Below are 144179 nucleotides of genomic sequence, written 5' to 3'. Positions count from 1 at the left end.
AGAGTTAATTTATTTTTGTGTGCCTAAAGAGTATGGGCAACAAAGAGAACAGAATCTCTTATGTCTTCGAAATGCTTCTAAATAACGAGAAGCCTGATTTTGTACAGCTGTTCTTCTTTACATCCACTTCGCTCCAGTTTGTTTTAAGATTACAGGGCATCACTCCAAATCCAGGAGGCAGGATTCCATTGAATGGTCCAGGTGGCTGGCTGGTTAAAAGAGTCCCCAACAGCTAGAATTATAAGCTGTTAGAGCTAAACAGGAAAGGTCAACCTAATTCAATCATAATACCATTAATCAAAACAACTTTTCCGTAAATCACTGGGGATTATAAAGGATAAAGGGAAATTTTCTTCCTTTTACTTTTTACTCTGTCTTGATGTTTTTTGTATGCTCCAAATCAAGAACTTATTTTTTTTTTCACATTGATGGCTGGTGTAATCTTTTCCCAGATTCTATCAGTTAGTTGGAAGTATTAAAAATATCTCATTTTAAGATGTCAAAGAAAAGGAATAAAGACAGGCTCATGTTGAGAGCATTAGGTGCCATTTAGCGACATTTTCACTTTTGAAATGGGCTGTGCTGCTTATTGTTGTTTTTCCCCCACTAAACTTGCAGCTGTTATATAAACGTTTGTTGGGATTCAAATTATTTTGGCTTTAAAGTATGAATTTTTTAAAATTATTGAGTCATCTTCCAGCAATAAGCAAGAATTATTATATTTGTACATCTTTAAACAAGTACTTCACAATAGACATAAGACATTCAAAGGCATTTGCCAGACATTACAGTGATTTTAGAAATCAACACATTTTGAAAGGCTGTATATATTAACTTTTCCAGTATGATAAGGAGAGAGTGCTTCTTCCTCTCTTATTATATCTTGTTTATATCACATTTTTCAGTATATGGTTTTCTATTTTCAAAAACACAAAGCTCATTTTCAGTTGTTTTCTTTTTCATTGCAAGACCTTAATACAAATCTGAGAACTATGTTACCATGCTGATAATGCCTATGTTTCTACATCAATTGGATTTTGTTTCATTATATAATCAATTTTAAAGGGAAATTGTATTCATTCATCTCTAAATTTATTACCAAAGATTTTGGTAACCATATAGTTTTTAATAATTTGAGGGTGGGTATTATTTTTTAATATTAAGAATAAAAGTGATTTTTATAATGTTATACACATGATAGCACTGTTTGTGGTGATATGTATTAAAACAAATGCATATAAAAAAGAATAAAGTGATTTTAATTGCTTAAGTTATCCTGTAGCAATATGACATATAAAGTTATAGTTATAATTAATTTGGAATATAAAATTAAGAATTTTAGGATTATGCTAAATAAGATATAAAACTGGGTCATAGTCCATCTTGCTATATTTGGACATGCAATTGTCTTTAAACCAAAGGACTTATATGCAAGCATATAGGCCTAACCAATGGACATGGACAACAGGGAGGTGAGGGCATGAGTGGGGGGATAGGAGGTAATGTGGGGATAAGGACACATATCTAATAACTTAATAAAAAATTAAAAAAATAAAATAAAATCCTGAATTATAAAAATGAATAAGCCTTATTCTGATAAAATAAAGAGGGGGATTAAAGTTTGAAGGAAAAATGTTCAGGCAGAAAGACAAAGAAAAGGAGAGGGAGAAAAACCCAACCACTGGCATATGCAAAGAGAGCTTGGTGAAATAAAACATGACTCCAAGTAGAAGAACTGAAAATATTTTTATATTGCTGAAGCAAAGAATTCAAGTTGGAGAGAGATGAAAGAAAGGTTAGGGTAGTGGTAAATCAGAGTGGGCTTTTAAGGACTATAACCAAATAAGACCCAAAACAGAGGCATGGAACAGTCTGACATACCTTGATGTGGGGAGGAGAAGAGATAAACCAAAGAACTTATACACTTACTAGAGGCCCGATGCACAAAATTCATGTAAGGGCCTTGGCCCTGGCCCCCGTCCACTTCCGCAGCAGCCGGGAGCCTTTGCTGCCTCTGCCCCAGTTCCTGCCCACTGCAGCTTTGTCCAGAAGGAAGGATGTCCGGGAGGACATCCTGTCTAATTAGCATATTATGCTTTTATTATTATAGACTAGAGGCCAGTTGCACGAAGAGATTCAGGCAATAGGCCTTCCTTCCCCTGGCTGCCTGCACCAGTTGTTTTCCTCTGGCACCTGGGACACAGGCCTTCACTCCGGCTGCAGCGGAGAAGCCAAGCCTCTTCAGTCTTCAGTCTTCAGTCGTCTTCAGTCTTCAGTCTTCGCTCCATGCCTGCATATGCAAATTAACCACCATCTTTTTTGGGTTAATTTGCGTACTCATCCTGATTGGCTGGTGGGCATAGCAGAGTGACACCAATTTGCATGTTTCTCTTTTATTAGTGTAGACTAGAGACCCAGTGCACAAAAATGTGTGCACTCGGGAGGGGGGGTCCCTCAGCCTGGCCTGTGCCCTCTCGCAGTCTGGGACCCCTCAGGGATGACCACCTGCTGGCTTAGGCCCACTCCCCAGGGGATTGGGCCTAAGATGGCAATCAGACATCCCTCTGGCAGTCCGGCAGCCCTTGGGGGATGTCCACTTGCCAGCAGGGAGCAGACCTAAACTGCAGTCGGGCATCTTTAGCGCTGCTGAGGAGGCAAGAGAGACTCCCACCACCACCGCTGTACTGGCAGCCATCAGCCTGCCTTGTGGCTGAGCAGAGCTTCTCCCATGTGAGAGCACCCTGACCACCAGAGGGCAGCTCCTGCATTGAGCGTCTGCCCCTTGGTAGTCAGTGTGTGTCATAGTGACCAGTCATTCCCAGTCTTTCTGCTGTTAGGGTCAGTTTGCATATTACCCTTTTACTATATAGGATAGAGGCCTGGCGCATGGGTGGGGGCCGGCTGGTTTTCCCTGAAGGGTGTCCTGGATCAGGGTGAGGGTCCCGCTTGGGTGTCTGGCCAGCCTGGATGAGGGGATGATGGCTGTTTGCATCTGGTCACACCCCCTTCAGGGTGGGGGTCCCCACTGGGGTGCCTGGCCAGTCTGGGTGAGGGACTGAGGGCCATTTTCAGGCTGGCGGGTGACTGAAGCTCCCAACCTCTCCTTTTTTTCTTTCTTTTTTTTTATTCTGGGATTTATTTACCTTCTATGGCTGTCACTGGAACTGAGAGCTGGCTTTAGCTCTGAGGCTTGGCTCCAGCTCTGAGACCTTGGCTGCTGAAAGCAGGTATCTGGGTTTGTTAGGCTCTATAACTGAAACACTGTTGCAGCTCCAGCTCTGAGGCACGGCTGGCTGAAAGCAGGTTTCTGGGGTTTGTTTAGCTTCTATAATTGCAACATTGTTTCTTAGAGTGCAGCTCAGAGGCTGGCAGCAGCAGGTGGGGAGCCTTGGCTTCCTCCATTACTAGAGCAAGCAAGCCTCCTGTTGGCTTCAGCTGCCTGGCTGCTGGCCGCCATCTTGGTTGGCAGTTAATTTGCATATCACCCTGATTAGCCAATGGGAAGCGTGTCAGAGATACTGTTAATTACCATGTTTGTCTATTATTAGATAGGATATGTATAGCCCATGGCAATAGGGTGGCGAAACCTGGGGGTGGGGGTGGCTAGCAGAAGGCGAAGGAAGGGGAAGGATGGGAAATATCTGTAATACTATCAACAATAAAAAATATATTTTAAAAAGGAAAAAAAGACTATAACTATGAAAGGAGTTTGAAGGGCATCCTAAGTCAGTGGTTCTCAAACTTGGGTGTGAATTGTAATCACCTGGAGGGCTTCTCCGACTGGAGCACTGGACTTCACCTCCAGAGTTTCTGCTACAATAGATCTGGGGTCAATTTGCAATGCCAGCAAATGCCCTGGAATCATTGATGCCTGTGATCCACACTTACTCTTTGAGAATCTCTGTTTTGAGGAAAATCTCTGAAGGCCTTTCAATAGGGGAGAGACCTGCTTCTAAAAAATTCATTTTACTATAGAGTGGGAAACAACTTCAAGAGGAAGAAGTGGGAGGATATGTAGAAGTGGTTGCTACAGTACATGCAAGGCAGCAGAGAAGGTACACGGTGTCAGTTAAGAGCTTTTCAAAGGTAGACGTCAGAGATTACTCTCAAGATTCTGGCTTGAAACCCTGGGTGAATGGGATATTTTCTGAAATAACACTGGCAAAGTATCACTTTTAGGGAAAGGGCAATGTTGGCCATGTGAAGGTTGAGGGATAGTGATTTTTCTCATAATTGTTTAACACCTGCTGTTCTGCAGTATGTGTGTGGGGGCACTGGTTTTTAGAGCTCCCCAATTCACATGGGTAAGTAAGCCCACCATGGCTGATTTCAAGCTACCAATATGATGACACAGAATAGATAAGAGATGTGCAGTAGCACCCATTATGTGGTATTTCCACTTATAGCCACTAAGCCAAATTCTGGAGCTAAGAGTGCTTCATAGAAGTTGTGAGCACAACTTAGAAGTATATTAAATTGCAAGTATAACTATAAGATTCCATCAGAAAATAATACACAGGCAAGAATCTATTTGTGTTGCTAGATCACAGTCTAGGTGATCCCAGGGGTGACCAAGGCAGTAGGGTATGGGTCTTAAGAGATGTGGGAGGAGAGGTGTGGAAGGGGAGGGTAGTCCTGGAATAACATGCAGAGTCACAGAGGGTGTAGCTGGGAACAGCCATCAGATAATAGGCAGTGAGCAACATCCCCCCTATAATTCAAGATCAGGGTTCTTGTCTCCCCAGAATAAAGTGACTTAGTATCTATAAACATAATAGAGAAATAAGCTAATTAACCAGGACGCCGTAAAGGGTCGACCAGACAGGAGGAGGTTGCGTGTGCAGCATCTGGGGTGGGCTGGCAGGGGCCTCTGCGCACCTGTGCTGGGGGAGGGCCTGATCAGCAGCGGTCGAGGCTGCTTCAAGGGCCGGAGAGCGAGGCAGGGCCAGACCGGCAATTTGAGGTTGGGCAGCACTGTGTGATTTCGAATCGCTCGCCGGGCTCCTAGTTAATAAATAAAAAGGTTAGATTACCTAAACAAGGGTTATGATATGAGTCAGGAAGGAGCCCAAGTAATAAATGAGGGGCACTCTGTGAGGTATATTTTAAAGATAGTAAAAAGCAACAACAACAACAACAGCACAGTACCCCCAGTTAGGGGCAAAAATGCTGAACTATATAACACTGGGATCAATCCAGTCCTTGGGACATGATAGACTAGGGTTCTAAGACATTTAGGGGAGGGTTATACCTCCCAGGTGAGGTTAAGGGAGGGTTTTAAAGGCTGGGAGTCTTTCAGAGTACAATCGGTATACACCTTGTTTGCTCCAGCTGCTCTTGATTATCCTGTAGTATAGAGCATATCTTCCTCATGAATCATCACTGTCCCTGGGTGACATGTGAGGATTGTAAGGATTTTCATGATTGATATGGTACAATCATGTCATTGTTTACTCCAAAGATATAGAAGAAAGGCACTTCCTTAAAGTGCAGTTTTTATATGTATTACTTATGTTCACTTGTTAGTAGATTCCATGTGAAATTTAAAGGTAATAGACATAAGCCCAGCAGATCCTAAATACAAGGAGAGATCTCGAGTGTCCTGTTAAAGGTGCTAATTGGAGTAGTCAAAAATGATCAATTGCACCTTGCAGATCACATAGTAAATTCAATGAAAGCAATTATCTGAATTACTAATTTCTTGAGGAGGAAGAAACAAAACAATTTTGTTTTCTAAATTTAGCACTGTTCTGGATTATTTCTTTATTGAAAGCCATTATACCCAACTAAAAAGCATGAAAAGTATCTTAGCCTGTATCTTGTAGTGAAACAAATCCTTTCAGGTTCCTACTCATATATTTACAGCACTTACAACAATACAGATTAAATTAATTTGTTTTAAAGGAATAGACAATTTCAAAAGCCACTTTGAACATATTTCTGTTAAAAAAAAAAAAAAAAAAACCACAGGAAAAAAAAACTCTCCAAAAGAACTTTTAAGGGCCCAAGGGTTTCATAATGCTACTATAGGTGATAAAAAAATAAAGTGTTTTGTTTTCACTGTCTCTTTTTTTTCCCCTCTAATATTGTACTCTGTTATTTTTACTTGATTTTTTGAGACTGTTTCTTTTTTAAAGATCATTCACTTTGGTTTCTATAGTAACAAAAACTAATTTCTGGGTTTCTTCATGAGCTATGATCATGTTGAAACCAGAGAGGACCCATGGGTCTTGCAAAATTCATAAAGTCCTGAACAAATAGGACTGCCATCTTCTGGCATTTTCTGAAATGACAGATAATTGTGTATCAGTTCTGCATCTTAACCATAAGATTCCTTCCCTCCGAATATTTTCTCCTGCTATTTCTAACAACATAATGAGGTGAACACACTCAGACAGTCCATGAGTGACCTCATCAAGTTGCAAATAAGCCCTTTGTCCCAAAGTGAGCATGAAGAAGTGAGGAAGTCTTGATGCAAATATTTGTTCCAGAAAGTTGAAAGATGGATACACTGGGGATTGAAAGGATCAGAATCTTCCCACTTCTTTCAAGAGGTTATTTAATTATTTTAGTTCAAAAAACTTAAAGCATATAAGCCTTGAGGTTCAAAGGGAAATAAAGGGAAATTCTGCCAGTGATTACTATGACAGAGTGTTTCTGTCCAAGGAAAGAATGCAAGGAGGACTAATGGGAGAGGGCATTTGGATCTGGGGACTTCCTCCCACCCTTTGCAGCTGACAGCAGTGAGTTATGAGGTGTTACAGAGTAAAACAGAGTTACCGTAAGAGCTGTCCAAGTAACTTATGGCATCGAATCACAACACCATCTTCGGGAGATAATTCATGTCACCAGTGAACGTTTAGTAATATGGATTTTCTCCAAGACACCATATTTAATAAACACCACCACTGAGAGGTGAATTTAATGGCAAATTAAATTATTTAATAGAATTGAACTATACTCTAACATGGTACAAGAGCTGATTAAAATGTATGCAAAGTTGACACAGTCATTGAAACTAAATACTAGTTGTGGGTAGCAAGTAATCATCAGTCCAAAACGTTAAGACACCAGCCAAATCAAAGATTAAAGAGAGTAAAGAGTAGTTTAATTAGTGTATATATATATTTCAACACTGAATTTTCATTATTTCAGACATAACAGTAAATTAAAATTTAAATGCATAAGGCAGATATATGTTCTACCAGAATAGTTTATTGTTGCAATATCTGTCCTTTACAATATTAGGCACAACACATAATTACTTGGATGAGTGATTTACTTATTCCAATACTGACGTTACCATTCCTAAAAGAAAAACATTTCCCTATGATTAAATCCAGCGCAATTGTGGAATTTCAGACTCACAAAGTAAAAACGGTTCCATGAAACCTTTCATTTATGAATTGGAAGATTATATGTAGGCTGTCCCAAATGTAAGCTAGAGTGTGCTCATCAATCATAGATTAATTGAGGTAACTATGGAACATTATAATGTGCAGTGATAGTAGTAAACTGTTATTTTATTTGAACAATATCACTACCACTTGCCTCAAGTAAAACTGACTCAAAAAGACCAAAAGGGGACTTTAAAGCACTTACTCCAGATCATACCCCTATGAGGAGAGTTGAAATACTATAGTGAGCCCTTGGTTTTGGCTCCTTGCTCAGTGCTGTCCCAGCATGAATCCCCAGCTCTGATCCATTTCTAATTGTATCTGGTTAGTTTACCCTGCAAGGCTACAAACATTTACCTGCAATTGGTGATGCTAGGTAGATTTCTCTGCACTGTGTGAAAGTTGAGTCTTGGTCTGGGTGCCCTTGCTTTCTTTCCAGGTCCAGAAAATTTCACCTTCACAAGTTCCCTCCATAAGAAAGCTAATTGCACCAATCAGACGTCTTCTATACATGCAATTATTACAGTAAAGAATAAGTACCTAGTACAACTCCATATACTGCATTGAATCCCAGGTGGGCTCAGTTTATCCTGAAATTATTTTTGGCATTCACCATCTTCTTTCGAGTCCCACTTTCAAGATCCTACTCCAGGTCTTCCCAGTTTTTACCGGCACTGCTCTGAGCAATAATCTCTACCTTGTCTTTAACTGTCTTCCCCTTCAGCAAACTATCCAGGCTACTTTCATACTAATCACCTGAAGGAACAACTCCAATTAAAACATCCCTTTTGCTCAATGTCAGCAATTGCCCTTGATTTGCAACACAGAATCCAGTGGTGGTGTGCCTCTCAAACTGTGTACAGTCTGACACCAATCCCCTTTCTAACTCTTGCTTCTACAGTGGCATCCGGGAAGTTTATCCTCACCAGTACTTAGCAGGATTTTAGTTTTAAGTTACAAATTATATCATTATCTTAACCTAAAGTTACACATATAGTAATATTTAGATTTTGAATGATATTAGGAAATGATAGTGAAGAAAAGCATATAATTACAAGATAATTTAAATGAAAGTTCTCTGCTGGACACCAAAATAGTATTCTAAGCAGACTGTAGAACTGGACTCCAGAACTTTGTGATTTTTGTCTTCAAATATGTACTTTTTCCACTCTGATTTTATTCATTAAAAAGAAGCCAATATGGTATTCTAAAACTAAGGTCAATATAAAAAACTAGAAGCGTTAAAAATGTCTGAACATGTATCTTTATTTTCTATTTTTTTATTTCACTTACTAATAATAAATTCTCCAAAAAAATATATCTTCCTGTCCTATGCAGTCATATAGGCCAGATCATTTTTTTCCAACAGTAATACACTTCATTAATATGCTTCTTGGAAAACTGCCTGGAGAGGAGAAACCAGTTCTAATTTTTAAATACTCTAGACAGCTTGTTATAGCTTAGGCTGAAATTAATGCAGGCGGATCATGCACACCTGAAATCTACCGTACACTCTTATATGGTCCTTGTTGATTCCAGGAGATTTACTGGATTGAACTTATAAGCAGAAATAACACTACTCTTGGCAATTTGATATACGGATAAATTTTCATTTTTAAAATGAATTAGGAGTGTCACTAAGTTCAATTTCCTATTAGATTGTATTAAGTATCTGCAAGACACCATATAGTTATTTAACCAAACTCTTCCTCCATTGCCATAAAGAAGCCTTACCAATTGAAAACTAGAACTTAGAAGGATAAACAAGTCCAATGGAGACAACAGGTTCATATTAAAATGAGTTTTTCTTTTCTTGTACTTTGCCCTTTAATAGGACCATCTTTACATACTCTTTTTCTTTATTTCCTTTATTATACATGCACATTAACAAACATGTGCAAATGGTAGAGGATGGGTCATACTGCTGCGCACTTACACTTTTTGATTTAAAGAATGTGACTGAATACCACACACTCAAAGCAAATGGGTACATTTCTAACATTCATCAGAAAATTAGAAGTTTTAAGCATAGGCTCATATTCCTCAATTAAATTTTTGCAGTATATGCAAATAATATGAATGTTCAAGTATTTCACTTTCAGATTTGGTTAACTACAAAGCTAAGATGACCAAAAGATTACAGGTTTCCCATTTCAAATAGTTCTATTAAGTACCATTAAAATACTTTTTAAGTCTGTAAGTGGTTTAAAGCTATATTCTTTTCCTACTATGCAGAGTAATTATTATGTTTATTGCCCAAGAGGAGAGTTAATCCCTAGAAATGAAATCTTGGTTAAATTTTTCTGTATGCTACTTCAAATACAATATATGGGAAATCGAGCTCCTGGAATAACTTTGTAAAATAATTTAGAAAATAAAATGGTGTAAAATGCTGTAACCACTGTCTATAGTTAACACTTCCTCCCATAATCATTAAAGATACAGTGAAGCCAGACTTTCTTTAGCATTCTTCTTTTTATCCTGCAATGACCAAAACATTGCTTTCTGCAACAAAACTGACTGTATTTACGCACAGTTTGCCCCCTGTTTTGAAAAAATATGAGTAAAATATGCACACAGGTTAATTTATTTGGAGTTAAAATAGAACACATGCTTGTTCTATTTTAAGAGAAGCCTGGTGCTTGAAACATTTCATTTGTCAGAAGCTTAATAGAAATATTTCCTAAGTGTGCAATGAAACTAGTAATAAAACATTAGTAAATGGAAAAATTATACTTGTTCAAAATCCATTAACTATTTTACAACTCTATGGAATCATATAAAAATTTAAAACACGTCCTAACACGCAATAATCAAATTAAATATTTGCCTGGGTATCAAAAAATGTTTCATTAATTTTTATTATTCTCTTCCCCTCTTTTTACATAGCAAGCACAAAATGGGGAAACAAATTTGGGGCAGAAATTGTGGTTGTAAAGTTATTCACATGGGTGGCCTGGAATTTAGTTTATTATTATTATTACCTAAAGTAAACTCAGAGAACCATTCTTTTTTGTCCTTTATCTTCAGGTAATCTTTGCATCTCAGGGAGGAAAATGTTGACATGCTTATTTCTATCTTCCAGTGAATTACTGCAAGTATTGACTCTTAAAACGGTATATAAATGTAAATGCAGATAGACAAGAGTTCAGCAACAGGCTCTTCCACCCTCATGTTATCTGCTTATTACCCCCAGTTTCCTCATTCATGGAATGGAAATCAGGATAATGCCTGCCTTGTGAGCTGACAAGAGCATTCCAGTGAAGGACATAACACAGGATCTGGCACATAGTAAATGCTTAATAAACTTTATTACTATTTTGCTACATGAGGAAAAATAACTTTAAAACATGATGATAAAAGCTGCCTTTACTGGCAACTTACTAATGTGTCAGGCACCAAATGAATACTTAACATGCACTATCTAATTTAACACATAACGTTAACCCATTTTATTCTCCAGTTCAAGCATTCCAAGGATCCTAGCATGTTGTAGTTCTTTTCAACAACTCTTGGTTTAAAGAGAAAATTGACATAAAAGGATAAATCCTATTCTTACATTAAAAACAATAATTTGGTGATATCTCCCTCCATTATGGCAGATATTACCATATTAGCCAAGGTTTTTTTCCTAACTTTTTCTTGACTCAAGATACCATTAGAGTGAATTTATCAGGAAATTGATTACTTTTTTAAAGGTCTATTTCATTTCACTCTATGTTTGGACCAGATTTGGAATTTGACATTTTTTTATACTCTCACCAATATACATGATTAGTTTGATTTGCTCCTGTATTTTGATTTCACCAATAAATTTAGGGGGTTATTTCTTTTATGTTATTCTTTAATAAGAAGAACAATAAAATCTTTAAATGTCCAGAATAAACAGTTAAAAAATAAACATGTAAAACATGTATATATAAACTAAATATGTAAAATTCAATCAATGCAAAAGTTTAATTTCAATTTTAAAATGAACCCATTCTCATGAGTTTGAGAGTATGTTTGTGTGTGTAAGGCATAGAGTTTTGTGTGACTTGAAATATGTATGATAAAAGAAAATCTATAATAATAAAAGTATAATATGCAAATTGACCAAATGGCCGAACAGCGGAATAACTGACCGTCTGGACAACCACGCTATGACATGCACTGGCGCCAGTCCAGTCAAGGTGGGTGCGATGCGATTGGTTGGGGAGAAGGGCACCATCGCCCCACAATTGCCCCACAGAAGGAGGCCCAGGCCATCCTCTGTGGGGCGATTGATAGGGGGGCTCTGCGGAACTGGAGAACCTGGGGTGTGTGGCGGTAGATGGGGGCAGCACCAGGCCAAGGTGGGTGCAGGCAGGGGGGGGAGGGGTGCAGGCAGGGGGGCGGGGGAGGGCTGGCCCCGGCAGCTGTGGCTGCAAAGGCCTACCCTTGCATGGATTTTGTGCATCAGGCCTCTAGTATTAAATATTTGCCTTTGTCATACTAAGTATATAATATGTACTAATATATTACCTCTCGGGTATCCATTTCTAAGAAAGGACATATTTAAGAAAATGGTATAATTCACAGGACTTCTTGAAAATAAAAAATCATAACAGTGAGTTAACTGGAATTCTAACTCAGCAGTAGAGTACAGCAGCCAGATTCAAAAAAAGTTGCACAGTCCTATAACTATTAATTTATGAACAGAGTTGTAAGTATTTACTGATTCTAACAAAACAGGGACCAACCTCAAGAGAAAGTCTGACTTTCACTATTAATATAAATAGTGACCAGAAGGAAAAATTTTAAATGCAGCCAAGAGTTTATTTGGCTACTGTTAAAATTCTTTTTTTTAAAAGAGAAAACTGAAATTTGTATTGCCATTTTTACTTCACTAGTGTCATTATAGAAAAATATTCTTAACAAAATATGTATAAATAAAATCTTCTAAAGTATGTAATGAATAAATATATTTCATTCCTGAAAATCAAATCAGATAAAAGATTATCTGAAAATCTTACTCTCTTAAACTTTAAATTATCAGTACTTTATACTTAAGATGTATGTCCCTTAGCTTCATATATCTACCTAAAGTAATTTGTATATATATTCAAAAAAGGCCATGCCAGTTTTTGTGTCATATATATATATACATATATATATATATATATATGTATATATATATATGAAACTAAAAGGGTCTTGCAAAATGTATATATCTTGCAGTCTTTCATATGTATATTTCTATCATCAATGTAATATCAGCAAGAAAAAAGATTCTGCATTGGCCAAGGATTAGCCTTCGTTCTTTAAATTTTAATGGACGAATCTTAAAAATTTATAATACCCAGAGTCAATACAAAATTTGCGTGCAATATCTTACACCTCTCTGATGAGTGGATCTACAACTTTCTCAATGATTGAGAACAACTGTTCAAGACAAAAGAAAGCCATGACTGAGTGGAGGTGGAATAGTGGGTGCAGGCACCACAGTGTGGTAACCAGTCTTAAATCCTACCTTTCAATGGCTGTGTAATCCTCTTTAAGTTTTGTAATATCTGAGCTTCAGTTTCCTAATTTCAAAAATAAAGATAATAACAAGACATATTTCAGAAGTGGATTTACTATGAAGTCTATTAAGCTTAAATTCAGAGCCCTGGAAATGTGTTCATATCATCAAGTATTTTTGTAAAATTTGCAACATTGTGTGTGTGTGTGTTTTGTAATGGAGACATTCCAAATTGTGTAACTTCATACACTATCAATATTGGATCCTTCTCTTTTTCGCCTCAGGAGTTTTTTAAGGATTATATGATAGTACATGTAAAGCTTTAGGATTAAGCTAAGAACACAGAAAACATTTCATTAATATTCATTCTCATGATCATCAACTATCATAGGCAATTTGTATGTGTTTATTCTTCCCATTGCTGCATACAATTGAGAGTTTTATATCATAAATAGTATAAACACTATAGGTTAGGGTTGTTTAATAAATGGCTTAGTATACTAGCCAAGTTTTCTTTCTACTCAACAAATTCGGAAAGAGAAATAGTATGAAATACATTAATTCAAATATTAGAGTTATTGATAATACTAAGAAGGGTTAGCTTTAGAATTTTATTTTGGCAAAAGAAATCCAAGACATTTATTCAGATAAAGCTATGATGCCATACAGAGTAAAGTTGCCTTGTCAGGTGGCTGTTACAAGAAAAGATGAGTAGATGGATGAACTCACCAGAATTACACAAATCTTATCATAGCTATACAGAATCATCCAAATATTCAGGGATTTAGCAATATATTCAAAAAAGGCCATGCCAATTTTTGTGTCACAGTTTTACATTTGGAACATATGATACCTATTTTACATTCATAATGTAAATCTTATTCAGATGACCTCTATTTTACTATTTTTAATATAAATACCTGCAAACCTAGAAGTTACAGAAAGGTTATTTCTAGAAAACATGGTTTACCACACACAAAAAAAATCACAATAAATATTGGCTTCTGATTAAGCTCCACCTTTGGATTTCCTATTATCTTATTCAAACAAAGGAAATACATACATGCATTAAGTATAAATAAAATTCACCCAAGAACATGACTTGTATTTCAAATATTAGACGTTTGAATATTAGACTCATTAAATCATTGAGTCAATATAGAAATTTATTTCCTGCTTCAAGATAAAACAAATTTAAGATAACACTAGCATTGGCTCTAGCAACAGCTTAAATCCTGAAGCAATGATTATTTATATTCATGTAGAATTGGTGTTTGAATCCCTTTTAATGTTAACAATATATATATATATATATATATATATATATACACTGAGTGGCCAAATTATTATGACCACCTCATCAATACTTCATTGGGCCACCTTTTGCCTTCAATACTGTGGCGATTCTTCTTGGCATTGACTCCACGAGATGTTGAAAGGTGATGCAAGGAATCTGACACCATGCCTGATGAATAGCACTGTCCAGTTCTGTGACATTTGATGGTTGTGGAACCAGCTGCCTGATGGTTCTTATAACTTTGTCCCACAAATGCTCAATTGGATTGAGATCTGGTGATTGTGGGGGCCATCTAAGCAAGGTAAAGCCTCCCTCATGTTCTTGAAAGCACTCCTGCACAATACGAGCACCGTGGCATGGTGCATTGTCATGTTGGAAGAAGCCATCTCCATTGGGATACACCATCAACATGATAGGATGAACTTGATCAGCAATGATACTTAGGTATGTTGTGCTATTCAGCTGTTTGTAATGATCTGGCCCTCTAGCAACTTCAGCACGAAATTATAGCTAATTTGCCTACAAACGTCAGGTGGACACAATAATCTAGCCACTCAGTGTATATTTATGTAATTTCCAGTTCTTTTCAGAGAAAAATGTTAGCTATGTTTGTCTTGCCTTTTCTAAGTCAACCATAAATTGTCTAATGAATTCACTCAGAAATATTAAGAAAGAAAATTGTTTAGTTTTGCTCTGCTCAGTAGAAATAAAACAAGTAAGTTATTTCCAGGTAGCAAGCTGTGTGGCCAAAATTACAGTGCCATTTTCTGCTTCATGCTGTGCCCATTTAGCAAAACAGAACTGGTCACCGGGTTCTTAGCATTGCTTTTCAGAGATGTCATACGCACTGCAGAAGAGCTGACTAAGTAGCTGGTTGATCTCTCTGGATAGGACTTCCTCCCACAACAGAGCTGGCTATTGAAATGCCTCCTGAAGCTTTCACTGAGTAGATACAGGGCAAATGGATTGACACAAGAATTGCAAAAGCTCAGAATCCGGGCTACTAAAGTGACAATCATGTGGCCCAGAGATGGATCAATCTTGTTATAGTTGAAAGATCTATACATATAGAGGATGTGATTTGGAAACCAACAGAAGGCAAAGCAGCCCACGAAGACCAGCACAATTTTAGCCAGGCGTTTCCGAGTTTCCATCTGCAAGTACAGGGAAGAGGCCCATTGGTTAAAATGAAAGGGGAGCCAGCCACATCCCAAACTCATGATATAATAGGGGTAAGCTTATTAGCACGTTAACACACCCAAAATACCAAAACTATTTATTTTCCTCAATAATGGGATGATTTCAACAGCCTATCGTGGTCACTACACTGTTCCCACTCATAAAATTTCACAGTTTATACAAGACTAGATAATAAAATATTAAGAAATGGCCATGTCTTTATGTGAAAACTGTGATCTTTAAAAAAAAAAAAAAAAGTCTCTTATTTTAAAATACTTTCCTCTAACTTAAAGTTATTTTGTTCATTTTAATTATAAACCTATTTGTATTAAATCCACTGGATTAATGAGTCATAGAATATAGTCAACCTTAGAATTTCTTTTTTAAATCAGGGTATTTTAGTAGGAAAAATACACCTATTAAAATAAGGTATAACTTTTTTTAACCCTGACTACACACACTAAAACCTTGGGATTTAATTCCAGATTCATAAATCCAAAACATCTGACATAACTGTCAATAAGTATTACTGGGTTAGTTACCTTTAAAAATAAAATATATAGTTTTATTTATTTTCATAAAATTTACATACTGGGTTTATTATTTTATAGGCAGGTTTTCAGGAATGTGATAAATAGACACAATTCAAATATTGGACATTGATCTTTTTAAATCTAAATATCATTTTCTGATATTCTAGAGTCCAAGGTTAGCTGATATTTGCCTGATTTGTTCAAATATTTACATAAGCCAACATGAATGTGAAAACAATTTATCAAAAGATATTAGTAGTAAGCAACATGAGCTAAAACTAAGCAACATAAGCAACATAGTCAACGAGAATATGCCAGAGGAGACTGGAAATGTTTAGGAATCAAACAGGTCTGGCATAGGGGATAAGCGGCGACAGCAAAGGAAGGGGCAAGTGCAGAGGGGTGTAGTTTAGAAAGCAGAACGTGCCCCGGTGTTTCCCTGGGGCATGTTAGGCAACCCGGCAATATTAAGAGGGTCAATGTGAAATTTATGTTACTGGGCCGTGTCCTTCCTAGCAGGTGGAGCTTGGGTGCAAGAATTTCATGGCAATCTATACTTGGGCGGTCAAAAGCAAAGGGAGGCTGTTGGCATTGAGATTACTTCTCAACAGATGTCGAGCACAATTACCCACCCTGAGCTTAAAAACCTCACTAGGGAAATTTACAAAAACAAGGCAGAACTAAGGCCAATAAGAAAAAAATGATCGTGGGGTGGGTAAGAGGAACCCAACTCTAGAAACCAGCTCCCCAGGCTCTGAATTAAAGAATTATATAAAAAGGAAAAGCACATGACCTGGACATTGTTGCTTCAATTATGCCAGATATTTAGACAATAAATCTATTAATTTATCTAACAATTGCTTTAGTGCTTGGTGATTTCTTTTAAGACTGTGAAGCAGACATGGATCTCTGATGTTGATGGTCATCAATAAATAGAGGCGCCCTTCCAAGCCAGAAACCTTTAGGAGACGCTGCTGTTGCTGAAGTGCCTGACGCCCCAGCCTGCGTCTCCATCTACAGTCCTGCAAGTTCTAATGACCTGCCATTCAACTTGTCTTCATTCAAATTAGGGAGCAGTCACCTATAACCTCCCTGGGCCTTTGGAAGAAGGCCCTCGCTAGGAGTGCACAAATGCACAATTTGAAACTTTGTCCCACAAGTACAGTATTTCCATCTCTTTGTGGATTAACATAAGTTTTCCTTATATCAGGGCTGCATCTGCATATTCTTTAAGGAAGAAAGAGTATGTAAGGTACATGTTGCAATTTTTAAATTAATGTACAATCTACATAGGAAAATATATAAAGCTGAGTTAGACCAAGTATGACTTCAACGCCAGCCTCCCTTTGATCATACTCTTGTTCTGCTGCCCTGTATCCAGAGCCTCCCACTGTGGCATCCTACCAACCCTCATCCCCAGCCCCAGGCAGTGTCCTACGGCCCTTTCCTGATTCATCCCTCTCCCAGACTTCCTGTCATTCTTATCTTAGTGGGCTAATGGAAGAAGACAATAATTAAATAAATGTACACTTAAACTGTGAAAATTTTCTGTATTATTGTGTGATTCTTTGCATAAACACTTGCATGTAAAAAAATTCTTCTGAGACATTACATTTTAATGGTTGTAGGCCCAGAAGGCACAGTAGCAGGACCTTAGTGGGCCTTTTCAGTGCTGGGACATGGCCACATATTAGAGACCCCCCCCCCCCCGACCCAATGCCCTTCCAGTTCAGGCCCGTGCATGTCCCAGGGCCCTCTGTCTCAGTTATCACCCATCCTGGTATTGAGAACCCATGAAATTAAACACAAAATAGCAGTACTGCAGCTGACCAGGGCACCCCAACACACACACACACACACACACACACACACACACACACCAAGCTTACCTGTTTTTTGGTATGTTCATTGTATTCTCCAGGAAGATTATGTGCACTTTTAATTAAGGTCTTTGCAATATGATAATAATAAATGCTAATAATAGCAAGGGGTATGAGGAAATACACCAAGAAGATGAGCACTGAATGAATCTTTGGATGTAATTCATCAGTCTGAGGGTAGGGTACGCACGCTGCGAAGCTGCCATTATCCAAGCTATCAATGCGCACCACTTCCGAAAACACCGCTTCGGGAACAGCCAGCAGCACCGAGACCACCCAGATACCCACGGCCTTCACACAGGTCCACAGCACCGCCCCTGACGTCTGGATGTCCATGGGGTTTACAATGGCTTTGTACCTGGGAAGACAACATGCCACAAATACTCTTAAGAAAGGAAGTGAAAAAGGAGGGAGTGGGGAGGGAGGAAAGAGAAATCTTACCTGCGAAGAGAGAGATGCCAAACTCCATTATGCCCTAGCTGTTTTGTACTGAGATCCCTGGCATCTCTGTCTGCTTATTTATTGCTTATTAGCACCAAAGACAAGAAGACAGAAAAAAATATCTGAAATTGTTATTTCCCAAAATGCAGTAATTTGCTTACTGCTTTCACAAGTTTTTTTCTAAATCTATACAATAAGTGTCATTATTTATTGAATACTTTTAATTAAATACTGTTATTGTTGAAAAATCTATTGCTACTATAATTGCTATAATATGCAGTAACCATAAAATGCCCACAAAATATTTATTAAATTCTACCTTGATACACTTCTTTAGCTTATAAACCTGAGTCACCCACTTATTTTCTAAGGATACTAGAGGCCCGGTGCACAACATTGTGCACTGGGGGGGGGCCCTCAGCCCAGCCTGAACCCTTTCACAGTTCGGGACCCCTCGGGGGATGTCTGGCTGCCTCAGGGGATGTCCGCCTAAGCTGGCAGTCGGACATCCCCCGAGGCATCCTTAGCGCTGCCACGGAGTTAGGAGAGGCTCCCACCACCGCTGCTAAGCTTGCCAGCCAAAAGCCTGGCTTCTGGCTAAGCGGTGCTCCCCCTGTGGGAGTGGATTGACCACCAGGGGGCAGTTCTTGCGTTGAGCATCTGCCCTCTGGTGGTCAATGCACATCATAGCGATCAGTCGTACCACCGTTCAGTCAATTTGCATATTAGCCTTTTATTATATAGGATCAGTAAATCTTAGAGACTAATTTAAATGGGGATTTTTTTTCCATCATCCAGTTATAAGGACTGAGAGAAATAGAATAATATTCTACCTTTCAAGTTTATTTAATATGGAGACCTCATGAAGTCCTCTCTCATCCCACCTGCCACCATCATAGTGGTAAAGGGTCCACTCCAGGACATAAAGGCTTCAGCAATCCAAACCCTCTGCAGCTAACTTAGCACATTAGGGGAATAATAATGCAAACAAACCAAAATTGTATGTAAACCTCAAATTATTTATATTTGTCTTTGAAGATATGTTAGGTTAGAGTATAGCTACATGGTTAACAAGATACAGATAAAAGTGATTTTGGTCAAACAAATCTGCAGTGTTATTGTGTCTCTGATAACCACTGGAAAATCACTTAAGGTCTTTCCCTTTCCTCTATGGAGTGGGGATATAAACATCTCCCTCAAAATTTTATGATTAGAAAAAAATGAATAGAGTTACAGTGCCTGTTATTAGCAGATATTAACCATGTGATGACCCTGTGCCTTCTCCTTATTTACATTTGATTTAGTCTGATGTTCTAAAAATTCAAAATATTTCAAGCTGGATAACAATCATTTAAGGCCTCCTTCAGGTTCTGTGAGGATGCTTTCTATTTCCCCCAGGAGAGGAAGAGCGCCCTCAGCCGCAATCCCACTCTGAGGAAGCCTCTTTCTCCTTTGGGGCTTGAATCCAAGTGTCATCCCCAGACCCTCAATAGAAAAAAGCTCATTTGCATTTTGATCTGGAGGATCTTCTCATGTGAAATAGGAAGCATAGAAATTAAAGTAGAACAACAGCAAAGGGCCTCAACACCAAATTAAGTAAAATAGCACGAGTCATGCATTTTGCCCAGACTTCACACATAGCATCTTGATTACTATTCTGTTTACTTGTCCATTCTTCTTAAAAAACTTAATTACAATCAGTAACTAGAATGAGCTATTTTTTCTGCTGTTTAAATTTTTTATCAGATTGATAACATTCAAAGAGGTTTATTTGCTTGTTTTTAAACTCAGAGAGCGCTAAGAAATATAATTCTGCCACTGTCTCCTGGATCAAATATTATAAATATTAGCTCTTAATATCCCATTGTGGTAATTGAAGATTTTCTCCCTGCAACTTCTATATCCCCCATTCCCAGCTTCCTGATTTAGTAAGTTATATGGTTTATACTAGTAAATGGTCAATAGATTATTATGACTAAACAAATATCACTCACTGCCTAGTTAAGTAGTATATTATGACATTCTCTTTCTTATATGCATGTCTGATTTTCCTAGAGTTGTTACTTAATAATTTTTTTCATTTGTATGATTTTCCATTAACCTGAATTTAATTCTTTTCTAAATGCCATTTCATCAACTTCCTGGAGTCCCAGTGATTGACTCTCAATGATTCTTCTTTCTTAATTTTTTACTTTATCAAACTCATCTCTATCTTCTTTGGGGTTTTATTTTCTAAGCTGTATTATTAGCTTTAGCTTACTTCCTTTCTTCTAGATTGTTTATTATATTTTTAATTTTTTTTAATTTTTATTGTTGAAAGTGTTACATATGTCTCCTTTTTCTTCTCCCATTGACCCCTTATAGCCCAAATTCTAGAAGTTCTTTCTAGTTTTCCAGTTATTATATGGCTATGGAAATAATATAGAAAATGTTTCATTTTCTTTTCCTTCTAGAATAGTTTCAAGTTTGTTTTGTTGTTATTTGGTTTCTTTATTCTAGAACCATTCCTCAAAAGTTAAATATTTATTGCCTGACAATTCATACTTAAGATCAAAGTAATAAAAGGCTGATTAAAATTCTTTTGAACGTGGAACAATAGGGAAAGACAGAAATATGGGGCGGGAGGCGGGTGCTGTTGATCACTACAAATAGACTAGTTAACTAGACTTTCTTTTTAGATTGTTAGAAAGAACAAAGAATATTCTGAATTTTCCTTTATGTTTTTTTTGTTGTTGTTAATCCTCACCCCTCACCCTAGGATAATTTTCCCATTGATTTTTAGGGAGAGTGGAAGAGAGAGGAAACATGGAGGTGATAAAAACACATGATTTTAAAAGAGAGGAGTTGGCAACTGAGGTATGTGTCCTTGATCAGAATTGAACCCAGGGCCCTTCTGTCCGCAGGCCAACACTCTATCCACTGAGCCAAAACAGGTAGGGCTTTCATGATTTTAAAAGGGAGGAAAAGGTCACTTCCCTACTCTCACCTCTACCCCATAGCAAAGCACATTTGCAGAAGCACTACAATCATTAAGGATGATGGGAAAAGTTCAAATAGGAATAAAAGTATTGACTCCCCCTTCCTGATAAGATTGTCATGGTAAAGCTAGCAACACATCCAGAGGTTTTGGTGGAGAAGGAGTACCTAGTGGGAGTCAGGACACACGTTTGCAATAGGATGATTCTTAGCCACCTCCTGCAGGAAAAGGAAAATAGATCCCATGGATATTCTACTAAATGATACACATTTGATCAAAAAGGATATTGCCCTCGCTGGTTTTCTCAGTGGTTAGAGCTTCAACCTGTGGACTGAAGTTTCCCAGGTATAATTCTGGTCAAGGGCCCATCAGGTTGTGTTTGAGAGGCAACCAGTCATGGTGTCTCTCTCACATTTATGTTTTTGATGTTTTTCTCTCTGTGTCTCCCCCCCCCCCCATTCTCTCTCTAATAAAAAAAAATCAATGGAAAAAATACCTCAGGTGAAGATTAACAACAACGAAAAAGAATATTCCAAATTTTATAAAGCCAGAAATTATAGTTGAAAACACAGATTACTGAAGGGTCATTATTACTACTAAACCAGAGCTTATAACTGTCAGATAATGTTATACACTAACCAATACTTTATGTGCATTTTTTAAAGTAAAAACACATAGTGCAAATTAATATGAACATATTTAATCACACTTCCTTTAAATATTTATGAAAATGTAGGAATGAAATAGTCCCTCAGTATTCTCTCTCATTGAATTTAGTAGCATAATAGTATGTATAAAAAGTACATGTGTTTTTTCATGCAGATAATCTTAGAAAGATATCTTTAACTGAAAACTGGAAACTAATCAATCAAAATTCATATAAAGATGACATAATCATCATTCACATATTAAATATCAGTAAATATATATGCTTCTTTATTGATGCCTGTTTTGAAAATTGCTTATTATATTTGCATACATTCTTAATTGAATCTAAAGAGGTAATTAAATTAAATCATATTACACAATATATAATGAAAATTAGATCATTTTAGCTCATATACTAGTAAAGTTATCAAGACATCTAAAAATCTCCATCTATAAATGTCTGCAAAGCTTTCTAGTTATACCACCCATAGTTGCTTTTTTTATACCAAACTTATTTATCAGAGACTAACAAAGTCCAAGGTGAACTATCTGACAAGTAGAGGATTTCATGGAAGCAAAAGAAAGAATTTCAGAAAGGACCAGCCAGCGTGGCTTAGTGGTTGAGTGCTGACATATGAACCAAGAGATCACCGTTAGATTTCCAGTCAGGGCATGCCCAGGTTGTGGGCTCGATCCCCCATGGCAGGGCATGCAGGAGGCAGCTGATCAATGATTCTTTCTTCTTATTGATGTTTTTATCTCTCTCCCTCTCCTTTTCTCTCTGAAATAAATAAAAATATATTTTTTTTAAAAAAAAGACTTTCAAAAAGCAGTGTAGGCCTCTGTGTCAAATACTCTAAAAGTAGACAATAATCTTCTTGAAACCAGAGCTTGTGTCCTGCTCTCTGCTGTTATCTGTAATGTGTAACACAGTGCCTGACCCACAGTAGATTCTCAATGAATCTTTACTGAACTTATGTAGAAACAAGGCAACAAGGAGATGATTTTATTAAGAGCAGTTTTGGTAGAGTGGGGTGGTAGTTGCTGGCTATTAGGTTGCTGTGAGTATGGAAGTGAGAAATGGGAACAGTCTGGTCTACTGATGCCCAAGCAGGATCAATCTCCAGAACCACCGAGAGCACTGAAAATAGAGTATTATTACATTTCCTCCCAGACTTACTAGTGAAGCAATGCAGCATCGTAACATTCATCCCAGGTAAAAACTTGTTGTTTAAATTTTAGCCCTGCTATGCTGGCTTCTATACACACTTGCTTGCTTTAACAATAGGGTAGTTACCTCAGTTTCCAGATTGAGACCTGGAAACTCACATAAATCCCCCCATTTTGTTGCCAGCCCACATCACAGAGGTTATTCTTCTGTGCCTGAGAACCAGAACCACAAAAGATTGCTTCCCGTTGACTCAGTGGCTCCAGGAACTGAGACTGTAGAGATGACCTTTAGAGATTATTAACTTTGCTCAATTCTGCTTCTGTCCAATCTGCTTTCACAAGATAGCCTCACATTCCAATGTCTAGCAGGATGTGGTGTTTACATTTATAAGCTCGCTACTGTAGTCACTCGGGGCTACAAGATTTGGAGAGTTAATGCCCCCTTGTAGCCGCCGGCTTTTGAATAAATGATTCCTTAATTTGACTTCTTGGGGCTTCCTTTGTGCAATTCACGGGGTACATTACAACATTAGCACAGAGTCTCTAGCCTGCAAATGGAGAAATTCTGCATTTTATAAGATTTTCAAGTGATTCTCACTATAAACCAAGTTTAGAAACCACCTCTCCGGAAGACTGACTGTGGCAGTGAGCATTTCTCCACAGGCTCCCTGGGATGCATACACATTCAGCGTCTGTGAGGAGCAGAAACCCAGCAGAAGTTCAGTGTTTGAGAATCAGATGCCTTCATAGTGCGTCATATCATGTTTTAAGAGTATTGATAACTTTTAGCAGTAATACTTATTCTGAACAAAATTACTAAATTTATCATTTAAAAATATCTAAGCATATTTGTACAATAGAATGGCTAAAATTATAAATAACATATTAAAAATAATGTAATATATGGATGTCACTTAGGAAAAGATGAGAAATACCTTTCTCATTACAGAGAAGTCAGCGATTCTAATTGTTCTTTACCAGGGGGAAAAATCACTTTGTTCTTAATTCGTTAAAATGTGTGACGTAAATGACACAAATGTTTGATAAGAAAGAGAATAATGACAACTTATGTTGATGGAGGCAATGATTGGAAATAGCCAGTCTATGATTATAAAGGAATTGAGGAAAGGCTATAGATGCTAAAGAGATTATCATCATTAATTGTACAAGAGAACCATTTTGCTCTCCACTTCAATGCCTATTTTCTGATAATTAACTGCATGTGTGAATAAATACTGATTTGAATTAGTGAGTCATTTGTCATCTTGACTCATAAGTGACATGGAAGTAGTTACACAGCAACCCACAGCTTAAAAATGCTTTCACATTATTTCCCTTGCTAAAATAGTCCTGTGTTGCTAAACTGATTAGTGTGCTCATTTTACAGAAAAGCTTATCAAGACTAAGGGATTACATGATGCTTAAATGATTACAAAGCCAGTAGCATAAAACTCGGAATTCACTCACATGTTGCGATTATAGATTTGATATCTTTTCAACTATAGCATATTACAGAGAATACAACTGAAGCATTAAATGCTTTATCTACCAATTTTTAGACATTTCATCTGCTATCTTCATAAAGTCAATGGTATTTTTAACTGCAAAGACTTAACTTCTATCTGTAATTATGCTTTCTTAAAGGATCATGTTTATAGTAGAGAAACTAAGCTTCAACAGTATCAGCAAGTACTGTTTCATATTCTTTTATTCATCTCTTAAAACTGCATTTTCATAGATTCTATATAAATGTCTATAATCATTTGTAGGTTGTACTTTCATAATCTAAATCTGGTTCCAAATGAGATGGTGAATGTTTCATTCTCTCTTAAAATGTGGTTCTTTTTCAAAAATCAATTTGAATTCAACCACATTTAATAAAATTTTAATTTTTTAAATATTCCCTCCAAAATTTCACAAATAATAACTGTGAAGAAGGAGGTCTACATTGAAAGTTTTAAAAGATTCTTAATGAAAATCTGTATAAGAAAAAAAATTAAAACTCAAGGGAGTCAAGGGAAGTGCTAGGGAGAAGTGAAGGTTTAGTGTTTATTTCTCCTCCCCATGAGACCTAGGAGTAACTGGAAATAGAAGATACTGCCAAGAGCCTTAATAAATCAGTAGTGTTCATAAGGAGTAGGGTATGGACTAATAACATTTAATATTTTATATCAATAATTAAAACAATAAGTTAAGATAGCTCATTAAGTTTGAAGCAAGCAAAATTAAGTTGGATCATCACTTTGGAGCATAAAAATGAAAATAACCTTGATCATATCAAAACGAATGATAATAAACAAAAAAAGAACAACAAACAATAAAAAATAAATGGATGTTGCCCTAGCCAGTTTGGCTCAGTGGATAGAGCATTGGCCCATGGACTAAAGGGTCCTGGTTTTGATTCCAGGCAAGGGTAAGTACCTTGTTTGCAGGTTCCCTGGCCCTAGTTGGGGTGTGTGCAGGAGGCAACCAATCCATGTGTCTCTCTCACATCAATGCTTCTCACTGTCTCTCCCTCTCCCTTCCACTCTCTCTAAAAATCAGAGGAAAATTATTCTCAGGGTGAGGATTAACAACAATTAAAAATAAATTAAAAATAAAAAGATGTCTAATGAAGACACGGGTCCTTTGGTACAGAAAATTAATAAACTTTGGAAATACCAGATTGTCCGTGAATTGGGGATATGGGTCAGGTTCTCCAAAGAGCTGAAAATAATCTGGTTACATATACTATGATCTACAACCTACACAAGACCTTGGAAATTGGTGAGTCCTCCTAAAAAATCTGCATTTGAAAGGGCCAAGGTAAGTTATTTTGGGTTTTGAAAAACACCAATAGGAGCTGTACTGCTGGTGACAACTAACAAGAAGGAAAACGTTGAACTTGACTGTCTGACTTTATGGCTCAGCCAGAACGGATGTCAAATGCATTACTACCAGCAAAAGACTGAGAGGGACATCTTAGAGGGTCCCTTTTCCCACTGAGAAGCGCACAAATAGAGCCGGCATAAGTTATTCAGTGAGAGACTTGTCTGAGATGAGGTGGCAAGCACTGGAGCGCTGGGCTGAGCATATGGTTGCCTCACCAGTTATCAGTGTCCCTCGTTCTCTTTGCGTCACTGTTTGCTCAATGCTCAGAGAGGAGGTAACAGGGTCCCATCTTAGGGCCCTTAGCTCGACAGTTGAAGACATTGTTTTTATTTTGCAAATAAATAAAATACTTATTTGTGGGCATGTCTTTAGTGCCATTTTATCATTTTCTCCAACTTGAACATTTGGACATAATCGAGTCAGAACTAGCACCCTGATGCCATAAGCCCCAGGCTGGTGCATTCTCTCTCTTTTTATATAGTGTGCCCCAAAGGTTTTCGATCAAGGTGGATGAATAATCTTTAAAACCTAGATAGCAATATATAAATAATAGCAATAGTGTGAATGTTATAAGGACTATACAGCACCTAATTTAATGTGTGAATTAGAAGGGAAAAGAAAATAAGCTAGAAGTATTTGAGACTAATGAATAAAATATATCTGATTATTGGAGGCAAAAATAACAGCTTTTATCTAATGAGAAACCATATAAATTCAAATTAACTGATAAATTAAGTGCAGATTACAATTCATCCTGTTTCTATGGTCATGTAAAAACAACAACTGGGCACTTGTTATGCAAAACAAATTTTCCTTTTGAATTGGCAGCTGGAAAGCTCTCAGACGAATGTACCGTAGGACTCACATTGTGTGAAAGTATGGGTCACTTTCTGTTTTTCAACTTTTATTTCCCTATACCTGGTTTTCCTCCCTTTTTTATAATCATTGTACTGTAGTTGTACCTTTATCTTTTAGATGCCTTAACTTCTTTTGAAACAAGTTGAAAATAAGTAAGTTATCATGATACCCATGTAATTACCTAGTTATTAATAACAGGAAAAGAGCAAAGGGAAATAACCCTCTCCCACTATTGAGACAGGGAAGGCATGTTCCCGGCAAAACACTGGGAGAAAGGAGGGGACTGGATAAAGGAAAGATAGCTGCCTGACCAGTAAAGTTTGGATGACTAGCGAAGCTGAGGTCTGTCAGTCACACCTGCAAGCAGAGGTCATTGGCCAGATGGGCATGGCCACTGCAAGTCCATGAAGATCTGGGATACACTCCTACACAAAGGAGGCCGCTTTCTTAGTGCCCCTTGTGTGTTGCGCTTGACTCCTGGCTTATGGGGCACTTTTGCTCCTGCTCCCTGGCATTGTGTGTGGACCCAGCTCCGATATGGAAAGGAAACAACAGTTTTGCTGTTAGCTTTACTGAAACTCGAGCTACATTTCTATGACTGGACTAAGGGAAATGAGGTATAATTCCCTGAAAATAAAGCTTTCTACCATATCTCATTCTCCCATGGGGCCTCTGGAAATGCTTCTTACAGTGGTACTCCAAGAACCCACCTCCCACTAGCAACGGGAGAAGAGGAGGCACTTTTTTCTCTGACAACAATCACTTTGGAAACTTGGGTTATTGGTAGGGTGAGTGTGGATTACTGCCTTAGGTATGTATGGCCAGCCCAAACTTCTCAAAAGAGCTTTAGAAGCACACTCTGATCTAACCTCAGCATACTGCCCAGGCTATGCACCAAAAAACAAAACAAAAGCCAGCTGTTCAGTCAACACCTGAGCTACTGTGAGGAGCTTTGGTGAGAAACCAGCAAACAGATAATGGCACTCCCTTTTACCACTGGACAAAGACTGATAAGCTTCCCAAGGTCTCCGGAGTGTTAGACAGAGGGCCCGCATTTGATCTGTTTCAACATTTTAACAAATAATTATAGTAAAGGAAATATATGTTTGCACTGATATAAATGCAAATAATGTTAATGACTCAAGGGTTCATACCTAAGAGCACGAGTTCAGTTATGGAATTAAATATGTTTATCCTAACTATCAAACAAAAGCTTGAAATAATACATTAGCACTTTAGTCTGATTAGATGCAACATTATTTTTGTATTCAATCCAACATTGGTTATAGAGTATCAGAAAAACAACATAACCTGATAGATTAAATTAATATTAATTTCATTTTTATTGTCTTATAGAATTTTAGAATTAAATTTATAAATGAATTTTAGTTAACATTTATATTAAAAAAAAGGATAAGAAATTTATTTCTAGTTTTACATTTGTAAGTACACAAAATAATGAAGTTTATACTTTAGAACTAGAAGTCTGTAGGAATGTTTTTGCTATAAAGGAAAAAGGAGAACTCATTCTTAAAAATTACTTCCATTTTAAATATGGGATTTTGGAGGCCAAAATGTCTTTAAGAGTTCAAGAAAGATATCCCGAGTTTAGAATACAGCTACTGTAATAGGTCGTGAAGAAGATTTCTGTCATGTCAATCACAAGCAAAGTGTGGCTTATGGGGTTCCCCCTACCTAGTAACATAGCACACAAGTCTCAACAGTGGGAGAGGGGAGAAAGTGTGTGTGTGTGTGTGTGTGTGTGTGTGTAAAAACGACACAATGCAGAATATGCAAATACTTTTAATTAGCTATTTAATGCAAGCAAGCAAAAGAAGTATATTTTTTATATACTAACAAAAAATTCTTCAACATAAAAGTTAAAAGTAAACTGGTAACACCACTATCACCATTTCAGATTATGCACAGCCTTTCCTCCCCTTCTGGTTATGTAGTGTCTCTGAGGAACATTCCAGTGAGCACAACAATCTTTCCTAAGGATGAATCAGCTGAAACTCCTCAAAAGAATTTGGGAAGTCAAAGATTAATAACCAGAACTACCACACAGTGTTATCCATACCACCCACATCAAACAAGGTGATTTAGGCCTCAAAGTAGATTCATAAATATTTATTTTTTATTTCAGTCTCTGCTATTTGGTGATACTGTCATCAATGACATATAATTAACTTTCCACTTCATATTGGGACATGCTTGCTAAAATCTAATTATCTGTCTGTTTCTTTTTCTCCTTTTATTTAAGCCATCTCATGAGGATAAAATATTTAGTTTGGTTTAGCAAACAACTGCATTTGTTGTTTAAAAACTCTAATAATGGCTTTTTTAAAGTGTTCCTATTGCTGCAATTACTTCTTAATTTTGAATTCAGGGTGTGTTTTTGTATTTGGCAGTTACATTTATTACATTTTTTCCATTCTATTGAATCTAATGAATAAGCTTTGGCATTTTTTTTAATCTTGGTGCTATGTTTTAAATGTAATTTTTTAGTCTGTCATTAAATAGAAAAAAAATTAGTAATTTCTTATTCCTGGAGGAAATGTAGTAATGTGCTTAATAGTGAAGACTGCAGGCTTTGAACTGGTTTCAAATACTAGCTTCACTGTGAGATCAGGAAAATGTTGCTTACTTTCAAGCCTTAATTTTCCTTACTTTAAAATGGTAATGATGATAGTGCCCACTTCATGGTATTGTGAGGATAATACACTCATACAAAACACTTAGCACAGTGCTATGTGCAATTTATCTTATTCTTATTTCCAAATCCACAAGAAATTAAAAATGTTTGGAGAGATAAAGTGTGAGGAGATCAGGTACAAATCAACACCTAGATTACTATGTTCTCAAGGAACAACAGACGTGCACACAACATAAAACAAAACATTTCCAAGCCATTTGCGTGACTTTTTGGAATGTAGCGTGTGATTTCACCACCAGTGATTTCAGTTCCTCAATTTATATTTCCAAAACACACTGAGAGGCAAGAGTAGCTTCTGGACCCAGGAGAAGAGACAACCCACTTCTCTTTAACATTATTATTAAAGGATCCATGCTTTTCTCACAGAGTACGCGATTCACATAACAAACTGAAAGTCAGTAAATGTGTGAGGAATAGCATTTTCTCTGACCTTTGTCAGGGCCAATTTATCTGCATGTCTTCATGACAAGAGAGAAAAATGGTGTGAAATAAATTTAAGCCCTGGATCTTGTTCCAAATATTACCTTTAAAAATGAAGGCATAATGATAGTAATTTTAACTATTGCAATAATAATTGTTAAGTTTTATCTCAATCCTTACCTAGTATTTCTTGAAATTTTCTATTTAAAATGGGTTCCCTAAAGAATGGTAGTTAAAATAAAAAGTCACATTTTAATTATGGAATCCAAAGAAAACTCAAAAAAAAAAAAAGATAATAGAAATCATGTCAATCAAAATGAGATGGATAATTTATCCGAAGGCACAGATCTTCATAGAAATATGGTTTTAGAGAAAATATTACACAAACCAAAAAGCCAACCAGAAGTATTCAGTTTAAAAAGACAATAGCTCTCAAATCGCCACTGAATATTTTCTTCCTTTAATTAAAATGAACTCCTAAAACCAAAGTAATGTAAGGTTATTATTGCAAATACCAGAAAATTTAGATGCATTTACTTTTCATTAGTAGCCTAATATGTAAATTAAAGAGGAGGATGAACAGCACCTTAATCATCAGAGTTAAATAGTTTATCTAAATAGCTTAAGTCAACACTCCATCCCCAAGGGAATTAGACTATAGCTTCATGCAAAGATGCCCACTTGAACATCACTCCACATTTGGACATGCCCAGTTTTGCCCCACTCCCATCCAGCCCATCCCTTCTGTATAAACGCCCAAAAGCATGGTTATAGAGAACCTCCAGTAGCAGCACTGGACCCAGGTCCAGCAGGCCTGGGTTCTCCTCCCAGCTCTGCCCAGGAAATTACTATACATTCCTTGTGCCTCAACATCCTTACCTGGAAAATGGTCCAGTTGGACTAGTTGATCTGCAAGGTAGAGTAATGGACACTTCCCACCCTTAAAATATGTGAAAAGCAGATTTGATGCCAAAGATATATTTTTACAATACTGTTTTAAAATACAAGTATTTGGTACCTGCCTGTTCGTGAAAAAACAAACAACATATCATTTGACTTGAGGTATTAAAACAAACAAAATGTTAAAGTCATCTGTCAGAAGAACAGTTACTATTCTAGTTGTTTGTGCTTCAAGTAAATAGTATAATTTAGTTGTTAAGTGTAAATGATGTTTCTCCTTATTTGGAAAAAAGTCAAAATCAAGCATTTCCCTAATATTAAGGAAGACATTCTTACTAATCAGGTTGTTAAGCTACCAAATAAGAAAACTGCACGTCTAAGTTTTTAAGCACACAGAGAAAACCTATACAAGATAACTCCATTGGCCCAGCCAGTGTGGCTCAGTAGTTTAGCATGGACCCATGAACCAAGAGGTCACTGGTTTGATTCCTGATCAGGGCACATGCCCAGGTTTGGGTTTCAGCTAGGTCCCCAGTGGGGGCATGCATGAGGCAGCCGATTGATGCTTCTCTCTCTCTATCCCTCTCCATTCCCCTCTCTCTAAAAACCAATAAAACCATATTAAAGCCATAGTTGCTGAAAAACTTGTAAGGTTAAAAAAAACAATAGGGAGCTACACTATTGCCCATGTATTCTATAGCTGTTCTGTGAAATAGAATAAAAACTCCCAAAGTGTGTGGAAGGGAAGAGGAAGACTAGGATATGCAATTTTAAAGCTACTTTCAAACTAATGCAATTTTAGTTCTTTTAAAAGTAATACTTTTCCTATTTTTTCAAGCTTCACATCTCAGTCGTCTTTACCTTCTTTTACTCTAATTCCCAGATACACACTCTCCCTCTCCTCCTCCCAGCCTTTCCTTTCTGCCCCACTCTCCTTCCCGGGTGCACTCCCCGCCCCCCTCCAGCACTTTTTAGGCCGCCCCACGGATACCTGTTCGCTTACCTGTCGGCGCTGAGGGCGGTGAGCGTGAACACGGACACCCCCACGGAGGTGAGCTGGATGACCGGGATCAGTTTGCAGCCCACCTTCCCGAACATCCACTCGTCAAAGAAGTAGCGCGAGGCATCCACCGGGACGCAGGTGAGCAGCAGCAGCACGTCCCCGGCGACCAGGTTGGAGATGAAGATGTTGGGGGCGCTCCTCATGGCGCTGTTGGTGATGAAGATCTTCACCAGCACGATGTTGCCCAGCAAGCCCACCGTGATGATGCACAGGTAGAGGGACGGGATCACGCAGCGGATCACCAGCTCCGCGGTGGTCCCCGGGGAGGCGAGCGGGAAATCCCCGTCCAACAACCCGGGAAAGAACCCGCTCTGATTCTGGCCGGCGGGCTGGGAGAGGTTGCAAAGAGACTTGGGGGGCATGGTCTTCTTTGCAGGTGCGCGCGCTGGAGTCTTCGTGCGCGCAGGTCCCTGAAAAGTGGATTTCCGTGACAAGTTTACTGCCTGTGGGGAACGCGTCACACTGCGCGTCCCGGAGGGGACGGGCGTGTGAGGAATCTGTCCACACGCTCCTGCGCTTCTAGAAGAGGCACATTGGCTCCGAATTTTTAAAAAAAGCAAAGCAATTTGCGTCTTTGTTTCAGTCTCCACGGGAGAAAGGCTCTTTGGTGAACAGAGATGCGTCCCTCTGGGATTACTAAAAGTACCTGCCTGCGGGGTCTGTGGGAGGGCCGGAAGTCATCCTGTCGCTGTCCAGCGAACCGCGGCTGAATCACTGGGAACTAGCTTGGGCGGCTGGTACTCTGCTCATCCCACGGCTTCGCTCCTGTTTTCGCAGCTCCTGTTGCATTGTGTGGGATTGGAGGGGATCTGGGAGCTCTCTGTCTCACAGAGTGTCCCTACACCCATCCGTCAATACCAGCCTCGGAGCAGGAGGAGCCCCAGCCAGAAGTTTGTGAACCTCTAAGGATTTGGGAGGCTGGCAACTGTCTGATGCTGTAACAATGAATTCAGAGAAGAGAGTGAGTGACAAAGGATGAAGTAAATGAATGGAATTCTCTCCCCACTTTTTTTTTTTCAATCTTTAATTTCTTTATTAAGGTATTACATATGTGACCTCATTCTCCCCATAACCCCCCCGCACACACACACACACACACACACACACACACTCATGACCTCACCCTCCCCTGTTGTCTGCGTCTATTGGTTGGGCTTATATGCATGCATACAAGTCCTTTGGTTGATCTCTCCCCCTTACCCCCACGCTCCTCTACTTTCCCTCTGAGGTTTGACAGTCTTATCGCTGCTTCTCTGTCTCTGGATCTATCCCTGTTCATCAGCCTATGTTGTTCACTATATTCCACAAATGAGTGAGATCATGTGGTATTTATCTTTCTCTGACTGGCTTATTTCACTTAGCATAATGCTCTCCAGTTCCATCCATGCTGTTGCAAATGGTAAGAACTCTTTTTCACCGCAGCGTAGTATTCCATTGTGTATATGTACCACAGTTTTCTAATCCACTTATCTGCTGATGGGCAGTTAGGCTGTTTCCAAATCTTAGCTATGGTGAATTGTGCTGCTATGAACATAGGGATGCATATATCCTTTCTGATTGGTGTTTCTAGCTTCTTGGGATATATTTCTAGAAGTGGGATCACTGGGTCAAATGGGAGTTCCATTTTTAGTTTTTTGAGGAAACTCCATACTGTTCTCCACAGGGGCTGTACCAGTCTGCATTCCCACCAGCAGTGCAAAAGGGTTCTTTTTTCTCCACATCCTCTCCAACATTTGTTGTTTGTTGATTTGCCAATGATAGCCATTCTGACAGGTGTGAGATGATACCTCATTGTCGTTTTGATTTGCATCTCCCATATAATTAATGACTTTGAGCATGTTTTCATATGTCGTTCGGCCTTCTGTATGTCCTCTTTTGAAAAGTGTCTATTTAGGTCCTTTGCCCATTTTTTGGTTGGATTGTTTATCTTCCTTTAATTACGTTGTATGAGTTCCCTGTAAATGCTGGAGATTAAACACTTATCGGTGATAACATTAGCAAATATGTTCTCCCATGCAGTAGCTTTCTTGTTGTTTTGTTGATGGTTTCCTTTGCTGTGCAAAAGCTTTTTATTTTGATGTAGTCCCATTTGTTTATTTTCTCTTTAGTTTCCATTGCCCTAGGAGCAGTATCAGTGAAGAAATTGCTTTGGCATATGCGATTTCACTGCCTGTGGATACCTCTGGTATTTTTATGGTTTCCCGTCTTATGTTTAAGTCTTTTATCCATTTTGAGTTTATTTTTGTGTGTGGTGTAAGTTGGTGGTCTAGTTTCATTTATTTGCATGTATCTGTCCAATTTTCCCAACACCATTTACTGAAGAGACTGTCTTGACTCCATTGTATGCTCTTGCCTCCTTTGTTGAATATTAATTGGGCATAGTGGTTTGGGTCGATTTCTGGGTTCTCCATTCTATTCCATTGATCTAAATGTCTGTTCTTGTGCCAGTACCAAGCTGTTTTAAGAACAGTGGCTTTGAAATACAGCTTGATATCTGGTATTGAGATCCCACCCACTTTGTTCTTCTTTCTCAGGATTGCTGCAGCTATTCGAGGTCTTTTTTTTATTCCAGATGAATTTTTGGAATGTTTGTTCTAGATCTGTGAAATATGCCATTGGTATTTTAATAGGGATTGCATTGAATCTATAGATTGCTTTGGGTAGTATGGACATTTTGATGATGTTGATTCTACCAATCCATGAACACGGTATGTTCATCCATCTATTTATGTCTTCCTCTATCTCTTTTTTCAGTGTCCTGTAGTTTTTCAAGTATAGGTCTTTTACCTCGTTAGTTAAGTTTATTCCTAGGTATCTTAATTTTTTTTGGTGTGATCGTAAATGGGATTGGTTTTTTAGTTTCTCTTACTGTAAGTTCACTATTGATGTAATGAAATGCCATAGATTTCTTGGCATTAATTTTGCATCCTGCTACATTGCCGAATTCCTTTATTAAGTCTAATAACTTTTTGATGGAGTCTTTAGGGTTTTCTATGTACAGTATCATGTCATCTGCAGATAAGGACAGTTTTACTTCTTTTCCAATTTGGATGCCTTTTATTTCTTCTTCTTGTCTGATTGCAATGGCTAGTACTTCCAGTACTATGTCGAACAGGAGTGGTGAGAGGAGGCATCCCTGTCTTGTGCCTGTTCTTAGGGGAAATGATTTTAGTTTTTGACCATTGAGTATGATGTTGGCTGTGGGTTTGTCATACATGGCTTTTATTATGTTGATGCATGATGCTTCTATTCCTACATTGCTGAGAGTTTTTACCAAGAAAGGGTGTTGGATTTTGTCAAATGCTTTTTCTGCATTAATTGATATGACTATGTGATTTTTATCTCTCAATTTGTTTATGTGATGTATCACGTTTATTGATTTGCGGATATTGTACCATCCTTGCATCCCTGGGTTAAATCCAACTTGGTCATGGTGTATGATCTTTCTGATGTATTGCTGGATCTGATTTGCTAGAATTCCATTGAGTATTTTTGCATCTGTGTTCATGAGGGATATTGGCCTATAATTCTCTTTCATTGTGTTGTCTTTATCTGGTTTTGGTATTAAGGTGATGCTGGCTTCATAGAATGAGCTTGGAAGTGTTCCTTCCTCTTGAATTTTTTTGAATAGTCTGAGGAAGATAGGTTTTAGTTCTTCCTTGAATGTTTGGTAAAACTCCCCTGTGAAGCCGTCTGGCCCTGGGCTTTTGTTTGCTGGGAGCTTTTTGATGACTGCTTCAATCTCTTCCATAGTTATTGGCCTATTGAGATTTTTAAAATCTTCCTGATTGAGTTTTGGAAGGTTGTATTTTTCTAGGAATATGTCCATTTCCTCCAGGTTGTCTAGTTTGTTGGAGTAGAGTTGTTCATAGTATTTTTTAACAATCCTTTGAATTTCTGTGGGGTCTGTTGTTATTTCGCCTCTTTCATTTCTGATTTTGTTTTTTGGGTCCTCTCTCTTTGCTTCTTGGTGAGTCTGGCTAGAGGTTCATCAATCTTGTTTATCCTTTCAAAGAACCAGCTCTTGGTTTCATTGATCTTTTGTATTGTTTTTTTTGGTCTCTATGTCATTTACTTCTGCTCTGATCTTTATTATCTCCTTCCTTCTGCTCACTCTGGGCTTTTCTTGTTGCTCTCTTTCTAATTCTTTGAGTTGAAGAGTTAGATGATTTACTATCATTTTTTCTTATTTTTTGAGGTAGACCTGTAGAGCTATAAACTTCCCTCTTAGGACTGCTTTCATTGTGTCCCATAAATTTTGGATTGTTGTGTTTTTATTGTCATTAGTTTCCAGGATGCTTTTAATTTCTTCTTTGATCTCATTGGTAACTCAATCATTATTTTGCAGCATGCTATTCAGCTTACAAGTGTTTGAGTTTTTTGGATTGTTTTTATTGTAGTTTATTTCTAATATTATGCCATTGTGGTCTGAGAAGATGCTTGGTATGATTTCAATCTTCTTAAATTTGGGGAGACTTTGCTTGTGACCTAATATGTGGTCTGTTTTTGAAAATGTCCCATGTGCACTTGAGAAGAATATATATTCTGTGGCTTTGGGTGAAATGTTCTGAAGATGTCAATTAAGTCCATCTGATCTAGTGAGTCATTTAGGATTGCTGTTTCTTTGCTGATTTTTTGTCTAGAGAATTTATCCAATGATGTCAGTGGTGTGTTTAACTCCCCTACTATGATTGTATTGTTGTCAATCTCTCCCTTGATATCTTCCAGGAATTTTTTTTATGTATTTGGGTGCTCCTGCATTGGGTGCATATATGTTTATCAGGGTTATAGCCTCTTGTTGTATCAATCCCTTTAGTATTTGAAGTGGCCTTCCTGATCTCTTGTTATGGCCTTCACTTTGAGGTCTATTTTGTCAGATATAAGTATTGCTACCCCAGCTTTTTTTTCATTTCCATTTGCCTGAAAGATATTTTTCCATCCCTTCACTTTCAGTCTGTGTAAGTCCCTTGTTCTGAGGTGGGTCTCTTGTAGACAGCATATATATGGGTCATGTCTTTTTATCCATTCAGCCACTCGATGTCTTTTGATTGAAACATTTAGTCCATTTACGTTTAAAGTTATTATTGAAAGGTACTTTTTTGTAGTCATTTCTATTTTTGTGCCTGTGTTCTTTCTTACCTTTTTATTTCTTCTTTTTACAGCATTCCCTTTAGCATTTCTTGCATTGCTGGCTTGGTAGTGATAAACTCCCTTAGCCTTTTTTTGTCTGTGAAGCTCCTGATTTTTCCTTCAATTTTGATTGATATTCTTGCTGGATAGAGTATTCTTGGATTCAGACCTTTGCTTTGCAACACTTTGCATACCTCCTTCCATTCCCTTCTAGCTTGATGTGTTTCTGTTGAGAAATCATTTCATAATCTGATGGGGGATCCTTTGTAGGTAACTCTCTGTCTCTCTCTTGCAGCCTTTAAGATTCTCTCTGTCGTGAAGATTTGCCATTGTAATTATGACATGTCTTGGCGTGGGTCTTTTGGGATTCATCTTGCTTAGGACTCTCTGTACTTGTGTAACTATTTTCTTTGTTATATCTGGGAAGTTTTCTATCATTGTTTCTTCAAATAGATTTTCTAATCCTTGCAGCTCTTCTTGTCCTTCTGGCAGTCCTATTATGCATATGTTACTTCATTTCATGTTGTCCCAAAGCTCCCTTAGGCTCTCCTCCTGCTTTTTAATTTTTTTCTCCAGTTGCTGTTCAGATTGAGCTTGTTTCTCTACTTTATCTTCTAACTCACTAATCTGGGTCTCTGCTTCTTCTAGTCTACTGTTGAAACCTTCCATGGTGTTTTTGATTGTAGTTATATCACTTTCATTTCTTCCTGATTCTTGCATAGGTTGTTGATTTTCTCATACATCCAGTGAATGAATTGTACAACCATTACTCTGAATTCTTTTTCTGTCATGTTGCATGCTTCAATTTCACTAATTTCTTTTCTTGGTGACTCCTCATTTTATTTCCTCTGGGGATTGGGTCATCTCCCCATTTTGACTATCACCAGAAGGTTCAAACGTCGAGTTGTGTGGGCCTGGGCCATGTGCAGTGGGAGCTTCGCACCACCCTAGTGTCACTGAAGAGCTCCAACACTAAGATGTGTGACTGTCATGGGTTGGTTGAAACCAGGCTCGCCCAGAGGCAGCGTTACCAGCACTCAGTGTGGCCTGGTGCACGCACGTAGAATCAGGGACCCCTCCTGCACCACACTGAAATAGGGACCCCCCTGGCGTGTGTTGAAAATCAGAGCCCCCTAACGTGTGCCAGGGGTCAGAGTTCCCCAAGAATCCAGTATCTCAGCCTCGTGCTGAGATTCAGGGTCCCTGTGTGCACATGAACCAAGAATTGGAGTCACTGGTTCTTAGTGTGAATGCACTGGGAATCAGGGATCCCAGGCGCGGGTGATAAGAAACAGAGTCAAGTCACTGGTGCTTAGTGCTACGTCCCGCCTGGAGAATCTGGGTCCCGGTCAGCTTGGGGGACTTCAGTGAGCACTTGTCCAGAATCAAAGTCAGGTGGCATTACAGCCCTGCATGAGCTTCGGGTTTGGTCGCCGGATTGCCTTGTGGGGAACAAATTCCCCGTGTCTGAGCACTCCTAGGCTCAAATTCCTGCAGAGGTGCTGCGGGGAACAGATTCCCAGTATCTGCAAGCTCTCAGGCTCAAATTCCTGCAATGACAGACGCGTGTGAGGGGCAGGTCTATCAGTCACTATGGTGCTGCCTCGAGCCTGCAGGGAGGAGGATGGGCTCTGTTACTCATAGAATTCTGCTGCCGGAATGTCTCGATTCTTGGTGTCTATAAGTCTGTAGCTGTGGTCGCAGGTCTCTGTCCCCAGAGGCTGCAGGGTCCTAGTTTGCGTCTGAGACCAGACTGGGTGGTGCTGAGGCCAGGATCCTAGTCTCAAGCAGCTCTGTTTCTCACGATGGCATGGTCTCTGTGCCCGTGCTGGCCGCCCAGGAGTGTCCGCGCTGGGAGCGGGGCTCCGCCGTCTAAGACTGCCCGGTTTGGCAGCCCCTTGGAAAACCTGCAGAATCTAACTGTCCCCAGTTCATACACACACACACCACACACATCTACACACTCTATCGCTCCCTCGCTCTCTCACACTCTCTCCCTCCCTACCTTCCTGCTGGTCGCCATCTTCCTGCCAAAGTCACTTTTTCTTCCTTGATCCAATTTTCTCATTTCCTACAACTGGAATATTATTATTAAACTCATATTTTATTGAAATATAACATGCATAAAATACACACTTCTTAAATGTACAGCTCAAACTAACCACCATTCAGAACCTACAAGCTAAACACTGTCCCTAAGGTAACCAGTACTGGTTCTGCCTTGTCTCATCTAAGATTAGTTTCCTGTTCTTGAGCATAACGTAAATGGACTTATACAGTATGTAATCTTGTGACTAGATTCTTTCACTCAACATTATATTTGTGAGATCCACCCATGCTTTTGTACGTAAAATTTTTCACTTCTATATAATATTCCATTATAAATATACCACTGTTTATCCCATTTAAAGCTATTGAAATTTGGACTCTTTATAGTTTTAGCTAATTTGAAGTGTTTCTTTAAATATTCTTGTGCCTCTCTTCTGCCCAGATGTAAATTTGCTAGGTTACAGTGATTATGTTCAACTTTAATAGAAATTGACAATTTTTCAAAGAAATTTTCAACTTTTTTGCTTGAGAATATCATTTAAGGCTAAACATATGTATGCCCATGACTTTGCAATACCAGCTCTCTCTCTCTCTCTCTCTCTCTCTCTCTCTCTCTCTCTATATATATATATATATATATATATATATATATATATATGTGTGTGTGTGTGTGTGTGTGTGTGTGTGTTGGAGAAGGCAAACATTTTTGTTGTAATCAATGTTATGTTTTCTAACTCAATCTCCTCTTCTTGGATACTCTTCTCAATATAATCTTCTGGATTTCATTACTTAAAATAATGTTACTAAGTGAAAGTTGGCTAAATAGAATGTTCATATACATAAAACTGACTATATATAAACACTAGAGGCCCAATGCACAAAATTACAAAATTCATGCCAGGGGCCTGGTCCCCACCACTGCCATGACTGCCTCAGCCCCCACTGCTGCCGCCTCATCCGGAAGGTCATTCAGAAGGACCTCCGGAAGGACATCCAGAAGGATGTCTGGTCTAATTAGCATATCACTCTTTTATTATTATAGATTATATTCATATTTATCATAAATATAAATTTTAGTCTATAACTATTTCATGTTTATTTAAATTTATTATTTTAACATCCAATCACATTATGCAAATTGTATTACTAAAGCAATCTTCTAAATGATGAAATCTCTCAAACTTTCAAACTATAACCATCTTATTTTAATCTATTTTATATGAAAACATGTTGCAGTCTAAATTGCTGAATACACATATATATTTTCTTCTAATGTTTTCCATATTATGCTAATTGTTTATGTTAGATGAAAAAAATTATTGAGCCTAAAAACTGGATTAACAAATATCCAACTGTCTGGCATTATAGAAATAAGCATCTGGGTTATTGAATTGTTTCCATTTCTAGTGAATTCACATGTTTTTACTCAAAGCGTTGGATGAATGGGAGTAAAGAATATAATGAATGTTTTAATAGCAATAGCCTTATTAATTTTTATTAAAATGTTATAAAGTTATTATAATTATGTTAATATTACTTAGAGGCATCATCAAATTATCTATAAGTACATGGGCACTGTCTCAATTGTATAGAATCAATGCATATCAGAAATAAACATCCATTAAAGAAATAAGATTTTTTTATTAGAATCAATGTTCTAGGTAATACATTATGTTAATATAATAGTATACAATTATATACCGTACATAACACTTGATAACAATGATAATGAACTGCCATGGTGCTGGTTTATGTATTTACTATTCTATACTTTTTATCATTATTTTTAAAGTATATTTTTTCTACCTATAAAAAGAGTTTTCTGTAAAACACTAATTTATGTGATGCTGGACCAGCAGCAACTTCATACATCTCTTGTTTACCATGGCTCTTGATTGCATTATTTTTCTTGTGCTTGAGTCAGTCGTGTGTTGTTTAGTTTATCATGGCCCCTAAGCACACAAAATCCAGTGCTAATGTTTTCAGTAAGAGGCCACATCGAGTGATTGACCTGAAAGTGAAATTAAAAGTGATAAAGGACTAGGAAGTTGGAAAATTTGTGATGGCTATGGCTCACCAGTCAGGTATGTCCCATTCCACCATAGCTATGATCTTAAAAACAAGAAGAAAATGATGGAAGCTGGTAAAGGGTCTGCTTCATTAAAGGCAATGAGACTAAGAAAGTTCAGAAAGATCCTCTATCAAATTTGGACAAAATGCTAATGACCTGGATTGCAGACCAGACACAGAAACATATCCCTCACAGCACCATGACAATCACTATCAAAAAGTTTGTTTTTGTAATGTTGAAAGAAAAGTCTGGATCTGACTACAATGCTAGACTTACTGCTAGTTCTGGGTGCTTTAAACAATTCAAGAATTATTACTTATTACATAATGTGCATGTGACTGGTGAGTTTGTGAGTGCTGATGTAGAAGCAACTGAAGAATTTTTGGAAAATTTTAGATAAGCTGATTTTGGAGAAAAGTACTTGCTAGAGGAAATATTCAGTAGGGATAAAACCCTATTCTGAAAATGGAGGCTATACCATCTAGGTTTGTGTAAATGCAGTCTGTAATGTTCACACAACAAAATCAACTAACAATGCATTTCCATTTGTTAAGTACTGCATGACTGCACAAACCAAGGGCACAATCCGTGAAAGAAAGAATTGATAAGCATGGCTTAATGAGCTAATCAAAATTAAATACTCTGCTTTGCAGAAAGTATTGTCAACAGAATGAGAAGACAAGTCACACACTGGAAGAAAAAATTATTAAGAACAGTTGAAACTCAACAGTATGAAAACAAATACATCAATTTAAAAATAGGCAAAAGATCTATCTGAACAGACACCTTACCAAAGAACATGTAAAGATGACAAGCATATGAAAAGATGCTAAACATCATATGTCATTGGGGAATTGCAAATTAAACAACAATGATGTAATCCCATTTGCTTATTTTTTTGTTTGTTTCCCTGCCTAAGGAGACATACCAGAAAAAACATTGCTATGAGATTATGTCCAAGATTTTACTGCCTATATTTTCTTCTAGTGTGAATGTTATATTGTACAACCACTTGGGAAGACAGTTTGGCAATTTCTAGCAAGTCTGAATATACTCTTACAATACATTCCAGTAGTTGTGCTCTGTGATATGTACTCAAATGAGTTGAAAACTTACTTTACACATAATCCTTCACTTCACATGGGTATTTATAAAATTCATAATTATCAAAATGTGAAAGTAACCAAGATGCCCTTTAGTGGGTGAATTTATAAACTGTGGTATATTCAGACAATGGAATATTATTCAGCTCTACCATAAAATATGAGCTAACAAACCATGAAAAGACATGAAGAAATGTAAATGCATATTACTATATTCCTAAGTGAAAAAAAGCCAATCTTAAAAGGTTATACACTGCATGATTCCAACTGCATGACATCTGGAAAAGGCACAACTACAGCGAGAACAAAAGGAGCAATAGTTGCCAGGGGTTACCCTAAGGAGGATGGAAGGAAGAGGCAGTTCACAGAAGACATTTAGGACAGTGAAACTACTCTGTAGGGTATCATAATAGTGGGTGCATGTGTCATTTGTCAAAATCCATAGAATGTACAACTTCAAGAGTGAACTCTAATGCAAATGGTGATGACACTGTGTCAATATAGGTACATTAATTATAGCAAAGGTACTACTCTGGGCAGAATACTGATACTGGGGGAGTCTATGCATGTGTGAAGAAAGAGGGCATATAGGAAATCTCTGTATCTTGTGCTCACTTGTTCTGTGAACCTAAAACTGCTTTTAAATTGCTCTAAAAATTAAAATCTAATTTTAAAAAGATAAATATAAAGAAGTTATATTTATTAATAAGGTGCTGCATTTTACCTAGATATTTATCTTTATGAAAATTACTTGTTAGGATTATCTGCTTTAAATTTTACTGTCAAGAGAAACCTTACTTGATGTTATGTTGTTGTTGTTGTTGTTGTTTTCTGCCCTGACTGGGAATTGGAATTAAACAGTGACCTCCTGGTTCATAGGTCAATGCTCAACCACTGAGCCCCGCTGACCGGGACTTGAGTTTGTCTTTAATTTTAAATAGACTACACCTATGGCTTAAAAAAATTGTACCAAGAAGCATCATATCAAATCACAATGACAAATAAAAAATATTACTATCATCCATTAATATAAATAAAATAATAAGCAAACAACCGTGTACAGAGACACAAATAAAACAATGACAGGAGACACTTTACTGGGAACAATGCAAGCCCAAGACAGTGGAGCAGTCTGTTTAAAATACTAAAAGAAAAAAAAAATGTCACTTGAAATTTTATACTAAAAAAAAAATAATTTTGAAAAACAAGATTTGACACATAACTGCACACATACAAAAGGTCAAAAATGTATCACCAGCAGACCCACACTAAAAGGCTAAAAGAAGTTCTGCAGCTATAAGTAAAATGATTCTATCTTTATCTTCAAATATGAATAAAATAATGCAAATGGTAAGTATGTAAATTAACTTGTTATTATTTAAATCTCTTTAAAAGATAATTGAATAAGCAAAAGTAAAATATATACATATTATGTAAATTATAACATACACAGAAGTAAAACATGATAATAATAGATATAATAAAACATGATAATAAAAAGGGGAGAGGGGAAATGCAAGTATACTCTTGCAAGGTTTTTATCTATATATGAAATGGTACAATATTACTTGAACATTGACTGGGACAAACTGACTGGGATAATTAGGCTATGTAGGTTGATAGCAATACTATCAACCCACTTGAACGAATTAGCATTTATAAACTACTTATCTAAACAATGGCAGTAAGTACATTTTTTTCTACTGCCTACAGAGAACTTACAATGATAAAAGATATTCTAGGCCATATAAAAGAATTCAAAACTTAAAATTCTGTTCAATAACACCAAAGGAATTATATTAGAACTCAATAATAAAAGGTTACTTGGAAAATCCTCAAATCTATCTAAAATAAAACATTTCTAAATGCCTTATTCAAAGAATAAATCAAAAGGCAAAGTAGAATGTAATTCCAGTTAATAAAATTCACAAAATCACATTCTATCTGTAGGATAGAGGAGTGATTAGAGGGAAATTTATGGCACTAAATGCCTATAATAGAGCAGAATCAATGTTTTTGCTTATATCTTAAAAATCTAGAACAAAAATAACAAATTAAACTCAAAGTAAGTAGAAGAAAGAATACAAGGTAAAAAAAAATTCAATGAACTAGAAAATATAAGAACAGTAGAAAAATCAATCAAAGCAAATGCTTGAGATCAATTACATTGATTTGCCTCTAGCCAGACTTATCAGAATAGAGAAGACATAAATTAGAAATACCAGTAATGAAGTCAATACATTCTATAGATACTTTAAAGTATATACAATGAGTAATTCTATGACTATAAATTAAACAATTGAGAAGAGATAGACAAATTCCTTTGGAAAGAAACAAATTACCAAAGATAACATTTAAAAAATTAATAATCTAAATAGTCTTATATTAAATAGGCTATTACATTTGAAAACTTTGCCATCAAGAAAATTCCAGGTTCAGATAACATTACTGCTAAATTTTACCAAATATTTATGAAAGAAATAATGCCAATTTTAAACAAAGATTATTCAAGTAAGTAAAACAAAACAAAACAAAACAAAAAAACAAAGTAAATGCTATAAAGAAATAAATCAGGTCAAGAAAATATGATGGAATGATTTGATTTTAAACAAAATATTTTATAAAATGGAAGAGGAGGGAATATTTCCCAACTCATTCTGAGAAGCAGGCACTTCTTTGATACTGAAATCAGATATTGAAAGTACAAGGAAATAAAATAAACTGTAGACCAAAATTTCTCATGAACACAAATATGAAAATTCTTAACAAAATGTTAGCAAATCAGATCCAAAATTATGCATTTAAGCCAGCGGTTCTCAACCTGTGGGTCGAGACCCCTTTGGTGGTCGAACAACCCTTTCACAGGGGTAGCCTAAGACCATCCTGCATATCAGATATTTACATTATGATTCATAACAGTAGCAACATTACAGTTATGAAGTAGCAACGAAAATAATTTTATGGTTGGGTCACAACATGAGGAACTGTATTTAAAGGGCCAGAAGGTTGAGAACCACTGAAAGCAAAAGACAATACATGATGACCAAGTAGAATTTATCCCTGGATTGCAACATTGGCTTATCACTTCAAAAATCAGTGCAATTCACTATTAACAGACAAAAAAAAAACAAAACCATATTAACATCTCAATAGATGCAGAAAGGGCATTGGAAATGATCCAACATCTATTCACAATAAAATTTCTCAGCAAACAAGAAATAGAAAGGGTCTATGTCAATATGATTTTTAAAATCTACAAAAAATACCTGTAGTGAGCCCTATATACTTATGGATGAAAGACTAAATGCCTTTCTCCTGAGATGTGTGTGTGTGTGTGTGTGTGTGTGTGTGAGAGAGAGAGAGAGAGAGAGAGAGAGAGAGAGAGAGAGAGAGAGAGAGAGAATCTGCTCTTACCACATCTAATTTAATGTTGTTATAGAGATATTGCACTAAGGCAAGAAAATCAGTGAAAAGACATACAGATTTGTTAATGCATATGATAGGAAATGTATAGGAGTTGGGGTACGATGGTAGTTCAGCTGCCAAACTAAATCACCTGACAAACTGGACTTATATTGGGAGGATATGTTTAGGTAAATAAATTATGCAAATTAATGAAAGAAGGTGAATTATAATTGAAGAAGGGAGCTAACAAATCAATTATTTAAGAGGAAAAAGTAAACATAACTTCAGTGTCTTGTGAGATACATTTAGGAAGATACTAATAATTTTGTCTCTTAATCTTGAATTGTATTCCTATCAGGGCAAATTACTTTCTTGGCTGAAGCCTCTGCCATTACTGAAACAAAATGCAATGGCCTGAGGGGCAGCAGACCTGTGAAACATTGCTATTAGAGTGACTTAGTTCATATTTATTTTATAAAACCACAGAAACTCTTACACTGGCTAAATGTAGAGACACTAATGTGATTACCTGTTGTCTCTCAATTTACCAATGACATGCACTACCACAAACCCTTCTGAACATCTATAAGAATGACTTCCCTCCTGATCAACCCTTAAGAGGCCTATTCAATAGTTGAGCTAAAGATCATTGTGTAACTATAAATTTTGATGACCATCTCTTACAAAAATACCAAGTTGTGGTTGAAAGTTGTCTGCCACTTACGTAGCAGGTCATAAATGTCAAAAAACTTTTTATCTTATCTTTTTTTAAAGAATATATAACATGAATATTACTCAAGAAGACAGATTAATGAGAAACACAACTGGACTCACACTGGAGACTAACCACAGCTCCTGTAATTCAGGTGGTCTATGAGAGACCCTCAGGCATACATAGATAAAGGGATATTTAGGGGTAACCACCACTGCATGAGTTTGTCTTAGAAAACACAACAATTTTGTGTGTCAATAACATTTCATAATTTTATTAGGGGAAGTTAGCATACAATGGGTACAACATATGTGATAGGTAAAGCAAAATTGACTACCAGATCAAAAAGACTTTTAGGGAAGGTAGGACTAGACATAAGAAAATCAGCACTAACAGGATTCACCATTAATGCAGAGACATTAAGAGGATAGAAATTTCTTGCCCAGATAAGATGCCCCATGGTTATCCTATTCCAGGGAGCAGGTAAATGATAGCAAGCTTTTTAGTCTGGTAAAGCAGCTTTAATTAAATTCTTCTAAATGGAATAAATGTTAAGAAAACATGACTGAACAAAACGGTGGAGGCACTTATAGTCTGAATCCAGCAGGGCTGTTAGATATACCCTTACAAATGGAAGCAGAGGCAGCCCAGGGTGGGAGGACAACTTTTGAAATGGCAGCATAAAGGGCTTCAGTGAAGCATCTAGAACTGGTTAAAATTATAAATAAGCATAAGAAGCTGTCTAATGTCTCTAGAAATTGTCCAAACTGCATATAGCAAATGAAGAAACTTTATTCATTAACTAGAGGCCCGTTGCACGAAGAGATTTGTGCAATAGGCCTTCCCTTCCCCTGACTGCCGGCACCGGTTTTCCTCCAGCACCCTGGACCCAGGCCTTCGCTCTGGCCAGAGCCTTCAGTCTTCGCTCCGTCGCTTCGTGCCTATGTATGCAAATTAACTGCCATCTTTGTTGGGTTAATTTGCATAGTCTCCTGATTGGCTGGTGAGTGTAGCAGGAGGACGGTCAATTTACATTTACATTAGGTATGATACCTACTTAATCTCAATAAAAAACTTTCAACATCTGGCATTTAGGACTCAGTTTGAGACTTCATCCCCTATACTGCCAGCTCAGTACAACAGAAGCTACTTTCCATGTGAGAGCAGCCAAGAACACAGGGCTTCCTCTCCCCAAAACTCCCCATCAAGTGCAGTGGTATCCCTCCCAAAGGGGCAGGCAGGACAGAGCAATCCTCATCCTTCTCCTTTCCAGGCTCTCTTCCCGAAAAAAGCAGGGGACCTATCTTTATCACACTCAATCCTTACTACTAGGGCAGAAATTCTACCCCATGTGCAGCAGGTATGAATATTGCACCCCAATTCACCTCACCCTAGGTGGCTGTAGTGGGGAGATTCTGTGCTGTAAGAGGCAAGCCAAGGAGACCAGAAGCTACCACCCTGCCCAATGCCCTGCTAATACATCAGGGGTGTCACTCAAAGAAAAAGAGCCATAGTCTCTGACCCAAAATGAACTCCAAAGCTTTTCCTAAGGGAACTGACTTTACTGGGAGTAGAGTATGGGTAAATTCAAGCTAAAGGATGCTCCTAAAAACAATGGAGATTATAGTGACAAGAAATTAATAAGAGGTTGGTTGTAAGAGCAGCAAAATAAAATGTAAGCCAGGTACAAGTTTACAACTGGAGAAAGCGAAGAAGAATCCTTGTGGAGTTGAAACAAACATAAAAAGCAAGTCTTAAAGAATGCTCTTGCAAAGAGGCCAGATTTAATTGGAACATACTGTGGGCGGATTTATGCCATTAAGGAATTATTGAAAACAAGGCAGCAGCCAGCCAGCAACTAGTGGAAGCTAATAGCTCCATGTTGTACCTACAGGGGCAGATAGCTTAACATAAGGATCAGGAAAAGAGAGCACTGCTAAAACCACTTCATCCCAGTGTGACTGTACATACACCAAAGGCTATGCCTGGTAAGGAGTGATATCAGAGGCTGCACAATGCAGGGAAAACAAACTACATTGAAACGACCCCACAGAATGACTAAACAAATAAATAAGCAAACAATAACAAGTGGCAGGGGAAAGGATTAGTATACAAAGTGGCTACAATATATTATCTAAAATGTCCAAGTCTCAACAAAATTATGAGAAATGCAAAAATTAGAAAAGTGTGACTCATACAACAAAATAAACTTTTGAGAGGACCAACATTTTGTATGATTCTATATCCTATATAATAAAAGACTAATATGCAAATCAACTGAACAGCAGAACAACCGGTTGCTATGATGCGCACTGACCACCAGGGGGCAGATGTTCACTGCAGGAGCTGCCCCCTGGTGGTCAGTACACTCCTACAGGGGGAGCACCACTTAGTCAGAAGCCGGGCTCACGGCTGGCAAGTACCGTGGTGGTGGCGAGATCCTCTCCCACTTCCACGGCAGCACTAAGGATGTCTGACTGACAGCTTAGGCCTGCTCCCATGGGCTCCCAGACTGTGAGAGGGCGCAAGCTGGGCTGAGGGATCTACCTTCCCACTAAGTGCATGAATTTCATGCACCAGGCCTCTAGTATGTATATGAAACATAATTCATGAAATTTATATAAAACATCTAGAATGAGCAAACCTATAGAGACAGAAAATAATTTAGTGTTTTCCTGACTGAGAAGCTAGGGAAAAATGAAAAGAAATTTGGAAAATTGCTAATGGGTATAGGTTTTGTTTTGGGAGCAGTAACAATTTTTAAATTTATTGTAGTGATGGTTACACAACTATGAATATATTATAAAGCATTTAATTGTATGTGTTAATTAAATGCTTTATAATATATTCATTGTTAAATGTGTTCATGTTATGGTATATTAATTATATATTAATAAAGGTGTTAAGAGAAAAGAAGAAAGAAGAGAAGGAGGAGGAAGAAGAGGATCATCAACTTATCATATTTACTGCTTGTTCCACTTATAGAAAATTTATGAAGCCATTAAATTATGGAAGTTTCTAAATAAGGGATGTAATTCACATCATTCTCCTTACCAACTTAGTTTCAAGAAAGGTATGAAACCCATTGGGAGACTATTGCTGTTATTAAATATCTTTCATAATGTCACTGTGACTAGTATGAATAATAATGAAGCATATTGCCAAGCCAGCATGCAAATATAAGTCACTTATCATGGATATGCAAATAAATAATCAAAGATACCTATCCAGTTTCCCATCCCCATGTACCTCCCCCCATATAAATATCATGTTTTCAAAAAAAAAAAGAATAAATACAAATAAGTCACATGCAATTGTTGACCATGTGGGGAAAGGAATTATAGTAAATTTATCTCAGACTAGAGGACCAGTGCATGAAATTCTTGCACGGGTAGGGTCCCTAAACCTGGCCGGTGATCAGGGCTGATCTGTGGGGCAATGGCACCTGCCTTGGCCAGCCTGGTGCCACCCACTTACCAGCCCCACCACACCCCCACTGCCACCGCTGGTTGCCTGCCTCTGAGGGGCGACCAGCAGGGTGATCGGTGGGGGGCCCCACTCGCACCCACCTTGGCTGGCCTGGTGCCTGGGGGCTGGGGCAGCTCCTGCATTGAGCATCTGCCCCCTGGTGGTCGGTGCATATCATAGTGACTGGTCATTCTGTAGACCATTCTGCTGTTCGGTCAATTTGCATATTAGGCTTTTATTGTATAAGATAATCCCACTGAGAACTTGGTTGACTCTTTTAGAAGACCCCTCTCAAAGGGAAACTATTTCAAATGAATCCTATAAAACAATAAAACAATATGTAGCTATGCCCACAAATACTTGTACCCTGACTTCACTGATGCACAGCGTTTGGTTTACTCACTGTACACAACAAAACCTAGTATTGGGAAGAGGTCATTTCTGTTGGGAACGGGCAGTAAATGCAACAGTCATAATTTCTGAAATGTTAATAAAAACCAAAACATTAAATACTTTTCTTAGTAAGAAAAAATTTGCTTTGGTTATATAATAATGCAATTTCTATGATTTTTCCAATTGTTAATGTTACTTATAAAAAAAATTAACTAGACCTTCACTTATGCAGCAATCTCTTAACCATTGTCCTTTAAAAGAAAACTTATTTAAAATAGTATTATCTATCCATTAGTTTCAATTAAGATTCACACAATGTGAAATGAATTACCTTATGCAAATTAGAACATAGAATTGGAATGACATTGGGTTTTATTAGCAAAAAATTAAACCTTAGGATACCAGAAATGTCAATGATAATTTAATCCGTGTAGAAACATGCATTAGTCTGTTCCTAGAAAATTCCACTGAATTCCCATTTAAAATTCAGCTCATTCTCTCTTAGTGGGATATCTCTTAAAGAACTTGCTCAGAAGCCCCCAAGACAATACCTGATACAAAAGCATGTTATTTGTGTTTCTAGATTGACAAAGTAAGCAAATACTTCAATCCTTTCTAGTTAAATAGTATTTTCTTATTCAGAAAGGTTCATTTAATTGCCACAATACATCTGATTTTCATTCTGAATGTTGTGGAGCCAAAAATCCAAAGAAATTTTCCAACTTGAAACCCTTGGCCTAATAATCTGCTAGGTATTCTCAAAGGTAAACAGGATTACAATTTTTTTGTGTTAGTAGCTCCTAAGAACCTCATTTGAAGTTTGTATTTGAGTTTAACGGAATCACCACAATGTGATCAATTATTTTCCCCTCTGGCAACATGTGATCAGAAGGCAGTTCGTGTAGGCAAACAACGAGGCTTCGTTTTCAGTGGAAGAAGGTGCTTTATTATATATATTTTTCAAATATTATGAAGTAAACAAGAAAGACAACACTATCTTCAAATCCAGCATAAAGTAGGAATTGAATAAATCTCTAAAATAATCTGATGTGGCATCAGCATGCCTCAAATGGGAGACAGCAAGATCAGCCTGTCTTTACCCCTAACATCCTTATTACTAAACTACAATAACAAATAAATCTTTGACAGTAGCTGACAGTTCAGTATTTTATGTCTCATTAGTGCCACCTACCGAGTGCTGGTCACATTTCAGAAGTCAACTTGCTATGTACACCCAAAAAGAACTAAGTGGAAGTAACAAAAGGACGACAAGAGAATGATTATACCTCCAGCATTTTCTTTTCATCCAAGCTATTTGAGAATAGGTTCAGTAGCCAGAGCCATGGATGTCAGGAAAGAATTAGCTTTAAATTTCATTTATGTAAGTATGATACTTAATTTGATTAAGAGAGGCTTTGGCTTGAATAAAGCAAATATTAAGCCATACCTGCCTTACCTATGTTACAGATTTATAATAGCAACTATATAAAATAATGCATGTAAAAAATATTTGGTAACCACAAAGGATTTAAAAATGTAAAACATTCTATATGATGTAACCCATAATGAAGTGACATTTTAAGTTTATTTAATTTTTTCCAAATGCTACAACTGAATTTTTTATCCAAGCTAGGTTGCTACTTTAGGTTCAATTGATCTAAACATTTGGAAAAGCTGTAATATTTCATTCCATTGGAAAGAGACTTCTTACATTTGATGGTTTAGAACCGCTTTGTTGGTAAATTTTCATTTCTAACAAAAATAAAGGAGTTATTTTTATAGCTTAAAGTCACTTATTTTTCAGTTCTAAAGATGCATTGACTCATACACACCAAACATGACCTATGAAAAGCTAGTAATTCAAACTTCTGAGTTTTGTGAAATTATTGAAGTACATGAAGAACTTAATGTGGTTAAGTATCAAGGTCACTGATATTCAACTGTTGGTGAGTTTTATAAAACAGAATGATTCTATATAAGAAAAGTTCTTCTCACAAACTTTAGCTCTTTCATTACTTTTATGTAGACCTTGTCTGAAGTAATATAATAATAATAATAATAATAATAATAATAAAACAGCATAACATTATAATTAACAATAAAGTAAAAATAAAATAATTCATATATCTGATTAAGGATATTCATCACAGTCATTTTTTCCTACCATATTCCTAATGCAGGTAGAACACTGAGAAATCAAACAATGCTCACATTACATATTCTCTTATCTGTAGTCTCCACCTGTATAACAAGCAGCTTACCAATTTGGAAACATCTAAGTATCTGTAAACATTTAAATATTTATCATTTTTGCCTGGATTGTCAATTTTGCCCAAATGTGTCCTTTCCACATAAAGATTTTGATATATTGTAAATAAACACCTAGCCAAAATACTAAAGTCAATTATACTGTGCACATGCAAGTATATTAATGTTTAACAGACATTTCCCTTTTCCCAAGTCCCTTCTACATTCAAATTTTCCTGGCTGCCCCTCTGAATCCCCCAAAGGTTTCTCACCATATAGAGTCCAATTATAAAACAGGAAAAGCTCCACTCAAAGCTGATATATGCTGTTACAAAGTGCTCTGGAGAGGTTAAAAGACTGATAGGAATTTGGTCCACTGAATATAACCTGCAGCTATATTGCCAGAGAAAACAAGAATTTGAATGAGTCTAGGCTAAAAAATAAATTACCTTATTGCCTTGAAGGCAGTCTCTATGGGTCATGGATAAAACCTTTTACTTTGGTGTTGTATGGAGAATCATCTCTATTGCCTCCCCCCCCCCCACCCCGCCACACACACACACACACACACACATCCCAGATAACTAGGTGGTTTTGATGTTTTTGTGGTCAGTGATCTGATATTTTTTCACAAATTGTCTTTCAGAAAATGGAAAGTGTTCTCATTAGCTGAATGGGAATAACTGATCATGCTAACAAATGTCTTTCTCAAAATCCATCATAATTTTAAGTCAAGGTCAGGGTATTAATAAGACTATTACCTTCCTCATATCTATTGTCTCTCCCTGGGTTCATATGTACATATGTGTCTAGCTAATGTCAACAGCAGATAAAAATGCATCACAGTTCAAGAAATGTAGTTGTGCTAATATTTATTTAAGAGGTACTAGCCTGATAATGATCATCAGTAAAAATTTTAGCCAAAAAATGCATTGTGTCTACAAATATATTACATTTCCTTATCAGAAACTTCAATTCAATGAAAAACAACAGACTAGCCCTGAAACTAAGGGTGGCAGCATAAAACATAATAATTGTAAAGGTCAGTACTACTTACTGATTAGAGTGTATAGGTCAAATATCCAACTAAACGGTTTACATTCATTATCTCATGTCGTATTTTTACCAACACTATGAACCCCATATTATTATCCCTATTTTATGAGGGATAAAACTAAATCTAGAGAAATAAAGCAATATATCGAAGGTCACCCAGCTACACCGTGACAAAAAAGGAACTGAAGTCTAGTGAATCTCTACTTGCTAATCCTTGCATGTGCAAGAATTAAGATTTCTTGTTATTGTTGTTTTAATATATAAGTGAAATCATGTGGTATTTGTCTTTCTCTGACTGATTTATTTCACTTAGCATAATACTATCTAGGTAAATCCATGCTATCATGAAAGGTGAGATTTCCTTCTTTTTATGGCCAAGTAGTATTCCATTGTATAAATGTACCACAGCTTTTTTATCCATTCCTCTAAAAAAAAAAAGAGTTCCTTTTTTCTAATTCACTTCTAGTCAGTCTGTTCACTAAGTTGTGTCCCTGTGGGACTGCTGTCTCAAATGGAGCGAGTTTTTCCAATCTGCACAAAGACCTCAAGTGGCCTAGTATTAAGCCCTGCGTGTTGCCAAATGTTCTAAAAATCCAGACAGAAAAGTTTGCTATTGGCTCAGTTTATTAGGAGTAGGATCATAGACATAAAAAAATTAAATTTAGTCTGAACAACAAATAGGATTTTAATGGGGAAGATTAAGAGTACAGTGTGTGGGTGGGTTGGGGAGTGGGTAAAGTAGAGTCTTTTGGAAAATTCAAAGGATCCATTTGTTGAAAAAATGAGGCACATTTAAGGTATACAAGATAGTCTGAAGTGGCTGAAGCATAGATTTTTCTAGAAAGATCTAAGATCCCATGGAAAAAAGACAACTTGTGGAATACTCAAAATGCTATATGAAGGTGTGTAGTCTATGGTTATTAAGATTTAATAAGCAATAGAGAATTTTGGAGGGAAACAATAAAACCAGATATAAGATGATTATATATTGGGCGCGTAACTTTTTGTGCAGGTAATATGGCAGTAAGAAGACAATTGAGAAATTATTATACCAGACCTGAACCACACTAGCATAGAAGCAGTGGAAGTGAAGAGGAGGGATAATCTATACTAAAAATGCAGTTTTGTTCTGTCTTCCTGTGAGCATTAGTTTTTGTGTTTTTTAAAACTTATTAGCTCTAATATATGTCCATGCAGATTTCAAGTTAAAACACTAAGATGTTTTGGAATTTGACATAGGGATAATGATCATGAAAATTTATTTAAAGATCTTGAATTGCAATTTAGTAGAATTATTAAATCAAAGAAGGAACTTTAATATCCAATATCCTCTTTTTTATTTTTTAATCCTCACCTGAAGATATTTTTTACTGATTTTAGAGAGAGGATGGGAGAGTGAGAGAGAGAAACATTGATCTGTTGCCTCCTGTACGTACCTCAACCAGGGATCAAACCCACAATCTGGGTATGTGCCCTGACTGGGAATTGAACCCACCACCCTTTGGTATACAGGACAACACTCCAGTTAACTGAGCCATATGGTCCAAGGCTGTATCCTCTTAACCCCACAGAAAGATATACCTACTCAAACACATATACCCACACCTACACAAAAACATATCTTCAACCTGGACATAGAATATTTGGCTTAAAGGGGATATTTGAGTTATTAAAATCTTCTGTGGACACAGATAAATGTCTTCAAACAGTTCAATTTTTAGAGCCATTTATGGACTCACCCTTAAACCATACTTCCACTAACAGTCTTGAAACCCTGGTAGGTTTTGAGTAGATACTGAAAGCCGAATGCTTTTGTGTTCTGACCTATCAGGAATCAGTGGAAGGTCTCTATATCATATCAGTGATATCAGTTGATTCCAAATTACTCCATCTACCAACTCAAGGGAATCCATTCCAGCAGGGTTTCACTATTTCTCAAGATCGGTGTCATCTGACAATTGATTAGCAATTTTCAGCCATGTATTATTTAGACATTTTTTTAATTTTCTTATCCATTCAAGTTTCCATTCATAAGTCAGTGTTACATAATTTTAACAGGTCTATTGGCATAAAATCACCCTTCAGATTATTATTACTGTAAATTTTATCCACTGTTATCCAAATAACCTCATAGTCACTACCTTAGTTGTTAGCACAATTGCTTTTAACAAATTATTAACTTCTAACATCATGATTAGAAACCTGCCACCTCACCCAAAATAAGTTAGGAAGTTCTACCCATATATACATTTTTATAAACCTTCAGCATATAAATTCATCTTAAATATTTGTATCTCAATAACATAAATGCTGGGATTGTTTTTCATTCATTGTAGTGTACAAGAATGCTTGTGATGATAAGGTCACTAGACATTCACAAGACCTTTCATTGCACCTTGAAAACTATATACCTTTAACATATAAAGCTGAAAAAGTAATTTCATCCGAAACTATTAGAGAATATGTGACAGTTTTAGTTCATATGACTCATAAAACTCAAATAATTATAGTCAGTAGAATATTAATATAATCATCTCACATATGGTTTCATATTTCACCAGCTCTAGTACATTTGCATCCCAACATCTATATTAACATTTTAAAGATAAATTAGCACATCTTAATACTTAATAAGTAGAAATTCATAGAAAAATGGACATTAAATTTTCCTTGTAAAAGGGAGCAAAGGTGGTTTTATATTGAGTGTTCATAACAGGGGAATACATTAATCAGCTTTCAAAAGCTAAATTTGTCTCAAGCTCATTACTATTCAAAGCAATGAATTTTCCCTGGTAACATGTCACAAAGGGAATAAGGAACGGAAGTTCTTATGATAGCCCAGCAATTTAGCACAGAGTTTTAATTCAGTAATCTGGAGTTCATCACATACCTTGTACATACACTTACGTTTGATTCTACAAGTATTTCATAAATCAAAGGAATGCTCTGTATATTATAATACAAAATATGATTTCAACATGTACTGAAATTAAGAAACAGAGTATATTGCTTTGCCAAACATAAATAATCATTAATTTTCTCCACATTAAGGCATGCAACAAAAGCATTAATACTTTCTCATTACATCCAACACTGAAAAATTATAGCAAATTGTTGACTTACAGAACTTAATGCTTGAACAGAACTCTGTTAACATCTTAATTTTAAGTACAAAGTCAAATCTACTTCATAATATTACAAATATTACAAAACTGATATTACATTTATTCAGGGGTCACATGATCTTAACTCTTCAGAATTGTTGAAAAACATGAAACCAGTTTGAAAGGATTTTTGTTCTAGTAGATATGAAGTAAAGAGGATTGGATGTTCTTTTCTGCTTTCTGCTTTAAAAAACTATAAAACTGAATCCAAAACGTAACAATCATTCTAAAATAGAAGACAGCTATTAGAAGACAAGCAGGACTGTAATCATTGGCAAGAGGAAAGCAGACCAGGCCAGTCCTGATTGCATTGAGTTTTTGACCTTCAGGCAGCTTTCAGGAAGGCCAGCTTTAAGAGGCCACACACTGCTCAGGTAATGGAAACCCTAATTGAGCCCAGTGTCGGCACTGAACTGAAGAACCAGAGATCAGTGTTTAAGGATAGAATTGGAAGGGTGGAGTACTACAGAAGTGGGAGCCAAACAGAGAGAACTCCAGAAGTCTGCAGGTATCCACTTGAGGCTCTGGCTATGTACTGACCAACACATACCTGAGAAAATGATACCATTGCCTGAGAAAGAAACACTCATAAATATATACTGGGCTGAGAATAGTTCTGTCTACAGAGCCAGAGTGGGAAGACCTTGTCATGCAATGCTCATCCTTTAGAATGCTCAGAAGCACGTTACTTTAGTTGTGAGCCTAAACTTGCCCTGTACCACAAGCTAATCTAAACCTATCTGAGCCAAGCTTAAATCAAACCTCAGAGGTATCCTACTGATTCCAGTAACCTATCTGCATGCCAGAGAAAATTTTAACACTATTAAAAGGAAGACAATAAAATAAAGTAGCCAACAAAATGTCAGGCATTCCATTAAAAATTACCAGGTTAAAAAAACACACAGACAGGAATATAAAACCCATGAGGAAGATAAAATGGTCATTATAAATGGACACACGCACAAAAGATAGAAATGATGGAACTAGGGTAGAGAAAAATATTATTATTCTAATTTGAAAAATGGAAAATTTTAAAAAAGATAATCAAATTCAACTTCTAGAAATGGGTTGACTCTTGAAAGTATGGAAAAATTTTTCTTACAAGGGCAGATAGTAAATATCTCAAGGTTATGGGCCATATGATCTCCATTGCCCATATTTAACTCTCCTTGTAGCACAAAAGCGACCATAGACAATATCTAGATGAATGCTGCAATAAATGGTGTCTTACAAAGGGTGTGTCTGATCAATGAGCAGTAGTTCACCGACTCTTGATCTAGAGGTTAATATGTCAGAAATAAAAAGTGCCCTTTTTATTTAGAATTAACTTCCAATGAAATCCTGTATAAGAAAAGATCAGTGGAAGTAGCATAACAACTATTCACAATGAAATACAATGATAAAAAACATTTATAGATAGGATCAGGTACATTTGAGACCACATCAAGCAGTCTAACATATATGTAATTAGAGTCCCAGAATAAAAAAAAAGGGGGGCCAGAAGTAATATTTGAAGAAATAATGGCTGATATCCCCCCTAAAATTTGTTGAAAACAAGTTCACAGATTCAGAAAGCTCAACAAATTCCAAGCAGATGAGAAGACCGAGGCTTGGAGTTGTGAGGTTATTTTCCGGAGGCATTTTCATAACAAGCTAGGATTCAAATCTGTTTGATGATTTGAAACCCAAGTTTTTACTTATTTGTTATACTTCCTCTCAAGCTTGATGGTATGAGTCTAGTCTTCACAACAAGAGGGAAAATCATATTTATTGAGAAACCAGCTATATATCAGGTGCTGTGCTAGATGTTATCGCATATACTATTTTATTCAATTATAATATCTCTATTAGATAAGAATAATCTCCCCATTTGACAGATGGGAAAGTTTAAAGTCACAGAGTTAACACAGAATGCTTAAAAAACAACCAGTCTGAAACATCACGGTATTGCTCCATTTAAGGCTGGACTCTGCCAGGGGGAGGTCCTGGTAGAAAAAGACAGGTAGAATAAACCTCAGGTCTTCGGGATTTACAGACTGTCTTCTCCTGTAAAATTTGGCTATATGGATAAAGTACTTGGAAAGGAAATAAGGTATATGCATTCTATAAGTAGAAATCATGTAGTTTAGAAACATTTGAAATAGAAACCTAATGATAAAGGAGGAAATGAGGCCTTTGATTTTAGCATTAGTTCAAGCAATCACTGGCACAATACAAATTACAGACAATAAATTTCAGAGCTAGTACACTAGCTCCCGGTATGGCTATAATACTTAGAACCATAAAACCATAGAATTGTGAAATTATTTACAGATTGTAGAATTCAGTCTATTCCTTTTGGAGCAATGGAAATGCAACCCAGTAGATTGTATCATTTACCTAAAATAGCATCATTGGTTATTGACCCTCTCTTCTAAGCAATCTCCAATTTCATTGCAGAAAATATAAATTATTCATGCAGAAAGACAAACCCAATTTTGGCAGGTCAGAGATTTCAATGAGATGTGAATTGGTTCAGGATTGTGATGTATGAATTGAGGCAGCTTTCCAGATTGCCTTAACTCAGCTGTCTTTCTGTGAAACAGACTATTTTGACTATCTAAATTGACCTCTATTCCATCCTATTCAACAGTCATTGGGTAGTTCATTAAGAAGAAGGTAAAGTAACAAAATGCAAAATTCTGAAAATCAAAGGATGTTAAAAAGGATACTTATAGAGAGGTCATTTTCCCTTTTTTGCCACATGTAAAATAATCAAAATAGTTTGTGACTGTACTCTAAAGAATTAAATATAAAAATGCTTTACTTTAAGCAAATGATCAAAAATATATGTCAACCATATGCATGCATACATACATACATAGATTCAGGCACACATGTTGCTCTGTAAGCCCCATGAAGACAGGGGCTGCATTATTCTCACACATTCCCAATACCTTGCATAGCAGCTGGGCAGCTGGTGGCTGTAGGTGCTCAATATTTATTGGGTGAATGAAAAAAAAAATGAGTGAAAAAGCACAAACATTTGGAAAAGCATAGATCTAAAGCAATACATGTAACTAGATTTTAAAGTATTAATTAGAAAAGATTGCAAATGACAATAATAAATAACATTTATAGATTGATTTTCGTGTGTTAGCCATCATGGGTAGTGCTTTTCTATACTTTTAGTTCAGTCAACCCTGTCTTGGGTTCTGCATGAAATTAGAAGTCTATCCCCTTTCAGGATTAGACCTAACAAGCCTTAAATGTTTTTAATCTCAGAAATTTTAGGACCCCAAGAATATATATTCAAAGACTATATGTGACTTTCAGGGTTTAGAGTAGTACTGGAAGGTAGTGGTGATCAAGAAATGTCAGCAATTTGTGTGTGTGTGTGTGTGTGTGTGTGTGTGTGTGTGTTCATCATAGAAGTGGCAGATCTGAGCTCGCCTTCATTCCTCTATCTGAAATTAAAAGCTTTGAGCAAATTTGAGCAAGCAAGCCAATGTGGTTTTCTCAAATGTTAGTCTTTTATTCAGAAAATTGCTGGAGATATTATGGTCATTTTTTAAATCTTTAGGGCTGGGAAAACAGAATTGTAATGATTAAATTTACTCAAAGCACTCCCAGGTTTCGATCCACTAGTCCATTCTGAACAGAAGTCCATGTCTTGGCATCTTAATAGTCTCTAAAGAAAGGTACACCCCCTCCCAAAAAGAGATAGATAGACATTGTAAAAAGACATCAAATCTTTGTACTCTGATAAACATGAAGGTTCTTTGGAGAAGTAGTACTCTTCCTTGCTTAAGAAAGGTGATTACTTTTTTTAATTTTCTGTAATCTACACCAAAAGGGAAATTAATAGAAAATAATAGATAGTTCATGCCTGGCTAGTGTTGCTCAGTGGTTGAACATTGACTTATGAACCAGGAGGTAATGGTTTCATTCCCAGTTGGGACACATGCCCGGGTTGTGGGCTCAATCTGGGTAGGATGCGTGCATGAGGCAGCTGATCAATGATTCTCTCTCATCATGGATGTTTCTATCTCTCTCTCCCAATCCTCGCCTCTCTGAAGTCAATAAAAATATATTTTAACAAAATAATAGATGGCTCAGGCTCTCATTAAAGACAGGAGGAATGTTCCCCCAAATGCTTCAGTCATTGACATACAACAACCCTATGATGCAAATACTATTGTCATCCCCCATTGGAGAAACAGACTCAGAGATGGTCAATATTTTTTTGAGACTTGAAATCAAGCCAAATTGTAAAACCAGGATTCAAACATAGTTTCTATGACTCCTGAGCCCATGATCTAGGTACCATATGTTCCTTTTCCCTCACATTGACTCCAAATGAGAAAGAAGCATGTGCTGAATTCATTTCTGTGAAGTCCTTCATGCTTCTCAAGAGATCCCCTGGCACATAGGATATTTAGTTAGTTCTCTGTTTAGCCTTTCCTTTTCACATGAGATCTGGCCAGGAGCATGGGCAAAGGGCCAAGCTCTGCAGCCCTTTCCAGATGCTATACACCCCAATAATCCCCTAAGCTCTTCACAGAAGAAAGTCTGAGCTTATTTCTCCCTAACTCCCCATGTTTTAAGGCTCCAGAAATCAAACTAACAATATTCTCGTGTGCCCTGTAGCCTACCAGTTAACAACACGCAACTCAGTCACTATTTGTCACTACCTGGTCTTGCCGCTTACTAATTGTAACTTTGAATATATTACTTAAACCCTCTAAACTTTGTCTGAAAAATAGACCTGTAAGAGTGTATACTTCATGGAGTTGTAAGAATTCAGGGAGATAATTTGTTTAAAACACTAGTTAGCAATACAGGCCATTTAATAAACATAATGCATTTACAGATTAGCTTGTTTTTATTCTTACCCCACCTGCTCTACTGGAGTACCGTAGACTAGAGAGCAGCTCTCAGGGAATAGTACTGTGCCTCATTCATGGAACACTCCCCTCCCTCCAGAGAGGGAAGAACTAGCAATATCGTCCCCAAAAGATTTCAGAATTATTATAAACTTGTGATAGCAGCGTGCCTCCCGCTCTTCCATTTTTGGAGAGAAAGTGTCTATTGAAGTCATCCTACCCCTCTTTCACCATCATACATTGATCTTGTGTGGAAGATAACTTTTCCTTTTGTTTTACTAGATTCTGGATAAAGAGCCACACCTGAGTCATATCCAGATTTGAACGTGATACAAATCACAAAATCCTGGACTTCAATCCTAATGCTGTAATTAGATGAGAGTTTTGACATCCAGGGATGAGGGTGAAGACATGTGGGAGTGATATGAATATATGTGATCAGAGGGCACACTGTGGTAAAATATAAAATTAGCTACAATCCCTGAAGCAATGTGACTGTATAAAAGGCAGAAGCTATTTCTTAAATCTGAGTTGGCACTACCTTGCTTTGCCTAATGTAATAGCAGACATGAAGCAAGCAAAGGATTAAGTAATGCTTGCACATTAGAGTTGCCCTATTTTTCTACTTTTAGACCCTGCAGCTGTTCACATGTAAAGAAGCTAAGGTTATTATCCTAATTAACAGCCCTACCAATTGCCATACATGTGAAGCCAGCTTCACTATTAATTGCTATCTTCTATGGTGAGTTAACTTTACATCTGGAAGGTAAAACGGGGAATGCATCATTTATTTTGCAGCACTTTCCCCTTAGGAACAAGTTGTCCACAAGTGTCTTCAGTTCTGTTCTGCTCTTTTCATGCATAAATCTTACAGTCAGGGAGGCATTCCATGAAGCAAAGGAGGCCATGATATGGCACTGACCAGGTGTGCATGGCATCTAAGAATGACACTTTCCCAAAGAGACAAGCCATGTCTCTCCTCCAACCTAATCTTCATGGTAATAAGAGTATAATCAGGTGATATCTGCCATATCCCTCTGTTTTACAACTCAGTTGGATAATGCTCTATAATAGTAAGACTGGTATTATTTACTTGGTCCTTCACAGTTACCAACAATGAAAATGATGCTGCATTTTTCTCTTCTACACATGCAATTATGGTTCAGGTTTATATGGTTTATCTCTGAAAGAACACAGAAAGACTGATGGTTTTTACATGACTGACACTGGTATATAGTTGTCTAAACAACAAAATTCATTACTGTACAATGGTAGAAGTCCAACAGAATTCCTTCCATGCAAATGTTTGTTGTGACTTTTGGGAACCCCTTGAAGACATCAACACATAACAAACCTATAATTCTGTTTCTGAGAAGAGGACAAATACTCAAACTGCTTATCCAACAGCTCTGAAAGATCGTTATGTTGTTCTTTTTTATTTTTTTTTCTATCCAAGACAACACTGATTCAACAAGGCCTCTGTCCCTTGCCCGTTGGTGACAGTTACATGTGTTATGTAGTCATTTTTCCACTTGGTGAAGAGAGCAACGAAGTTTTCTGTAGTCACAACTTTTGCAGATCACAAACAAAACAAAGATGAGAAAGGCAGGTGAAGAAAGCAGATTTGACCCACCATTGGCTGCATGACAGTCTGGGTAGATGGAAGATATTAATCAGATATATCGATCCGAAGGCAACTGCTTGTCTATCTTGGTCCCTGTTGACCATCAGCACCCATAACAACGTCTAGCAGATGATGTATATCTACTGAAAGGCAAAAGAAGGGGAATTATTCACATGATTTCTGCTAGATCCTGGTCTCATCCTAGTTAGCAGTACCCTATCTTTTTCCTTAGAACAGAGCTCTAACTTCAGATTTTCCCATATCTGTGGTAAGCATTTAGCCAAAAGAAAAATATAGCAATACATCAGTAATAGTTAGTGAAGTAATAACTATCATAACTTATATTATAATTTCTTAAACTTCCCAGAAATTAGGTCTATTCCATGGAAGAAAACAAGAATGGAATCAAGAATATTTCCTTGTACTTATTTGTTCAGACACATATAAATGAAAGCCAAAATAATAATGATAGGTCATGATATATTTTTTAGAAAATTATAAGCCACAGTTCGCTGATTTACATTTGAGCAATTCTCAGGTAATTGAGAAGCATTGAATGCTTGGGGCCCTTGTCAGTCTGGCTTACTGCTTTGCTGGCACTTCTGTCTGGCTGGCTGTGCTGACAGTGTAAATCAAGGCATTATTATTAGATTGACCACATGCCCTAGGCTGTTGTTTCTTTGTTTTGGGACAGAGATAGGAAATTTGACTGGGGCCCCAGAGATCTATGGGGGTAAAAAAAAAAAAAACACAGAAAAGAAGGAGGAGGGGAAAGAAATGTGCAGTGATAAGAGATTTCTGCTGTAAAAGTCGTGACACAACATGAGTTTGACTCTGGCAGAAGCAAACTTGGCAATGTGGGTCAAGAATTAACCTACAGGGATGCGAGGCTAACATCTCCTGAGACATGTCTCTAAATTACATCAAAAACTTCTATGAAGGATGTGTAAGTATTATACAAATTTTAAAAAATGTATTAGTCCAGTCTGTGTATTTTAACACGATTCTTTTGTCAATGAATAATAAGTTCCTCTACATATATGGAGAGTAATATAAAGGTTAACCATATACTTCAAAATATTCTGAATTTAAAACTATAATTAGGATATTTGAGGAAGTACTTTTAGCTGTTGGTGTTTAAAGTAGCTCACTGTCTTGCAATTCAATAAAGTAGTAGGAAATAGACTATAATGAAAACTACATAAACATTATTTGGTTGTTAAGTTAGTGTATGAGTTTATTATTAGATTTGTTATTTACTTTTCCAAAAGAGGTCCTAGATATTCTAACATTTTCTTGATTTTATTACAAAAGGATTAGGGATATTAATTGAATTTTAAGCTTCTTAAGTATTTCCAAAATTATACATTTGATTAGTAACATGTCACTGTTGCCCTTCATATTTTCAGAGTGAAAAGGGGTGAAATCTCATAATACAGGATTTGCATTGGGCTTGATGATCTTTAAGGTTCTTTCTTGCCTCAAAACTTTATGAATCTTAAATTTTAAAAAATGTGACAATGAATAAAAACCTTTAAAATGTCCTCCTTTAATGTTTGTTTTCAAAAGATTCTTTTTCTCCTAAAACTATAATAGGTGAAGCCTCCAACTGTGATTGGTCAATTCCACACCCTTTTCTTTGGATCCATCCGAATGTTCTTTCTTGGGGTGTTAGGCTTTGCAGTCTATGGGAATGAGGCTTTGCACTTCAGCTGTGATCCAGACAGGAGAGAAATAAACCTGTTCTGTTACAATCAGTTCAAGCCAGTCACTCCACAAGTAAGTTTTTCTGTGTGCCCATAAGCCTTACTCTACACCAGATAAAATTGTTTCCTTTTAAATATAAATTAATGCCATAATGAAATTAAAAATACCTTAATAGGTATAATTTCTAGAATTATTACTGTTTTTAACCAGTTGTTTATTTCAGGTAAATTAATTTGAGTTGATTGAGAGTTTCTTCCAACATTTTATTATCTACTGATGTTAAAATTATACTCCAGGCCTGTAATTAGAAAATGGAAATTACATAGCTACTAAAATAAAGTATTTCAACAATATTAGATAACTAGAGACCCGGTGCACAAAAATTTGTGCACTCGGGGGGGGGGGGGGGAAGGGCGGGTACCTCAGCCTGGCCTGTGCCCTCTTGAGTCTGGGACCCCTCAGGAGATAACACCCTGATGCCACCCAGGTGGCAGAGGGCAGGCCCAATCCCTAGGTATAGCCCCTGGTCAGGCTCAGAGCAGGGCCTATTGGGGAGGTGGGGTGCCGCCCCCTATCATGCACAGAGCAGGGCGGATCGGGAGGTTGCAATGCCACCCTCAGTCATGCTCAGGGTAGGGCCCATTGGGGGGTTGGGGCACCGCCGCCTGTCACACTCAAGGCAGGGTCGATGGGGAGGTTGCGGCGCCAACCCCTGTCACGCACAGAGCAGGGCCAATGAGGGGGTTGGGGCGCTGCCCCCTGTCACTCATAGAGCAGTACCCATCGGGGGGTTGGGGCTCCTTACCCTGTCATGCACAGAGCAGGGTCGATCAGGGGGTTGGGGAGCTCCCCACTGTCACGCACAGAGCAGGGCCCATCAGGGGGGTTGGGGAGCTCCCCTCTGTCACCCACAGAGCAGGGCCCATCAGGGGGTTGAGGAGCTCCGCCCTGTCACAAACAGAGTAGGGCCGATAGGGGAGTTGGAGCACCGCCCCCTGTCACACACAGAGCAGGCTGGATCAGGGTGTTGGGGCGCCACCCTCTATCACCCACAGAGCAGGTCCGATCGGGGGTTGGGGCGCCGCCACTCTCACACTCAGGGCAGGGCCGATGGGGAGGTTATGGCTCTACCCTGTCACACACAGAGCAGGGCCCGTGGGGGGTGGGGGGGCGGTTGGGGCGCCGCACCGTCATACACAGAGCTGCGGGGCGATCAGGGGGTTGGGGAGCTCCCCCATATCAGGCACAGAGCAGGGCTGATCAGGAGGTTGGGGCACCTTCCCCTGTCACGAACAGAGCAGGGCAGATAGGGAGGTTGTGGCCCCGCCCCCTGTCACACACAGAGCCACAGGGCTATCAAGGGGTTTGGGCGCTGCTCCCTGTCACCCTGTTCCCGGTGCTGGGAGGCCTCGAGGTTCCGCTGATCCCGGTGCTGGGAGGCATTTTACCCTTTTACTATATAGGATAGAGGCCTGGTGCACGGGTGGGGGCTGGCTGGTTTGCCCTGAAGGGTGTCCTGGATCAGGGTGGGGGTCCCCACTTGGGTGCTTGGCCAGCCTGGATGAGGGGATGATGGCTGTTTGCAGCTGGTCACACACCCTTCAGGGTGGAGGTCCCCACTGGGGTGCCTGGCCAGTCTGGGTGAGGGGCTGAGGGCTGTTTTCAGATTGGGACTGAAGCTCCCAACTGCTCTTTTTTTTTTTTTTTTTTTTTTTTTTTTTTTTTTTTTTTTTTTTTTTTTTTTTTATTCTGGGCCAGCTTTAGCTCTGAGGCCCCAGCTCTTAGGCCTCCGCTAATGAAAGCAGCTATCTGGTTTGTTTCAGTTCTCGAAACTCTGTATCAACTCCAGCTCTGAGATCCCAGCTGGCTGAAAGCTGGTTTCTGGAGTTTTGTTTAGTGTCTGTATTTGTTACAATGTTTGAAACTGCAGACTCAGAGGCCTGCAGCTGCAGGCGGGGAACGTTGGAGTCCTCCGTCACTATAGCAAGCAAGCCTCATGTTAGTTTCAAGCTGCCTGGGTGCCGGCTGCCATCTTGGCTGACAGTTAATTTGCATATTGCCCTGATTAGCCAATGGGAAGGGTAGCGGTCGTACGCCAATTACCATGTTTCTCTTTTATTAGTGTAGATTGGTAGGTGATGATAGTATAATATGACTACATTTTCACAATTTAATTTATTAATTAAAAGAGATATGTTCTTCGTTATTACCTTCATTATATTATTTTTATTGCTTATAAGACTTATGAAACTTGGAATTCTTAAGTTAACCACTCTTGATAATCAATGGATTTTTAAAGTGTATTTTGGTTATATGTTGATTGATTTGACTAAGATATTTCTGACATATTTTAGGTATTTTGGGCACTACAACTAGTGATTGTCTTGGTTCCTGGTGCTACTTTCCATCTTTATGCTGCATTTAAAAGCATCAGTCAAGAATGCATTCTTCAAAAGCCCATCTACGCTGTGGTTTATATCGTCTCTGTTTTAGTAAGAATCAGTCTAGAGGTGATATCATTTTGGCTTCAGATTCACCTCTTTGGTTTCCAAGTCACGCCTCTCTACCTGTGTGATGCTGGATCTCTGGGGGGGGGAAGTTTACTATTATAAAATTCATGGTGCCAGATCACTTTGAGAAGACCATCTTTCTCATTGCAATGTACACATTTACTGTAATTACCATGGTATTATGTGTTGCTGAGGTTTTTGAGATCATTTTTAGAAGACTATGCTTTCTAATTAAGCAGTGACCCAGAGGTTGATTAATTGCTATCATACCACAGTTATTGATCAATCATTGTAATTTATTTTTACCTTATTCAGTGAGTGCCTCTATATCAAACATAAATATTTATTCTTTCAATATACCTCAGTGTGTCCAAGATGTATGTTTAGTATAAAATATAATGCTAACTTCTAAGGCAGGAATTCTTGAACAAATATTTCAGTCTATTTTAATTTTGTCATGCATTAGATAATATACATAGAACTAATGTTAACTTGTCTAACCACTACTTTTACACTATGGAATACTATGCAGCTTTAAAGAAGATGGATCTCTTACTCTTTAGGACAGCATGGAGGGATCTGGAGAGTATTATGCTAAGCAAAATAAGCCAGTCAGAGAAAGATAAATATCACATGATCTCACTCATATGTGGAATCTAATGAACAAAATAAACTGATGAACAAAATAGATCCAGAGACATAGAAGTATGGAACAGTCTGTCAAATCTCAGAGGGAAGGTGGGGCTGGGCATGGGGGGTAGAGAGAGGTCAACCAGGGAACTTATAAGCATATTAGAGGCCTGGTGCACAAATTCGTGCACCAGTGGGGTCTCTCAGCCTGGCCTGCGGGATCGGGCCCAAACCTGCTCTCCAAAATCCCCCAAGGGGTCCCAGATTGCAAGAGGATGTAGGCCATGCCAAGGGACTCCAGTGGTGCACAATTGGGGCCAAGGAGGGACATGGAGGTTGGCCAGCCATGGAGGGGCTGCGGGAGGGTTTCAGGGTATGTCCAGCCTATCTCACTCAGTCCCAATTGGCTGGAACCCAGCAGCAAGCTCACCTACCAGTCAGAGCATATCCCCCTGGTGATCAGTGCACATCATAGTGACTGGTTGACCGGTCAACTTTCTGCCCCCTGGTGGTCAGTGCATGTCATAACAAGCAGTTGAGCAGCCTTAGCATATCATTAGCATATTATGCTTTGATTGGTTGAATGGCTGACCGGAAGATCAGACACTTAGCATATTAGGCTTTTATTATATAAGATATGCATAGTCCATGGACACAGACAATAGTGGGGTGAAGACCTGGTTAGGGGGTGTAGATTGGAGGGGGTCAATGGGGAAAGAAAGGGGGACATTTGTAATACTTTCAACAATAAAGATATATTTAACAAATAGTACTTTATAGAGTTCTCTGACATACAATATCTTAATAGACACAGTATTTTGTGGATAGAGAAACTTTTATTATCCCTTTTATACAAAGTGAAAAATTTTGGCTCAAGGAGGTTAATACATGGGCCCAAATTCACACAATCATACTGGAATTCAGATCTCCTAACTCTGAAGTTATCTCTCTTTCCACTGAGCCATGAGTTTAAACTTAAGGATATGATTATATTTGCAGTCATGTAAAGTATAACTTATTTAAGCACAAAAGTTGTGAGTTAATTATTAAAAGAGTCATTCTATATTTGATCACTGACTTGAAGAAATGTGGCAATTACATTTTTGATATTATACGCTACTGTTTTCTTGAAATTTTTAACATTAAATGATATGGTAATATAGCCTCCAAATAAATAAAAATGGTATGTAAAATATTGTGCAAGGCTTTCTTGTTTCTTGTTGAAATAAATTAAAATCTCTGTGCTCATAGTTATAACTATCACTTCTATATTCAAGATTATTGAAATGGAAAATTATATTTATATTACATTAGACTTTCAAAATAGCCATGAAATTATTTCAAAGACAATTTTATATCAATTCAGTGCATTTCTTTTTATCTGTCTGCCTTACCAATAATCATCTTCATTTGGTGTAATTTAAAATCTTTATGTATGACTGCCTTCTACTGGTGCCTTATTAGAGAAATAAGTAGAGTCAGTCAATTACTGAGGTTTTCAATCTTTCCCTCAGTATTATTCAGCCTATGTTTGATGTCACGAATTTCTAGATTTAGGATTTTTAAATTCTTGAGGCTTTCTTTACATGAGTACACAGGAGAAAAATCCAGCTTACCAACATTCAACAAATAGCTGCTGAGTATCATTTACCATTTGCTACATTGAGAGTTCATATACAAAGATAAGAAAGATTTAGTACCTTTATGAGGTCATATTCTAGTGGGAGGGTCAGTGGCATAACAAGAGGGTTGGCTGATAGAAATAGCCCACTCAGAGAGAAGGAATATTTATTCACTGTCTTTGTCTAGAATCCCTAGCCCCTCGTGCTAATAAATAGCAACAATGTTCAGTCCATTTCATTCTTATTTTTAAATTCATTAAAGATAATGCACACTTTATTGCCTGCCCCAAGGTAGTCTGCTACCACCAATCCTCGCACACACAAAAATGTCTTCATATTGAGTAATATTTCCCTGCACTGTTGGAAGGCTGGTAATTTTTTATTGGATCCCAGAATGGGCGTTTGACTTTGTTGAATGCTGGAGATATTTTTGTGTTCCATAAGTATACTTAAACTTTATTCTGAGGCACAGTTAAGTTACTTGGAAACAGTTTTTCTTTTGTGATTTTTTTAAGCTTTATTAGGTGGGAACCGGTGTAGCCCTCACTGAAGGGCTAATATTGCCCCATTTCTAAAAATAAAGCCTTTCTGAGAGCTCTATCAAATTCTCCTTTGGTGTTTCAGAAATATTATTCTTCCACCATTCTCACAATCTTTAATCTCATCCTCAAACAGAAAAGAGTTTTATTACACTTGGGTTGCTATAGCAAGGTAGCCAGACTGGATGGCTTATAAACAAAATAAATTTATTGCTCATCGTTCTGAAGGCTGAATCTCTGAAGTCAGGGTGGCAGCATGGCCAGGTTCTGGTGAGAGCTCTCTTCTGGTTACATATTTGCCATTGTACTTTCACAAGGTGGAAAGAAGGTAAAAGAGCTCTCCGGGGTCCCCTTTATAAGGACACAGATCCCACTCATAGAGACTCACCTTCATGCCTAACCTCCTCCTAACGGTCTCACTTCCCCACATCATCACATTGCACATTAGGATTTCAAATTAGAAATTAAACAGGAGGAAAGTAAAAATAACAGCACAAAATAGAACACTGCAAGCAATAGAGAAAAATCAAACAAAAAGCTGGTTCTTTGAAAAGATCAGTAAAACAGAAGACCTTCTCAGTAGAGTGATTGAGCTATTAAAGGAGAACATGAAAATTAGACATTTCATAAATGAAAAAAGGCCCATCACAACAGAACATTAAGATGATTGCAAGAGAACACCATATGAACAATGTCATACCAATAAGTTTGATATTTAGATAAAAAGGAGCAATTCCTTGAACGGCACTGATTGCTAAAAACTTATTCTACAATAACTAGGAAATATGAATATTCTTGAAAATATTAAAGAAATTAAATATGAAAACAATTAAAAGTGTTTCCACAAAGAAAATGCCAGGCCCACATAGCTTCAGTGGAGAATTCCATCAAATGTGTAAAGAAGAAATAATACTCCACAATCTCTTAGGAATTAGAAGGGAATATTTGCCATTTCATTTAATGAATAATCATTTAACACTGATTTTAAAAATTCTTAGCAAAAATATATTAGCAATTGTAATACAGCTAATATATTATATGTATAGCTATACTAATAATACGGTAATGTGCAAATTGGTCGGGATGTTGACACAGTAATGACTGATCAGCAGGCTGAGTGTGCAGCAGGCGCAGGTGGGCAGGGACTTGCAGCGCGGGGGATAGGGGCGGGGCGCGGCAGAGAGGCCTCTCTGCGTGCCTGCACTGGGGGTTCACAGGTGCTCAGAGAGGCTCCTCCGCCATGGGCCCGGCCTGGGGATCTGCAGGCACGGGGAGGTCCGCAGGCCTCCCCGGCTCTGGCCTACCTCTTTGGAGCAATCCATCGAGGAGCCCCGGAGTTCACAGTTTGATTCCTGGTCAGGGCACATGCCTGGGTTGCAGGCTCAATCACCAGTGTGGGGTGTGCAGGAGGCAGCCAGCCAATCAATGATTCTCTCTCATCATTGATGTTTCTATCTCTCTCTCCCTCTCCCTTCCTCTATGAAATCAATAAAGATATATTTTTTAAAGAGGTAACCATGTAAATTAAATAAAAAGTATCTGAGAAATTCTATATGCAACATCTCACTTAATAGTGGAAGGATGAACAATTTCTCCTATAATTGTGGAAAAAGGCAAGGATGTGCACTTTTACCACTTCTGGTTAACATTAAAACTAGAGGTCAAGACAAAATAAAAACAAAATAAACATATATTTTGAATTTATACTTATTAGTAAATGTAACAAAAAATACAAGATATACATATTAGAAAATAGTATTTTTACAGAAATAAACATGTACATAGTAAATTCTAAAGAATGTACAAAAAGGTATTAGAATAAATAATTAAATTTATAAAGATTAATATATCTGTAGATTAATAAGGAATGAAATTTAAATTTTTTAAAATGTCATTTGAAATATTATTCAAAAATGTGAAACACATAGGGATAGATTTCACAATAGATGTTCTAGATTTGTACAATAAAAACTACAAAACAATGCTGAAAGAAATTAAAGATGCTTTAAATAAGTAGAACAATAAACCACAGTCATGATTTGAAAGACTTAATCTTTTATAACTCCAGCCACTCCAAATTGATCTATAGTTCCCATACAATTCAAGTCAAAAATCTCAGCCAGCTTTTGTAGAAATTAACAAGATGCTTTGAAAATTTATATAAAAATACAAAGGACTTGGAATAGCCAACCCAGTTTTGAAAAAGCAAACTAAAAGTAGATGACTCACACTATGTACTCTCAAGACTTACTATAACAGTACAGTAAGCCAAACAGTGTGCGGTTGGTATGGGATAGGTATACTGGTTACAGTCATACTAAAAGATTACAATTAGTTCTACAAATATATAGTTGTGCGATTTTGTTTTTGTTTTTAATTCACTAACATAATTCAATTATGCTGGAAAACAAGATATGCATGTTGAAAAAATAAACTGTAATTTTTACCTCCAGTCCTGACCCAGCCATGAATGTTTAAATAGGCCTGGCCAAGTCATCAGGGTCTTCTCTTTCAGTCTTTTGCAGGAACTTTTAAGGAAAAAAACTATCTCTAACTAATAGAATGTGAGTCTCATGGTACTGGAACCCAAATTTCTACCATATACAGTGTACCCCAAAGATACAGCAATGGATATATATTTTCTGATTACATTGATTGAGTCCTGTCATTTGCCACCAAAATAGTTGTGACCACAATTGGAACATAAAGTTTTGCTGTGAGATGATCTCACATACACTGGAGTCTAGGGAGTGATGCAAAACATTTACTTTTTTTCTATCAAAACACCTGTCAGTTCAAGTATCACTCCTTTTTCTTCTTCCTGTGGTTGCCATGAAACCCATCTCTGCCCTCTCCTCACTGGCCAAGATTCTACCTCCATCCTGAAGGGTAATGTTAGATTTTTCAGCAAAGGAAAGTTGATCTTTTTCTTCATAGTAAAATATCATAGTGAATTCTTTACTGTAAAATATCAACAGGAAAACCCAACCTAATGTTGTTCATACTTATTTTGACTCATAGCATAATTTCAATGTATTATTAGGCTAACAGTTATCTATGTTAATTTCCCCACTCATATCAATTATTCTCTACTGACGGTAGTATGGTGCTTAGGAAAAAAGATCATGTGTTGGCAGGTGGAGTAAAATCCAATTCTAACCATTTCAATTAATTGGATACTTTGTTCCTCTTCTCCTAGAATGTATGCAATTGAGAAAGGGACCTTGAGCAACCTCCATTCCTGAAGGGAGTGATTAGGAAAATAGCAGAAAGCTGCAGCTTTCACCAGAAAGGAAGAGAAACACTTGTCTTTTTTGGATGTAATATAAAATGGAGAAAAGACAAAACACAAGAATGTATTTTTGGTCTAGAGAGCCATTCAAGTCAAGTAGTAGTGGCTAGGTTCACAGGCTCTGAAACTAAAGTACCTGGATTTTAATGTTGAACACTCATACTTACTGGCTGTGCCCTAGTACAAGTTATATACATCTTATGTCCTATTTTTCTCATCTGTAAAACGATGAAAATGATAACACTACCTTCCTCATAGGGTTGTGATAAAAATTGAGTTGATATAAAGCTCCTAGAAACATGTATGGTACATAGATCTTCAATAAATGCTCACTAGTTATCATTACTTTGTTGTGGTGGAGATGAGGTGAAACAAATCCTATTTCACCTTAATCTCAATAGCAGTAAGTACACTCTTTGTCCGAGGCAATCAAGACAGAAGGTCTGGCTTGAAAAGAGTAGGGAAGGCTTGTAGAATCAGGTGTGTGCTGGTGATTCACTAGGGCATTTGTCCTCAACCCTAGATATTCCATTAAAATTTCTTGAAGACTTTTTCAAAATACAATGGGGCCTTGACTTACGAGTGTCCCGACCAACGAGTTTTTCGAGATATGAGCCGTCTCTCAGCCGATTTTTTGCTTTGAATTGCGAGCTAAAATTCGGGTTACGAGCCAGCTTCAGATACCCCACCGCTAGTTGGCACAGCAAACGTCACAGTGAACGCCACACCATCAGCCCAGCATCACGTGTCATTGTAATGGTGACAACTGATTTGACATACGAGTAATTTGAGTTACGAGCTCCGTCACAGAACAAATTAAACTCGTAAGTCAAGGCCCCACTGTGCTGATATTTAGGATCCAACCCAGCACAATTAAATCTGAATGCCTTGTGGTGGGACCTAGATATGAATCTTTAAGAAAACTTCTGAGATGATCTTTAAGGACAACCACAGTTGAGAATCAAGAAGTAATACAAAGAGAATAAATGAGAAGTCATAAGACAGAGAAAGACATTTATGGTTCACCCACTCTGCTTTGCTTCATTAATTTCTCTACCAATCCAGCAACTTCTGACTGGAAAGTCAGGATAGTGGGAGTAAGAGAAAAGAAATCATAATGGCTTTGTTTGTTTGGGCCGCTATAAGAAAAGACCACCGTCTGCATAGCTTATAAACAACAGAAATGTATCACCTCTCAAAGGTCCCAAGGGCAATTCACGCCTTTATACTTTTTTTCAAATCAATAAACCTTATTTTGTTTTTTTTCCCTTTCTATCCTTCCTTCTGCCATAGAAGGGGTGATGGGGCCTGTGACCACCACCAACAGAAGTTAAAGCAAGACAAACATTCTCCTCCTTCCCACCAGGAGAGAGCGCTGGTGTCTCTCAGACTTTCTCCCGAGCCAAGCGCACTGAGATGGTTTCCGGCTGGAAACCCGTCGTTGACTTGTTGCTCAGCAACGGGAGAGTGGGCGGGACTTGCCGTGCGCGCTCGTGCGCGTGACCTCCCCGCGGAAGCGGAAGTCCCGGCGGCGCGCGAGTAGGAAGTGGGAAGTGTTGGCGTGGAGATGGCTGCGTTGGCCCCGCTGCCCCCGCTGCCCCCACAGTTCAAGAGCATACAGCATCATCTGAGGACGGCTCAGGAGCATGACAAGCGGGACCCCGTTGTAGCCTATTACTGTGAGTTTTCCCGAGTCGCCGCGGCCTTCCGTCCCTCCTGGGGCCCACACGCCTCTCTGGGGTCCTAGGGGCAGGCCCCGCCTCCTGGCTTCGGACTGGATTTCTAACCTGTGCCCCCTCCTCCCGCGGGGTCCCGACCTTTGCTCTGCCCCCGTGCAGGCCCTGCCAAGGCAAAACTGCAGAAGCACCGTGGTGTCCACCGTCCCTCCTGTTTTAGGCCTATTCCTAAACTGACTCCTTGGCCTCGTGAACACTGAAACAGACTGCCCGAAGGTGTTTTTGTTTGTGTTTTGTCTGTGTGCACACTCACAAGCCTCTGATCTCCGCCAGGGAAGCCTGACAATAACCGGGGTAGCTGAGCAATTGAACTGGAGTAGCGAAGGTGGTGAGCGTCCCAAAGACAGTAGCGATGTGGACAAAAGGAATACAGACTAATTTTGTAAACATAGCCGTAAGTGCAGGTTAATTATGACAAATGCAAACCAGGTCAAGGACTCAGACATGGTTAAATGGAGAGTATCTGCCACAACACAAGCGTTTTGAGTTTACCATTCCCACTTCTGCATCCAAACTGCTCTCTCCCACCAGTGAGAATTTGTCGTCTTAATACTGCGATTTAGACGTTTGGTAGCAACATTCTCGCTTTGGTTGATTGTCATACTTGTAATGTACAGTCGATGCAAAGGAAGCACGGCTTTAAATTGTTCAAACATTTTTCCTTCGCAGTCAAGAGAGTAGTTCTAGTAGTGTTATGTCCATTTTATTTTAGATCCCGTACTCCAACTTTATTGCACATAAGTAACCTGGCGACTGTAAATCTCTTGAAAAGGACTTTTAGAGTTAAGCTCCACATAAGGTGTCCTCTGTTGTGACTGTTACTAAAGCTGGCTGAAATCTGGTCCTCTGTCACCCTGCTGTAGTCCAGGCGTACCCATTTTCATTTCTCACATGTGCAAGGCCCTTTCGAACCTCCATGTTCTTCACCTGGGAGCATCTACCTTTTATTCTCCACTTGGCAAATTCCAAATGGTTAAAAATATAACCCAGATGTCACCTATTCTGTAGTCAGTAAGTTGAATACTCTCTAGGCTTTGCCTCATTTTGTTCAAATCTTACAGTATGATTTCAGTTGAATACTTACCCGGTTCCTCAAGCAGGGACCATTAATCACTCATTCAGCGTGTATTTATATTGAGCTTGTACCTATGTCAAGCATTACCAGGCACTGTGGCTACAGTTCCCCGCATTCATGAAGTTTGCATGCAGTGGGATGGAGAGATTAAACAATATGATGAGTATATTATGTAGAAGGTTATGGAGAAAGATAAAGCAGGGGAAGAGAATAGGAGTACCAGGAGCAGGGTGGTAGGGAGCGCAGAAGAAATGTCACTTTCAAAGTGGTCCGTTAACTGCTTCAGTGAGTTCATATCTGAGCAAAGACTTGAATGAAAACAGGCTTTTCCCCATCTGGCAAACAGTGTTCTCTTTTCTCCATAGCAGGAATAACATGTACAAAAGTTCTGAGGGAGTGCTGTTGAAGGAGGATCAGGCAGCCATTGTAACTGGAGTGGTTAGATAGAGTAAGGAGAAAAATGATGTGATGTGGACAAAGAGGTAATTGCTTACAACAATGAAATAGGAGCTATAGTCCATGTCTGAAACTAATCCCTATTCATGGGCTCTGTGTTGTATGCCTTTGTGACTACCCAGGGACCCTTTATTTCCTGTGTCATTATCCTCTCCCTCTCACCATTTCTTTCTAAACTTACCCCAGTTTCCTTCATTTAAAAAATAAGAGAAATTCTCATTGTGACATTCTCCTAAAGTTGCTTTCCTGTGTGCCCAACCTCAAAGATTAGCTTGAAATAACTGCCTGTAGTTGTTTTTACAACCTTATCCCATAGAACAGGAGTGGGCAAACTTTTTGACTCGAGGGCCACAATGGGTTCTTAAAAAGCATGGATGGAGTGTTTGTGTGAACTAATATAAATTCAAAGTAAACATCATTACATAAAAGGGTACGGTTTTTTTTTTTTGTTTTTTTTTTTAGTTTTATTCATTTCAAAAGGGCCGATCCGGCCCTCAGGCCGTAGTTTGCCCACGGCTGCCATAGAATCTTATCAGCCCATTGAAATCTGGTTTTCATGCCCATTATTTCACTGAAACTGCGCTCAGCAGGGTCAAGAACAAACATTTTTATTGCTAAATCCAACTTAAAAATATTTTTTAGTGAAACATATGCTTATTAAAGAACATATATAGTGGGTGTGGGCAATTTAAGGAATAATAAAATGAACATACCCACCATGTTTGATGTTATTAGACTTTTAAATTTTTGCCAGTCTGGTGGACATGAAATGGTGTGTCATTGGAGCAAAATTTGCAATTCATTGAGTCTTAATGAGATTGAGCATCTTTTCATATGTTAATTAATCATTTGTGATTTCCTATTGAAATATTATTTATTGCTTTTGACCATTCTATTTCACCATATGTGTTAATAATCTAGATATTATTCCTTTGTTGTATGCATTGCAAATGTCTCCTCCGAGTTCATTCCATAAAGTCCTTTGATGTTCAAAAGTTCTTAATTTTAAAATATAGCCAGTTTACCACCCTCTTCCCTATGATTTGTATTCTGATTTTCTAGTCCTTGGTTTCCTTTTGTGTAAGTAGTACCTGGTTTGAGACTTTGGCATATTATTCATTATCTATTTTCTCCTGAAATTTTGATTACACATGTGTTGCACTTTCCTTCTTTATTTCTTTGTCTCTTAATGCTTTCAGAGTTTGCATCCCTTTGTCTCTCTGAGCTACATTTGGTGTAATTTCTTTAGGTCTGTGCTCATCTTCATATAGGTATTCTGTAGTATAACCCAGGTATTGTGTTTCTACTTTATTTTTTTATTTCTAGATCTTCTGTTATCGTTTCTTTTCAAATTGACCTACCCATTTCTGTTAATCTTTTGTTACTATATTTCTTAAACATTCTTATTTCTTTAAATGTTTTAAATATATTTATATTCATATATGCTGTCTGATAATTCCTGTAGCTGCTGTATTCATGGGTATATAACTTGTGCTCTAGGCATGCTGAACCAGTACTTTTCAGACTTCTGTGTGTAAGTAATTCTACAGGAATCCTTTTCCCAATTCTCAACTCCCTGTTTCTTACAAGACTCCTTTGGCTACAGTAGCAATGCAATATGCTGCTTTCTCTTTTTCCACATCTGGTTCACAATTGCTATTCTCCTAGTTTAAAGAAGAAAGACATGCTCTTATTAATCATGAGTATTTTTAGGGCAAGTTACCCTGGGGATGAAGGTAGAAAACCTCCAGGTTCCATAAAAAAGAAAAATTTAAATTACTAGTATTAGTGAAGCCTCCATTAATTAAGGTATTAGGTAGAGCTTCCTGTCTTTCCCTGTGTCATGTGGAAGAAAATCAGTCAGAGTAAAGAATAAGCTTTTATTCAAAATGCTGGCATGAGAAAAGATGTCAAAGGAACATTCTAATTTGGGAAAGAGGGTGCTATGTTTTATAAATGAAATGGGGAAGTCACCTGAAGTTTGTCAAGATTAATCTCAGAAGATGAGGGAATTGTTCTTAGAGATTAGCAGCTTTTGTTTGATCATTTTGGATTTTATCCAGAGGAGTGAGGAGGGACAGTTTGGGACCAAGGTCCTATGCAACAGGGTTGGGGAGGATTAGCTGTGGGGACAAAGACATGGAAGGACCACACTGGAAAGTTCTCTTATACACATATCTGTTCAGGCTAAAAAAATCAAAATAAAAATACACCCAAACAAACAAAAAAATTAGCCAGTATGGCCATGTGTTGAATTCCCAAAATGGTAAAGAGTTTTTGTGAAATGACCTTACCTTTTCATTCTCTCTTCATTATTAAAGAATTTCATTCCTGAGGTAAGGGAGAAAAGGGGCAAAGGAGAAATGCTTACGAGGCCATTGCCTTTTTCATCCAAGTAACAAGCTCATGTAGGGCTTTGTGACTTATCAAAATTTTAGAGTTGGAATTCAGATGACATGAAGCACATGGAGATATAGGTTAATGTATTTATTCGAATTGGAAAATTAAGTCGTATTTATCTGAAAAAGTAAACCTCATTGACTGATTGGTTTGGCATTAGCATCAAGTTTTGTCTTATGTAATAAGGTAAGCATTCTCCTTTAACTAAATAGCTATATCTTTAACTCTGGGATGTTCTGCTTTTTTTCAGAAATACATTTAAAACAAGTGATAAGCTAACTTATTTATTTGCCAGAGGATGCTGAAATAAATGTTATTTCAGTTTTCACAATCCTGTGTCTGCCTCTGACTGAAAAAAAAAAAAGATGAATCTTTGTAAGATCTTTTTTTTTTTTTTTAATATATTTTATTGATTTTTTACAGAGAGGAAGGGAGAGAGATAGAGAGCTAGAAACATCGATGAGAGAGAAACATCGACCAGCTGCCTCCTGCACATCTCCTACTGGGGATGTGCCTGCAACCCAGGTACATGCCCTTGACCGGAATCGAACCTGGGACCTTTCAGTCCGCAGGCCGACGCTCTATCCACTGAGCCAAACAGGTTTCGGCGTAAGATCTTTTTTTTATAAGCTTCCTGGGAATTGAGAAAATGAATAACTATACTGATGGGGTGACAAATTCTTTTCTAGTTTTAAAACAAATTTTGAGGGAGACTTAATTGAAATGTCAGCCAAGAGATTATTAAAAACTAGAGGCCCGGTGCACGAAATTCGTGCACTGTGGGGTGGGGTTCTCTCAGCCCAGCCTGCCACTCTCACAGTCCGGGAGCCCTTAGTGGATGTCCTGCTGACGGCCACAGTCTAGCAGCAGAGGCTCGGAGCAGGCATCGTGTGTGTGTGTGTGTGTGTGTGTGTGTGTGTGTGTGTGTCCGCTGGAGGCCTGCCCCCAGCCGCATTGGAGGCTCAGAGCAGGCGCTGTGTGTGTGTGTGTATGAGTGTGAGTGTGTGTGTCTGCTGGGGGCCTGCCCCCAGCCACACCGTGGGGGCTTGGAGCAGGCGCCCCTCTGTGTTGATCTCTCAGGCTCCTGGCCTCCACTGCGTGTTTTTCTCTCCCTTAAGCTGTGGCCAGGGTGGGGTGCTGCCTGCAGGCTGCACTTTCCTGCTCATGGATCACCAGATCACTGCAGAGACCGGGGGCAGGCCCTGCTGGGTGCTGCCTGTGGAGCACTTTCCTGCTCTGGGATCGCCATGGCGATCCCAGGAGCAGGCCCACCTGGTGGCCGCCCACCCTCCTCACTTTCCTGCTCTGGGATGGCCATGGCGATCCCAGGAGCAGGCCCACCTGGGGGCAGCCGCCCTCCGCACTTGCCTGCTCTGGGATCGCCATGGGGTCCCAGCTGGCAGCTGGGCTTAGGCAGCACATGCGGGTCCCGGCTGGGTGAGGGGCTTAGGTGATGTGATCGCGCCGCCTAAGCCCGGCCGCACAGGGGGCCCAGATGGCGTCTGGCACTGACCAGCCCTGCCTGCAGTATGCAAACTAGCCGCCATCAAAGGTGACGGCTAATTTACATATGGCGCTGATTAGCCAATGGGAATCATAGCGAAGGTGCGGTCAATTACCCTTTTTGTCTTTTATTAGGTAGGATAATACTTGATGATAGGTGATTACAAGGTTTTTAGTCCATACTCAGAAGGAATTTAAAGGATTCAGTGGTTTGCTATGACAAAACTTTCATACTCATCTGCTGCTTTATGTGAATGAATTTTCTCCCATGTTACATTAATAAAAATGAATGTAGAAACAGAACCAATACTCTAATATGGTTCATTATGACAAATCGTATTGGTTCATAAATAATGCAGTTTAACTCATTATAAGACTCATTATAAGATGCATTTCTTTTGTTTGTTTGTTTTTTGTTAATTCTCACCCAAGGATACTTTTCTCTTGATTTTTAGGAAGAGTAGAAGAGAGAGGGATGAAAAGAGAGAAATATCAATGTGAGAGAAACACATCAATTGGTTGCCTCTTGCATGAGCCCTGACCAGGGCCTGGGTCGGGGAGGAGCCTGCAACCAAGGTACGTGTCCTTGACTAGAATCGAACCCAGGACCCTTTGGTTGTCCACAGGCCGATGCTCTATCCACTGAACCACATCGGCTAGGGCATAAGATTCATTTCTAATAAAATTTAGCTTTTATACACTGTGTGGCCAGATTATTATGACCGGCCAGATTATTATGACCACCCCATCAGTACAATGAAGTGAATTAGTTAGGCAAATAAGAATGATAAAACCTTGAGAGTATTTGCTTAGGAAGTTTTCAATATTCAGTATTTTTGGAAGTGTCAATGAAGTGTCAATGAAGTGTATATAATGATTATTAAGATATATAAAATTAATGTTTGATCAATTATGCATTACAATAAGTATAAAAACTTAATTTCAAAAGGAAAATTTTAACACCTAGCACCTTACCTCACAGGAATTTTTGATTAATTTAAATTTTAGCTTTTGTACACTTTGCAGAGAAGTATGATAAGCAAGTTAGGAATTTTGAGTATACAAATATGTGCATTTTTTTAATTGTGTTTATTTTATTTATTTATTTATTTTTGAAGGGAGAGAGAGAGAGAAACAGAAACATCAATATGAAAGCTTAATATGGATCTGATACCTCCTGCAGGCCTGTTACTGGGGATTGAACCCAAAACCAGGGCATGTGCCCTAAGAATTGAACCAGCAACCTTTGGTTTATGAGAAGACATTCAATTGGCCAGAGCCATAAATATTTTTTTATGATAAAATTTTATAGGATAAGTAAATGGGAAGATGAGTTAAAATGAAATATAACAGTGTATTTGTGACTTTAAAAAGAGCTTTTTGTGTTTTAAAATAGATTGTGATAGATACCAATTTGCTATATTTTCAGATGAAAGAGTATAGTTTTTAGATTTCAATATTTAATGTAGTATATTAGTTACATTTTTTGTACCTATTTAAATATCTGATAGAAAGTAGTAGATGTTAACTTTAAAATGTGTGAAGAGATACTTTTCTATAGTCTTACAGCAAACAAAAATAATGAAGGACAGGTTTGAGCTCTACATTATATTCCTCTCTTTTTCTTTTTTCTCTTTAATGAAGCCAGAAAAATTTTGAGTCCCCATTAAACATGGACACTATATTACAAATAATGTATTTTATCAGATTTGCTGTTGTAGATAAAGCTAAACCCAGAAAGATTTCTTCCTTTTAAATTTGCTTAATTAACTAAACATGAAGTTTCAAGTTTGGTTTGTAAAAGTTTCCTCTAGGGGGTGACATTGTACAAGGCTTTCCATGACCTTGTATAAATGTTATTTAAGAGCCATTTATTTATATGATCGTAGAAAAAGTAAATCCAGTTTTCAGGAAGTTGTAAATATGTATGGTTATTTCAATTCTGGACAACAAGTGAAAAATTACAGTTTTGTTTAAATAAAGGCTAACTATGATGTTAACACATATGGATGTTAGGATTAATAATTAGTTGCCTATTTTTCATTGTTGTTGTTAATCACATAGAAACTGGGTTTTCTAAAGCCAGTCAGACAAGCTTAACTAAGCCAGTAAAAATCAGCTATTTTCTTTTTTGTTAATTTGTAAATCTGTAAGATTAATCAGAACCCAGAGTCCTGTTATCTAAGTACTTACTTTTTTATTAGCCCTCTAAGGATTCTTTACTATAGCAATAACAGGTTAATAATTTACAAAAAACACACAGAAAGTTGGACCATTGATTTATCCACTAGCATTTCATTCTTTTAGCTTATATTTGTTTTTGCAAACATATACAAACATGAATTTTATTTTGTAAAAATAGTCATTTTAATAGTTACTCCTTTTTGAGTAAAGTAAATCATTTCATCATTAGGTTCTTTTAACCTCTCCCTAAGATTGAATGGACAGGGTCAGTGGAATTAACTAACTTGTTCTTACCTATCATTTTCTTTTCTTTTGGTACTCATGCAATTTTGGTAAGATTCATTTTTTATGTCAGTTGTGTTTGATTGTTCAGAGTGAAAGCTTACATACTCTTGAGCAGCACAGGTTTATATATAAAAGGTTCAATGTTTGATATTTTTCTGCATTCATTCAATGTATCGTTTTTCTGTGGCTGGCAAGGTTTTTTTTTTTTAAGTGGTTTTTGTTTTTTACCTCAGTTAGTTATTATTTCTCTTTGAAAGCACTTGGATTCCATTGTACTTCCACTATGGGATTGTTAGATATTCTTTATTTTCTTTTTAGTAGTTGCTCTAATGTTTACAATAACTTATCACAGCCTACTGTCATGTAATATACCATCTCACATATAAAGTTAAGAACTTTGTTTTCTCCTCTCCTGTTCTTTGGTTTTGGTTTCATAATTTTTATTTATACATATGCCACAAAACCTTATTTTTTAAACTTGTTTTAAAGAAATGTATAAAATGAAATAATTTTTAAAAATGTTTTCTCCATAATTACCATTTTCAGCTCTCTTCATCATTTTGCATAGACCCAAGTTTTAAATCTGGTTGTCACTTTCTTTTGTTTGGAAGAGCTTTATTATACACACACACACACACACACACACACACACACACCACACACACTCATACACACATATACATACATACTGGAAGCCTGGTGCATGACATTCGTACACTGGTGGCAGGGGTTGGGGGATGGGGAGCGGGGTCCCTCAGCCCGGCCTGTGCCCTCTGGCAGGTGGACATCCCCCAAGGGATCCTTAGCACTGCTGCGGAGGCAGGAGAGGCTCCTGCCACCACTGCTGTGCTTGCCAGCCGTGAGCCCGACTTCTGGCTGAGCGGTGCTCCCCTGTGGGAGCACACTGACCACCAGGGGGCAGCTCCTGCATTGAGCGTCTGTCCCCTGGTGGTCAGTGCATGTCATAGCAACCAGTCATTCCACCTTTAGGTCGATTTGCATATTAGGGTTTTATTATATAGAATATATATATATTAGTGATTTCAGAGAGGAAGGGAGGGAGGGACAGAAACATCAGTGATGAGAGAGAACCACTGATTGACTGCCTCCTGCACGCCTCACACCGGGGACCGAGCCCACAACTCGGACATGTGCCCCGACCAGGAATTGAACCATGACCTCCTGGTTCATAGGTCAATGGTAAACCACTGAGCGACACCAGCTGGGCAAGAACTTTATAATTTTTTATGAGGCTTGCTGACAATGAATTCTGTTCTATTGTGTGAAATTAACTTTTATTTTATTTTTATTTTTGAAAGATATTTTTGTTGCATAAAGATTTTACTTTGTATTTTTTTCTTTCAGTATTTTTTTTTTTTTTGCCACATTTTCCCACCCTTATGGGGGGGGGGGGATCCAGTTACATATGTATTAGAACACTTGATATTTCCCACACCGCAATGAGACTCTAGTTTTGCTCTTCTTTTGTTTTCAGTCCGTTTCTCCCTGCTTCTTTTTTTTTTTTTTTTTTTTGAGTAGTTTCTATTGCTGTATTCTGAAGTTCACAAATCTTTTCTTCTGTGGTGTTTAAACTTAGCCAGTAAATTTTTTATTTCATATGTTATATTTTTCATCTCTAGAAGTTTCATTTATATTCCTTTGTATGTGTTCTATTTATCTCCTCACTTTATACATGGTTTCCTTTAAAATGTTTTATAATTGTTTCCTAATATTTTAATGTCATCTACTATTTCTGTTATTTTTTCATTATTTGATCTCATTGGGCTATTGACTTATTTTTCTTTATGGGTTCAAAAGTCCCTACTCAAAATGTAATACTAACCATATAGCAAATATTTACAATGTACATATAAATAGTGTAATATATTCAGTTCTATTTATTGGAATAAAATTTGCTTTAGACATCAATCTATACCATAATGATTCCTATTTGAGTGCCACATTGATGAACCTATTCAAGCATCACTCTTCACAATTGCTTTTAATGTATGATTTTTGTGTATTTTTATCATGCATTTCATATTTTTATATTCCTCACATATAAACAAGGATGTGTTAGAATGTTAATGTTTAGATTTTATGGAACTTTGAATTACACGTACCTTCAGGATTAGTAAATGTCACCAAATGCCTCACATGAAATTAAAATTGAGTTGGAAAGTATTTAATCCTTTTGCAAATATGCCTCATTACTCATCTTCAAATAATATTTATTCATTAAAATAAACACATTTCCTTGATGAAATGAATCAAATATATTTCTTTATACGTGATTTTAGCTTCACATTTATGCTGTTTTAGTAGGTAATTTCCATATTAGACATTAATTTTTCATCATGCTGCTGCTACAATGAGTTACTTATCTTGAATAGAGTTCTATATGAATGTGATTCTTTTTTCCATCCCTATGGCAAAAAGATCTTTATTAATTTTCATAAGTAGATTTTAAGTTCTTTTCGCTTTTATTACATTTACAGAATGCGTCTTATGATACATTTTCTGTACTTAAGACTTGTAAACCACATAAGATATTTAAAAATGTAAAGGCAGCCCAATTTTTGTCCTAAATCTTTCCAATTCTGAGATGATCCATTTCTTCATTTAAAAGTGTTACTGTATAATAATGTTCTTGTAATTACAAAGACTAAATATGCATGTAAACCAAGAAAAAAATGCATTTGGAAAAACCAGTAACTATGTTGTCATTACCGTGTATTTCAGGAATCAGCCATCTGTACTGAGGTTAACCTTTAAAGGACAAGAAGCTGGTATTTGTTGATCATGGTTTTGATGATAGCAAAATGGGAATTATTTGATTTTTGCCTCAAAGGAGATAGACAGATAGACTGACTCCACCATTTTTATTGTAAGCAACAGTAGAAATGAAGAGTAATAAATCTGAAACTGAAAATTGTGCTTTTTACATAGGAATACATTTCTTGTACAAGGTAGCAAGAAAATGCTGGATTAATTTTCTGCATGTCTGCTTAATGGTTAAGTTCTGAGATGACTGCCACTAAACCCAAGGTGAACCTAGGAATCAACCTCATTTCATATGATCTGGGCCATTACCTGTGCTTGATAGCCATTTATCCCCAAAGTTGGTCTACCAAGTGGCTAACTACACTCTGGATGGTAGGATTCACTTAGTGTTCACTACTGTGGTTAGAAAATAAGGAGAAAGACCTGGGAAATGAAACTGTCAGTACTGTATTTCATGTGAGTACAGAACTAATGTTACCATGTTCTACCATGTTGGTCTATATTGTATATAGATAACAAATAATCTCTCAAATTTTCTTTGTCTTTTTGGGTCATTTTGTTTTTAATGATATTCACATTCTTTGAGATAGTCATTTGGGAGATTGGGAAGGTGGGTATTAAACTTATTTGATAATTACGATCTTTATAATGATGCTAATATGCCAGTGGTCTCTGCGGTTTGCATGTAGATATAGAGGGAAAAAATAGATGGCTTTATATATGAGCATGCTTTTACCAGAGGGATGTAAAAAATGATTCAGGGATAGGAGGAGATAGGATAGTAATGTTCTAGAAAAATATACTATAAAATCAAAGCTGGTTGTAGAAGGACATTGAAGATGAGAAGACTATCATGAAGAAGTAGGGAGATACATACCAGTGAACTGGAAGCCTGTTGTAAGAGGCATAGTTGAATGTTGGAAAAAGGGATATTGTGTTTATAGTGAGTGTTTGATCTACTGATTTTGGAAGTTTGTGATGGTAAATTAATAATGGAATGGCTGGCATGTAAGGGAGAGTAGATAGAATTACTGGAGATCAGGGTCAGTAAGAATTGAGAACATGGTACTGGGTAAGCATTAGAATTAGATTTGCTTTTTAATCACAGGAACCCCCCCCCCCCAAAAAAAAAAAAAAGTGACTAAGTAAAATACAATTTACTTCCTCATTTAAAAGAAAGTTTGGTATTGGCAGTACCCAGTGCCAGTATCCAAATTCCATGAAGTGATTAGGGAATCACATTCAATTTCAAATCTAAAACCAGCATGTGGTTACCATTTCCAAGGTTGCTTGTGGCCAAGACATCCCTGGAGTTTCAGTCATCCCATTTTTATTCCAGGCAGTAGAGAAGAGAATAGGGAGAGGGTCAGTCAGATCTTTCCCCTGCTATCATTTTCTGTTTAAAGGTGACTTTACAGAAGTCTCTCCCAACAATTTCTGGTTGAATATTAGTCTTAGTTACATGGCCATAGTTTGCTTTGAGGAATCCTGGGAAATGTACTATTTTGGCTGGGTACATTACAACTCCCTAATAATGTCGGGGTCTTGTTAGTAAGGAAGATGGGAAGAATAGATGTGAAAAGGCAGTTTGCAGTCTCTACCACAAGTATTATCTGTGTGAATAGGGGTTATGATGGAAAAACAAGGAGGCCCATAGGTGATTACAAGCATAATAAGATCAAGTGGAGGAGTGTAGCATGAGCCCTAGACCAGCATGTTTAGAAGACATTGAGAAAATACTGGAACGTAAATAGCAGGGGGGGTACAAGGAGAAAACCAGTCATACCTGCCATTCCTGACATAGGAGGAATGTAAGAGAATTAAAAATTCTGAAGAGGACTGCAAATGATTTCTTCAAGTGACATTCAGGTTTTAGTTAAAACAAAAAGAGAGAGAAGGAATCCGAGGAGATGATTATGAAGCAGTTCCAAGGGATACAGTAGAAGAAATGGGGTCTTGGGGAAGGGTATGGATTAGGTTGGGGCAAGAAAATACCATTTATACTTGAGAGAAGTGAAAATGCAGTGAAATGTGTTTCTTAACGTTTTGGTCACCTATCCAGATGAGTTAATTTTTTTAATATGCCTCAATTTATATTTTAACAATTTCTATTCTTAACTAAAAAAAGCCTTCCACTTAAAAATAAAGAGTAATAACACTTAAAAATTTCTTAGAAAATTTTGGTAATACAGTAAGACATAGTAAGATTAAATTTGGGGAAGAAAAATTTATACCAATTATAGATATCATATAAGGAGACTAGAGGCCTGGTGCACGAAAATTCATGCACTGGGCGGGGGGGGGGGGGGGTCCTTCAGCCTAGCCTGTGCCCTCTCACAGTCCGGGACCCCTTGGGGGATGTCCAACTGACGGCTTAAGCTGGCAGTCAGCCATCCCTCTGGCAGCCCAGGAGCCCTCGGGGGATATCCGACTAATGGCTTAGGCCTTCTCCCAAGCTTTTAGTTGGACATCCTTAGCTCTGTCGCAGTGCACATCATAGCGACCAGATGTTCCCGGTAGTTCCACCTTTAGGGTCAATTTTCATATTACCCTCTTATTACATAGGATGACATTTGATCTGAGATCCCAGCAAAATCAAATAGGCAGGAAACATAAAAAGTTAAATTACCTATATTAAAGAAGGAACACAGATCTTAAGTGCCAATAACTTGGGAAATGAAAATTAAAAAGTTATATTTGAAATATTAAACCATAAAAACAACTAGAAATACTGCACAACTGAATATCAAGTCCTTGCAAATAAAAGAACTTTCCAAGCTTACAACTGATAGGGGAAAACAATAATAGCTTTGAATACGTAAGTATTTGAAACCTCTGTGTTTTAAAACAACATGCAAAAATTGAAAGACCACATAGTATTTGCAGCCTATATGTTTATCTAAAGAGCTCATGATGCATTAAAAAAATAAAATAAAATAAATGCAACAAAAATGCTGGAAGAAAATACCTAACAGCTTAAAAAGAAGTCTTGGAGAGTTCAGTTCATTTTAAGGAAAAAAGCTGACTAAAACAGGCATAGAACTTAAAAGAAATATGATTGGTTTAAAAAGGGGAGGGCATTCAACCATGCTTTAAAAAGCCTGGTGGAATGGGGGAATTGATTTTTAAAACCTAATAGGTATAAGGGGAAAAGGACCAAGACAACTTGCTAAAGAAACATGACTAGTTAAAAGAAGGAGAAAAGAAAGAAAACTTGGTCACATTTGTGATTAAAGCAATGGATACTTAAACGAAAACATGCTTTTCTGCATTTTAAAGTAGCATGTCTGTTTTTGTGTCCAGGTGACATCCAGTGCTGGATCCTGTGCAGTGAAAATGAAACACCATGTTTTTTCACTCTGTGGCAGTATATATCTGTACAGTACTTATGGAACTCAATTTTTTTTCCCCTCATGTTAATCCCTAGATGGATAAAACCCTTAAATTTGATTTGTGGAAATAAATATAATAAATTAAACCTTAAACTCTAAACCTAAGCATGAAAATGTAGTTCCTTCCGATGAAGTTTTTAAATTAAAAACACACAGAATATACACAGCAGTGTGTGTATATTAATACATATTTTAAAGATGGTATGCTCAGGTAGACATAATTGAACTGAAAATCCTGAGAGTACCAAGCCATGTTATAAACTAGTAAATAAAGCAGTGATAGACCCACTAGGCTAGGGAAGCAAGATGGACAGTATACAGAATTGGAAACTTAATATATGATAATGAATGATAAAAATGGCATTTAAATCAGTGGGGCAAAATGAGCTATTCTCTTATCTATTCAGAAAATGTTTATTGAAGGCCAAGTACTAGCCTGGATGCCAGGGATACACCAGCAAACCAAATAGATTAAAATTGCGGTCATCATGTTTAAATTCTAGTTGGAGTAGTAGAGACAGGATAAATAAATAGAAGATGATTACACGCCGAAGAGTAAAGTAAAACAGGGAATGAGGGTAGTGTTCACAAGATTACATTTGGGGGGAAAAAGACATTATGTTCCTATTTCATACTCTATAAAGAATAGCCAGAAGCCAATTTGTTAAAAAGCAAATAACCCAATAGAAAATTTAGTGGAAGTTTTTTCTTTTATTTTGAGACACTGGAGGCCCGGTGCACGAAACTAGGATTCCTAGGCCTGGCTGGCAATCAGGACCGATCAGGGCCAATCAGGGCCTTACGGCTGCTGGCTGGGACCTTCCTTTGTTCCGCGCACCCCCCCTGGTGGTCAGCGCTCATCATAGCGAGCGATCGAACTCCCGGTCGAACTCCCAAGGGGACACTTTGCATATTTTATTTCTAAGTTTAGCCTTTTAGATAGATAGATAGACAGATAGTCCTGACTCATAAAGGAGGATATAGGGCTATCCAGTAAATATCTAACCCCTATTTAGTAGTCAGGAAAATGCAAAACCAAATAGTGAGATACCACTTTCAATTCAGATTGACAGGAAGTTTAGTAGTAACAGTTCTTTATGAGTTTGAGGGAAATGAATGCTTTTATATATTGCAGGTATAACTGCATGTTAGTGTAGTAACCTGTTTTGGAGGACAGTTCAAGAGTAGCTTTCAAAGTGAAAAAGGTACACATGCTATGACCCAGGAATCCCACTTCTTGATATTTACCTCAGGGAACTTGAATGTATGCACAAAAAAGGTATGATAGGGCAACATGTTCTATAATAATTAAAATCTGAGAACAACCTAAATGTGCTTTATTTAAATGATGTGTCCATGAACATAGACCTCCAAAACATATTGTGAATGTAAGAGTAAATTACAGATGATATATGTACACACCAGTGATAACAATTGCCACTAACCTATTCACAGCTCTTACCATTGGAAAAGCTATTAGAGAGATTGTTAGCTTTAGCTTTATCTCTAATGTTTTCATTAATTCTTTTAGAGAGAGTATATTTTTATATGTGTACATAAAAATAGTTAAAACAGTTCTTTTTATTAGCCTCAACTTAAATCACATTTCCCATCATTCCAGCCCATATTGTATATTTTATCAACATCACTTATCTGATACTTGGCACATGGTTTTCTACATATGGGTTATTTTTCTGAGTACCCCAACTAACCAATTAAATTATAGGTCCCTTTGACAGTTTAGACCAGCCGTGGGCAAACTACGGCCCGCGGTCTGGATCCGGCCCGTTTGAAATGAATAAAACTAAAAAAAAAAAGACCGTACCCTTTTATGTAATGATGTTTACTTTGAATTTATATTAGTTCACACAAACACTCCATCCATGCTTTTGTTCCGGCCCTCCGGTCCAGTTTAAGAACCCATTGTGGCCCTCGAGTCAAAAAGTTTGCCCACCCCTGGTTTAGAACCTAGTCTTTTTTTTTTTTTTTTTTTTTAACATGCCAAAAGAGAATGCCTTACTTGCTAACAATTTGTTAGAATAATATTTTGTGTTCTTTATATTTGTAATTAAGATTCCTAGTAAATTGGAGTTTTATTTCTAAGTTTACTTAAATGTTAAATGATTTATTCGATGAAACAGTTTAAAAATTCAGTCAACAAAAGATGTTAAAAATTAAATTATTTAAATTATTTTCCTTTTTTTAGGTCGTTTATATGCGATGCAAACTGGAATGAAGATTGATAGTAAAACTCCTGAATGTCGTAAATTTTTATCAAAGCTAATGGATCAGTTAGAAACTGTGAGTTAAACAGAATTTATTTTCTGGTTAATGTTTAAAATGCTATTTTATTTCATTTGTGTAGTTTTTCCCCTTGGCAGTAATCAGCAATGTCATTATAGCTGATGAAAACATAGGCAGCAGTGGCATTCTATTGCCTCTATTGGCCTTGCACGTCTAACACTGCTTCTATAAATGCAGGAAAAATTACAGTATTTTTTGGAGGATGAGGTTATATGGCAGGAAGGAGAATGTGTCTTACACATAGTAATATACTTGTGAAATTCATCTTTAACAGACATTTTATGTAGAATATACCCCTATTAATTTCTCAGTATAACAATAATCTTATATAATAAAAGCCCAGCGATCATAATGCCAGAACAACCGCTCGACCAGTACTATGCGGTGCACTGACCACCTCTCCCCAGCCAGCAGGCTCCTATCACCGGAGGGCAAACGGGAAACCGGAGTGGGTGGCGGGGCATGCGGGCGGCACCAGGCCAAGGCCCCCGCCCCACTGTTGCCCCACACACAGGCCGACCTGCGGCGGGGGTCGGGCGAGCGAGCAGGCAGTACAGGCCTACCTATTGGTCCCTCCCCACTGGCCATCAGGCTCCCATTGCCCAGTGGCATACTGGGAACCCGGTGGGTGGCGGCGGAGGGCGGGGCCAGCTGCCAGCAGCTGGGGAAGATGACCCCGATCGCAGGCTAGGCCTAGGGACCATACCCGCGCATGATTTCGGGCGCCGGGCCTCTAGTAGGTAAAAGAATAGCTTTTGGATAACACAAAACTCATTTCTTTATAATAAGCAAAGCGTAAAATCACATTTATAAAGTGACTCATCAGGATTTATTAGTATCTAAATTAAATAACAAGTAGAGTGAGTTTATTCCATGGTGAGAACACATCTACCTAATAAAATGTTTATATCACATTTTGAAAACTTTTAGTATATTTTTGCTGCTGGATATTTTAAACTTTTTTCTAGAATTAAATCTGCCTCTAGAATTAATATAGAATTAAATGATGTCACAGTTTGGATATAGTAATTAGTATTACATTCAGGCTTTTTCTATTTTTGTTTAGGATAATCATAGCTAAAAATGTCCTGAAAGTTCAACATTAAATCCCTCTGGACATTAAATTATTTTGTTGAGAGTATTTACTTCATTGATTTTATGGAAAATCCTGAAGCCTTTTTTAAATATAATTTTTTATTTTATAATGTCTTTGATAAAAGCAGTTTTAAAACAGTAGTATGGTGCTAAGATGTAATATTCCAGAAGGTCATTTATTTCAGTGTGACCGTCTGAGTATAATATAGGAATTTAGTTTGATTTTTAAATACTTTAAATTATTATATGCTTAGGAAAGGGATATACTGACTGGAAATTTACACAGTTTTAAATTGTATTGATTTGAGGTTTCTGCTTTTCTAAATTTAAAAAACTTATAATCCAATTCCAAGTTTTTCATCTATACCTTACTTAGGATAAGACCTCCCTTTTTATACATGGGCTCTGAAAGATACCATTTTAGGATATAGTGATCCTTTTTAGTATTTTTTTATTTGATAAATTGAAATGGGAATAAATTAAAATTTTAACTTATATGATTAGGAAATAAATTTTAATTTCATTTTAGGATACGTGATTGTACATTGGATAATATATTATTTTGAAATATTTGATGCTTTAAAGTAGCTAATTGGATGTGTTATCTTTCTATTCTTGGTTATTTTGATTTTTAGAGATAAATGATACTTTCAGGTTATCGTATGTATAATCAGAATTTTGTGAACATTGGATTGTGTTTTAAATACCTTAGGCTAAGACAGTGTGATTTTTCTTTGCAGGGTTTCATTGATACATCTTTTACTGAAATGCATATAAATCATTCACTTAAAATGATTGTTAGGATAATTTGTACTTAAGTATACATTTCTGTAAGTCCAAAATCATAAGCTTTGCATTTGATTTTCTTTTAGCTTAAGAAACAGTTGGGTGATAATGAAGCTGTTACTCAAGAAATAGTTGGTTGTGCCCATTTGGAGAATTATGCTTTGAAAATGTTTTTGTATGCAGATAATGAAGATCGGGCTGCACGATTTCACAAGTAAGTAAAGAAAGAGGAAAATAAAAATGGTAAGTTTAGTTACTCTAAACCAGAATTATCCAATTTTGCATTAAACACTTTCTGATTTCCTGATTAATGATTTAAATATTTAAAAATTACTTGTAGAATCTAGAATGATTTTGAGTATCAGATGCAATCCCGTCTTTTTAGAGAAAATGACTAAAAGAAGAACACCCAGGGCAGACTTATTTTCTCAGGAAATGTACTCTAACTAGTTCTTTAACAGTGCTGAAAATGTAAGAGTTGATTTTAGACATAAAACAGTCTGGTTCAGTGATGCTGATTTTAAAAACTCCCATTCCACTAATTCAAATGGTTTGTCATTATTATAATAATAATATTTAAATGCAAAAAAATGCACATGGCTTGATATGCTTTTAGATAGTACTGTAATTACATTATTCAAGATCAAGTGTATACTATAAAACCTTACTGTACCATATTTACGTGTAGTATTAGTGTTGTTACTTTCTCCTGATAACTTTATAAGAGGAGTTCCAATGTGTTCCTAAAATCTGATTTTATTTAAAATAATTTCAGAATGCTTTTATAAACATTGGAATTTTTTTATAGCTACATAACTAATTCTACATCATTATGTTTTTCCTTTAAACTAGACCAGTTCTCTTTTCTCTTCCAGAAACATGATCAAGTCCTTCTATACAGCAAGTCTTTTAATAGATGTCATAACTGTGTTTGGAGAACTTACTGATGAAGTGAGTATATAGTTTTTATTGTCTTAATAGCTAAAGGTCAGTATTGTTGCTGTTTACCAGTTTTATTATGACAATGTTTACTTAGAGCAGCATGTTCATAAGAAATGTAATGTAAGAAAATTTTTAATTTTAATTTACTACACATTTTTTAAAGTATAAACAAAAGATAAAATTATTTTCAATATATTTTTATAGGAAGTTCTTTAAATTTAGTATTGGGCAGCACAGGTTTTGAGTTTGATTTTATTAAGGATTTAAATACTACTAATCCTGTATGCCGTTAAGTTTCTTCACTATTATTTGGTAAACATAGAGGCAGAAACTTTTTAAGGTCTTTTCCTATTTCATTTCTACTCAGAAATATTGTTTATGACCTGTTTCTATTGTAAAATACATATAGAACATGATGCTTTACAAAGTACTTCATATTTATTAGTTTCTCATAATCACTATGAGATAAATAGAGTGCATATTCATTTTATACATGAGTAAATTGAGGCTAAGTGACAAACATTGCTGTTGATTTAGTGTTGTTTTACTGTCACAAGAAAATTTGTCTTCTAAGAGGGAGATATTAATCTAGAAAGAGATAGGGTGGAAAAAAAAACAAAGGAAAGCCATAATGAGACTGATAAAGGCTTCTTATACTGGTGATTTGATATCTAAGAAGAACATTGCTTTCTGTGATATGATTTTTTCCAAGTGATGAGCAGATAGTAAAGTTCCAAACAAAATAAAGTATAATCTATGAGATATTTGCATTTTTATAAAACAATATATCAAAACTGTGCAAGAATTTTTTTATGTTTGTATGTAAAATAAAATCAGGTTCTAGACTTGATGATTATAAGCTGAGTTTTTGCATTGGCAGAGTTATGCAGGACATTTCAAAGTTGTGCTGAACAAGAGACAGTTTATTATGTGATTGTTCCTTTTATTTCAAAACACCAAGCATTCCTGGCCCTTGCCTACACAGCATTCCCCAGTCATTCAGATAACACCTTCTAATGCAAGGGTCCTCAAAGTACGGCCCACGGGCCACATGCAAATACAAATATTGTATTTGTTCCCGTTTTGTTTTTTTACTTCAAAATAAGATATGTGCAGTGTGCATAGGAATTCTTTCATAGTTTTTTTTTTTAAACTGTAATCCGGCCCTCCAACGGTCTGAGGGACAGTGAACTGGCCTGGCCCCCTGTTTAAAAAGTTTGAGGACCCCTGTTAACGTATGGGACAGTGGCCATTGAGAGCCACTGCTGTCCAGTTTTCATGAGACAGAGTAGTATAAGGGGAAACTGAAACCTGGAGTGTGGAGACCTGAAATGCTTCTCAATGGGTGGCACATTTTATATTCTGAAGTCCCGGTGTGTCCACTCTGTTTAACTCCCTTTGTACTCCCGTTTCCTGTTCCTGACCTGGATTTCTTTCCCCCTCTGTTGTACTAGTATGTGGCACAATACTAGAAAATCAGTGAAACTATGGAAAGCTTTAGATAATTCAGTACGGTTATGGAGAGTCCCAGGCAGACAAAAGAGAATAATGGACCTCAGATTAGAAAAGTAAGTCATCAACCGGGTCAGAACAAATCTAGTAGGGAGAAGGGGGAAGAAAAGGCAGCATAGCAACAGTGTCGGAGTGGGCGAGCTAAACACCTAAGGCCTCTGTGTGACATTCGTACAGAAATAGTTTTAGTCTTCTAAATAAATTATTTTTACTTTTCTTTTTTAAAAAATAGAGTTTATACTATTTTTCATTCTTTTTCCATGCAATCTAGTCTTCACTGTGATTGTTTACGGAAGAGCCCATAGGGACTTTCCATTTTCAGACATTGTGCAGGTTTATCTGACTTGTGGTACTTTCTTACCAGTCCCATTTCATGTTTGTCAGGCCAGCCTGCTTACCAGCCTCCCAGCTCTTACCGCTGGGCACTTTGTGAGTTTAGCCTGCTTGCATTGCATTGCCTTTACTCTTAGCTACATTGTTCTAGTAGACCTTATATGAATTACTCCGTTTTTGTAACTCTTCCACCTTTAGAGTCTTAACTATATGGACATTACACTATAAATGTATTGACTTGGGTTTTATATATTATATTTTGGAATACGTTATACTGCAAGTTCTTGAAAAGGGAACTTTGTCTTATTCTGTTCTACTCTTCTTTTGCATTAAGTGCAATTCACACACAGTAAATACAGTGCTAATTAGTTAATTTTTCAAAAGTTCTTATAGTTAGCTTTTTATTTTTTTACCTGTAGTTGGAAATAATGTTCAGACCTGTTTACATAGAACTTCTTTCATAATGCTTCTGAAATGTAATATGTCTCAATTATAGCATTTTGGTCTACTTCCTGATTTTTTTCCCTTTTAATTTCAGGTCATTACTCATGGTTACACAGAACTGAGCAAAGTCTGTATTTTCTTTAGTCTTCAGCTGTTTATATATGTGTATTTTGTCTGCTACTGTTCTGATTTTCAACTCTCTACCTCTGTTTTAGGTCTATGTATTGAACTCTTTTAACGGTGCCCAACATAATTCCATCTTAGTATTTAGTTAAACTTTTGTAATGCAGACTTCTCACATTCCTATAGCTTTCTTGGATTTAATGTCCCAGTTTTAAGTAGAGTCACAAGAATATACGTTAATTTTATATTTTAAAGCAAGAAATGTTCAAAACATTCTATTTTCCTACTATATCCTCTTGATTACTCTATTTATGATCAACATTATTGAGAGGCTTTCTTTTGTATTATACATTTACTAGAGGCCCGGTGCACAAAATTCGTGCATGGGTTGGGGGTGGAGTGTCCCTCAGCCTGGTCTGTGCCCTCTCACAATCTGGGACCCCTCAGGTAGAGTCCCTAGGCCTGGCCAGTGATCAGGGCCTATCAGGGGTTTCCTTCCCCCAGCTGCCAGCAGCTGGCCCAGCTCCCGCTGCTGCCACTGCATGCCACCTGTGCGGCGCTGCCCTCCCCTTCCCCACTACTGGTCGCCTCCCACTACAGGCAACAGACCGGAGTGCGATCGCTTGGCTGGCCTGTGCCTCCCTCTGCATGGCAATCAATGGCTCCTCAATCAATCGCCCAGCAGAGGGAGGCACCACCCACCCGGCTGGGGCTCTGCGATCGATTGCCGCACAGAGGGTGGCCTGGGTCTCCCTCTTTGGGGTGATCGTGGAGTCCCCAACCCCCGATCGATTGCCCGGCCAGCCGGTGGCCTGGGCCTCCCTCGTTGGGGCAATCGATCACGGAGCCCCCCCATCAATTGCTCCACAGAGAGTGGCCTGGGCCTCCCTCTGTGGGGCAATGGCGGGGCCTCACACCCGCCTTGACTGGCCTGGCGCCAGTGTTTGTCATAGAGTGGTCGTCCAGATGGTCGTTCTGCTATTTGGTCGATTTGCATATTACGCTTTTATTATAGATTTCGCTTCTAGCAATGTCTAAGGAACAGACATTTTACCTTTTTTTCTTTATAGTCTTTGGTTTAGGTTTTCTGCTAATTTAAGAAGAATATGAAAATCACTTATAAAAGTTAATAGCACTGCTCTTATCTCTTGAGTTTCTGCTAATTTTAAGGAATCAAATGAATATGGTGTATTTTTCTGCCCTCACAGACCTTGTGTGCTAACTTGTTTCTGTGATGTGTGATCTATTAATGAGAAAATACGGGTCGAGATCCACTTCTACCACTTTCCAGGCTCTGTTCTTAGACGCCTCAGATATATTTTGTTTGTTCTTTCGCAACTCTGAATTATAGTGAGAGAAGTAAGGGTCAGAAAAGCGTGAGTACCTTGTCTCCAGATGCTGTAGCCCAGAACAGTGATCTCAGACTTGGTGATAAAAGTCCAGCTTTTTTTTTTTCTTAGTTTGCAGTCTGTTGCAGACTGATTATGTAAAATACAAGTAATAATTGAAACACTAGAAAAATGAAACTTAAAAAAGACATGTGAAATACAAGCCTAATTTGCGTTAAGTTTCTAAATACTCAGTTTGTGTAGTATTTTGTCCAAACTGGTAAGCAGTTTGCAGACCAGCACCAGTTCTGGGACCACATCTTTTTAGCACTGATTTAGATCCCTCTATGGAAGACCACAGTGAATCCTGATTTATCCCAATCTGGGACTCTTGCTTCTGGAAAAACAGGGCTCGGGCACAAGTGGAGCAATTATGTACTTGTGTCGCCATCTGGAGGTAGTCTGTTTCAGGTATCCATTTGCATTGGAAGTTTCTGAATTAAGCAACATCTCACTGCTAACCTAGAAAACCATGGTTGAGTGGGAGAGCTTTATCTAATTACAAAAGTGTGTGTTCTGTACACATACCTGCACTTAATATTCAGTTAATTGTGAATGGAGTATTTTTGCATACAGTATTCATACAATGTGGTTGAGAATACTATAGCCATTGACTTCAAATTCCACATGCCACTTCATAACTGAGTCACTCAGTTATTTGACTTACGTAAGTCTGTTCCCACATCTATAAGATGAAGAAAATTGAAATACTTCATTAAGTTGTCCTGGGGATAAAATGAGAAAATACACATACAGCCTTTAGCAAAGTACCTAGCAGTAGTAAATGCTTAAAAAACATTAGTTCTTGCTCTTATTAGTTGATGGATAATGGTCTAGTGCCGTGGTCGGCAAACCGCTGCTTGTGAGCCACATGCGGCTCTTTGGCCCCTTTAGTGTGGATCTTCCACAAAATACCACGTGTGGGCGCGCACGTACAGTGCGATTGAAACTTCGTGGCCCATGCACAGAAGTCGGTATTTTGTGGAAGATCCACACTCAAGGGGCCAAAGAGCCGCATGTGGCTTGCGAGCCGCGGTTTTCCGACCACTGGTCTAGTGTACTACATTTAGAGAGGACGTCAGCAAATACATTAAAATTTTAATGGAAATTATTCAAAACTGCTCAATCATATATTTGCTTAAGATTAATGTATTTAGAAATAGATGGCCATTATGTATTGCTACTAGCTATATTTGGAGTCCCATTATGTGTATTTGGAGTCCCATTAAAGAGAGTAGAAGTAAAATGTAGAAAAAAAGATTTTGAAGAAATAGTGACCATAGATTTTCTAAATTATGTGAAAAAGTTATGGATCCAAGAAGCTCAGTGATCGCTAAGTAAGGCTAATGTAAAGAAAACCATATCTGAGGATGTCATAGTCATAGCAGTGAAGTTCAGTAATGAGAGCAGACCTTGAAAAGAGCAGTCTTGGGAAAGAACACATTCTGCACAAGGTAAAAATTCTGCACAAGGTAAAAATGCTTTGAAGGATGGTTGACTTCTCATTTTTTTTTTTAAGAAGTGTTGGGCAGAAGAGAATGAAATTGACACAATTAAAGTACTGAAAGAAAAACAAACAACCAAAAATCCCTTTCAACTCAGAATTCTTTGAGGAAAGGTATCCTTCAAAAAAATCCAGGTAAAATAAAAGACATTTCAGGCAGATTAATTCATTGCTATCAAATCTGCACTATAGAGCTAAGTTACTAACCAGCACAAAGGAAGTTTTTCAGTCTGAAGGAAAATAATACCGGATGGTAACTTGGATTTATAGGGAGAAAGGAAGTACATTGTACATGTTATGTACATAAATATATAAAAAACTATATTTTTATTTTTATAAAGACATATACCTGTTTAAATAAAAAATATTATAATTATGCCAAAAGAAGGAAGGAGTGGAGAGAGAAACAAAAACAGATGAAACTAATATAAAACAAATAGCAAATTTGAGGCCTAAATACAGCTGTATCAGTAAGTACCATAAATGTAAATGGACTAATACTATAAGGTAGAGATTTTCAGACTAGATTTTTAAAAAAACAAGCTCAAACTTTATGTTGTTTACAAGAGACACTCTAAATACTGCGAGACAGATGTTTTATAAGTAAAAGAAGGGAAAATATTTAATGCAAATGCTGAGGAAATAAAATTCCAAGTGGCTATATTAGTATTAGACAAAAGGAACTTTAATATGTGTTACTAGAGGTAAAATGGGATATTTTGTAATAAAGGGTTCAATTCATCAAGAAGATATTACAGTTAAAGGTGTCTGTGTACCAAAATAACAGTTGTAAACTATATGACACAAAAATTGATAGAAATAAAAGTATACATAAATTCATAGTCATACTTAGAGATTTAATGCCCCCCCCATCAGTAGAATAGTTTAAAAACAGTAAAATTAACTAAAATGAATAGATGAGCCACATCAAATATTGGCTAGAATGTGGAAAAACAAGAGCTTTCATACATTGCTTGGTGAAAATGTTAGACATTATAACCACTTTGGGAAAAGATTTGGCAGATTTTTATTAAGTTAAACACATCTACCTTTTTATCCAGTAATTCCTCCTTGGTGTTTATTTAAGAGAAATGGAAACATGTGTCTAGAAAAAGACTTGTTCAAGAGTGCTCATAGGAACTTTATTCATAATAGCCCAAAGCTAGAAATAACCCAGTTGTCCACCAACAAAGGAATTGATAAATTGTACTATTACTAGAATATTAAAAGGGACTAGTGATCTACACTTCAAATGAATGAATCTTGTGGATTGTGGATTTTATGCTGAGTAAAAGAAAACTCAGTGCAAATTGGATGATTCCCTACATATAATGACAAATTCTAGTGAAAAAATTAGGATGTTTGTTGGAGGGGGTGGGGCAAGGGAAATTTGTTCTGGAAAGGGATATGAAGGAACATTATCATTATGGGGAACTAGAAATGTTATAATTTGATAGTATGTTTTACACAGGCATATCTGTCTTTCAAAGCCCATCAGATTATATACATTAAGATTTATTTATCTCAAGATATGTCAGTTTTACCCCAAAATAATAGTTAAATATTGAACTCTTGTTTGTAGGTTTGGTTTTCCTTGATGGTATTAGGTTATCAATTCTAAAACTGCTTACTCGGTATATCAGCGGTTCTCAACCTGTGGGTCGCGACCATCAGAAAACACATATGGCATATCAGATATTTACATTACAATTCATAACAGTAGCAAAATTACAGTTATGAAGTAGCAACGAAAATAATTTTATGGTTGGGGGTCACCACAACATGGGAAACTGTATTAAGGAGTCACGGCATTAGGAAGGTTGAGAACCACTGTGTATAGGATTAAGCAAATGAGTAAGTATATTAAGGGAGCCAGGTTTCTCACTTCTGGACAAAGAACTTAAAATATGGGATGGGAGAATACTGCATTGTATTGTGTTGGATTGGAACTGGAAATGTCCATATTATGCTTTTAAATGTATTAGATAGAGAAAAATCTATATATGTATGTAAATGGTATATATGTATACTACAAATGTGTGTATATACAATATATGCATGCATTTGTGTGTATACAGCATATATAATAGGTTTGTGTATACATGTACATGAGACAAAGTGCCTATGTCCCTATACTGAAAGGTCCTGGAAGCAGTGATGCATCAGTAGGAATGAGTACCCCCAGTGTCTGATTTTGGGTTCTAAATACCATCTGTAGAAGGAGCCAGGATTCTTGTAGAAAGGACTGAGTCAGGGAAACTACTAAAGGAAGTTGAACCTTAATTATTATGAAAGCCAAATTCCTCGTGATGATATTAACGGTTGAGTTGAAATGATAAAAATATTATGACTTTTTTTTTTATTGGTTTTTTACAGAGAGGAAGGGAGAGGGATAGAGAGTTAGAAACATCGATGAGAGAGAACATCAATCAGCTGCCTCCTGCACACCCTCCACTGGGGGAAGTGCCCGCAACCTGGGTACATGCCCTTGAGCGGAATCAAACCTGGGACCCTTGAGTCCACAGGCCGATGCTCTAGCCACTGAGCGAGCAAACTGGCCAGGGCAAAAATATTAGGACCTCTTGTTTTACTGAGCAAAAAAAAGTACAGAAGTAGAATTTTTTTTAATAGATTTTTATTGATTTCAGAGAGGAAGGAAGAGAGACAGAGAGATAGAAACATCAATGATGAGAGAGAATCATTGATTGGCTGCCTCCTGCACGCATCCTACTGGGGATCAAGCACACAACCCCCACCATATGTCTGGACCAAGAATCAAACCTGGGACCTCTTGATTGCTGGGTCAGTGCTCAACAGCTGAACCACAGGCTGGGCTATAGGACCTTTTTTATAATGGAGTATATAAGAGTATATTTTGATAAGGAAAGGGAAATTAAATATGCCACAGATTCAGTAATTTGGTGGGTTACTCTTTTGGTTTCTGTATACTAATCTGTAGCATCTAGAGAATCTCACATAAAATACTCAACTAAATATCTAGACTATATGCAATATTTGTACTCATTGGTGACTTGATGGATCTTTACAAAAGGCTAAGTACAGCTGTTTTCAACATAATGAAACTGTTCTCTCAAACTAATGTACATACAGATCCTCTGGGGATCTTGTTACAATATAGATTTTGATGCAGGCTTGAAGATTCTAATTTCTAACAAGCTCCCAATTGATACTAGTACCACTGGTCCAGGAGTATCATAAAGGTCCATTAACTATATGACCTGAAAAATCACTAGTCCATTCAAAATTCTGACAGATTTTACTCTCATATTTTTTAAAACAATTTTTTTCTTATTTTATGGTATATAGCATAAATTTTAAAGTCAGGAAAGAAGAGGCAACTAGCAGGTTATTCACTAATATTCTCAGTTCTCACAACAATCCCATGACTTACTATTTTCTCCTTTTGGGAATTGAAATAAATGAGACTCAGCTGGTAAATAGTATGCTACAGGTTAAAAGTGAAGTTTGCCTGGCTATCTGTCTTAGTGTTTGCTTGCTTTAACCAGTACATCATGTTAGTTTTTTTAGATTTGTACAGATTTATTTTTTCCTCTAGTGAAAATAGTTCAAGTTATTGTTATTTTTTATATTTAACTAGAAGCCCGGTGCATGAAATTCGTGCACTCAGGGAGTGGTACCTCAGCCTGGCCTGCTCCCTCTCGCAGTCCCGGAACCCTCGGGGGATGTCCAACTGATGGCTGGCAGTCAGACATTCTTAGTGCTGCCGCGGTGGCGGGAGAGGCCCACCACTGCCGCTGCACTAGTCAGCCATGAGCCTGGCTTCTGCCTGAGCGGTGCTTCTCCCATGGGATTGGGCTGAAACTGGCTCTCCAACATCTCCCAAGGGATCCTGGATTGCGAGAGGGTGCAGGCCAGGCCGAGGGACCCCACCGATGCACAATCAGGGCCAGGGAGAGACGTAGGGGGTTGGCCAGTCTGAGGGCTCTAGGGCATGTACGACCCATCTCGCTCAGTCCCGATTGGCCGGACCCCACAGCAACCTAACCTACCAGTTGGAGCATCTGCCCCCTGGTGGTCAGTGCACATTTTAGGGAGCAGTTGAATGGCCTTAGCATATCATTAGCATATTACGCTTTGATTGATTGAATGGAAGATTGGACACTTAGCATATTAGGCTTTTATTATATAGGATTTTATAATTCCGTCTAGCCTATTTCTCCCCTGTGCATATAAGTTGCAAGTTTTGCTCGAAGGATACTCACATATTTCCATTGCAGACCTTTTCTGAAATTCAGAACCATTAGACATGTGTTTTGAGGAAGATAGCTTTTTATTAAGCCTGTTGCGCCCTAGAAAGTTGGTAGAACCCAGTAGTAAGATTGAGAGGGTGCTGGACTCTTTCAGAGCTGTATAATTCAAAAATGGGTTTTACCTCAATAATATGTTATAAGTTATCATAAATGTATATTTTTGCTTGACTTTTTTACTGCAATCTAATATCGATAAAAATATTTTTCTTTTTAGAATGTGAGACACAGAAAGTATGCAAGGTGGAAGGCAACATATATCCATAATTGTTTAAAGAATGGAGAGACTCCTCAAGCAGGGCCTGTTGGAATTGAAGATGATAATGGTATGTATTTATTTCTCTATGTAAAGTGATTTAGTAGAATCATAATTTTTTAGTAGTATCTAAAGTTTTCTAAAGGGACCATATAATTGTTTCTCCCATCAGGTCCAAAATTCATGAAAATTGGATATAAAATCATAAATTTGGGACAGTGAGAGATTAGAACCAAACTCTTCTAATGTCTAAAAAGTTTTGTAAAATATATAGTATTTAATATAGTATTTACTAATTCTGTTTTTGTTTATTTGAAACTTTATTAAGCACATACACCTTTATAATTGTTTCTTTGGTTAATTGCCTAACCTTTTTATCATTATGAAATATCCTGTTTTATCTTTGTTAATATTCCTTGTCATGATTTTTATATTGTCTATTATTGAAAGTAGCACTTCAGCTTCTGTCTGCTTGGTATTTACATGGTATATCTTATTTTCATCCTCCTCTTTTAAACATATATGAGTCTTAAAGCATATAGGTGTTTTTTTTCAGTCTGACAGCATCAATCTTTAAAATAGTGTTTAGTACATTTCCATTTAATATATTATTGCTTAGCTAGATTTAAGCTAGTACTTTTGCCATTTGTTTTTTGTTAGTCCCATCTGTTTCTATTCCCTCTTATATTTTTTTTTTCTCCAGTGAGTTTTTCCTCTTTAATTCATTATGACTGTATTGTTCTCCGATAAAGTACCTTGTGTTAAGTCATTTTCTGTTAACACATTGTATGCGGGAAACGTATTTATACGTTTTACGTTGACTGGTAGTAGAGCGCGGGACACGTATTTTATAGACTAGCGGTAGAATGTGGGTAACGTATAAATACGTAAACTAAAGTTATTGTAATTTTACTGAACGTTGCCATTTGCGCAAAAAATTAGCAAAAATGGCCCGCGCCACCTGTTAGCGCACGATAAAAACTACCCGCAAACAATGGGTTAATTTCAATATATGGGTTGTTCTGGGGTTCTTTTTCTATAGACTTTCTCATGACTTTGGTCACATTTTTCTCACCCCATATTTGTGTTACTTTTATTGTTGATAAATAAACAATTTTATAGTTCCTCTGCATTCTGTTATCTTCCTCTGTGAAGTCTTGATTTTTGTTTATAACAAGCAGTTAACTTGCCTGAACTCAAACACTGCCTGTCTTTCTTTCATCTTTAAGGCTGTTTCTTTCTTCAAGGCCACTAGAGTCTTCTCCCAGTGTACATGCATAGTTCAGTGCCAAACAGACATTTAGTTGGGGTTCATATACACATTTTAAGGCTCACTTTTCTGCAGTACTTCCCTTTGTACAGACTGTTTAGTACCCTCAGGTGAAAAGCCACAAAAAAGTAGTTCTTACCTGGTGAGATTTCTTCTTCCAAGGTCCATCATCATCCTAGTTTCTGCCAGATTTTGGTTACTCTTCAGTGCTTTCAAACAGCAGGGGTTTGTTCCTTCCCAGAATATATAAATGTTGGAGTTCTCTAATATAGGAGAAAACTATTGTAGTGCATATAAGGTATAAATACATCTATAGGGTTACTTAATAAAATGCATATCTCAGAGTAGTAGGTAGATTTTTACTTATTTAAAATTATCTACATTAAACATGTAATCTATACTAATAAAAGGGTAATATGCTAATTAGACCAGACATCTTCTGAACGTCCTTCCAGACAGAGGCAGTGGTGGGGGCTGAGGCAGAGGCAGGGGCAATCAGGCTGGCAGGGGAGGGCAGTTGGGAGCAATCAGGCCGGCAGGGGAGAGCAGTTAGGGGGCGATCAGGCCCACAGGGGAGAGCAGTTAGGGGGTAGTCAGGCAGGCAGGGGAGCAGTTAGGGGCATCAGGCCGGCAGGCAGAGGCGGTTAGGGGCGTGCAGGCAGGCAGGCAGGCAAGCAGTTAGGAGCCAGTGGTCCCGGATTGTGAGAGGGATGTGCGACTGCTGGTTTAGGCCCGATCCCCCCAGCAGTTGGACATCCCCCAACGGGAGAGGGTGCAGGCCGGGCTGAGGGACCCCCCCCCCCCCATTCCCCCATGCACGAATTTTGTGCACCGGGCCTCTAGTATGTTTATAATGAGACAAAAAATATTTTAAAATTAATAGGAAACAAATCTATTTCAGAGATCTGTAGTTCTAGTTTATATTTATTTTATTTTAAATTACTAAGATTCTCCAAAGTGATTAATTGTCATTTTAAATATACTATCAAAATTTAATTTTCTCAAAGTAGTTTTCAAATTTAGCGAATGATAGTTAGTACATTTTGAAGTCTACATATTAAAACTTATCAACACAAGTCTCTTATTACTCCTTTCATTATAGATAGCTAAATATGAAATTTTATTTCTTTGTTTTTGTTGATTAACTTAATAATTTGGACAACAAACACACAGTCATTTAATAGGGCAGCTGAAAGAAAATAGAGTTCTCATTGGGTAGCATAAATGTGACATGTTTTGCCAAAAATGTCACTTTTTTATGTTTAAAGAGTGAGTTTAAAGGAAGTTTATTTTTAGAAAAAAATACACTATATGCAAAGATTTTATAGAATTGGAATTAGAATTAAAAGAAGTGGTAATCATATTGCCAGGCATAACTTTTAGAAAATATTTAAAACCATTATTTTTAAAGATAGAGCCTGCTTATCAACAACATTAAATAAAATTGCATTTAAAGGTCTGCCATGCCTGTATAGCAAAATAAGAATATTCAGCATTTTTATTTCAAAATACCTAGTTTAACATTGCACATATTTTCTATAATAGATGTTGAAGAAAATGAAGATGTTGGAGCCACCTCCCTGCCCACTCAGCCACCTCAGCCATCATCTTCAACTTATGACCCCAGCAACATGCCTTCGAGCAACTATACTGGAATACAGATTCCTCCTGGTGCACATGCCCCAGCAAATACACCAGCAGAAGTGCCTCACAGCACAGGTAGAAAATGAAACTCAAAAAGTTTGGAACTCTTCTTTCATAAATAAGAGCTGCACTTATATCTGTGCTACATAATGATAGTCATCGAGCATGATAAGATCTTTTAATTCCATTTTGACCTACAAAAAAAACACATTAAATTCTTTTTATTGAAGTTTTTTAATATCAATTGTGTTTTTAGTTTTATAAGAATGACAACATTTAAATGTTTTGATTACATTGACTTTATGTTCTATTAATAAGAATAGCTTCTATGCTTTTATGTGTGTTGTTCATTTCTTTTTCTCCCCCTCCCACTCTTTCCCCTTTAATGTTGTTTAAGAATAGCACTGAAGTGAGGGGGGTTTTATATAGTACAGTGGGGCCTTGACTTACGATTGTCCCGACTAATGAGTTTTTTGAGATACCAGCTGTCTCTCGGCCGATTTTTTGCATTGAGTTGACAGAGTAATTTGAGTTAACGAACTCCTTAACGAACTCGGTCCCGGAATGAATTAAACTTGTAAGTCAAGGCCCCACTGTACTAGAGGCCCAGTGCACAAAAATTTGTGCACTCGGGAGGGTTCCTCAGCCCGGCCTGTGCCCTCATAGTCTGGGACGCCTCAGAGGATGACCACCTGCTGGCTTAGGCCCGCTCCCTAGGGGATTGGGCCTAAGCTGGCAGTCAGACATCCCTCTGGCATCCCGGGTGCCCTCGGGGGATGTCCACTTGCCAGCGGGGAGCAGGCCTAAGCTGCAGTCGGACATCCTTAGCTCTGCTGAGGAGGCGGGAGGCTCCCACCACCACCGCTGTACTGGCAGCCGTCAGCCTGGCTTGTGGCTGAGCAGAGCTCCCCCTATGGGAGCGCACTGACCACCAGGGGGCAGCTCCTGCGTTGAGCATCTGCCCCTGGTGGTCAGTGTGTGTCACAGTAACTAGTCATTCCCAGTCGTTCTTTTGTTAGGGTCAATTTGCATGTTACCCTTTTATTATATAGGAGTGGGTAGCCAGCCTGGGTGAGGGGCTGATGGCTGTTTGCAGGCTGGCCACAGCCCCTTCAGTGTGGGGGTCCCCACTGGGCTGCCTGGCCAGCCTGGGTGAGGGGCTGAGGGCCGTTTCAGGCTGGCCACACCCCCTTCAGGGTGAGGGGGTCCTGCTGGCATGCCTGGCCAGTCTGGGTGAGTGGCTGATGGCAGTTTGCAGGCTGGCCACAGCCCCTTCAGGGTGGGGGTCCCCCCTGGGGTGCCTGGCCATCCTGGGTGATGGGCTAAGGACCATTTGCAGGCTGGCCATAGCCCCTTCAGGGTGGGGGGTCCTGCTGGGGTGCCTGGCCAGCCTGGGTGAGGGGCTGATGGCTGTTTGCAGGTGACCACTGTCCTCAGCCAGCAGGTATCTGGGATTTATTTGTCTTATATAATTGAAACTTTGTTGCCAAGAGTGGAGGCCACAGCTGGCTCAGGAAGCTTGGCTTCCTCCATCGCCCAGGCAACCAAGTCACCTCCTTGCTCCAGCTCTGTGGCTGTCGGCCGCCATCTTGGTTGTGTTAATTTGCATATGGTCGCTCTGATTGGCTGGTGGGCGTGGCTTGGGGTGTAGCAAAGGTACAGTCAATTAGCATCTTTGTCTTTTATTAGTGTTGATGTGTCCGTCAGCATCCCACTATGATAGCAAGACTCCATTTTTCCTGTCTCATTTCCTTAGGACCCTGGTCTGCCTTCTACATGGGTTATTGATGAAGGAGAGGCACAGAATCTCAGTAGCAGTGGAATCACAGACTAGTAAAAGGAGAGGCTTTGGGTCATTTTTTTTTTTTTTTAGGATTACAAAAATGACTAAAAACAAGGGAAGTGATAGCTAATATATTGGAATAATTTAGGATTGTATGTCTATTTTCATAGAAAAATAGTCTGACAAAACTAGCCTCCAATAAGTTAATATGAGTAGATATAAATATTTTTATAAGTTGCAAAGAGATACTCTTCTATGTATGTGTATTGTTAATATAGCATCAACCCTACTTCCAGATAGAAAGGTATTTAAAACCATAGTTTAAATTTTTAACTTATTTTCATTTTTTAATAAAAATTGTTCTTAAAGTTTAACTTTTATTTCAGCATAAGGTTAATCTGTGGTAGTAAACTATACAAGCATTTCAAAGCATTTAATTGATAAAATGAAAGTCATCCTTTGAGTCCTGATTTCTACCACTTCTACTATATAGCACACCACTACTTCATTGACTTTCAGTTGTCAGCCTCAGCGTATCTACAAATATTGATAATAATTTTAACAGTATTAATGAAAGGAATAATTTTAACACTGATCTCTTTTGTGTCATCATGCTGTATATTTTACCTGTCCTGCCTTTTCACTGCTTTATTATCATGCAATAATATTAATAGGCAAACCAATTTGAATTAGTTTGTAAGTAAAATTTTATAGAGCACTCTTTTAAATATTTCATCTTTTAGAACTATTGAAAATTTCTGTAGAAAATGTAAGCAAAACCAGCTACTTTAGGCATATTATTCTTAGGTGAATACTGTCTGAGTTATACTACTAAATTTAAACACTAATCAAGAGCTGCAGTCACAAGCAGCTCTATAGAAGAGTGAAAAGAGAATAAATGCATTTTGGAGTCAAATAGTATTGGTTATTAGTTTCTTCCCCTTGCTAAACCACAAACTCAACTATTATTTATCTTCTTTTGATGAAGGTTTTTCTTCTTTCTAAAATGAAATTAATCATATTTCTCGTGGTTTTAATTATTAAAGGAGAAAAAGAATAAATTTCACTAGTACTGTGCCTATCACAAACTTAATATTCAGCAAATTAGCTTCCTTTCTTTTTTTCTCTTCCTTCCTATTTCTATGCCAAAGAAAGACAGGATATTTAATAGCAAGTTAATGAACACTTAAAATCATTTTGTGAATCAAAGGAAGTGTCACTTTTGGGGATAGGATATGACCTTAAAAAGATTGCCTAACGGGTATTGCTTTAGACAATACATACATACATACATATTTTATTTGTAGACGTCCTATATGTACATATGCAAGGGAACATATACTTCCAATAGAAGGGCTCTATAAGGTTGAACCATATGAAATTGCTATTTTTGTTCAACAAAAGTGATAGAATATTGTAGTTTCATATGTTCAAACTAACAGACAAAATCTGCTTAGAATATGCATCACATAAAGATTGATATTAGGAGGTAATCTTCTATTAGGAATAAGGTCCTATCTTTTTACATAGGCTTAGCATTTATATAATTAACAGCTTTTATAAATCTACTCTTACAGAAACTGTATTGGATATTGTTGTCCTTAGTTTACTAATAGTAAACAAATTAAGCAGTTATCTCAAGAAAATTAAAATACAAACATACTTAGTCAGTAAAGAACTAGAGTTTGAACCCAAGTCATTCTGATTTTGTGTTTTTGGAGCCTTTTTTGTCCCTTCTCCCAAGAAGCTAATATTCTATCAAATAAAAACCTACTTTTTGATATATATTTACTCCTAAGATTGATTTGAGATGTTGGAATCTTCTCTTCGCTGGAGGAATTTTTTTCTATTATATTTAAAACAGTTTTTTTAATCCATTATAGTTGCCTAATAGAAACTGAAATAAAATTTTTAGTTTATAAATATAGCAGATGTTTCCCCTCTTACTCGCTTTAAGAATGATTTACTTTCTCCCATATAAAGGTCCAGGATGCACTTTTATCAAAAGGAAATCCTTAAGATAGCTGAAAAGAATAGTATGTGCTAATATACAGTTTTTAGTTCTTCCACAAGAAAGTAATGGGTACAACGAGAGCAGGGTTAGTGATTGTTTAAAGAGGACCTGCGTTTGCTCTTGGGCTTTAATCACTATAATATCAGATATGGGCAATACAGTGTACTGTTTTCTTCCTTTTGAAACATCACTTTACAGTTGGTAAATATAGAGGAAGATCTCAGTGAAAAATCTAAATAGATTAAGTCACAATTTTATAATTAATGCCAGCCTTTTAATTATAAATGCAGCTCACCTCATATTTAGATCACAAACTTAGTTCTTTTATTGTAGTTCTTCTAAATGCCAGAAGTACTGCGTTTGAGTTCTTCTATACAGTTTTCAAAGTTGTTTATATTCTGGCCTAATCGTTTGTATCAATGCTATTTTCCATGATTATACTGAAGTTTTATTCAACCCAGTCCTCCTCTCTTTTCTCTACTTAGTGTGTTCCTCATAGATAACATGTCTTTCTGCCTATTTGTTGCTCCAAATGCTACATTTCAGCGTTCTGTTTAATTATACTTTTTGGACAGTCTTCTCTAATTTTCTAACCAACACCCTTTTTTCTCATACTTAATTAGAAATCTTGTGATCTTTAATTTTTTAATGTGTATTAATCCTATCTAATGGGATATGCAGCCATCTACTTAAAAATTAACCCAAAGTTACTTTTTAATACTTCTTTTTTGTTAAAAAGTAGAAAGCCCTTTTCAACATCCCCCAGGAATGTTTATTCCCACACACATACTACAGTCTTGGGGCCTGCAACCCATTTGTGAATTGACAAATGATACCTTTCCAAATCAGAAAAAAAGGGAAAAATACTAGATTTGGGCATCTCAAAAAATAATAAACATAAATTTAAATTTTTTTTTTCCTAATTTGACTGTTATTTATGCACTTGTATTGAGCCAGTATGCTATGCCTCCATGGCAACATTCTACGATGGTTGCCAAGAGGACAGGCCTTGGCTTATGTATGTCAAGACAGACGAGATGCAGCATCTCCTGACTGCTGTATGAGGCATGTTGCACAGCCTGTGTTGTCAGTTCAAGTCTTAGCTGAATGATTGACCAGAAGTCCTTAATAAAATGCAAATTACCTATTTTTAAAATATTACTCAAATAAAATTTTACTACATAGCTACATTTTCTCCCTGTCTCTTTTGTTCTTATAAATTAATATTGCCTACTTGATCATAAAGAAATATGATCAAATGTATTTTCCTCCATTTTTAAAAATTAATGCAGAATGCTGACCATAAAGTGTATGCCTTCTCCATAGAGAAAGGGATTTGTTTGGAGGACTTTAATTTTGGCAGAAACACGAGTTATTTAGCAAGGAATGTCATTGATACCTAGATGGATCAATGAGAAGGCTGTCGATCACTTATTTTTATACACACGTATGTTGGACTGGGCACACACATGGAAGGGTGCCCTAGAAACTGGTGGTAGCCCTAAAATGGCCTAGAGTAGGAATAAAAAGTAGGCTGTTCATGCACATTTTTTTTGTACTCTTTAAAAATTATACTTGACTTTTTATCTGTATCCCTTTGTACTTTTATTTTTTTATTAGTTCAGTGTTTAGTTAAAAAGTAATATTTTCATGATTTAATAGTTCCAAAGGTGTAAAATGAAACTAATTTGCACTAAATCAAAATTAAATGAGATAAAATAGTATATATTTAAGCCATTTTTTCTTTTGGGTTGGTAATGAGAAGGCCCTTCAAAGTCAAAACTTAGATCTGAATACTATTTTAAATTTTGTCAACCTTTTTAAAACCATCATGCTAGAACTCTCATTGGCTATGTTTTTTGTTTTTTGGGTTTTTTTTTAGAAACTTCCTAGTTTATTTTCTTCCTTCGATTTTCTTCTTTTTATTACATTGTCTTCCCATTTTATACTAACTACAAATTGCCTATTCAAATTTAATCTATTAGCTTGGGGAAATGAATCCTGTTTTCTGATTTATTGATTTAGAGTAATCAACTTTTTTCTTCATTTGCTTGCTTGCTGATTGGATCATGTAAGTCCCTCTGGGAAGTTTTAACAATTTGTGTTATATTTTAGGTGATTAGTAATCTTCAATTCTATTATATTACTTAGCATTTATCAAGAATGCTAGTGCCTGGCTGGTGTGGCTCAGTGGTTGAATACTGACCTATGAACCAGATGGTCATAGTTCAATTCCCAGTCAGGGCACATGCCCGAGTTTCGGGCTCTATCCCCAGTAGGGGGTGTGCAGAAGGCAGCCGATCAGTGATTCTCTCTCTTCTTTGATGTTTCTTTCTCTCTCTATCTCCCTCTCCCTTCCGCTCTGAAATCAATAAAAATATGTATTTTTAAAAAGATGATACTCTTTTTTAGCCAATAAGCAATAAGTTTTGACTTCCTATTAGAATTTTTTTATGGCTGTTATATTCAGTGAATATGTTATATTCAGTGAATGTTAACTGGAAAATTTGGAACATATGATCTTTATTTCATGCAGAGTGGTGAAATGGGACTTGCCCTGTAAGGTAAATTAAATCATAATTACATCCCACCTTGTCCCCAAATTATTTAATTGACTAAGAAATTAAAAGGTAGGAAGGCTTCTATTACTTTTACAGATATTTGGTAAGCTATAATTGAGAAGCAAATTGAAGTATTAGATATGACAAACTACATAATAGGAAATGTGTAACCAATACTATGTACGTAACACTCTAAATGTATTTTCCTGCATATTTTCTACACCAGCCTCCAACATCAAATAACTTTATCAATTTAGAATTCATTAAGGTTTCAAGGAAGTGAAGTGATGCAATTCCTCCATAATGCTTTAAGTGCTTTCCTACTAGATAATTAAGAGGTATGAAACTTTAATACCCATTTGTGGTTTTCTGATTTGCAGGTGTAACAAGTAATACTATTCAACCTACTCCACAAACTATTCCGGCCATTGATCCTTCACTTTTCAATACAGTTTCCCAGGGTAAGTCAGCTGAGTGTTTTATAAGTTATAATGTGTCTTTTGTTTGGGGGTATTGTTTCGTAATTTTACCTTAGGAATGTTCAGGTAATTTGAAACACATTTCTTTGAGTGCCATGTTCACTAGATTCTCTAATGAATCAAGATTGTTTCATATTATCAAAAATACCTAATCTCAAGGCATTTTCTTTTTTTTTTTTTTACAGTTCCTTTTCTTTATGCTGTATAAATGTAGTGGCACAAACATGTAGCCAAAGATATCATGGAAGCTAAGATTAGTTTAGTTCAAGATTGCCATGTGTTGCCCTAGCCTGGTGGCTTGGTTGGAGCATGATCCTGTACACCAAAAGGTTGTGGGTTCGATTTCTGGTCAGGGCACATAAGTGGTTACAGGTTTTATCCCAGGTCTGGGCAGGTATGCGAGGCAACCAATCAGTGTTTCTCTCACATAGATGTTTCTCTCTCCCCCTCTAACCCTCTCCCCCTCTCCCCCTCTCCCCCTCTCCCTCTCTCCCCCTCTCCCCCTCTCCCCCTCTCCCTCTCTCCCTCTCCCCCTTTCTCCCTCTCTCCCTCTCCCCCTCTCTCCCTCTCTCCCTCTCTCCCTCTCTCCCTCTCCCCCTCTCTCCCTCTCCCCCTCTCTCCCTCTCTCCCTCTCTCCCTCTCCCCCTCTCTCCCTCTCCCCCTCCCCCTCTCCCCCTCTCCCCCTCTCCCCCTCCCCCTCTCCCCCTCTCCCCCTCTCCCCCTCACCCCCTCACCCCCTCTCCCCCTCCCCCTCTCCCCCTCTCCCCCTCACCCCCTCTCCCCCTCTCCTCTTCTCCCTCTCTCCCCCTCTCCCCTTCCCTCCCTCCTTCCCTCCCTCCTTCCCTCCCTCTCCCTTCTTTTCTAAAAGTCAATAAAAACATATCCTCAGGCAAGATTAAACATTTTTTTTAAAAAGATTGCCATGTGTTATGATTATATTTCTCATCTGTACTGAGTGATCAGATTATCTAGGATGAGAAACTAATTTAAAATAAAAATCTCTGAGGATAATTATTTTGATTGGTTGTTTCATAGGCTAGGCCAGTGGTCGGCAAACTCATTCATTAGTCAACAGAGCCACATATCAACAGTACAACGATTGAAATTTCTTTTGAGAGCCAGATTTTTTAAACTTAAACTATATAGGTAGGTATATTGTTATTAACTTAATTAGGGTACTCCTAAGGCTTAGGAAGAGCCACACTCAAGGGGGCAAAGAGCCGCGTGTGGCTTGCGAGCCTCAGTGTGCTGACCACGGGGCTAGGTGATTTGTTTGTTGATTTTTTTAAATTTTATTATTTAAAGTATTACAAATAGTAGTACATATGTCTCCTTTTTTTCCCCCCATTGACCTTCCCCTGCTTCCCCTACCCCCCGGCACATGCCTTCACTGTTTGTTGATTTTAATCTTTGCTACTTATGCATTTCTGTTATTTCCCCCCAGTCCATGGTGGTGTTTTTGTTTTGTTTTATTATAATTTCTTTTTATTTATTTATGTATTTATAATTTATCATTGTTGAAAGTATTATAGATGTCCTTTTTTTTTTCCTCACTGACTCCCTCCACTGAGCTTCCACCCCTCCCCAGGCCTTCACCACATCATTGTCTGTCCCTGGGTTATACATATGTGCACCTTCCCTCTGAAATTTATCATTTTCTTTTGGTCTTTCTCATTCAGTTATTGTCATATTTCTGATGAGATTTAGTTCTCTTTATTTAGAGTGAACACCTTGCTCTACTATTTTTAATTTTATTACTGAGTTTGAGTTTGTGTTTCCCCTGGTACTATGTCTGCCGGTCTGTTTCCCACGTGATTTTTTGATTCTCCTAGTGTTAATGGAAACTGGCCATTAAGCTACCTGCCTCTAAGTTGTGGAACTAGAAGAGCTTTATTTAGAAGGGCCATGGGAGGGGGTGACACATCTACCATGCTGGTATTATGAACATAACATGAATTGATTACATGTGTTCCTCTAATTCTGCATTCATTTGGTTTACTAGTATGACATCAAAAAGATTTATTTATAGTTGGTTCAGAATTTAATGAAAGGGGACATGAGAGGTTGGAGCACAGTGCACTCTCTACTGAAGTAATGGTGTCTCCAAGCACTGAAGACTATGTTGGTGACTGTACATTTAAATAGATGCAAAAATATTTTAAAGATTTATAAGCTATAATGTTATTGAAAACAGAGAATGACTTTTATGTGCTGTTGTTGGGACTATAAATTGGTAAAGCTTTTCTCATTAGCATTATGTCAGTATCAGAATGGAAAATATAATTTTTTGACGTAGCTATTATACTTTTAAGAATCTATTTTTAAAATATACTTAGATATGAGCATAAAGTGTATTTACAGAAATATTTATGTCAGCATCATTTATAGTAATAGAAAATCTTAAATGCTTATTAATGGAAAAGTAGTCATTTATGATCTATTCTATACTAACAAATACTGTGCACATATGAAGAAAGGATGGGATTTGGATCACATCATCAGTCACATTCTTTTTTTTAATATGTGCACACCCAAGTGTCCATCAGTAGATGAGTGGGTAAAAAAAGCCGTGGTACATTTACATAATGGCATACTACTATGCCGTAAAAAAGGAAGAAACTCTTACCCTTTCTGACAGCGTGGATGGTATTGGAGAACATTATGCTGTAAAATAAGCCAGTCAGAGAAAGACAAGTAACATATGATTTCACTAAATATGTGGAATTTCACAAGAAAACTGAACTACCAAGCGAAGTAGTGATGGACTCATAGAGAGCAGGCAGACAGCTCTAATGGGAAGGGAAGGATGGAGTGTGGAGCAGTTGAGCAAAAAAAAGAGAAGTCAAGGACATGGACAACAGTGTGGTTGATTGCGGGGAGGGAGTGGGTGGAGGTGGAAGAGTGCATAGAGAGGATAAATGGTGATGGAAAAAATAAATAAGAATGTGATAACTCTCATGTGAAAAGATCTAGACACAGTAAATAAAAATTCAAGTTGCAGAACATTATATAGTATGGCCCTGTTTAGGAAACAACAAAAAAGTTTAAAACAAAACTATATCCTCCTATGTGTACATATGTGTTTAAATCCATAGGAAAAGCCTAGAGAATTCAAAAAAATAAATAATGGTTTCATAACCACCATATCTATCACTACCACTTCTAGTACTTTTAATACCCCCTTCCTGTTACATTTTTCTCTTTAGTGTTTAGTACGTATTGCCTTTTAATAGACACATAATATGTGTGCATTAGTATTATTATATTTTAAATGTTTTTGTAATGAATTTTTGGCTATCTCTGGAGAGGAGAATGGTATTGGAAAGGGTATTTGAGGCACAGTATTTACTTTTTTACTTTGTGTACCTCTCTCTATATAGTATTAGAATATGAATAACAACTTATAAATTTTTTTGAGAATCGAATATCTAAAAGGCATTCGCATAGTACCTGATGTAACAAACCTCTACCTCTAATCATTGCTGCTGTTGTTGCCATTAATAAGTGGCATGTTTTGGCAGTGCCTGGATAGAAGGTATACAGTACTATGCTTTACAGTTACCTCCAAGATTTACTGCAGGTCAGAGGGTTCCCCTCCGATTCTGTCTGTGCATCCATTGAGTCGGGGAATAATAGAGTATATTAGGATCAAATAAATTATCCAGGGTTCTTGACATGAATTTCTAGAACTACCTGGTTAAATAAGAAAGAATCCCTAAAGACTCATTTTGGAAATATTTACAATTAAGTTTTATTCCTTGGAAACTTGATAATTCAGCCATGGAAATGGATGCTTATGCCAACTGAGCATGCAGGGACTTCTCTTTATACCAAATAATGTTGCCTTTGATTCCGTGCTGACCGAGGCTCTCTTTCCACTCTAATAGGGAGCTTGATGGATAGCTCTAGCTGTCTTCTGTGTCTGTTCTTGTCCTGCCCTGTGAAGGAGAATCAGGTCTGTGGTTCAGACAGTCTTGTCTGAAACCATCGGGAACCTAAAAGCACATATTTCAGAAAAGAGATATTATGTTAAACAACCTCTCTAATCCTCTAAACAACTTTTAGGGCCACAATATTCTCTCTGTCTGGTTCTGATTATGGCCTCTGGCAAATTTTAATGATAGGAAAAAGACAACTTTTATTTTGGTACATTAAGCAGTATTTACTATTTTTCATATAAAATCAAATAAAATGAAATTGAACTGTTTTTCCTTCCTATGTCTTTTCCACTTCCTCTATTTAGGTTTTAAATGCTAATTTAGAAGAGTCATAATTAAGAGACAGATTTTATGTTTATTTAAAATTTTAATTAAAATGTTTTATTTAATGACTTACATATTATTTTTTTTAAAATATGGGAAAGCCTAAACTGTTACAAAATACCAGAAGTAACTATTTGAAATGGCTTAATAAGTTATTTATACTTCTGATTGTTGAAAATAAATTACATGTCTGTCTAAGTCTATAACTTATATTTTTTATCTAAATCGTAAGTTGGTTATTATCTAGTTATTTTTTGAGTTACAAACTTTTCATACATATCTATTACATTTATTACATATATATAATTATATTTTTGTTAAAATACTTTCATTCATATTTTATAAATATTGAAATATTTATTTTATAAGAAAAGTAAATACTTTGTGTTTTAAAATAGTTTTATCATTGGTGGATAAGATTAGTTTATAAACCTAAAATAGTAACTGAATTCTTGCCACTATACACATTTTATCTGATTAATAAATAAGTGATATGTCAGCAAAACAGTGCTAAAGCTAATGCTGTAAAAATAAGATTAGTCCTGAGCATTAGGGCTTTCTTCCAGCAAATCCAGTAAATTCTGGGCGGATGCCATATATTTTTAAAGATTGCCCTGAGATAGGAGTATAGGATATTAAAACACAGAATGAGCAGAGTTATAGTAAACTTAATTTTTAAAAGTATCTCACTTACCTAGAAAGTATGTATATCTCAGTTACTAGAGCCTCTTAATATGTGTTGAAAACCATTAAAGAATCTGGTAGGTATTTTCAGGCAAAAAAACTGAGGCATGCCTGACCAAATTATCTAAGGAACTGTAGGATAATTATTATTTAGGTTTAGTGGGTAACAAAATATATTATGTTTATTATAGTCTGCCCCTAGCCTTCTGATCAGTTCTCCTAGAATCCTCATAACATTTCTAAGGAAAAGGGTATTTATTTCAAAAGATAAAGTATTTAATTTTATCTTTAGAAATATATATTCAGGTATATTCAAATCCTAGATTGAATGAAATGTTTTTAGTATGGTTAGTTTACCCAAATTATTAGGTTGGGCTCTACACATATCAATCACACATGTAAATGGAAAACTTGCTGAGGAAATACATTTTGGAGAAATAAAGTGTAAGGGTGGTTTACATGCTAAGTTGTATAGTTTAATTATATAAAACTTATGTTAAACCTTAGAGGTTTTTGTATGGGTGGCACAAAAAGATAAATTTTTGTTTATGTTTAAAGGAAAGTTAAACAACTTATGTAAAATTTTCACATAAAGTTTGTTATTCCTGTCTCTTTAAATTGAGGGTTAGATTTCCAGTTCAAATGAGGGTTGAATGGTTTAGTCTGTGTGTATTGTTCCATGAAAAGAGAGGCAGAGTGATTCTAGCATAATCACCAAACCTGCTACCCTTGTTTCACAGAGTATAATTTTTTATAATTAATTTTCCAAAATATAAAGAATTCTAGTTTATTACTTCTGAAAGGAAAATCTTGCTCAAGTAAGTTATTATGTATTGGTATATATGTGCTTTATATTAGTAATAAAAAAATAATAGCATGAGAAAATTTATTTAAAAACAACTGGGATTGAAAAAATCCTTCTATATTTTCTGTAATCTTGAATTTGTTTCCTAGCCTGAACAGAACACTTTTTATATTCTTATAAATATCTTAATTATTCTTTTCTTCTAGGGGATATCTGTCTAACACCCGAGGACTTTGCTAGAGCTCAGAAATACTGCAAATATGCTGGCAGTGCTTTGCAGTATGAAGATGTCAGCACTGCTGTGCAGAATCTGCAGAAGGCCCTCAAGTTACTGACTACAGGCAGAGAATAAAGCCTTTGTACGGCACATCCATGCATTTTTGGCTTAAAGAACTAACAGTCCATTAGTCTCTATCTTCCACCTGTCAGGAGCACAGTTTTAAGGAAGACTTCAGTTCCATTGACTATAACAATGAAACCTGTGTCTGTGTATCAGATCCTGTTGAAGCATTCGTCAGTGGCCTCAACCAGTTTTTATTGCCCATTTAGTGGATCCAGTAATCTCAGTGTATCGGGCTGATGTTAGCAAGATCCTAAAAATGCCCATTGAACTCTGCATCAAAAAATGAAAATACAGTTCTAAAAAAATTATTGGGAATAAGCATTGTACCTTAATTTACATGATTAAAAGAATATTTTAATTTCTAATTTGAACAAACAGAGCATAGTACTTTGCTATAAAATTTTAATTTTAATAAAGATGGCCAGAACATTCCAGATTAGAAATCATGCTTTTTGTTTTACTCAAAACTTATAAAACAGATACGAACATCCTAAACTGTTAGATTAATCTGAAAGAGATTATGTTCAAAATTCAATTTATATTCATGTTATAACTATGTTAAAAGTTTAAATGTTCATGGAAAAGAAGCAAGATAAGGAGGTAGAATCACTTTTAGACATAAAAAGGGTGTTGGTTTCCCAACTGCTTTTCCTTATCCATTGAAGCTTAAGGTGAATTGGTATTTGCTTCATAGGCAGCTTGACTGCATGTATTAGAGAATGAAAAAACAGTTTTTTAGTAATGCCTGGAAACCTGGTGCTTTGAGTTAGGATTATCCTCTGCTGCTGTGGAATGGTTCTCTAGAGTGATAGCTATGAATGATGCAGAAGTTTATAAGAAATTAGATTTTCAGCTGTTAGGTTTATAAGTTTTATGGGGAATTTTGGATTTAATGTGTCACCTGCATTTGTGCTGTGTAAGAAATAAATGCAAGGATTCTTTTCACTAGTTCAGTTTACTACAGAGCCAAATGTCTGTTTTAATTTGCATGCTAGAATTGTCATTTTTAAGTCATTATTTTTAGTTACAGGAATATGATATTTCTTTAGTAAGACACAGTTTTCTTTAAAAGAGAGAGATAAATTTGGTCAACTTACCTGTAACGTATCTGGTCCATTTATTCCACTAAGATTGAAATACTTTAACATATGGGTCAGCAAACTATGGTCCATGGCTTGGCCACCTGTTGTTCAAATAAAGTTTTATTGAATCAAAACCGTACCCATTCATTTGTTTTATCTGTGGTTGCTCTCCACGACTGCAGAATTGTATTTCCTACAAGTCTAAAATATTTACTATTTGGCCCCCTAAGATAAAGTTTGCTGACTCCTGATCTCATAGTCTATCTGAAAGAAAATGAATGATTAACTCCTAATCATTTGTGTCTTTCACTTTTTCTTTGCATCATTGTAATGCTGTGGTATAGGTTTGATAGAATGAGTATTCAGACAGAATAAACTGTTCTAAATTATTGAAAAAACAAGCCCCAAATAACATGCCTCATGATTAATGTTCATATCTTTCACAAATAAAGTCCTACAGCAGTTTGTAGGATTCAATATTTATATCTAGAAATCCAGTGCTCTGATAAACTTTTTTAGAACTTTATTGCAGTAGAAAAGTGGCTATAATGATTATTAGTGCTTAAAAGAGGTAAAAATTTTAATTCAAATCTTAATATGTATGGACACAAGAAAAAAAAAACTGTCACCTCTTATTTCACACTCTATTTTGCTGTTCCCAGTTGGGAGAAGAAGGAGGGAAGAAGGCAGTGTGGGAACCCTGGGGCCTCCTGATAAGTGGGCCATGGTCTGACAGCCCTTATCTGTAAGATGGAAGCAACACCACCAGACACCTCAGAGCTTGTAGGAGAGCTGAATGAGAGACTATACATCAAGTAGTCCGCACATAGTAGCAATCTACACATGTTCATTGTTGTTAACATTAATGTTATATTAATAATAGAAATTGTCAATAATAATTTATTTCCTGAATTTCAGGAGATCCCAGTTGTCTCTGTGGCCTATTGCCTAAAAATGTTTTCTTGTACGGGGATTAAATTATAAAGATTTTTTAACTTTGTACTTCTTCCTATAAAATCTAAGACGAAGTTAGAACTTTACTAATGTAACACTAGGATGGAAATTTCCAGTTAGTCATTCAACGTGTATTTATTGAGCAGCTACTTTGTACCTGACAGTTATCTTTTGCATGAAGAAATTGCTGAAAACAAGAGGAACAAAAAACTGCCTCATAGACTTTATATTTGAATGAGAGGTAACAAATTAAATAAAAAGTATATCATGTATTCAACCAGTGGTTTTCAAAGGGTAATTGTTAGAAATGCAAATCTCAGTTCCTACCTGCCCCCAGTCCCACCCTATCAGACACTCTAAGGGTGGGGCCTACCTTTTTGAGTTTTAAGAAACAGAAGAGATCAACCAATGAACTACTATGCATATATGCATAACCCATGGACTTGGACAATGGGGTGGTGAGGGGTTGGGGAGGATGGGAGCGGGCTGAAAGAGGTTAATGGGGAAAAAAGGAGGACCTATGTAATACTTTCAACAATAAAAAATAAGAAAACAAAACACTTCAGGTAGTCTGGCAGTCCCTAAAATTGAGCACTACCCAAATCAGAAACATTGAGAGTCTGAGAGAAGACAGATTCCCCTGAAACTGATCCTCAAAGTGTGGGCCCTGGACCCTCAGCATCAGCATCACCTAGGAACTGTATTGCTGATAAATGCTATGGAGAAAACTAGAATATAGGATAGGAAACACTTAGGTGTGTATAGGTGTGCATATTTACATAGGATAGGCTCACTGAAGGACATTTTATTTTCGTTTTTCTTTTAAAATTTCTTTATTGTTGAAAGTATTACAGATGTCCCTTTTTTTAATCCCACTAACCCCCTCTACCCCACCCCCATCCACTTCCCAGGCCTTCACCACACTATTGTCTGTGTCCATGGGTTATGCATATAGATTATTTGGTTAATCTCTCCACCCCAGCTTTCCCTCTGAGATTTGTGAAGGCCATTTGAAGGAAATAAGGACAAAGATATTCTTAGCAGAGAGAGGTAGACAAGAGAAGGGGTCAGAGGGTATAAGTGGGAAGATTTGTGAACTTGCTAGAAGGCTTAGGACCATATGCTTTTATTTTCAGTAAGATGGGGCGCTACTAAGAGGTTTTGAACAGAAGAGTATCTGATGTGACAACTTTTTATTTTTAAATATTTTTTAATATATTTTTTTTATTGATTTTTTACAGAGAGGAAGGGAGAGAGAGAGTTAGAAACATCGATGAGAGAGAAACATTGATCAGCTGCCTCCTGCACATCTCCCACTGGGGATGTGCCCTTGACCGGAATTGAACCTGGGACCTTTCAGTCCGCAGGCCGACGCTCTATCCACTGAGCCAAACCGGTTTTGGCTGATGTGACAACTTTTAAAAGCATCATATTGACTACTGTGGGAGCCCAGTTAAGAGTAGTGCTGTAATTACAGTTGAGATATTCTGATGGCTTAGGTCACGAGTAGCGGTGGAGGTAATAAGATGTAATTGGTTTCTGAATATATATATATTTAAGTAGAACCACAGTATTTCTGATCAACTGGATCTGAGAAATGAGCTTCGGAGGAGAGAAGCTTGAGAACCAAGTTTTAACCTGAACACCTGGCAGGAATGAGCATTCATTAGTTGAACTGGGAAAAGTTGCTAAATTCTACTGACGTTTAGGCTGAGTACAATATTCCCAAGTTCTTGTGACCATCCCAAGTAGAACTATTTGATAACATTGTTTTGTCAGTGCACACAGTGGGGGAAGAAAAAATAAGTTCCATCTACAGTGATTGTCATAGACATCTCACTAAATCACAGCTGAACTGACCTAGAGCCAACCACAGTTCCCATGGTTAGTATGGCCAAGGAAGTTTGCAGGCTTCAAGATTACACCAAGAAAAAGACCCCAGTTACAGTTCTTGAAAATTAACATCCTCAGGTGATCATAGAATTGATCTATATATGGCTTGTACTTCTAGAAATTTGAGATCAGTGCATATGTGGTAGGTTATATGCTGTTCTTTCTAAAGAAATTTACACTCTGCAGCTTTGTCACAAATATTTTGAACTCTAAATGAACAATAACAGTAGGAATGAGGGTTTTGCTTATCTGCACAGCTTCCTCTCTCTACCCATGTTCCCCTTTTTAAAAAAACTTTACTCATATTATGAACCAATACAACTGGATCAGGTCATCTAGTTTGGACCATAAACTACCCGTAGAAAAGTTCTGTCCTTAAAAGAGATCACAAAATACAAAGACACTCCTCATTGGAGATATGCTTATCTGGTTGGTTGTAATCTGATGTCTACATGGAATGTTGAGATGGAAAGCTCATTCATTGGAGTATACTTAAGTAGGACTAATTCCAAGTAAGCGATACTTTAATAATCTATAATAATAAAAGCGTAATATGCTAATTATACCAAACAGCTGAACGACCTTCTGGAGGAAGCAGGGGCTGCGAGGGCAAAGGCAAGCCACCGTGGTTGCGAGGGCTGAGCCCCTTGCATGAATTTCGTGCATCAGGCCTCTTGTAGTAATATAATAGCTATCATTGAGTGCTTACTAAATACCAGGCACTATTCTAAGTATTTTATGCACATTCATATAATCCTGCCAATATTCCCGAGAGGTGGGTTTTGTTTGCCTCATTGTTTCTGTTTTACAAATGAGGCAACCACAGAGCAATAAATTTGCCTGAGGCTGCACAGGTAATACTGAAAGTTTCTAAGCACACATTACCTATCCTATATAATAAAAGGTTAATATGCAAATTGACCAAAACTGTGGAATTACTGGTCGCTATGATGTGCACTGACCACCAGGGGGCAGACGCTCAACGCAGGAGCTGCCCTCTGATGGTCAGTGCACACCCACAGGGGGAGCACTGCTCAGCCAGACGCCAGGCTCATGGCTGGCCCACAGGAAGTGTGCCTACGCCATCACTTGGACAACCTCCAAGGGCTCCCGGACTGCAACAGGGCGCAGGCTGGGCTGAGGGACCTCCCCTCGCCGCCCTGAGTGCATGAGTTTTGTGCACCAGACCTCTAGTTTCATACAATAAGTATCATCTATGTAGGTAAGTCATCAGTTAAATTGTTATGACTACAGTGAGATGTTTTAAGTTAACTTCACATTATCAAGGTCACTAGGCACAATCAATGTCACAATTCCTATCATTAACAGGTGTAACAGCTGGATTTTTCTATTATCTGGGCTCTGTGTTCCAATAACTGGGTGGTAGGCAGTGAATACAGGGCATGAGCACATACACTGGAGCCTATGGCCTGACAGCAAATGGACTGCAAGTCCAGAGAGAAAGCAGGACTTGAATAGCTGATGCAATAGATTAATATCATCTTGGAGAGAGTGAAACACATTACTAGGGAGTCCTGAGTTTCCCAGACAAGCCTGGGTTTTTTTTTCTTTTTATTTTAAGTAACATTACTATTTTTATTTTAAACTTACAATATTTATTTTAAACGTTTTCTTTTAAGATATTGGACAGCTTTCATCTTTCAGGAAACATTACGTTGTGGACGTCAACATAAATATAATAATAATGTTTATTATGAATTTCCTCAATTAAAATGTGACTAGTGTACTGAGCCCTTAAAAATGATTCTTATGACCCTGAATAAAACTAATCTATTTTTTTCCATTGTGCAGTGGTTTCCTTTTCCTCCCTTTCTTTTTTCCTTCCTTCTTTCTTTCCTTCCTTCCTTTTTTTTTTCTTTGCTTCTTTTTTTTTTTGGAATGACTTCTATGTAGGATGACATAAAAATAATCTACAGACTGTTTTTCTCATAAATGGAGATTTTATTTCTACAGGGGTGGGGATTGAAAACAACAGACCTGCCTTTTGTGATGCTGAATTTAAAGGGGATAAATACTGGGAATAATAGTAATTTTAAAAAGCCCATGCATGCCTTTAGTTATTTAAGTATGAGTAGATACATTTAATGAGTAGATATACTTATTGATTTTCTTAAATACATTTGAGATACTGTTTATAAATATTCCCTGTTATTTTAAATATTTTCAAAATTAGCCTGAGAGGTTTTGCTATAGTAACTTGGACTAACTTTTTTCCAAGCTGCTTGATTAGCAGATTAGTTCATTGTTTATTGGTACCATTTATTTTTGAAATCCCAGTATTGCAGTAGAATAACATAGAGAATCTTGTTAAACATGGGTTTGTGTATGCATATGATAAACAGTGGTGGGCAAAAGTAGGTTTGCAGTTGTTTGTATTGAAAAAGACATGCAGGTTCTGATTATTACAGTAGCTTTATTAACTCAAAAGAATGTCACAGTGCAACTGTAAGCCTACTTTTGCCCACAACTATATTGTGATTCATTTTTAAAAATAACCTTTTATTATTGCAGAAACAATTATCTTCATTGTGGAAAATTAGAAAACTTAGACAGATAAAAATAAAGTAAAAAATTATATTTCAACCATAGCAAAATCAGCAGTAACACCGTAATACATATGCTTTCTGTGTGTTTATGTGCATTTTAACCTGAATGGATTTTACTTTATGTACTGTTTTATAACCTGTGAAGGTTTTTTTTTAGGCAATGAATCTCCACTTTCCTTTTTAGTAAATCTTCATCTCACCTAATACCCAGAACATATTCAGATTTCCTGAATTGATGCTCAGATGACCATTATAACTGATGCATCCTCACATTTCATCTGGTTATGTCTAAGTCTATTTTATAATCAAGCCCAGTCTTTCTTTTTTTTTAAACTGACACCCACTGTTTAAGAGACTAGACCAGTTTTGTATCTCTAGATATGCAACCTAGATATCTTTGGATTTGGGGATCTTTTTTATCCCTAGTATTTCATGTGAAGAAGTTACATGAAAAGGTATTTAGCATGTTAGAATTATCATATAGCATAGGTCATGTTGATTGCCATTATGTGCTGTTATGTTTTCTCATGTCAGTAATTCAAAATCTGGTTGACCCAGCCTTAATGATGCTAATGGTGACCAATGAAACAGGATAAACACATTCTGCTTCCTCCTTTGTTCAATTATGTTTCCCTCCTGTGGCTAAAGCTTTATTTTGGCATTATTAAAAGTCCAGCTTCCTGTCAACCATTAAGCTAATGTTTGATTTTTAAAAAACAAAAACACCAATTGATATGTTCTGTCCAAGATAATACTTAATTGGATTTGTAAAATATTATTTTTAGTTCTGTCTTCTGTATTTATTAAGTAGCATTATTCTGTAAAGGAGAGTTTTTGTTTTTTAATTACATGGGAATATTTGGTTACTCTGAAATACAGTTCTTATTGGCAAGGCAGAATAAATGCTTAATTCTTTCTCTTTAGTTATCAATTTTCAAAGTTGAAGTTCTAGTACCACCTCAAATGGTAACAATTTTTTTCTCTTTTTTGAATATTATTATGTAGAGGTATATTTTCACTGATTCAGTCCATCACAGCTTTTATCTATATTTTTTAAAATATATTTTTATTGATTTTTAGAGAGAGAGGAAGAGAGAGAGGTAGGGAGATAGAATCATCCATGAGAGAGGAAGTCATTGATTGGCTGTCTCCTGCACGGCCCCCACTGGGGATCAAGCCCGCAACCTGGGCATGTGCCCTGACTGGAAATTGAACCAGTGACCTCTTGGTTCCTGGGTCAATGTTCAATCACTCAGCCACACCACCCGGGCTATCTATCTATATATATTTTTTTTAATCCTCAAAGTTTTACACTTTGGCTGGTGGAATGATAGAAACTTTCCCATCTGACTCCTCTGTCTACCCTCACCTTTTTTTTTAGTTAAAACTTTTTAAAAATTTTATTGAAGTATAATTTGACATACCAGAAATTTTATGTATTTAGAGTACACATTTTGATGATTTTTTATATATACAAGGGTGGGCAAAAGTAGGTTAAATTACCAGACATCATTACCTAAAAGACAAATTATAATTAAGAGTATGAAATAATAAGAGAAAGTACAAATAAAGAATACAATAATTAATAACAATACAGAATAGACTGTTGCACATACCACTGTAAACCTACTTTTGCCCACTCCATATATGTATCAGATAGTAATCCTCTTGAAAATAATTTTAGAATTATGTGGAGCAAAAAGCAAAGAAAATCATCGGAAGATAAGTTTCTATTCTAGTAACCTGAGGGCACAAAGTTTCATTAGAATTCTCTATTGCTCAGGAGCTTAAAATCTAATTAGGGATTAGATTTGCACAAATCTAATTAGGGATTAGACATGCATAAATAAACATAATTGGAGGCATAGCTTTAAGTGCCAAAAAGAAAACACTCATGAATTGCTGCTGAAACTTAGTAATTTATTTTCTCCAAATTAGGGAAGCTGGAGCAGGACATTTCACTGAGAGGGTGGCATTTGAGTTGCCCCTTATTCCAGTAGACTAAGGTGGATAAGATCAAAAGAAAGCATAAAAGGAAAATATATAATGGGTCTTTTGACAAGAAGGAATGAATCTTATGAGGAGTGTGTTTGATTTGGTCACTATTTACCTCCTCAGGAAAGTCTCAGTGTTTGAACATTTAAATTTCTTAACTACTTGGTAAAGCTGAATAATCCTGGAAACTTGAATTTAGTCCTAATGAAGTGTTAAAAATTTTATTAATGCTGATGAAGGTGACATAAACTCTTTGGTTCATGAACTCTTAGAGATGGAAGGACCCTTAGAGGTGATCTAATCCAACCCTTCCATTCTGCAAAGGACAGAATGAAGCCCAGGAGAGATGCAGCTACTTGCTCAGGATCTCAAAGCTGGTTGTTGGAAGAGAAAAGGAGGAAAAAAATTCCAACTCTCAGACCAAGAATCTTTTCTTGGAATACACCTTATTGTGAGACGTAGTTCAAAAAGACTCTCAGCTAAACAAGCACATTCTTGAAATTTACCATTTTACCAAAATGTATATGTAATTCCAAGGGGGAATCAATGATTGGTTCATTGGTCAATCGCATCATAGACATTCACTCATTATTACCCTAAAAGCCCTTAAAGCCCCACTAAAAGAAAAAAAAACAAAGATGTGTATCATTTCTACTTACAAAGATTCCAAGCTTTTCAGAGTAGTAAGAAACATTCACAGGAAAAGATATTTAGCATCCCAAGACAATGTATGATAAAATGTCAAATGATTGAGAGAGAACAGAACATGGGTTGTCTGGCCAGTGTGGTTCAGTGGTTGAACATCAACCCATGAACCAGGAGGTCACAGTTTGATTGAATTCCAGGTCAGGGCACATGCCTGGGTTTCTGGCTTGGTCCCCAGTAGGGGGCATGCAGAAGGCAGCCTATCAATGATTCTCTCTCTAATGTTTCTCTCTCTCTCTCCCTTCTTCTCTGAAATCAATAAAAATATATTAAAGATGAGACCAAGGGTTTAGGCTGTTGCTGGGTATGGAAAGAATGAAAAATCAGAGTTGGGAAAGAGGCCAAGAAAAGCTAGAAATATTCAAGAAGGTTTTCTGAAAAAGCAAAGCTTGAAGATAATAGGATTTTTTTTTTTTTTTTTTGGTATTAACTGGTTCTTAAGCCAAAGAAGGATCTGTGATTTTGACTAAAAGAAAGACATGTCTTTACTCTTTTAATTTGCTAAAATTTATCATGTCCTACAATTGTGAATGTAAACAACAAAGCAATTTGTATAGCAAGTCCTGTGACTCTGTCACCAATAAAAATTACAGATATTCTTATACCTCATTACAGTTGTTGCAGTCATTACTGATATATTGAAAAGTCATTTATGCCCAATACCATCTTGAATGTATGGACATTATTAAAGATGCCTTAGATACTATTACTGTGTTAATAAAGACAAACATATTCTTAATCACATAATTTTTTCCACATAATTATTTTTAACTATTATCCTAATTAGGTAGAATAATGGCCCCCAAAGAATGCCCATGCCCTATTCTCCAGAACCTGTGGGTATATTGTCTTACGTGGTGAAAGGGGCTTGGCACATTTGATTCAGGTTAAGGACCACAGGATAGGAAATGACCCTGGATATCCAGGTGGGTTCAATCTAATCCCATGCATTCTTAAAAGCACAGAACCTTTCCCATTGTGGGCAGAGAGGGGGATGTGCAAGGGACTTGATCAGCCTTTGCAAACTTGGAAGTTGGAAAAAGGGAGCCATGAGCCAAGGAATATAAGGGTGGCCTCTACTGGAAAAGACAAGGAAACAGATTCTCCCTTACATCCTCCAGAAAGGAATGAGCCCTGTCAACACCTTCATCTGAGCCCAGTAAGACCTCTGTCAGACTTCTGACCTTCAAACTGTAAGCTAATAATTTGTGTGGTGTAAGCCACTAAGTTTGTGGTCATTTGTTATGCAGCAATAAATAGAAAACTAGTACCCTACTTATTGTATGCATTTAAAAATATTACGTTAGGAAACTTCACTAAAGGTGTTCATGCACCAAAAATAGGTTGAAAAAACTTGCCTAGTAGTGTCTGTTGCTATAGTTAAAAGGAAAAACCTTAGGTAGTTTGACATAGACACCAGCCAATGTCTATTGGTGCCCCAAAGGTTAATCTGACATATTTTTTTGACAATTGTCCAAATGTTCCAGTAACAAATTTTGTAGCAAAGTCACAAATACAGTTCTCATTCAAGCTTGGCTTTTTCTCCTCACTTTCTTTCTCAGTGGTTCTTATTTTTTCTGGCTTCTACCTTTTCCGTATCTGGATTACATTCATATATGCAACTCATTCATGCAGGAATGGGAGCCAAGGGAAGAGTGACTTTAATCCTCTTAATCAACAGTATTACTTTATTAGCTTCCAAATGAAACCAGCAGCTACTAAAATATCGTGCTAGGGAATTGTAGGAAAAGGAAACCCAGCAAACAGGACCTATGCCAAAGCAGACGGCTTTCCCGTTACCAACGGTGAGAGTCTTTGGTGATTCCTTTATTGAAATTCTTGGGATCAATTCCTAATTTGTTAAAACATGTTAGTTCCAAAAAATATTTTTTAAAGTTTCCATTCTCCTGCCTGTTAAACATAAGTAGCACATTTTGAAGTACCTGGTTAACTAAAATTGGTCATGTCTGTACAGTTCTAGGGAAGTGCCTTATAGAACTTTACCAGTGCATCCTTTTCTCTTCGTTTGGAACGTATCAGAAAAAAATTCTTCTTTGTAATCCAAAATAGATGTTTCTTCACTATGGAAACTGCACTCATGAAGTAACCTGTGGAGAGCAGCTACAGCGTTTGGACAGGTTCAAGCCTTGGACTAATGAGAGGGCACGGTCCTCTCGTGGCAAAGCCACGTGCAGATCCCAGCTTGGAGGGCAGAGCCCTCCCAGGACAATTATAGCCAAAGGCTATGGTTGTAAGCTTGACCTTATGGTCCGAACCTGTGGTCCCAGGTGGCTGAGTGATGTGGGCTGTGGGAGGTGCAACAAGTGCTGGCAAAAGAAAGCTCCATAGAGTTCTCAGGTACATGTAATCAAGTAGATTCGAAACCCACGAGAACATTGTAAACATCTTGACCACGCCCTTGCTTTGCCTCGTGGGATCTGACTATAAAATAAAGACTCAGCTTGCAGGCTGTGGTACTGTCTCTCCATCCGAGAATAGTGTCCCACTTAGCTCCAGCTATATTCTCTTGTCTGTTTTCTTTAATCCATCATCCCCTCAGGTTCACCACTGGTCGTGCTGGACGGGGTTCAGTAACCAATGTGAACCTGCCTTTGTCAATAGCAGAATTACCTGTCTGCTGTAAGGCACAGCTTATGACACACTTATCAACACTTCCACATCCTCTAGTCTTAAGCAATCTTGTTAAATATGTGCAAATAGCCAGAATTGCTCAGTGGTTGAGCCCCCAGTAGGGGGCATTCAGGAGGCAGCCAATCAATGGTTCTCTCACATCACTGATGTTTCTATCTCTCTCTCCCTCTCCTTTCCTCTCTGAAATCAATAAAAAAAATTTTTAAAAATATGTGCAAATCAAAAATTAAAACTACCAAGGAAAACATTATAAACTTACAAATTATAGATTAATGTGCTTTTAAAAAATGCATAAAACGCTGAAACCGGTTTGGCTCAGTGGATAGAGCGTCAGCCTGCGGACTGAGGGGTCCCAGGTTCGATTCCGGTCAAGGGCATGTACCTGGGTTGCGGGCATATCCCCAGTGGGAGATGTGCAGGAGGCAGCTGATCGATGTTTCTCTCTCATCGATGTTTCTAACTCTCTATCTCTCTCCCTTCCTCTCTGTAGAAAATCAATAAAATATATTTTAAAAAAAAATGCATAAAACAATCTAATGGTCTTTCCCAGGGCTAGCTCCTTTAAGCAATGCAAGACAGACAAGCTAAGTCAAAAACATACAGTGTGTAAATACTAGTAAGTATAATACCTAGACCTTATCATATGCAATGGCAAATGCAACGCCAAAACTAGAATGTTGCCAGATTTCCACTATACAAGGTCTAATTTTGTCAATACACCTGCTTTCCATACTTCATAAAACTCAATGCATTTTCAGACATTTAAAGCTAATATTCCTTGTTACTAAAGATGCATAGGTATGAGATTGACTTTTAGGTAAGAGATTATGCATTTGCTTTAGTGAAAAAGTAATTTAAAACTCTATAGAGCACCTCTTAATTTTTATGGGTTTTCAGTTGAATTATTGAATCACTTTACTTTTTTTTACATTTTAGAAAACACTCTGCAAGACATCCTGAAAATATTCCATGTTAAAATAGGTGTCATTTAACACAACTGTTTGTACCCGACACAACATTTTTAAATATATTGCCTCTCTGCTTCCACTATATATAACAAGTCATAGTCCCAACAAGGTCATGTGATAAAGCCCATTTCCCAGGATTATTTATATTTTACATTTGCAATATGACTAATGAAGTGTATTTTATTTTTAATTGACATTTCTTTTATTACTAGTGAAGCTATTTTCAGTTCTTGAGGGCTGTTTGCTTTCATGTCTTATGAATTCCATGTTACTGTTCATTGCCAATAATTCTGTGGAAATTTAGTTTTATTACATTATATTAAATTAATTTGCACATGCTCTTTGCATAGCGATGTTAATTCTTTGTTTTTCATACGTATTTTCAAATATATTCCCAGTTTGCATTTCATCTTATCTATGTCTTTATATGTACACAGTAGAAAAAAATTAAATTTAGATGGGTTAACATAAAGAATTTTTAAAATTTCAGTTGTATCTAAAGAAATTCAGTGCCCACCCCTCTCAGACCTAGACGAAGAAGGGCAGACTGTGGTGCTAGGTTGTCAGGCTGCCCAAGGGACAGTAGGGGGAGCTCCCTGGGGACAGAAGGGGAAGCTTCACTGGGGCCTGTGTAGTTTGAAAAAGAAAAGCCCAGTCCTGGTTGGTTTGGCTCAGTGGATAGAGCATCGACCTGTGGATCAAAGGGTCCTGGGTTTGATTCCGGTCAAGGGCACTTACCTTGGTTACAGTCTCCTCTCTGGCCCAGGCTCTGGTCAGGGCTCCCACAGGAGGCAACCAATCGATGTGTTTCTCTCTGTCTTTTCCTCTCTCTTCCACTCTCTCTAAAAATCAATGGGAAAATATCCTCAGGTGAGAATTAAAAAAAAAAAAAAAAAGCCCAGCTCCCCAGGAAGTTCTGAGAGCTCTTCTCTCACCCCACTCATGCACCTCTTTTAGCACCCTTGTGTGTAAGGAAGGAGAGAAGTTAATGTCTGCTGCACTTTTAAAAGCTATATCTGAGTAGAAACACGGTGTCAAAAACTCCTGGACTAGCCTGCCTTGCTTAGTGAAAGTCCTTTCCTCTGTGCAGGTCCCTCTACTCTCTGGCCCCCTGACACTGTGAATAGATGAGAATCAGGAAAACTGTAACCTCACTGTGCACTGCTAACCCGACGCCTCTCCATGCATTTCCTCACCTGCCCCCTGATTGACCTTTGAGAATGAAACACCCAGTCTCGTCTGGCGGCTATTTTCTGCAACGTATATGGGGCATTAAGATCTCTGACAGGACCTATGAAGAGAAGACCTGTGATGCGAAGGCTAGCACTCTGCTGGCCTCCAGAAGCAATACCTGCTGAACAAAGAGAGCGTTCAGACTTTTGTTCATCATTTACTGTTAGATAGGTGCCTTCTCACTCCACGAAGGCAAGGACTTCATGCCCTTCACTGCTGTATCCAAAGGCCCTAGATTGGTGCCTGACATATTGTAAATACTCAATACATACAAGTACATCATTTGGATTTTCAGAAAGAAAATCAGGTACCCTTGACAGCATCCTCTTCTACGGCCTTTCAACCAGGGGTCCCTCACCATGGTGCTCTGGGCTCTTCTAACTCTCTCCTTACTCTATCTCATCTGGCAGCCAAGCATCACTTAGCCTCTCTTTGCTAATGTCTTCTAATTCCATTACTTAAGCTCCTTTTTTTCTTTGTACTCCAGACTCTACTTGCCATTTCTATTGGGATGACTCTAAAGCTACACACATTAAACATGTTCAAAATTAAACATTTTCTCACACCCTCTACCACCTGACCCTCTACCAATGTCTCGGGAAATGCCCCCATCATGCACTCAGTTTATTCAATTATGTAATCTAGAAGTCATATCTGACTCCTGCTTTCCCTTATTTCCCACATCCAATACGTTAAATCCTGTAGCTTTGAACTCCAAACATCTAATTTGTGTATGACATGTTCTTTGACCTCCCATGGCCATGACTCTAATTCAAATTACCAGTCTCTCTCATCTGCACTGTTCAACAGCATCAAATGCTTCTCCCTGCACCCTTTCCTTCCTTCTCAGTCTACTTTTCACCATTGACCCCCTCCACCCAGCTCCTGCCCTCTCCCCAGGCCTTCACTGCACTGTTGTCTGTCCATGGGCTATCGATGTTTCTCTCTGTCTTTTCCTCATATATGCATTTAAGTTCTTTGGTTACTCTCTTCCTACCCTCCTCCCCACCCCCCTTTTCCCTCTGAAATACGTCAGTCTGTTGCATACTTCAAGAGTCACCTTTTAAAATCTTAATCTAATTCTTCTGTGTCACTGTTGAAATCTCCTTGGTATGATCCCATTGCCCTCTGGATATAGACCACAACCCTTCACATTGACTTTAAGGTGACCCATCTGTCCTTGTGTCACTCTTTTCCTTGCTCTTTATGTGTAAGCCACCCGCAGCTTCTTACAGATCCCACACAGTAGCTTTCTCCTATTCCAGGATTTCTGCACATACTGAAGCTCTGCCGAGAAATACTCTTTTTCTCAACCTCATTTTATACTTTACCTAGATCAATCTTACTCATTTTAAAAATCTCAGATCTATTGCATATTGAAACATGTTTGTTTTAACATATTTTTGCAAGAACAGATCCCCAAGTTTCAGATTTTGTAGTTATTTGAAAAATTTTTACAGAGCATGTATATTTTATTAGTAGTCTATATGTTTCTCATACTTTATTATGTATGCAAGTAAAGTTGGCATCTCATTATGAGAATTAAGGACACTGAGAGTATATTTGCCTTGGGAAAACGTATCCCTTCACTGGTGCAAACAAGCATTGATATATCTAGATTCCAGACAATACTACCCTTAGGAAGAGGCCTCAGGATTTTATATCATAGAACAGAGGTCAGAAAACTATGTCCCACAAGTCAAATGTAGCCCACTACTAGTTTTTATCAATAAAGTTTTATTGGAACACAGCCACCCTCATTATTTTATGTATTAGCCTGTGGCTGCTTTCATGGGGAAATGTGAGTTGAGTAGTTGTGACAGGAACCATATGGTCAGAAAGCCTAAAATATGTTCTTTCTGGCCTTTTACAAAAAGAATTTCCTGATCCCTGTCAGAAAATAAAATGACAAGGATTTTAACTCAGGGAGCTCAGTGCCAGGTAGTACCAGTAATCCAGCAAGACATTCAGTATGAGTTCTTCAGACCAGCTGGTCTAAGTTGCACTCTATTCTGATGGACCTGCCCGGAAGAGTTATCTGCAGATTGTACCAAAGTAACAGAACCAATTGATTTGTCTGAAGAGTGACTTGGAATTGTACATTAACTGAACATTAAAAAATATCTGCCAAATTTCTGTGTGTGTGTGTATGTGTGTGTGTGTGTGTGTATGTGTGTAAGAATGTTATAATGTTGGACTGCTCTATCAGGGAGTAATTTATCATCAGGCCCTATTCTTAAGGACATCTTGGATTATAACAGGAAAAGGGCATTATCATTGAAGAAGAGAAAGTTTTTTTTATTGTATTGACAAGTTGTCAGTGTCCAACTTATCTAAAAACCAAGTAATTTAGATGTTAACCAGAGGCAGGCATGTGCCTCCCTTTTTCCCAGCAGTCAGCATTGAATTCTGATCTGCCAAGAGACTATTTAATCGCTGACTACTTTATTTCAATACTGCCTATGAAACATAGCTGTTAAAATAATGCCTTCTTCCAGTCTTTCAAACTAAGGATAATGCTTATGTGCATAAACTAACCTCTACTTCTGTGGCTTTAAATGTGTTATAAATATTTATAATAATATCCCCTTGTTGAGAAAAACAAAAAATAAAAAAAATACAGGCCCTGAAGTCCAATCATCAGAATAAAATAAGGCTCGGCAACTTACTGGCCATGTAGCCATGACAAGTTACTTAAAACGACAAAACTTCAATCTCCTTATTTATAAAATGAGGGAAATAATAGTGCAAACCACAGAAGTTTGGCTTAAGTAAAAATAGAATATTGTCAAGCACTTACATGATGTGCAGTGTAGAGTAAAATGTAAGTTCAAGTGTTTCAGTCTAAGCTTGCCATGAATTGTGCAGGTGGGCCTATCAACCTTTCCGTCTCTGGACAGTAAAGTAGATGCTAGATCAACAGACAATACAAAGAGTCCTAATCAATGAGTGGTGAAGGGGGTATTGCATCTTCTGAATATGCTTCTCAGTGAGAAGAAAAACGCAGCAATGGAAGAGCTACACCTAAAATCTGCTCCTCTCTTTTCACGGTATTGAATTGACATCCAAAACTGCAGCACCTTAAGAAAGAGATGATAAAATGTGAAGGGATGTCTAAATAAACTGTAAAAGACAGAGAATCATGGGTTTGAAATAGAGTAGATTGATGCTTCCCAGATATTCCTCTCCGGAAAGATGCCCGCCGCATGCTCTGGAGTAGACAGAAACACAGGACTATTTCTGAAGTCATGAGGTGTAACTGATGATTCACTAAAACGTTATATTCTACATCTTATTGTTTATATTTGTGTTTTAAAAATAACCTGCCTGGCCAGTGTGGATCAGCGGATAGAGTGTCAACCCATGCACCATGAGGTCACTGGTTCGAATCCTGGTCAGAGCGCGTGCCCAGGTTGCAGGCTCAATCCACAGTATAGGACGTAAAGGAAGCAGCCAATGGATGTTTCTCATTGCTGTTTCTATCTCTCCCTCTCCCTCTGTCTCTAAAATAAACACATATTTTTTAAAAATATATAAATAATAATAAAAATAAAATGTCCTTAAAATCTCAATAAAGAGAGGCATGCTGTACATTTGAGGGCTTCCTGCCACACTAGTACTTATCAGTTAAGAAGCACAAATTGCACAGGGATTTGTTTATGGTCTGTATAATTGTTGAGGAAATTATATCTAAGGAATAAATTAATTTGTGAGGGAAAAGAACCTATCGTCTTGAACAGTATCCAAACAGTTATAATGACATCTTCCCCTCAAGTCTTACAAAGTTAAAATGATGTTGGAGAAACACTGTTTCAATAATCCTTTGAGTGGTAATCATTTTGCGATATATATATATATATATATATATATATATATATATATATATAATCTCCAATCAATACTGTGCACATTGTAAACTCACACAATGTTATATGTCAGTTATATCTCAGTAAAGCTGGGAAAAAAGAAAAAAGAATCCTTTGGGAATATTGTTAGATTTTTTTTTAATTGAAGTAAATCAGAAGCAAACTTAATCTTAAGAAACTATTTGTATAATGGAAAAAAATGAGGATTTTGCAGTTGGTGTATTTCTAGTGTATATTTTTATTGATTTCAGAGAAGAAGGGAGAGGGAGAGAGAGATAGAAACATCAATTATGAGAGGAAATCATTGCTTGGCTGCCTCCTGCACACCCCCTATAGGGGATCAAGCCCACAACCTGGGCATGTATGCTCTTTGCCAGAATCAAATCCAGGACCCTTCAGTCCACAGGCCAAATCTCTATCCACTGAACCAAACCAAATAGGGCTGCAGTTGGTGTGTTTGAAACCTGAAGTCTGAGTCTTGATTTTGTCATCTGCAAAGGAGAATAACAATGAAACATTCTTTAAACGATCATAAATTATGTGTTTAAAATGCCTAGCTCGGTTACTACATGAAGTAGATGTTCAGTGTAATAGGAATGGTAATACTTTATAAGTCTTTATTTTACACTTTATACTTTATAAGGTTTCATTCATTCATTCATTCATTCATATATTCACTTATTCCTTTGATGGACTGGTGTGTCACTGAGACAAGGTAAAGAGTAATAAACTGAATACAATTCTTGACACACATTTTATTGATGTCCACTGCAGAGGTGTCTCCAGATATAAGTATAGAACACAGTGTGCACTGCCCACTAAATAGACCAGAGCAGTTTAAACAACTTGTTAATCTACAAAGTAACAAGGTTACAGTTCCAGTAGGGTGAATGTACACATAGGTAATGAGCTTTTGCTATCAAAAAAAGCATTATGCTAGCTATAAAATGCAAAGGGCTGTCCTAAAATGGAAGTATAAATTACAAAGACAGCAAACATTGCCGTTCCTAACTTCTAAGGAGCTCAGCTCTAAAGGAAAATAAAATGATGTGCATGCATTAAACCTAATGCATTTGTTCTTTAACAAAGTACAATAAACCTGGGCTCTGGGAATGTATTTTCTCAAAGCTTATGAATAAAATTTTAACATAAATGGAAGCACCCAAATAAAACTCAACTTCAAAATTGCTATGTAGTTGGGGCTCAGAGACCATCTGCTTGGAAGGAGGGCCAGACAGACTTGCCTAGAAGCTTGGTTTACCTATACTCTGATTTTTTAAAATATTTTTATTGATTTCAGAGAGGAAGGGGGGAAGAGAGAGAAAGAGAAAGAGAGAGAGAGAGAGAGAGAGAGAGAGAGAGAGAGAGAGAGAGAGAGAGAGAAACATCAATGATGAGAGAGAATCATTGATTGGCTGCCTCCTGCACGCCCCTTACTGGGGATCGAGCCTGCAACCCAGGCATGTGCCCTGACCAGGAATCAAACCTTGACTGCCTAGTTCATAGGTCAACACTCAACCACTGAACCACACCAGCCAGGCTGTATCCTGACTTTATTTGGCAAACCTTTGGTGGTGGCAAAGGAGATAATGGAACAGATTTAACCACAACCCCTCCCCACTACTCCCACCCAGTGACCCCTTAGCACCACCCCTGACACCTGGATTTTAATACTGGGTTTATCTTCAGGTTTGGAATCTAGATATAACTTCTGTTCTTTAAATAGATAGTGAGTAACTGGATGTCAGGCAAAGACACAGTATCTTTTCCCAGGGGGCTTAGGAGCTGGTTAAGGGACAGAGACCTGAACACAAATAAATAGAGCAGCATGATAAGCATCCAGCTGGACTTTATTCGCTCCCAGGTGCTATGAATGGGGTGGAAACCAGGCTTCTATCCAGAATAGGCTGTGCAGTCTTCACGGAACTGGGGTTGTTGGACATAGATCCTGAAGGAAATCTTTCTCTGCAGCACTTTTCCTATAAAATAAAATGTTTCTTTCCAAAACACATGTTGTGTATACAAATTATCTTCATTAGTACATATTTTAAATGGCTCAAAATACAAAGATTTGCATATAATCTCCCGAGGAACCCACAAATGGAAAAGAAAAATCACTAGTGCCTGACCATTGCATTGGGAGAGAAAGGAAGGTTCTCTGACCATTGCTAATTTGGTTATTTAGCACCCAATGAAAGCTGAGCATTGTTTTATAAAAATTTGAAAATATTGAGTGACTGCCATGAGCCACAGACACAGCTGGGTGATTTACATATATTATCTCTAACAGAATTTCTCAGAATAGTTATTATTCAAATATATATCTCAAAGCCCTGAATTACTCATCCCAACAATAATGTTGTCTTGGAGGGATAGCCTTACCTATCAAATATCACTTCAAGGACAGAGTTTGAAAAGTAAGGCCCTAAAAAGCTTAATTTCCTGTGATTTGGGTCTATGTGGGATCTCAAGTACTTGGTTTAGAATTGATAGTTTCCACGGCCCCTTAAAAGAGCCACATTCTGATGCGGGTCTGACTGAACTATTTGCCAAAGGCTTGAGGCTGTCAATTTAATACTGACTTTAGAAAACAAATGAATTTCACCTAAATATAAATGTGCTATTCTTTTTTTTTTTTTGTCTCAAGAGTAGTTAGTTCAGAAGGAAAATGCTTAATGATATATTGAATAAAACATTTCTTTATATCTCAAGTTTATTCAACACCAAATCATGTGCACTTCAGATCATAGAATGTATAAATTAACACATAGGTTGCCCACGGGCTCAGCCTGCTCACTTTAGAGGAAGAGGCCAAGCCAAGAGATGAAGAGTCTCCATTGACATCATGCAGCTCAAAGAGAAATGCAAGCTGTGCTCGAATGCAGCTCTCCTCACTCCATTTCCCTGCCTTTCCCACTGTACCGCTCCTCCTATTGCTGGCATATGAGGTATTTGCATACAAAGTCCCCAAGGAGATCTCTGTCAATGTACCATGCTCATGATATGTCTGCATTCTAAGCATCCCATTATTTTTCTTAAGGCCCTCCAAACTTAAATAAAGGTCACTCAAGGAAATTGTCTTTCATAAGTCAATACCCAACTGTAATATCAAAGCATGCTAACAATTTTCCAAGTCAGGAATTCCCTAATCCCATTGAATGTGGTGAAATGCAGACTTGTAGTAATAGTGACAAATAATTCATTGAAAAACCAAGATAAGGCATGATCAGAGTTTAGCTGGGCGGGGACAGGACTTTCAAGTCTGGGAATGGCTGAGTTGATAATAGCAGAAGTGCAAACAAGTACATTGCAGTGTCTGTTCATATGATAGGGGCACAAAATTAATGAATAATAAGTAATCAGTAGCTTTCTAGTTACCAAACCCAAAAAAGCTTCTTGGGCTTTCTTGTCCTTCTTGTACCATTTTGCATCGTTGATTGTCCTTTCCTTATTGAAACTGTTCTCCCTTGGCTTCTAGGACTCTGTTCTATACCCATTCTCCCTCTACCCCACTGATTGTTCCTCTAACTCCCTCTTTTGGCTCCTCATCTTCTAGACACCCCTCTATGACACTCTCTTTGTCTCTCTTCTCCCTATATAGCTCTCACTCTCACACTTTCTTTTGCCCTGATTGTCTATGGATCTAAAAGTTTTCATATTTTAACACTCACAGAATTCCCACTACATTTCTCTGAGGCATCTCAAAATTTGTGTGTCAATAATGAATACATTTTATGAACATACTTTCCCCTTCAAAGGAGAGGAACACAGTCTTCCCTTCTTTTATGTTTGAGCTTTGCAGTGACTTCTTTCCCAAAAGTACATCATGAAAGGAGGGGGAAAGAGGAACTTTACAGGGAAGAAACCTGACAAACATGACCTCAGCCAGATCATCAAGATCAACATCCACAGTGAAATGTCATGTTGATTGTATATGTCCTTAATATGATGTGATAAAAAAATCACATCCTCTGTGGTCTTCCTTATAATCTTAGTCTAATCTCGAGAAAAACATCACAAAAATCTCAGTGGAAGGAAATTCTACCAAATACCTGGCCAATACTCTTCAAAACTATCAAGGTCATCCAAACAAGAAAATTCCAAGAAACTGCCATAGCCAAGGAGTTTAGGAGATATGCCAACTAAATGTATTGTGGATTCCTGAAAGGATCTGAGAACAAAAGAGGCATTAGATAAAAACTAAGAATATATGAATTAAGTATGGACTTTAGTTAATAATAATGTATAAATATTTGTTTATTAATTGTACAAATGTACCATACTCACATAAGAAGTTAATAATGGAGAAACTGGGTGTGGGTATATGGAAACTCTCTGTACTATCTCTATAGTTTTTCTGCAAATTTTAAACTATTGTAAAATAAAAATATTATTCAGAAAATGAATTTAACGTTTTTCTTTCCCTAAACTTTCTTTTTATGTTCCCTATTTTTGTCAGTGTAATTACAGTGGGCAAGTAGGACTTTTCCCTTGGTTATTCACATTTACTAGGCACATAGATTTTAGTGAATGATGTTTTATTATTTTAAAAATTTAATATCTGCATTTAGCATCTGCATAGTAAGGGGGGAACGGTTAAAATAAGAAGCTTTCCACAAGACTGCGCACAAAGACCACTAGGGGGTGCACCAAGAAAGCATAACAAAATGCGGAGACAAAGAAACAGGACAAAATTGTCAATGGAAGATATAGAGTTCAGAACCACACTTTTAAGGTCTCTCAAGAACTGTTTAGAAGCCGCCGATAAACTTAATGAGATCTACAAGAAAACTAATGAGACCCTAGATCTTATATTGGGGAACCAACTAGAAATTAAGCATACACGGACTGAAATAACGAATATTATACAGACTCCCGACAGCAGACCAGAGGAGCGCAAGAATCAAGTCAATGATTTGAAATGCGAGGAAGCAAAAAACACCCAACCGGAGGCGCAGAATGAAAAAAGAATCCAAAAATGCGAGGATAGTGTAAGGAGCCTCTGGGACAGCTTCAAGCATACCAACATCAGAATTGTAGGGGTGCCAGAAGATGAGAGAGAGCAAGATATTGAAAACCTATTTGAAGAAATAATGACAGAAAACTTCCCCCACCTGGTGAAAGAAATGGACTTACTGGTCCAAGAAGCGCGGAGAACCCCAAACAAAAGGAATCCAAAGAGGACTACACCAAGACACATCATAATTAAAATGCCAAGAGCAAAAGACAAAGAGAGAATCTTAAAAGCAGCAAGAGAAAGAAACTCAGTTACCTACAAGGGAATACCCATACGACTGTCAGCTGATTTCTCAACAGAAACTTTGCAGGCCAGAAGGGAGTGGCAAGAAATATTCAAAGTGATGAATACCAAGAACCTACAACCAAGATTACTTTATCCAGCAAAGCTATCATTCAGAACTGAAGGTCAGATAAAGAGCTTCACAGATAAGGAAAAGCTAAAGGAGTTCATCACCACCAAACCAGGATTATATGAAATGCTGAAAGGTATCCTTTAAGAAGAGGAAGAGGAAGAAAAAGGTAAAGATACAAATTATGAACAACAAATATGCATCTATCAACAAGTGAATCTAAGAATCAAGTGAATAAATAATCTGATGAACAGAATGAACTGGTGATTATAATAGAATCAGGGACATAGAAAGGGAATGGACTGACTATTCTTTGGGGGGAAAAGGGTGTGGGAGATGCGGGAAGAGACTGGACAAAAATCGTGCACCTATGGATGAGGACAGTGGGTGGGGAGTGAGGGCGGAGGGTGGGGCGGGAACTGGGAGGAGGGGAGTTATGGGGGGAAAAAAGAGGAACAAATGTAATAATCTGAACAATAAAGATTTAATTAAAAAAAAAAAGTAAAATAAGAAGCTTTTCAGAAAGCCCCTATTTGATAATGATACAAATCTGGGCACCACACCATGAAATACAAAGTTGATTTGAGGCCATTCATAGTGGAGAAGTCAAAATGGACCCACTATGATGCAGATTCAGAAAACTATGAAATTATTTTTCTATAACTTAACTAAACTGTTTTATGTAAAGACCATTCCACAGAACTTTCTGCCTTTTCTACTTGCCAATTTAAATTTAGCCCGACCTTCATGGCTCAGTGTTTGAGCGTCAACCTAGGAACCTGGAGGTCATATGGTTCGATTCCTGGTCAGAGCACATGCCCAGGTTGCGGGCTTGATCCC

General features: G+C 37.3%; 3 protein-coding genes across 8 annotated transcripts; 2 read left to right on the top strand and 1 right to left on the bottom strand.

Moving 5' to 3' along the window:
- Nucleotides 1-14928: 14928 nt before the first annotated feature.
- NMBR (neuromedin B receptor) lies at nucleotides 14929-32194 on the bottom strand (the record flags this gene model as incomplete). The annotated part of the gene is made up of 3 exons (XM_081094775.1): nucleotides 14929-15330; nucleotides 17778-18126; nucleotides 31773-32194. 3 exons carry the CDS (start codon nucleotides 32192-32194, stop codon nucleotides 14929-14931), a joined length of 1173 nt encoding a protein of 390 aa, XP_080950901.1.
- A 31832-nt stretch (nucleotides 32195-64026) lies between these two features.
- On the top strand, nucleotides 64027-67578 carry GJE1 (gap junction protein epsilon 1; the record flags this gene model as incomplete). Its single annotated transcript, XM_081094919.1, is given in 4 exon segments — nucleotides 64027-64065; nucleotides 64716-64898; nucleotides 67181-67414; nucleotides 67417-67578. Coding segments are annotated over 4 exon segments (618 nt in total).
- Nucleotides 67579-74925: 7347 nt separating this feature from the next.
- VTA1 (vesicle trafficking 1) lies at nucleotides 74926-120487 on the top strand. 6 transcript variants are annotated; one of them, XM_081094421.1, is made up of 10 exons: nucleotides 74957-75098; nucleotides 85801-85945; nucleotides 91441-91535; nucleotides 93506-93633; nucleotides 94295-94370; nucleotides 96745-96777; nucleotides 104172-104280; nucleotides 107026-107199; nucleotides 113863-113943; nucleotides 119919-120487. In XM_081094421.1, exons 3-10 carry the CDS (start codon nucleotides 91455-91457, stop codon nucleotides 120062-120064), a joined length of 828 nt encoding a protein of 275 aa, XP_080950547.1. In that variant the 5' UTR covers nucleotides 74957-75098; nucleotides 85801-85945; nucleotides 91441-91454; the 3' UTR covers nucleotides 120065-120487. The 6 variants fall into 6 exon arrangements, with proteins under 6 accessions (XP_080950546.1, XP_080950549.1, XP_080950547.1 ...); XM_081094423.1 differs by lacking the exon at nucleotides 96745-96777 and having other exon boundaries at nucleotides 74927-75098; XM_081094422.1 differs by lacking the exon at nucleotides 85801-85945 and having other exon boundaries at nucleotides 74963-75098; nucleotides 113873-113943.
- Nucleotides 120488-144179: the final 23692 nt, after the last annotated feature.

The sequence above is a fragment of the Myotis nattereri genome (assembly GCF_964212035.1).
Source record: "Myotis nattereri genome assembly, chromosome: 6".
Taxonomy (NCBI): domain Eukaryota; kingdom Metazoa; phylum Chordata; class Mammalia; order Chiroptera; family Vespertilionidae; genus Myotis; species Myotis nattereri.
This window is presented reverse-complemented; position numbering and strand designations above follow the sequence as displayed.

Excerpts from the sequence above, each read along its gene's own strand:
- VTA1 (XM_081094419.1), top strand. The coding sequence starts at position 74,987 with ATGGCTGCGTTGGCCCCGCTGCCCCCGCTGCCCCCACAGTTCAAGAGC. Across the intron at positions 104,281-107,025 it reads TGGAATTGAAGATGATAATG|ATGTTGAAGAAAATGAAGAT; the intron begins GTATGTATTTAT and ends TTTCTATAATAG. Across the intron at positions 107,200-113,862 it reads AGAAGTGCCTCACAGCACAG|GTGTAACAAGTAATACTATT; the intron begins GTAGAAAATGAA and ends TCTGATTTGCAG.